This window comes from Neovison vison, chromosome 7, assembly GCF_020171115.1.
Source record: "Neovison vison isolate M4711 chromosome 7, ASM_NN_V1, whole genome shotgun sequence".
Lineage (NCBI taxonomy): Eukaryota > Metazoa > Chordata > Mammalia > Carnivora > Mustelidae > Neogale > Neogale vison.
Window position 1 is genome coordinate 148,335,644 of NC_058097.1, and position 128,836 is coordinate 148,464,479.

At 49.9% G+C, this 128,836-nt stretch overlaps 3 protein-coding genes and 3 pseudogenes across 6 annotated transcripts; 4 read left to right on the forward strand and 2 right to left on the reverse strand.

Annotated features, from left to right (window-relative positions):
* Positions 1-6,578: 6,578 nt before the first annotated feature.
* SLCO2B1 (solute carrier organic anion transporter family member 2B1) lies at positions 6,579-50,413 on the reverse strand. 3 transcript variants are annotated; one of them, XM_044258526.1, is made up of 14 exons: positions 50,055-50,413; positions 39,489-39,619; positions 38,294-38,431; positions 36,749-36,911; positions 33,736-33,975; positions 33,394-33,492; positions 31,116-31,306; positions 21,824-21,923; positions 18,346-18,703; positions 16,269-16,434; positions 11,603-11,766; positions 9,853-9,917; positions 9,406-9,526; positions 6,579-8,312 (listed from the first exon to the last, which is right to left on the reverse strand). In XM_044258526.1, the coding sequence occupies exons 1-14, from the start codon at positions 50,068-50,070 to the stop codon at positions 8,132-8,134; spliced, it is 2,133 nt and encodes a 710-aa protein (XP_044114461.1). In that variant the 5' UTR covers positions 50,071-50,413; the 3' UTR covers positions 6,579-8,131. The 3 variants fall into 3 exon arrangements, with proteins under 3 accessions (XP_044114461.1, XP_044114462.1, XP_044114463.1); XM_044258527.1 differs by lacking the exon at positions 38,294-38,431; XM_044258528.1 differs by lacking the exons at positions 36,749-36,911; positions 38,294-38,431; positions 50,055-50,413 and having other exon boundaries at positions 39,489-39,562.
* A 13,557-nt stretch (positions 50,414-63,970) lies between these two features.
* Positions 63,971-64,890, forward strand: LOC122913493 (annotated as a pseudogene).
* Positions 64,891-68,370: 3,480 nt separating this feature from the next.
* On the forward strand, positions 68,371-70,781 carry LOC122913494 (annotated as a pseudogene).
* Positions 70,782-85,151: 14,370 nt separating this feature from the next.
* Positions 85,152-86,123, forward strand: LOC122913495 (olfactory receptor 2AT4). The gene has a single exon (XM_044260206.1). It carries the CDS (start codon positions 85,152-85,154, stop codon positions 86,121-86,123), a length of 972 nt encoding a protein of 323 aa, XP_044116141.1.
* Positions 86,124-86,750: 627 nt separating this feature from the next.
* Positions 86,751-89,629, forward strand: LOC122913496 (annotated as a pseudogene).
* Positions 89,630-109,726: 20,097 nt separating this feature from the next.
* On the reverse strand, positions 109,727-125,684 carry NEU3 (neuraminidase 3). Of its 2 annotated transcripts, XM_044258529.1 has the most exons (3): positions 125,457-125,684; positions 120,822-121,033; positions 109,727-114,835 (listed from the first exon to the last, which is right to left on the reverse strand). In XM_044258529.1, the coding sequence occupies exons 1-3, from the start codon at positions 125,479-125,481 to the stop codon at positions 113,756-113,758; spliced, it is 1,317 nt and encodes a 438-aa protein (XP_044114464.1). In that variant the 5' UTR covers positions 125,482-125,684; the 3' UTR covers positions 109,727-113,755. The 2 variants fall into 2 exon arrangements, with proteins under 2 accessions (XP_044114464.1, XP_044114465.1); XM_044258530.1 differs by lacking the exon at positions 120,822-121,033.
* Positions 125,685-128,836: the final 3,152 nt, after the last annotated feature.

Genomic DNA, 128,836 nt, shown 5'->3' on the forward strand with positions numbered 1-128,836 from the left:
TACTGCCAGGCAGTACAGCACTATGGTCAGGAGCCTGGGCTTTTAGAGAGAGAACGAGCCCAAATGCAGAATCCAGAGATCCAGCACTAAGCACTAACTTCATATGTAACCTTGGACAAATTACCTAATATATTGGGCCTCAGTCTCTTTATCCATAAAATGAAGAGAATAATAGTCGATGTGAGGATTGAATGAGATAATGCAAGGGAAGCTCTTAGAGGAGTGCTTGGCACACAGTAAGCAGTCAATAAATATTAGCTATAATTATTGGAGGTCCAGAGGGGCAGGGAGTTGCTCAAGATCACAGAGCAACTCACAGGCAGAGCTGGGGTTAGACCAAGGACTCCTGCCTCCCAGGCCAAGTCACTTTCCTGTTTATATTTCCACTCTGTCTTCCTTGGGGGAAAAAATAAATAACTCCAGAGGGAAATGGAATACTTTATTCATTGAATCAGTTAGAATGCAAGTGAGAGAATACCTGATTAAGAGGCTTAATTAAACCTTTTGTTTCTTTAATAAGGAGACCAAAGGAAGGTAGATCCAGTTTTGTCTGGTGACTCAACCATGTCTAACGACCTAGGCTTTCCCCATTCTAAGCTTTGAGAGGGACTCCTCTGCCTCGCAAAATAGCTGATGCGGCACCAAGCACCATGTCTTCCCAAGCAAGAAGAAAGGCCATGGGGACATAAAGGGTCTTCTCCTCTCATGCCCCTGTCTTATCCAGGAGGGGATCTTTGCAAGCAGACCATCCCCTTATATCTCATTGACCAAAATGAGGTCCCATGTCCACTCAGACTACTCACTGGTGAGAGGAAGGCGTTTCCATGAATGGTTTGGTTATCCTGTGGCTAGCACCTTGCTACTAGAACACAGAAGAGGGAATTGTCTGTGGGAAGGCAACCAGGAGTGCTTGCCACACTTACTCTGTCTCCTCTCTGGATTGGCCTCCCCTGTCCTCTTCACGTCTGCCAGGGAGCCTGACCTGGTCTCCACTCTTGTCCAGCACACCCTCTTCTACCATGTAATGGAGCATCACCCAATTCAAGTCTACTTTGCCGAGCTCTCTCATCTTTCCATGTTCAGATCTTGTCCCCTTCAGTTTAGAAGCATTGGGGGGATAATAGCAGCTACTAGGGACTAAGTACCTATTGTGCGTCAGACACTGCTCTGGCCGCTTGTAACCAGCTTCCAGATGGCTTCCAATGATCCGTATCTCCTGGTATTCACACTATTTTGTGTTCCCCTCCCCCATTATACTGGGGCTAGTCTGTGTGACTGTGGCAAAAGTGATCGTCTCCCACTTCCAAGATTACATCATAAAAGACACCATGGCTTCCATCTTGGCAGTACACATTCTCTTTCTTAGATCATTCATTCCAGGGGAACTTAGCCACCGCGGCAAGAGTACCCTTCTGGAGAGGCTTGCCTAAAAATTAAACCCTTTGACCACCTTCCAGCTGTCAGGAGTCCTGACAGCAACCACAGAGTGAGCCCGGAAGTGGATCCTTGCTAAGCCTTCCAATGACTGCAGCCCTGGCTGACCCCAGACTACAACCTCACGGGACATCTTGACCCCACAGTCTCCCAGTTTATTCACTTCCGGGTTCTCAATCTTCAGAAATTGTGTGAGATGATGAACACGTGTTGTTTTAAGTTGCTGGGGTTTGGGGTAGTTTGTTCCTCTGTAACTACTATAGTGCTATATTGTCATATTAAATCCTCGCAGCGTTCCCGAAAGGTGGAGTTTGCTTTTCCCATTTTTAGGATGAGAAAACTGTCGCTGAGATGAGGGCAGTGACTTTCCACACCTGGACAGTGGCAGGGCCGGGATGTGCCCTCATAGCCATTGGATTCCAGAACAGAAGGAACCTGGTTCTGTTTTCTCAGCTGGAATGTCTGCCGGGTGAGGTAGAGGAACTGGGAATGGGAGAAGGTGGTCTCTTTCTTTGATGTGTTTTTTCTCCTTTTTACTTTTCATTCCAACCATGTTAGTTAGCAGCCGCTCTATTATCTAGTATGTATATGTGATTCCAGGACAAGAAGTTGTATCAGAAAAAACAGCAACAGCAGAGTTTTGAGAGGCTTTTGAGTGACCTTGAACAAGTTCCTGCACTTTTCTCGGGCCGTGGTTTCTTTGTCTGCTGTATGGGGAATATAATCCTCCTTCCACGTGTCTCACCAGGAAACCTCAAAGATCAGGCATGAGGGGATTTTGGAAAATGCCAAGGGTCCTGGTCATGGAAAGGTCTGCTTTGGGTATGGAGCACCCCTGACCCAGGGCTCTCACAGTCTAGAAGGGAGGCAGTCCCGCATAGCGATCTCTGCGTAAGTGGTAAGTGCTCCCTCTTCTCTACCACCCTAGTCTAGCTTCAAGAGACAGAGAACACAGAGAGAAATTGAAGGCCCCGACCCACTTTTTCAGCCTCATCCCTCACCATGACCTCTCTGTTAGGCCACACCACAGCCGGGCTGAACTAGTGGAAATTCCCCAAGCCTTCCGGGAACTTTCTGTATGCTGAGACTTTATCTGTGCCATTTCTTCTCCCGGGACACCCTTCCCAACTTCTCCACCTGGTGTGTTCCTACTCATCTTTCAAGACTCAGCTTAGATGCCCCCCACTTCTAGGATGCCTCTTTTGACCCTGTTCAAGGCCTCCTACTTCTCCCCTTGATTAGAGCACCAGGCTCCTGCCTGAGCTCTTGGCCTCCAGCTACCTTTTTCCACTCAAAGCCCCCATGGTGCAGCCAGCAGCCTTTCTAAAACACAAATCTTGTCCTGTCACTCCCTGCTTAAAATAACCAGTCAATGGAATAATCCATCAATCAATGCTACAAGGGCTCCTCCTTGCCCTCAGGAAGATATCCAAAGCCTTCAGCGGGAACTCAAGGCTTGGTCCCCACTGGTCTCCAGCCTCAGCTCTCCAGTCTCCCCCGACTGCCCTGCACACACGGTACACCCTTGCCACATTGTTCTCATATCGTGCCTCAGATGCACCTTACTCTCTCGTGCCTCTCTGTCTTTGTTCATCCTGGTGTTTCTCATGCCCATTCCCGTCTTCTCCACCTGCAGACTTCCTGCCTAATCTTCTACGTCAGCTCTGATTTAACTCTTCTGGAAGCCTTTCCTGGTGGCCCCAGGAAGAGTTCATAGCTTCCTCTTCTTCCTTCTCCTAAATGACGAGTCATGCTTTTGTTACCATTTGTCATTTTATCTGCTTACCCTGGGAGTTTGCTATATCCGACCCTGGCTGTGTCCCCAGCAGTGCCAGTGCGGGCGTGCAGAGCAGCCATGTAGGATTTGTTGGTCGGTTGGGTCGTTGAATGAATGAGTCAATGGTGGCTGAATCCAGCCTTGAACCATCACTTCTTGGCCAGCCCCAGACCTGCTGTTTCCCAGGGTAAGCCCATTTTACAGCCAAAGGGGAAGCAGAGGAAGGGACTGCTCTGGAAGGGAGAAAGAAAATCAATAAAAATGTAAATCTAGTTGGGAAGAGCTGTCCCAGGCTGGCTGTGGGGAGAGATAAGACTGGGCAGGCTGAGCCCTGGCTGACAGTGGAAGGGAGATTAGGGGACAAGCAGAGCTGCAGCCGGGGCAGCAAAGGGAGTGTGTCTCCCCTCAGTGGTGCCTCCTCCCTCTGTCTTCATCCCCGGTCCCGCCCCCATGCTCTCGGTGCTCCTTCAATTCTTTCAGGGACAGAGGAAGGAAACTTATAAATATCGGTCATTCGGTGTGCTGCCTCTGAGCGAGTGTGTTGTTACTCAGTCTTCACAACTTTTGGGAGACAGGAGATGGGAATGACCAGCCTTACGATGTAAGTGAAGAAACAGAAGTTAAATCACTTATTCAGGGTTACGCTGTGAATAAGTGGCAGTCAGGATTTGAACCCAAATCTCTCTGACTCTAAACCTCTGTTCTTTTCACTCTGCTCCACTGGAGGTCTACAGCCAAGCTTCAGATGGTCTCCAACCTCTGAAATCAGAGGCTCAGGTGTTTATATGATTGTGTGTGATTTTTTTAAAAGATTTTACTTATTTATTTGACAGAGACAGAGATCACAAGTAGGCAGAGAGGCAGGCAGAGAGGTGGAGGCAGGCTCCCTGCCAAGCAGAGAGCCCGATGTGGGGCTCCATCCCAGGACCCTGAGATCATGACCTGAGCTGAACGCAGAGGCCTTAACCCACTGAGCTACCCAGGCGCCCCTTGATTGTGTGTGATTTTAATGCAGATCCATCTTTCGTCATTCTTTAAGCTGATTGTCATCCACTCTCCATTACCTGTACCAGGCTTTCTCCCTAGAGGTGGTGGCCTTTGAGTGGGTCTGGAAGGTTGAGTAGGACTTCATGAAGTGGGATGAAGAGGCCAGCAGTGGGGTGGGGATGAAGTCCCTTCAGGTAGAGGGAAGAACACACGCTGGGGCCTATTAGGGGGAAAGGATTCTTTAGGGCCAAAGAATGGTGAAGGTGCTGGGTTCTTTCTCTTCATTTATTTGCTCTCCACGCATGGCATCTGGCTCCAGGCTCTGGAGAGGCATGTCCCTGCTGCAACTCTCTAGCATGGGTCTATGGGCCGAAGGGCCTCTGAGCCAGGCATCAGGATATTCATTCTTTTTTTTTTTTTTTTAAAGATTATTTATTTATTTATTTATTTGACAGAGAAAGAGAGATCACAAGTAGGCAGAGAGGCAGCCAGAGAGGAGGGGGCGCAGGCTCCCTGCTGAGCAGAGAGCCTGATGTGGGGCTCGATTCCAGGACCCTGAGATCAGGACCTGAGCTAAAGGCAGAGGCTTAACCCACTGAGCCACCCAGGCGCCCCAGGATGTTCATTCTGATTCCAGGAGAAACTGCTGGATTTTACTACCAGTCAGCTCTAGCATGGAGACAGTGCCTTTCTCCCAGCTTCCAGATGCTGGGTAAGAAGAAAGTGAGCTCACAGATGCAATTGCTTGTGGGTCCTCATTGGCCAGAGGCCATAAGAGGGCTGCTCCCTGGACTTTCTTAGTCACTGGGATCCCCTCCAGTGCTGACCTGCTCCACTCCGGCTCTCAGCCCTATGTCTCTCTTGTGATGACTTCTCACCCTGACCAGCCCAGGAGGTTTTAAGCACAAGGACCTCACCCTCTCCTTCAAATCTCAGCTGGATCCAGAGGCGGACTCAGCATGAAGCTAATGTTGCTTGAGTATTGTCATTCTCCTCAGGCCCAGGGAGGGGCCTCTGCAATTTGTTCACAGTGTCATGTTCTTGGGAAATTTGCAAAGGTGAGGTACTTTAATCACAAGTAGTTAAGATTGCTAGTTCTTTCTACTCCAACTACTTGTGTCCCAGTTCCTCTTTATGTGAGGTGGTTGGAGAGGCCAGTGGGCATTTCTGGGATCTGACTAAGGGGCAGGTGAGTTGGGGATCAACTTAATTTGGGTTTGTTGGGATATATTTATATGGTTCTCAGTCACCTCTGTTTCTAGATAACTCATTGCTAACCACCTGCATGTAAAGAATGGCCTCTAGGAATCTTCCCATCCACGTCCAACTCAATCAGCATTGTGACATCAATGTGTCATATCCAGAGGTCATTTTGGGGCATGAATGTGTTTTATGTGGCCTGGCCCTGGAAGTACCTGGGCAACAGAGGGAAAAGAGGTTTGCAATGACAGAACCAGAAGCTAGGCTACAGAAAATCCTGCCGGTCGTCGGTGGAGGAAAACATATTTTAGATGTGTGTGCAACTGTTGGTAAAATATATGCTATTTTTCTGAATTGTGTGATGTATTTACCTTGACTTCTTTTCTCGTTCTACATAAAGATTCACTTTCTTACCAAGTTTTGTGCTCTTCTTCTTCTTTTTTTTTTTTTAAAGGTTTTATTCATTTATTTGACAGACAGAGATCACAAGTAGGCGGAGAGGCAGTCAGAGAGAGAGAAGGAAGCAGGCCCCCCACTGAGAAGAGAGCCCGATGTGGGGCTCCATCCCAGGACCCTGAGATCATAACCTGAGCCGAAGGCAGAGGCTTTAATCCACTGAGACACCCAGGGGCCCCTTGTGCTCTTCTTCATAAAGAGGGCTCCCCAAAGTGTATAAGCTTCCGTTCCCATAAAACCCTGGCTCCACCATTTATGTTCTATATGATCTTGGACAAGTTGCTTATTCGTTCTGAACTGTTTCCTCTTCTGTAAAATGTGAACAAGAATCTGAACAGGTGAGGACTCGGAAAGCTTCATGACCTTATTCCATTTCTAAAACCATTATTAGAGGAAGTAACCCAGTCAAATGAAAATTAGACCAGAATATACAGCTAGGGAACGATGTCATATGCAAGAAATAACAGTGAACAATGAATCCAGTAAAACTTAAATCTAAATAACTAGAAATAATGTGGTTGCTGCAAATTCTAATGCACTTTGCAAGAAAGGAATTTTGTAATATAAGAGACATTATGCAAGAACAAATTTAATAATAAGCCGTGTCTATAATTTCAGACTATTTCTGCAAAACCTGGGAAACAGGAGGGAAGGAGAAGGAATATACACATGTGAATGGCCTCATCTTGTTGGAAGAAACCTTGAAATTCTTGACATTGATAAATACAGGCTCAGATATTTATTAAACATTTGAAGTTATCAACCAGTAGAATCAAAATAGGAGTTAAAACTTCTGTACCTTCATCTTCCTCTTCTTTCATGTGGGAAAACCTCACAGTCCAGCCACAGGAGCTGTTCAGAGGGCCAGAGCCACATGGGCCCCCAGTGCCCTCTTCCTGCCCCCCCCAGCTTCTCCCCTGCCTCCAACACAGGGCTGGACACCGGGCTTGGGAAGCCACAACTGACAGCTCTGTCTCCTGCTTCCCACGCAGCAGGTCCCAGCCAGGTCAGCTATGTGGTGTCAACAGAATGGGCTGGGGTACATCAGAAAACTCTCTCCCCCTCCCCAGAGGGACAGCCAGGCCGGAGAAGACTGGCCATAAAACAAGACAAGGCCCACTGAAGGACCAGTTGGTTCAGACCCAAGCATTCCACAGACCCCCTCTTTACCCAGAGCCAGACATTTCACTCCTTGGCCCTGCAAAGAACAGGTCCTTACACCAATTCAGGCATCACAGAGAACCAGGTGTCGCCCCCAAAACATGGTTATCACAGAACCAGACATTATCTACAGAGCGACAGGCAACAAGGATTGGGGCACCCGAAAGGAAATGGTGATATTCAGATTCTAGTCCACAGGGGTCACAGTGATTTTGGTGGGCCCTGGTCAGTGAGTGAAGCCTTGGCCATGCATAAGTACCAGTGAATGTGTGTTGGGTGTGTTTGGTCTTTGAAGTCAGAAAATGCCCAAATGTGGGGCCTGGATCTCCTTACCCCCTGGATCCCCTAAGGCAGAGACCAGGCCCATACGGTGGCTCCCTGAGGCAAGGACTAGAATTTCCTGAGTCTACAGAGTTAGCTGCCCCCTCAGCTAAGTGCCCCAAGGGGCCCTCATACCAGGTTTGCTGAAGGCCCTGACTGGCCTGAGTGTTCTGAGTGTGAGGCCAGCTTCCTCCCTGGTGGGCACCCCTCAGAGCTCAGAGCTCTGCCTCCAGGGGGCGCCAAATGGATATTTCTTGACAGAGGCTGTCCTGGCCCCGCCTCCAGGCTGAGCGGGGCTAGGGGGGAGACCTGAGTGCATCCTGACCACAGAGATGGCCATAGCTGGAAGGGGCCTAAAAGCTGGCAAGTCCATTTCTACCCATCAGAGATGGTGCCTGAGGCCCAGAGAGGGTGGGCTGTTCCAGGCAAGCGGCAGAGCTGGGTTAGGACCAGCTCTGGTCAGCCTGGCAGCCTGGCCTGCTATGGTCTACTTCTCTATTCTAGGGCCTGGGGGAAAGAGAAACAGTCCTTCTGCCAGGAAAGCCTGGTTTCAGGTCAGCCTGACCGGCTGGCAGAAGAAGGGGGAAGACCATCATGCATGCTTTACAAGTGGCTAATACACCAAACCCCTAGACAACTCTTTGGTTCAGGTGAGTTACAAAGGCCCAGAGAGGGTGACTTGCCTGAAGTCACAGAGCAAGTTAGCAGAGGAGTTGGAACTGGAAAACAGGGCTCCTGACACCCAAGAGTGGGCAAAGGGCCCAGAGAACGTATTCCTGCCCCTCTAGGGCCAGCTCACACTCTGGATTCCTCAGGCTTCTTTTCTGGCCCTGATGTTAACAGCTGCTGCTGTAGGCCAGATGTGGGTACGGTCACCTGGGTCCCCTCGTCTTTGTCCTGCTGCCTTAGGATGGCCAAAATTAAGGCAAAGCAGGCCAGGGAGCCTGTCTTGAAGAAGACCTGGAGGCCAACGAACCTGGAAAAGACCAAGGGACCCGTGAATTCAGGACCTCCCTGTTTAGGGGTTGGATATCCTTGGGGTGGGGCAGAGCAAGGTCAGCCATCACCAATGTGTGGTCAGAGACATTGAAGCCCTGTGGGGGGAGGCAGGGAAAGAGGCCTCCAGCCACAGGGCAGTAGCCCCATCACCATGGCCTTTGTTGGGGAGACAGGGAAGCCCCTGGAGTTGACCTCTATGGGGGCCCTTCCCAGATAGAGGGGGAGAGGCTCTGCAGAAGGAGCACTGGGTGGGGGGCAGAAGCCTGGGCATCCTCCCTGCCTTGTCCCTAGCCAACTTGTAGCCTGGGCCATGCCTTCTTCTCTCTGACTGTTGAAGAATTCAGGGGGCCTGACAGTTGCAACTTTAGATCACCCCACCTGCCACAAGAGGATTTCCTCTCCCGTTTGCCTAACTCACCAAGGCTCTTATTCGATTTTTCTTCCTCTAGGAAATGCCCTGGTCAGTCCCAGCCCATAGACCCATGCCCTCCGCAGAGTTGGCAGTGACCAGCTCCCTGCTCCCAGCCCTGTCACCAAGTCCCCTCCAACCTCCTGTCCCATCCCAGTAGCCTCTTGGTCTTCAGGTTCCTTTGGGCTCCCCATTGAACAGATGGGAAGACTCAGTTCCAGAAAACGCAGGTCTCTTGAAAGACAGACAGATCTGGGCTGGATACCAGGCCTCCTGTGTCCTAGAGAGGCCTTCTCCCAACCCCACTTCAACTCCTTGTCTCTCTCTCACAGCTGGGCTGTTCCCTTAATTCTCCCCACACTCAATCATGATGATACTTTCCTGCACAGACCATGCTTAGACCACTTGGGTTCAAGACCCAGCTTTGCCAGTTATCAGCTGTGTGACCTTGGGCTGCTTTAACTCTCCCTTTCTTCATCTGTAAGAGTCAGGGACCATGGCTGGGTCATAGGACTTGTGAGCTCAGTACAAGATACAGACCTGCTGCCTTGCAGTGGGATATGAATGGGCCTCTTGTCCCTGCTGCTCTCCTACCTGGGACCCCAGGAATATTGCCAGCAGCCTTCCCAGAGGCCCTGGCAGCCCCCATCCCAGGTCTCACCGGTTTCGGAACAAGTCGTGGTCATAGTAGCGGCACACGGCCCGACGCCCACAGCTCTGGGCCCAGTGCACACAGGTGGTGTCGATGGCGCTGCCGTGGATCACGGGGCTGGGCATCCAGGCTGCAGGAGGAGGTGGTCAGGGGACAATGGGGTCCGGCGTGACTGCATTACCCACCTCCCCGCTCCCTGGCAGACACAACCCCCCCAGAGCCACTGGAGCCTCTTGTCCCATAAGTCTTCGGCCCTCAAGCCCAGCCCTTATGCTGGTGCTGCCTCGCTGGAAGGCTCTACTGCTTTTCATACACCCACCTCCAGGGTCCCAGGTCCAATCTGTTGCCAGGGTCCCACAAACCCTAAGGTCAGGACCTGGGTCCTGCTCACCCCTGTGCCCCTGGGCCCAGCACACCATGGGTGTCGGAGCTAAGGGTCCCAGGAAGGTTCTTTACCCAAAACTCTCAGGAGCATGAACTGGATTCCCACAGCCAGAGTCTTGTCTTCTTTCTTCACTCCCCTAACAAGCAGAAACACAGCAACATGAGGATTGAGAGGGTCCCGGCCCCCCAGGGACTCTCACCATCCCCTTCTCTCTCAGCACCCAGGGCCAGCCTTCCCCAAGTCCAAAGGTCCTGGGTGCTGGGGTGGGGGTGGGTTCAGGCTCCCCATTCCATTTCCCTTCAACCCGTGGAGCCCAGCACCCACATTCCAGGCACTCCCACTAGCCATCAGGATTCTGCGCTGACCTCCCTGTGTCCTTGCTCACAGACACCCCCCACCCACTCCCCCGACCCCTGGGCCCACCAAATTCCTCCTCCTTCCTCCTACACTCGGCAAAACCTAAAACTAGGTACTCAGACACGCCTTCTAACTTCTCGAAATGCTTCGTGGCCCTAGCCTAGGATTCCCCCAGCCATGACTCGTTCCTCCTTAGCAATACCAGCAGCTGGTGTTTATGGAGTGCTTACTACGGGCTCTGTCATTCTACACTGCAATCCCTACTGTACCCCGCATGACGTAGGTTTTTATCATTAGCCCATTTTACAGATAAGGAGACTGATGAATGTTGACACAGCTTAAGTGACTTGGCTAAGATCCCACAGCAGGTGGGTGTCAAGGGTCAGTCAGAAATTGCAGCCCACTGCCTGAATTTAACTCCTCTCACACAGGCTGCCTGCCTGCTGGGACATAGGAGTCCTCTACCTCCTCTCTGGAGGCCAGCCAGTTTTATAGATCTATGTGTCTTCTTGTATTTGTGAGGGGTGCCATCCCCCTTGTAATTTTCCAGAAAACAGATAAGGAAGAAAAATAATCTCAGGGACGCCTGGGTGGCTTGGTTGGTTAAGTGTCTGCCTTCAGCTCAGGTCATGATTCCAGGGTCCTGGGATCGAGCCCCAAGTCAGGGTCCCTGCTCCGTGGAGTTTGCTTCTCCCTCTCCCTGCTCCTTTTCTCTCTCTCTCAAATAAGTAAATAAACAAAAATCTTAAAAAAAAAAAAGAAAAGAAAAGTGGTTTAAAAAAAATAATCCCAGCACAATGAAATATCCTGTTCTTGGAATTATCCTGTTCTGAGGTCCCCTTATTCCGGCCCCCACCCTAGGCACGCTGACTTTGGCCTCAGGTAACAATCTGTCAGTCCCAGCAGGCAGCCTTAGGACAATGGTGGGAAAGATCAGGGAACAAGAGGCAGTATACTCTTGTGGGCTGGGTCCATGGTGGACCTGTAAGGGCTCATGGACTTGAAAAACCATGAACCACATGGACAGGGCTGGGTTTTCTGGCTGTACCCTCCTGCGACCCGACCCACCCTCTAAGGGCAGGGTGGGGGTATGGGCCGTCAGGCAACGCTCTGCTTTGTCCTCACTGTGCCTGGGTGGCCTCTCCTCTCCTGGGGTAAGTAGGGGCCTGGCTCTGGGCCCTGGCCCCGGTACTGCTCTATTCAACACTTGCCACGAGAGCTGGGGCTGGCTTCTGAATTTCTCTGTGTCCCAGGTTTCTTACCTATAAATGGGGGAGGATGGTGTCACTTTAGTAGGTTGCCATAAAGATGGAGACAGGGCAAGGAGAACCTGGTCTGTTATGGGGGAGGGGGGCAGGACACCCAAGTGGCCTCCTTCTTCAAACCCTGCCTCTAGGATCCCTTATCCTGCCTGGGTTTAAGGACTTTTGGGGATCCCCTGGGTCTGGGCTCACCCACTTTCACCTTAGGATGAGCATGAAGGAAGGTGTATGGGTGAGACTGGCCAGGGAGGCCCCCAGGCTGACCAGGAGCATGAAGGGCAGCACCAGGTGGCTGCAGGACGATTCGCAGGAGCCCGCGAGCACAGGGCCGCCCCCCACTACGCAGCTGCAGTTGGTGTAGAAAACCTAGAGCAGGAAGGGGGCAGAGAGAAAAACCTTCAGGAGCCTCGAACGGCAAGCAGCTAGCCAAGTGCCTGAGGCCCACGAAGGCTTATGGGGGACCTGAGGGCACCAACGAACTGGGGCAGAGCTGGCTGAAGGCTAGGCTTTCTGGACCCAAGGCGAGTGGGAGGGGGCAGCCAGGCAGGTACGCAGCCCACATTCTTTCCACACACAGGGGCTGAGGCTGTGGGGAGAGGGAAGCAGAGGACAGAAGAGGGCGAGGGGCTGGGAGAGCCTCACCCCCTACCACACCACACACACTCCCATACACACCACTGTCACTCTAACGCACACACCGCAGTCCCACAGCACGCATAATCATACACACGCACGTGCACATGAACTCGCTCATTCTTTCACCTGGTGATGTCAGAATGTTCCAAATTCCTGACTGTGCCAGGAATCAAAGTAACCAAGATTGTTTTGGGGATCTCTTTCAGGCTTGCTCTCTCAAATAAATAAAATCTTAAAAAAAAAAAAAAAAAAAAAAGCTATGGGGGATAAAAGGGCACCTGGTTTTCTCAGTCGGTTAAGCATCTGCCTTCAGCTCAGGTTTTGATCCCAGGGTCGTGGGATCGAGCCCCGCATCGGACTCCCTGCTCAGCAGGGAGCCTGCTCTTCCCTCTGCCCGTCCCTTGTGCTTATGACCACTCTCTCTTACATGCTCTCTTGCACGTGCCCTCTCCCTTTCTCTCTCAAATAAATAAAACAATCTTTAAAAAAACCAAACTATTTAAGAGTGTTTTGGGGAAGGAACTCAGATTTTCCAGCTCAGTATCCCTCCCTTTCTACTTCACTGAGGTCTTCCAGGGCACTGGGTTGCAGAGGACACTCTCAAGGAGAGATTCCAGCACAGGAGAGAGGGACCCAGACAGCACCATGGAAACCAGGCTTCAGCAGGTGAAGGGCAAGGACGACCTGCGCGGAGAGGGGTGCTAGATTTGGCTCTGGAAGAATGAATAGGAATTTGCGAAGAGGAAAACTGAAATGAGGAGAGGGAAGGAAGGTGAGATGTAAAATAACAGGAAAGTGGCAGGCAAGAGCACTGCAAGTCTTTGTCTGCCTGGAGCAGAGGGCAGAGGGGAAGCGTTTGGGCTGTGCTCGGGCTACGCTGGGCCCAGCGGCCTGCTGAGCTTGGGACACAAAAGAGGAACCTGGACTGCTGTTTCCAGAAACACAGTGGGCCAGGGCCCTGCCAATCATCCCGTTGACAAAAAAATGCTGGGTAAAGTATTGAAAACATTGTCCTGAGGGTACCCAGGCACTGGCAAAAATGGAAAGCTGTTTAGAGAGGCTGGAACCCAGCAAGATGGGCAGGGTCCTGAAGCAAGCTTTGGCCCCAGCAGGGTTGCAGAACCTACATAAGGGAGTACAGCTTTCTGAGGTCTGGGGGCTCTAGGGCCAGAGGACAAACCCTAGCCCTCCATCCCGCCAGGGTAATGTCCAATAGGAGACGCCCCCCCAAAACTGGGACCCCTCCAGAGGCTGAAGTCTGTGAAAAGCTGACTCCTTTTCAAACAGCAAGGAATGGCCCCCAGGCTGGCCCAGGGGCATGCTTGAGGACAGCCTGCAGTCTCACCACCCCATGGCCTGGAAAACTTCCAGCCCTGGATTCCTTCAGAAGTGGTCTCCACTGCCCATGTCTTCAGGTGCTTCCCAGGAGCAAAGCCAGCCAGGAAGCCTAGGCTTTTCTTCCCCCAGAGAACAGAGTCTCTGACCAGTGTGTCCCAGGGAGCCTTGGCCTGTGTTGGGAAACAGGTATGCAGGGCCAGGTGCCATCAGCCCTCGAGGTGGTCTGCTCAGCCTGGGGCAGCCTGTCACCTCCAGCCGTGGGCAGCCTCAGACACTTCCTGTTGTGAAAAGGGTTGGGAGTCCCTGAGGCAGACTCTGGGAGCCTTGGGAAACATTTAAGCACGGGAGGGAGGGACGAAGGCTGACAGCACCAACGTCACTGTGGCTCCTTCAAGAGGATGGGCCAGACGGGGGAGGCAGGCCAAGAGGCCCACTGCAGAGAGAGTGGTGGGAGGGGGAGGACAGTGGGGAAACGAGTTTTGATTTGAGAGATACTTCGGAGGTAGAATTAGGGAAAGGTGAGAGAAAGAAAGAGAGAGATCTGGTGTGCGACCTGCTAAGCACACACCATGTGGCCCTTTCCCTCCAGGCTGAGCAAGCCACTGGGTTGGAGGCACAATGGAGGGACAGATAAGGGGAGAACTAGGCCTGGCAATGTTGCTAGAAGAGAGAGACCCACCCTCATGCCTTTTCTGAGTGGCAGAAGATGGTTGGGCTGGACAAAGAGCTAGGGGCCTTCCCAGCTTGGAGTTTTCCCAGCTCTCATTCCCATCCATCTAACTCCAGCAGCAAGTTCTTCTTATGGATGACTTCAATCTCTCCAGCTGCTTCCGATTCTCACTCCCCAGGGGGACTTCAGCCTCACCTCCTGAGCCTCAGATCCCACCAACCACCCACCTCTCCCTGTCTTTCCTCTGGTCATTTACACCTTTGTAAATTGTTTCTGAGCACAGTCGCGCCCCTTCTGAGCCACCCAGCCCCGGGCCCGCGAGCTTGCTCACAGTCGGCCTGAGGAGGCAGGTTTGCAGCGAGACTATTCCAGGCCAGAGCGATACTTCCTGAGTGCTGACCAGCCCATTTTCCTCCAAACACTATCCCCAGACACAACCTCTGAGGAGGCTCTGGGGAGGGAGCTGGGCTGGGAGGCCAGAACCCTGGGTTATAATCCCAGCGCTGGCATTAAGACTGTGGACAATGCCCGGTCCTTTCCTGGGCCTCCATTTCCCATCTGTATAATGGGCACAACAGGAGTGTGTACTACCCAGCGCTTAAAATTTCCCAGCCACTGTGTTAAGTACTTTTCACGGGCTTTGTCATGTGACCCTTTACTCACTGTTTAATGAATTCACCCAAGGAAAGCATTCAGCACAGTGGCTGGCATACAGTAGGTACTCCAAATGATCACCTCTGTTTTATAGGCCCAGAAAATGGAGACACAGATTAAATAATTTGCCTGAGGTAACAGAGCCAGTTACGGAAAGAAGGGGGCGGGGTTTGAACCAGATGACCTGGCCACAGCGCTCAGGGGCCCACATCCGCAAAAATTCACTGTTCCCTGGGGGATCTTGCCCCAGCCGGCAGGAACTGGGGTCCCCTGGAAGGGTCTCAGGAAGATGAAACCAGGTAAAGACAGTGAGAATTAAGAAGGTCCGAAGACCTGGATTGCGATTGTAAATGCAAAGGGTTTGCACAGCCCCTAGGTGGCGCCTGCTGGCCTGAAGCCCCATCAGCCAGGAGCTTTCCAGGGCTCCAGCCCATGGGTCCCAGGTCCCTACAGGAGGACCCTTGGGCTTGGACACTGATGCCCAGCAGGATGTAAAGGCAGGCGTTCCCCATGACAAAGGTAGGGAACTCTGGAGAAGGAACCCCTTATAATGGCCAGTTTGACACTGCACACGCCCTTCCACAGGCTCTTCTACAGTCTAGGAGTCTGAGGAAGGCAGGTGTTCTCTTCATTTCTCATCTGGGGGACTGAGGAGAAAGGCGAGAGGTGGCTCGTCATGGAGACCTGTTTAAGGTTCACACCGTATACATTGGGGCTGCTTATTCTGCCTCCTTCACTGCTGGGAGTTCCTTGAGGGTAGGTCCCTTGGCTCTGGGTCCTCAGTTCCCCTTTCCCTCCCCACACAGGGCCCAGCACAGAGGAGGAGCTCTATGAAGGTTTGTTGACTGAATGACTGACTGACTGGGCTTACTGGGCCAGCCTCTGCTCACCTTCCTCCAACCTACAGCCTCAAGTGTGATCACATACAGATCTGACACTGTCGCCAGCCTAACCAATGCTCCCCAACACTCTCTTGGTGAAGTCCCTACTGGTGGCCCGGCATTCAAGGCCCTTCTTTGCCTGTGCCTCACTTTCCTCTTTGAAACGTTAGCTTCTGCTCCAACAAGTTCTTTCCAGGTTCTTGAAACACTGTGTGCATGGGTGTGCAGACTCTGCTTCTATAGTTCCCCTATAGGTCCCCTATAGTTCTCCTAGTTGGCTCCCTCATCCTTGAAGACCCAACACAAATGTCATGTCCCAGGAAGCCTTCTAAGACCCTCCCCGGCTTCTTCCATCTTTGTCCGTACCTGCCTATCCCCACCCCTGGAATTCCTGACTTGTTTCCTTTCGCCTCTCCCCTGCACAGAGAGCTGGAGCCAGATCGGGCTCACCCTTGTGCTCTGGGGCCCGGCCCATGGCTGGGCCCAGACTGGCAATGAAATGTTATTGCAAGAATCATGTTCTCCATCGGCCAATAGAAGGAGGCAGACTGGCCAACAGATAGATGGACAGACAGAGAGAAAAGCCCCAGAATGAGAATGTGGAAAGATGGAGAGCGTGATGGGTACACAAAGACAGGGAGGGGAAGGGCCCAAGGGAGGCTGAGGGAGTGCTTGGAGCCCTGACCCACCTGACTTTTGTCCAGAGCCTCCTGGAGCGCCCGGCCTGTGCAGCCTGCCTGACAGGGCGTGAGGTACTCCACATGGGCTCTGGGGTCACAGACAGGATTAAAGTCGTCCAATGGGCAGAAGCAAGGCTCTGTGCAGGCTGTAAACAGCTCCGGTCCAGGCAGGTGGCTGGTGGGAGAGAAGGAAGCAGGGTTGGCCTGGCTTTCCGGCTCTCAGATCCTGAACTCAGCCCATCCTGAGAACAATGGCCAGAGATTTGGCTCCATACAGAGCTTTTTACTGTCAGGGATGCCCCACATAGGGATCTCCTTGAAATGGGGGTAGGGGAGCAGGGAGATGGGCTAGAGGCTCCCAAACAGGAGGACTGGTGGGTAGAGTTGGATGGAGGCCTCAGAGACCCCTCTCAGCCCAAAGATCCTACTAGCCTTTGAACTTTTGCAAATATTCTCCATCCCTCAGTGGCCCTTCTTTGGGGAACACAAGATAAATTCATCCCAGAATGTAGTCTCAGATGAAGAGGGCCTTTTTCTTGATGGGCTGGATTGCTTCCTTTTAGAAAATTCAAGTTATGTGTGTTGGAGCAGGCAGGACACCTGACTAGCTGTGGGATCACCCAGCAGTCTCTGCCTCTCTCTGGACGTCAGTGTCTCTGTTGATTAGCTCAGCTGGGACAGAAGAAAAGGGAAAGAGGCACGTGTGCTAGGCTGACTTTTTTCCATTTACATTTAGGAAAAAAAAATCCTTTAAAGGCCCTGGCTTGGGGCACCTGAGTGGCTCAGTTGGTTAAGCAGACAACTCTGGATTTTGGCTCAGGTCATGATCTCGGGGTCCTGGAGGGAGCCCTGCGTCCGGCTCTGTGCTCAGCGGGGAGTCTGCAGCGGGAAGTCTGCAGGAGTTTCTCTCTCTCTCCTCACTCTGCCCCTCCTCACCTCATGTTCTCTCCCTCTCTCTAAAACAAACAAATAAATCTTAAAATAAAAAAAATTAAAAAATAAAGGTCTTGGTTCTCCTCAGACCAGGGACTTCGGAGGGCCTGGGTAAAGCTCCCCTCTGTGCCTAGAACAAGGGCTCCCCAGACAGGAGGCAGCACATCAGCCTTACTGTTTGGGAGAAGGAGGGACAAGGAAGGAGGGGAAGGGAAAAGATGATAGGGGAGAGGTTGTAATGTGGGGCCTGGCCCAGAGAGAAGCGCTAAGCCTCCCTCAGGTGGGGAAAGCTGGCGTGTGGGTGGAGGGAGGAGATGCCCAGGGAGAGGTGGGGACAGGGACAACTGGGGAATTCTTGCTGGGTCTTGGGCCAGCCTCAGCCTGGAGCAGTTCCCAGGAAAAGTGAAGTCATTCTGGAGGAGAGACAGTGAAGTAACTTCCAGCATCCTCTCGAAGACGGCCCCCACCAGGAGAGAGCATATGTGTGAGGGTGGGATGAGGGAGAAATGAGAAGGGAGACAGGCATGGGAGGAGGCTGTCCTCCTGGTGCTCCCTCAGATGTGGACAAAGAGCCTTGAGTTTTAGGGTCATGGAACAACACAATTTTAGCTGCCAGGCTCTAAGAACCACAAGTTAAACCAACCCCTTCCTCGGGCTTAAGTCCCTTCTCCAGCGTCCATGATAGATGCCTTCCAGCCCCTGCTCACCCCTTCTCTCTACACCCCCACCCCTGGGGATGGAGAGCTGTAGGATCCCAGGCAGGCCTTTCCTCTGCCCAGGAGCGAAGACTTCCTCACGCTGAGCTGGGCCCTGCTCTCTGATGTGGCCTCTGCCTTAACCTCCATTTGGCCCACAGGGCTTAGCCTCTCTGGAGATGCCGGCCACACAAGCGGTTTGCCCTGTCTTGGCTTCCATCTCTCCCCAGGCCTGAGCTGTCCTGTCTGCGAAGTTCCATCCTTGCCCCTCCTAGTGATGCCTGACACCCTCACTGGAGACTTGGAGACGGAAGTCCCACTGCTCAGAAGCCAGGTGGGGAGGGGAGGAGAAGGCGCTGGTGGAAAGTGAGCTTTGAGGTAGACGGGTACCCCCTTCCCCTGGCCTTGTCTAGGCCCCCTCCCTGAAGCCCTCCGCCACCTGCTTCTCATACACTCACCCGGGGGGGTGGCTGATGCCTGCAATCTGGTGGGTAGAGCAGCCCATGAAGAAGAGGGGCAGGCTGAGAAGTAGGCAGAACAGCGCCCCCAGCAGGCAGAGGATGGCACAACGCACGGGGCCCAGATGGAGGCGCTTGACCAGGACACCCCCGACCACGATGCCTACGATGGCCGACGGGATGGTGAGGCAGCCGATGAGCAGGTTGGCGTAGGACGCTGTGACAGAAAACTGGCGCTCCAGGAACTTGGGCAGGAAGGTGGCCATGCCTGCCACCATGGACGACATGCACACCTGGGACAGGACCACCAGCAGGAAGATGGGGTGGCGCAGGGTCCTCAGCAGCACCCTGGGGAACACTGTTGGGGTGAGTAGGGAGCAGATCAGAGTGGGCAGGCCAGCCTGCCTTTTGTTTCTGTCCTGTCTTGTCCTGTTCAGTTTAAACTGGTCTATTCCTTTCATGCTGTCTCATTTAATTCCACTGCGCCCAATTCTATCCCGTTACATTTGACTCCTCTCCGTTTAATTCTGTTCCACTTTTGAAACTCAGTTTTGTTCCCATCCTTTGAGTTAGACTGCATGCTACTCAATTGTGCCTCTTTCCATTCGATTCCGTCTAAAATTCGATGCCACAGAGTTCTATCCCATGCCTCCTCTTCCATTCATCTCATTGCCTCCCACCTCGTTCCATTTCTTCTGTTCTGCTTACTCATCTCACTTTCTCCCACTCAGTCCTTTTCATTCTGTCCTGCTCTAGCTCTTTCTAAGCCACCCCATACCTGAGGCTTTCCTCCCGTGTCCCCAGCATGGGACAGCAGCCCGCCCCTGATCTTCCATCCCTAGTTTCTCTTCTCCGCAGCACTCTACCTAACGTACCACAGGTTTCACTCCCTTAGCCATTTTACGGTCACCCCACCAGAATATAAGCTTCATTCAGAGCAGGAATTTTTGTCTGCTCTATTCATTCCTGAATCTCCCGAGCCTGGGGCACAACAGGAGCTCAGGAAATATTTAGGGAATAAATGAATGGAGATACAGGCCAACACGTGATCCAGTATTACGATGTTGGGGCAGAAGGAAGACCTCCAGAGAAGGTGAAAACCAAGCTGGCTTGGTGCTGGGGGGTGCTTCTCGAGGTAGGACCTGAAGAATGGACCTGAAGGAAAAGAAGTTTCTAGGAGGGGCACAGCAAGAACAAAAACACATAGAGGGGCATAGAAGCGACAGGTCTGGCTTTGATGACCGCCCCAATCACCCGTTATCTCCTAACCTGGTGCCTCGTGTACAGGTTTCCTCATTGAAAGTCCGCTAACCTGAAGGGCACGTGACCACGTGACATGGGGGAAGTCTTGAAAGGGCTTCAAGGGCAGCCCGGGTGACAGCCAAGAATGCTTTCTCTCCAGACACGTGCAATTCTCTCTCCACTGACGTCAGGAGAGAAGGGCATGTGTTTCTGCCCGCAGGAGGTGAGCTGGAAGTTAACGTGAGGTGTGGGGAGGGCAGAGACATCAGAGGAGCAAACCGCCTGGCAGTTGGGACTGGAGGGGAATGATGGCGCCGGGGCTCCTCTGGGCCAAGTGGGAGGGTCTGTTCCTGCAGTGGCAAGACCAGGGTCTCTGTTGCTGGAGATCTCTGTCTGCCCTCACAGTGTGGCCAGAGCCCAGTCAGCTAGTTCTCTAGCCCCCTGGGCCAGGCCAGGAACCATTTCCTTAGCAGCCAACAAATAAAGACAAACAGTCCGGGCAGGGTGGGTAAGAGTTGGGGCTGTGGAATTCCCCATCTTTCATGTCCCAGTCCTGCCTCCCGTCCTGAGTCCCTTGCCCTACATACGGCGCATTCAGCCAGTGCGCTTGACGTGAGAAGGTGTGACACGTGGCCTGCACCCCACGTAACTGCTCCAGCCTCCCTCCCTCCTCGAGCGGCCTTGGAGAGCATCGGCCCAGGCCAGATGGGTGCCCTCACCAGGTGGGGCCCAACTTCATCTAGAGCGGCCAGGTCAAGGCCATAAGTCACCAGGGCTTTCTGGACTCTTAGCGTAAAGGTCATTCCTCCTACTATACCCCATGCCACCCACATTCCTGTGCCTCTCTGGCAGCCAGAGGGCTCGATCTTGTTCCTTGCTTCTATCTCCCATCGCAAATGCACTTTGTACATACCGTCTATCTCTTCATCATCTTTTGCCTGTCCTTAGAACAGATGGAAAATTCCTGGAGGGCAGGGCTATGCCTTTCGCTCAGATAGGGATAACTTCTGGGGAACCCAGAGCCATTTCTGCTGGATAGCTGCTTCCCTTAGCTTAATGTCTCTTCCATCAAGTAAGCTAGGGCTTCTCTCCACTCAGAGATTGTGTCTCCCCCATCAGACAGGGGCCTTCTCTAACTCAGGGACTGTCTTTCGCCAAGAATTTAGGCCTTTTCCAGCTGAAGGGTCCTTGTTCCTCTTTCCTTTGGCTCCCCCACGGCCCCATGTACTCAAAGCCAAGTCTCAGGTCATCACTGATCCCTCTGGAACTCAGCAGAAAGGCCAGAAGCCAGGCTTGGGTCCAACTACAGGGCCTATGGCTAGCCCCTGCTCTGGTCTCCTCTAGGCTCACAGAGAAGCTGAAACCACCAGAGACAATCTGCCCAGGACACCCACTCCAGGATCCAATTTCGGTGATTGGCCCCAGCTTCCCTCTGGGCAGAAGCCAAAGCTGTGATTAATAAACTCTCCCAAGGAGCAGCCTGCTGGGGCCTTTCAGCAGCTGGGGAGTGATCTGAGGTTAGGGAGTCTAAGCCCCTCCTGCCTCTGGGCCCAGCCCCTTGCGGTCCAGCCCACCCCCCCCCCCGCCCTTACCCCAGGGAAGCTGGAGAACTGGAGGCTGGATTACTGGTATCCCAAATAACATGTCGTAGGACACACTTCCAAGAATTGGGCCTGATTAATTTCCTGTTTCAAGAGTCCTCAGTGGGGGCAGGGGTGGGCACTGAAGCAAAGCCTGTAGTCATCACCTTCCTAAACCACAAGCAGCTCAACTTACTGTCCTGGGACATGGTCAGCCTAATAGTAGGGCAGGGGTGATAATTGAAAAGATAATTATACCTTATATAAGTAGGGTTTTTTTTCTTTTTTAATAGTATACGAAAGGCTTTCCATTCATCACCCCATTTGAGTCTCGTAATAGTCCTTGAGGGAAGCAGAGCAAGGATTATTGGCCTTGAGGGTTTGGAGGGCTGAGAGGAGGGAGAGCCAGGCTTGCTGGGGGGAAGGAGAGGAATAACACTTGCACTTGACCTAGGGGGACAAAGAAGATTTTGATAGATGGCAATAGAAACGAATGTTCCAGGCAGAAGGGTTCAACTAAGTCAAGACTTACAGAGTGTATGGTGCTGATGAGGGGTCTGTAGGTATGAAAGAAAAATCAAGAAGGGCAGGAAGGGGCTGGGTCCTGGACGGCCCCACGTGCTTCTCTGGTCCCACTTCTCTATATCCTCCCTTACCTTTGATGAACTGGATCACTGTCAGGTCTGGTGCAATCTGGGTGAGGCTGTCCTGCTTCTCTTGGGACTCCGCCAGGCTCTCAGGGGGAGAATCTTCACCCTGGGAGGACACACGACCAAGGGCCGTCAGCTGGATGCCAGACATTCTGCTCTGAGATGCCTGTGGGCTGGGGAAGCACTCTGGGAGAGAAGAGGGCATGGGCCAGTCACCTCATCAGAAGCAATAGGGGTCAACAGTGTTCCATGCGCTTCAGCCCTGAATGAGCATGGATGGATTGATGCCAACATGTGCTGGGGTGGGGAGAGAACTGGTCCCTGAATGCCATATAAGGACCTTTGCTTCACCTTGGCCGGGGAACTCCGAGAAAGGCTGAGGTTGAGGGTCCTGCTAATCCAGGAGGTGGGCATTCTGAGCAGAAGGGAAGTTGATTTTCAGAGAAAATCACTATGTTCCATATGCACATAGGTCTAAGTCAAATGTTGTTCAGTGTCTCTCCCCTGCTGGGCTCCCAGCTCTGCGAGAGCAAGGATCGTGCTTATCTTGTTCTCTGTTGAAACCCTGGTGCCTAGCATACGGCCTGGGGTGGAATAGTGGGTATCTATTAAGTATCTATGAACAGAAAGAGTGGAAAAGACAGCTGCCGTAGGCAAAGAGTGCGGCCAGGCTCTAGGAAGAAAAAGATTGACAGGAGAGGCAATTGCGAGGCAAGTGAGCTCCTACACAGCTTCAGTTCGGAATGGAGCATGGGGTCCACACTGAGTACCCCAGGGGCCTGGCAGAATGGAGATTCCAGGTATCCCAGGTCACCGGTATGCAGGCTGGGGGCTCTGTCCTCATGCGCACCTGCAAAGGAAGGAGACTTCTGCTCCGCCCGGGAGCAAAGCAGCTGTGAGCTTCGGTAACTTGCTCAACATTGCACAGAACTATGATCTGAGCTCAAGCTTGCATGTGCTTAAAGCTCATGCCTTATCCCCCTCAGCACCCATGAGTCGGAAGCCCTGGTGCAAGACAGGCAGAACTGGGAGGCACCTTTGTGGACTAATGTGAAGGGGCCCAAGAGCCCACAGTCTAAGTCACTGCGTGAGGCACTGTGGGTCTGTTACTCATTTATACCTCGAAGCTACCAGCCCTGTGTGACCACTGGGTGCTGGGGATACAGCCAGTCCAGACTGAGATATACCATGAGTGTCAAACACAGGGGACATTTCAAAGACTTAACATGGAAGAAAAAAATGGAAAATAGCCCATCATTAATTTTTTAAACTGATGATATGCGGAAATGAGAATCAGAGATCTCCTCACACCTTTCTGTGTCCTAACCAAGCCATGGAGAGTGGTGCGGGAAGGCCACAGCACCTGAGAGAGGGGGTGCTACGGTCGGGATACTGCCCCAGGAACAGAGGGAGGAGGGGCTGAGATAAACTAAGAACCTTCCAGTGTTCTTATCCAGTATGGATAGACGGACGGGATGCCAGGCTCGGCTCTGCCCTTGGACAGGCAGAATCTGTGAGTTCCTTCCTTGCTTGGGGTTCCTTGTCCTCATGTAAACAGTGAGGATGACTGCAGCGTCTGCATGTCCAGCCCCCTGTGGTCTAGGCAGCACTTTCACATCTGCCATGTCATCTTATTGCCACAACAGTCTGGTGAAGGGGTCCTTATAGCACCTATTTCGCAGAAGAGGAAACTGAGGCCCCAGAAGAGGATGTGTCACCCAGGGAGCAATGGGCAGAGCAGATTGTTGAAGGCAGCTCCTCCAGGATCACCCTCTCACCCCTGGGTCAGGCTGGGAAAAAGAGCATGGAGCAGGGGAGGGGCGGAACTTCAGGGGCTGGGGGGAGGGAGTGGTCAGGGAAGGCCTTAGGAGAAGTGAGGTTTGGGATTTGGAAGGGAGGAAGGGAGAGGTTATTGGAAGCAAGGGCATAGGATAGCAGGAGTGAGGGGGCGGTTGGGGGGGGCGGTTGGGGGAAGGACCTGTCTGTGCAGTGGTTTGTGGGAGCGGGTGATGGGGAAGCCATAGTGTCTGGGGCAGGAGCTGGTCAGTTTGGAGGTCCATGCTAATGGACTGGAGCTTTATCAGATGGGTGCTGGGCACTCCTGTACTGGGTTCTTCACAAGTTTCTGCCTCTCTCCTCAGATCTGCTTTGAGGACTCCCGACCAAGCGCCGGCTCCGGAAACTAGAAGCCTTGTGGCTAGCTCAGAGCAGGGCTTGGAGTCAGACACATCACATCTGGCTGTGGTTTGCCCTGGTCAGCAGGCCTGTGCTGAGAGAGCCGATTAGAACTTCCCCTCCCTCAGGGCCATGTGCTGACAGCTGCAAGCTTGTGGGACCCAGGGAGCCGTGTGTGGTCCGGTATGTGCAAGGGCCCTGTATCTGCTGGGCCTCCAGGGCTCCAGGAGCTGTCCTTGGAGGAAGTTGGGTTTCTGGAAGGGTCTGAGCAGACCTGTGACCCCAGCCCCACAGAGCCTCGCTGACCCTGGTGGGTGATATGGCATTCTCTGCCAGCCCTCAACTGTCATCGCACATGGCCACAGCAAGTGGCCACAGGGATGGGGTGATCTGCTAGCCTTCCCACCACCATGAGAGGGAGATCATGTTTCTAGCAGAGCGCCTGGAGATCTGAGCTCCGCGGAGGATTGCGACACACTTTCTCCAGCTTTCTTATTGAGATCTGTGCAACTGGCCATGCCTCCTTGTCCCTTTGGCCACCAGCAAGCCCAGAACCAGATAAGGGGTTTGGTTTTATCAACCAAATTCATCTTTGTGGTCCACGCTCCTAGGTTTCCGCCTCTCTTGCTGATACCCCTTTTGCTGCTGTTTCTATTTTCCTGCTTCTTGGTCCTGACTTATTGATTTAGCCCACATCCCTCCTGCTCTTCCCGGATCTGAATCCCAGCTCCACCCTCCACTAGGCCTGGGGACGAGTTGTTTAATCTCTGTAACTTGACCCTCAGGTATAAAATGGGGGCTATAGCCTAACCTACTTCACAGGTGGATTACAAAGATTAAATGAGATCATATATACAAAGAGTTTAAAACAATACACAGTCCAGAAAAAACTATAGATGTCAGCTTAATTTCCCACTTTTACTAGTTTGGTGCTTGAGTTTGGTGTGAGCTGTGAGAATATTAGAAAAAGGGTCATTTTTCCATTGTTTTTGCTTTTAAGAGCTGGCTCGATCAGAGAAAGATATTAAGAATAAGCACTCCCGGGGGCGCTTGGGTGGCTCAGTGGGTTAAAGCCTCTGCCTTCGGCTCAGGTCATGATCCCAGGGTTCTGGGATCGAGCCCCGCGTCGGGCTCTCTGCTCCGCAGGGAACCTGCTTTCTCCCCTCTCTCTCTCTCTGCCTGCCTCTCTTCCTACTTGTGATTTCTCTCTGTCAAATAAATAAAATCTTTAAAAAAAAAAAAAAAGAATAAGCACTCCCGCTGGTCAAGTACTGAATAATCCACTTTCTACTTTGCTGGTTTCATTCTTTAAAAATCCCAAGGTGTGGGGCACCTGGGTGGCTCAGTTGGTTAAGCAACTGCCTTCGGCTGGGATTGTGATCCCGAAGTCCCAGGATTGAGTTCCACATCAGTCTCCCGGCTCCATGGTGAGTCTGCTTCTCCCTCTGACCTCCCTTTTCATGCTTTCTTTCTCTCTCTCAAATAAATAAAAAAAATCTTAAAAAAAAAAAATCCCAAGGTGTGGATATTAGTGTTGTAACCATTTTACAGATTTCAAAGTTCCAGGTGCGGAGGCGGGATTCATAACCAGGCTGGTCTCATACAGACACAGCACGTCTGGCTCCTGCTGGGGGCCTTCCTGTCAGTGGTGCAGATGCCTCAGGCACCGAGAACCCCAGCCTCCCAGGCCAGATCAGCTACTGATCAGCTCTCTCCGTGAGTCTCAGTCTCCTCCTCTGTCAAACGGGGGTATTGGACTTGATCAGTGTTTTTAAAATGGGGTTTTGGCAGCAAAACCCTTTCTCCAATTGAACTTCACTCAAAAGACTGATATAAAAACACATAAAACTAGAATCTGTCTGATTGGGGTGTGTGTGTGTGTGTGTGTATGTATACACGTGCTTGTGTACAGAGGGGGTGGAAGACCTTTAGTCCTATTGGGGGATACTCTCTTCAATCTCCCTACAGTGGCACCCTTGGAGTTCTGTGGGTACAGTTTAAAACCACTGAAGCAGATCGCCCCAAAAAGCCTTCCAGTCCCAGTGTTTGAGGAAGCTCTGATCTACACCAAGCCGTGAGTAGGGGTGAGGTTCACCGTAGCCCTGTGTGGCCAGACTTGGCTTGGTACAGACTGGTACATGGGGAGGTGGTGCTGGCCAAGCTCTGGGCACAACCTTGACCCTCTCTGGACCTGAATCCCTCCATCTGTAAGACAGAGTTGGGGTTGAACTGGATGATCTCTCGAGACATTTTACCTTAGAGCACTGAGGAGGGGTAAAGGTGGAATCACAAGGCCTGGGTTGCTAGGGATGAGGAAGGATGCATGAGGGCTCCTGGGCTGGCTGGGAGGGGTCTAGAGGCAGTGCCTCCAAGGTACCACCTTGGACCTCTCAGGGGGCTGCAAAGGAGCACGAAGTCCAAGGGTAACAGAAGCTTCCTAGCTGGCCCCAAGTCCTGGGTTTTAAGGGCCACTGCCATTGCCCACTCCTGCACTCATCCTTGAGGATTCTCCCAAAGAAGCACATCAGGTCAATGATCGGGAGAAAACAGATTTCATGGACTCCTAGACTCATGGGCCAAAACTGTAAGCCATATAGAAACATGAATTTTGGGAGTCAAAGACCATTTGAGGCAAAAAATCATAGAACAGAACTACTTGAGACTCTTTGCTAGAAACATAGAACTTTAAGACTGTATAATATTAGAATCCCAGACTCTGGGAGACAGCCTAGAATAACAGACACGGAGACTCCTGGGATATAGGAACTGAGAGATGATGGCAGAGACCAGTTGTGCTCAGAGGCCAGGCAGGGACAGGGGCTCTCGATGGATGAGACCTTTCTCAGCCCCTGGTCCAGCACCAGGGGCAGTCATTCAGCGGGACCTGAGGGTATGGAGGCCACAGGAGGGTTGCTGCCTGAATGGTGTCCTACAACCATAAGGACAGATGGGGCCAGGTGACCTGCTAGGGAGCCCCTAAGAGGCCATCTCTACTCCAAAGGCCCTACAGAGCCATGTGCCACAAGTCCTACAGAATCTTAGAAATTGGCTGATTATGGAGAGGGAGACTGAGGCTTAGAGAGGACTAACATCTGCCATGGTTCACTCCTAGAAGGGTGTCTCCTGGCCATGATGAGATCAAAGATTCGTGGGCAGAACCAAAGACAGGAAAGCAGAGCTCCTCCCCTCCATGTCCTGTATGGCCTCTCCCATCTACCATCTCCTAATTTTCTCTGTGGAGACTATTCATGCTCCTCTCCCTGCAGGCAGAGAACTCTAAGCACTGGCCATGGGAGAAGCATGAGCTGTCCGTCAGTCATCTCTCTGTCTGTCTGCATTTGGCCTTCCTTCGTTACCTGAGAGCTTCTTGGGGGCAGAGGCTGAGGAGTGCACCCTTTTCTCCCACAGTGGAGGGGCTCATGTACTGCTCCGCTTAGAGAAGACATCATTGAACCTGTCAGAGCTGGTAGACCCTGTCCAGTCTGCCCATTGTACAGAAGAGGAGACTGAGGTCAAGACCTCCACTGGGTCACAAAATCCTGATATTACATGCCACCATTAAAAACTGCATTTACGTGTAAGAGGCTATTTAGGGAAACTCTGAGCCTGGGAGAAGATACCCGAAGGGATTTCAGAAAGAATCTCCCCTTCACTTTCCTCTGCCCCCCACCACCCATGCCTGTTCCCACTCTCTACAGAAGATACATCCCCCCATGTCTGTGAGCCTAGACCTTCTGGCTGCCAATTCTGCCTCATTGGGCCCTTCCTCCCTGTCCATCTACCTCTCCTTCAGTGGCCTGAGTGGGCAGGGGCCGCCCTTGTCGCTGTAAACAGAGCTGGCCCAGGCAGAGCCTCAAGGAGGCAGGTGGGGGCGCGGGGAAGGGGGGAGAGAACAATTCCTCCCACATCAATATTTATTGCCTGCGAGCTGCTGCAAGCAGATCTTCATGTTCTCAGCCTTCGGTTCTTTTTTAAGAACCTCTCACCCCCTTCCTTCCTCACTCCCCAACCCCCATGTGCTGACAGAATGAATCCAGACAGCCAGACAGGTTCACAGCCGGGGAACCAGGGCTTCCAATCATCACAGAGATGCTGCTCTTCAAACCCAGATGTCTGCCCCACAGCAGCTTGGACGCAAGAAACTGTGCATTCGTAGACTTTTAGGCACACAGACTACAGCTCCCCAGAATTGGTCCTTGGCACATTATTACATTATGGGGCTGCACAGAATGGGGAAGCGTCTTGTTCAAGGTCACCCATCGGACACATGACCAAGCCCAGCCACGCCTCCCACTGGCTTCTTCACCTAGTCCACCCCCTGGCTCAAGCAGCTGTCCTCTGTTCAGGTGCGAGGCTCAACCTGGACATTGCCCATAACCAGAAACTCCTCACTTCCTCTGTGACCACCCCTACTTCTAAGAACTGTTGCCCCAAGTTCTAGGAATTCTTACCTCATTCAATTTCTGGCCTGAGCTAGGCAGAACCAGGAAGGGCCATCTGTGGTTTCAAGTTGCCTTCTTCCCCTGAAATTGGTCGCTCTGCAAGGCCTACCTCTCCCCCTACCTCTGAGCCCAGCACCAGCCCAGGCTTGCACTGTCCTGGGATGTCCCCTAGCAGAGCGGCACCTGGGCCCTAGCAGTGTCCCTCCTGGGTGGCTCCTGGACTCCTCCCTTTGTCTCCCCCCACTGCTGGTGCACTGCTTCCCACCTGAACCATAGCCAGAGTGGCTTCACCAGTTTCCCTGCCCTCCCTGCTCCCCACACATGTCCTCTGTCCCTTCCTCTACCTAGACCCTATGACAGAGCCATGGACCCCCATTTACCCTCCTTCCAGGGCGACCATCTGTTCTTGAAGCTGGCAGGCAAGCCCTTTCCTCTTCTGACCTCTATTGGCTGTTCTAACATCAATTTTCATTGGTCTCCCATATATAAAACTTCTGCTCCAGCAGGGGGTGGGAGATGGGTAGTGAGGTTCACAGAGCAGCCACGTTTGGGGTTGGACAGACTTGAGCTCAAATTCTAGTTTTTCTAGACGAACACATTTTCAGTTCTCTCTCCTACGCCCAGACTTTTATGCCCTAAGGAGGAGGGCCTCTCTCCCATCACAGCCAGCATATTCAAATGCACCAACATGCCTCATTAAATAGAATTATTCTTGCTGCAAAATATTCGACAGGCTTTTTACAAATCATCCCCTTGAAACTAGAATTACTTAGCAACAAATAATTTATGATCGTGATTTCTCAACAATTACCTCGCTATGAAATAATAAGAAATATATATTTATGCAAATGTATATATTCCTGACACAGAGCTCATAAAACTCTTGTAAATAAGAGTGCTTAGGAAAATCTTCTAATATTTAGTCTTTGACCCCAGTTCCTGACATAGAGCTCCGAAGATCTGTGTAATTCCCTGTGTGCTAGGAAATGACAACAAACTCTTAAATCCCTTGCAATTTCCTGGGTGAGAGGAATATCCTTTGTTCTAATGAGATGACTCTCGGTGGGATCTTGGAAGGGAAATGGTCACCAGAAAGAAGACACTCCCCTGCTCCACCCCCAATTCTCTAGAGGGGGAGAAGGGCTGGGAATGGAATTAAGGATTGAGCATGTCTATGTGGAGAAAGCCCCCCCCCCAAATCCTAATAGTATAGGGTTCAGTGAGCTTCAAGGTTGGTAAACACATCCATATGGCAGGACGGTGACATATCCCAACCCTACAGGGACAGAAGCTCCAGCATTTGGGACCTTCTCAGTCCCCTCCCTATGTGTTTCCTCATCTGGCTATTAATCAATACCCTTAATCAGATCCCTTACTATATAATTAGCAGGTAAACATGAAGTAAGTGTTTTCCTGAGTTCTATGAGCTGTTCTAGCAAAGAATGGAATCCAAGAAAGGGTGGCAAATCAGGAACCCCTGATTTGTATCCAAGTAGGACAAAAATTGTGGATAACCTAGGGACGGGCCTACTACCCACAGCTAAAGTGGGACTGAGCCCTAACTGTGCGATCAGAAGCTATCTCCGGGTAAACAGTGTCAGAGTTGAGGGAAACTGTGGGACACCTAGTGGGTGACACATATTCTCAGCCGGCCTGAGAATCACCCCACACACATGGTCACAGAAGTGTTGTATGTGGGTCCTCGGGAAAAGAGAAAATCGAACATGCAAATTTTCAGAATGTAATGAGATGTGTGTGAATGCTAAAGAAAATTCGATAAAGTCAACACCAATGATGCATTGAACTTCTATAAACCCTTCCTATTTTGTCATTTTATTGTGTACTTTGGAGCCAATCGATTGTTTTAAAGGGCTCCGGAAAATTGGAGGGACCTACCCCCAATCTTCTCTCCTGCCCAGCAGATCTCTGAGGAAAGACCGCCCGCCCCTCAGTCAAGCAGGGGGTTTTAGCAAGAGATCCTCAAGCACCTCATAGTTTGTTACTTATCCATCAATCTTAGTCCCCTCTAGGCTGTGCCTGTTTTAAGAGTAGAGGCCACATGCTGAGCTCCGGTGCCGGCCTGACACCTGACCCAGAAGATGCACTTCACACACATTTGTTCTCCTCCCTGCTTCTGAAAGGCTGGATACTTTTCTAAAAGCTGAACCCTTTGTGCACCCTATGGCCACACCTAGAATTCCCCCTTTCCCCTCTCTAGGCTTCCACCGTCCGTCTGTCAGAGCCCAGTTCAAGTCCTGCCCCTTCAGAGAAGTCTTCTCAGACCCTCTACCCATTCTCTACCTCTTCCTCCTCCTCAATATTGCTCCAGCGTGGCATGTGTAGAACTCACAGAAAGTGTGAAGTGATGAGCAGAGAGATAGCATGTTGGTGAGACGGGGGCATGGGCTCAGACAGGCTAGGGTTCTCCCCTCAGTGCTGCCCTCACTGGCCATGTGATCTTGGCTAGGTCCCTTCCCCTGGCCCCTGATCTCCTCAGCTGTGAAAGGTGCAGGACATATTCCCTGTGTGAGGCTGTCGGGGGATGCGATGGAGCCTGGACGGAAAGGCTTTGTAAACTGCTGAGTGCAATGCCCAGGAGGGATGAAGTCTAAGGTTCCAAGGAGGGACTGGTCAGTGGGGGCCGGAGCCTGGACTAGGGTGGATTTGTGGAGGGGACTTACTTTGCTGACAGATGAGGCTGTGGCTTCCAAGACTCTTCGCCGAAAGCGGAGCTCGTGCTTCTCCCTGGGCATCTCCCTAGGGAAGAAGAAGTAGGGCACCGCGGCCAGGGCCACTGCCCCCGCAGAGATGAGGAAGCCTAGCCACCAGGCACCCACCCATCGGGGGTCCTTTGAAGTCAGGCTAATACCACCTGGAAGAGAAGACCAAGGTGATGTTAGGGTCAGGATGGGCTGTCCGTCTTGGCCACCATCCTGGGTCTGGCCTTTGAGACCTGAGGTGGCCTGGGTCGGGAGTCAGGAGACCTGGACTCCAGCTATGGTTTTGCCAGTTATGTCCCATGTGACCTTGGGCAAGGCCTTGATCCTTCCTGGACTCAGCTTTTTCATGACTGGGTCATGATAGCGGTCAAGGCTATGGACTTTGGAAATGCACTGCTGAGTCTGAATTCCATTACTAACATATACTTGGGCAAATTGCTTAACCTCTTTGTTCCTCGGGGTCTTCCTCTGTAAAATACAGACAGAAGTAGTACCTACATCACAGGGTTGTTGTGAGAATCATAGAAATCAATACAGGTAAAGCATATAGAATGTGCTGTACAAATGTCTGTTCTTCTTCCTCCTTTTACTGTTACTGTTATGAGGGTTATTATCATTAAATCAATCGTTAGGACCCTTCTTGTGCTTCTCAGACCTGCATCATTAAAACCACCAAGTGTTTATCAAAAACACCTCAGACCACCTTAAAACTACCATGGGGTGGAGTGGGAAGGTGACCAAAGAGTCTTCCCTTTAACAAGTTCCCCAGGTATAATTAGGACTTGATTATACCAGATGTGCCTTCTGGCTGGAGGGCCCGCTTCTCCCATCAAAGCCCTTACCTCGAGGCTGAGTCGGATACCTCCTGCTTCAATTGCCACAGCATCCACAAACACTTTCTAACCACACCGATGCATAAACACAGCAAGCCCAGGAGTAGGGCTGGTGTCCAGGTGCTTGGGCCTGAGCGCTCCTGGCCAGGGGCCAGAGTACACAGTTGGCACTCAGCAAATGTATCTGTAAAGCTGGGGCTGAAGCTGGCTTTTGTACGAATTCCCTCCTCCGGCTATTATTCCCCCTGCTTCTGTGCCAGTCTGGTGAGTGCGAGCACAGGCATCTCCCCGACTCCCCCGCTTCTCACACACTCATCTGTGCCTGTAACACACCTGATCGCCCACCCCATGAAATCCCCCATAGAGAAAGGGTAGGAAGATTAATCTACAAGAACACAACGGCCCGTGGAGGAGCCACGTCTGCCAGGATGATGTCAACAGAGCCCAAAAACATACCGCCTTCCCTGAAGCAGGGGCGTGTCCAGGAAACCTGAGGAAAGCCAACCAGAGCTGGCACTGGGGGGCTGGGCCCCCGCTTTCTAGAAGGAAGGAAGGTGGGGTGGGGCTATACCTAGTGAGTCTTGTTCAGAACTGCCTAGGAGGCAGCCTGGTGCAAAAGCCAGAGAAGAAGCAGAATCGGCATGTCCATCCATTCGCACGTGTGTCCCCTGAGGTTCCTAGAGCTTGCTGGAAATCTCCAGGACAGAGGGATCCTTGCCTTGTTCCTACAGAGCATCAGAGCTCAGGGACCCTTACCACTCCCCACTCCTGGCTGCCTTCAGACCAAGCTTTGGTCCCACTTCTTGGCCCACCCCTACTACTGCCTGGATCAAAGACTATGGTTCCCTGAGCGGAGCCCTTGGCACAGGTTCCCAAACTCTGAGATGGTCAGAAGTAGAAGGGTCCTGAGAGGTTGCCCAGTACATTTCCCATCTGGGGTTGGCCCAAGCTCACCGAATCCTGCTCCAAAAATTCTCTCCTGCAAGCTTCTCTATTTGACCTGGGTCTTGTTGCTCCTAAAGATGGGAGCTCCCTATAGGCCAAGAACAAGGATCCTGTGTGCCCTGCAGCGTATCCGGAAGCAGGCTGGGGTCAGGGGGAGCTCAGGGACAGGACTGGGCGAAGAGTCATCCTAATAGCAGTGACAAGACAACTGCCTGTCTGGTGGCGGTCTGCCATTTCTCTTCATCTCTCACTGGATTCTGATCGCAGCTTGGGGAGGTGGGCAGGACAGAGAGTGTCTCAAAGATGAAGAAGTTGAGAGTTTAAGAGGCATGACCAAGGTCAGTGGGATGGCTAGGATTTGAACATGACCTCTCTGGCTCAGTGTCTCCTATGAGGCCAGCGGACAGTGAGCTAGCAGCAGTGTGCCTCCCAGGGACGGCTGTGCGCTCTTTGAGGCTCACCTTCTGGCATCCTGTCTATGTCCACATAAAGGCGCAGCATAAGACCGCCCAGCCCATAGGCCATGCCCGGCCCCATCATGGTTACTGCAAACAGGATCCCTGCAACACAAAGCCCGAGTTAGGCTCCCTGGCCCCGGCTTCCCTCTACAGATCAGTGCCTGCCCCATCTCCAGTTGGCAAGAGTGGCCCAACTTCCCCTGAGCAGGCCCAGAAAACTCCAGGGCTTCTCCAGACCTTTCCTGGCCACATGTGGCAGAGGTTGGGAACTCACGCCCAGCCCCTACCTGGTCCTCTCACCCTCTGACCTCTGAGCCTGGCCTTCCCTCCGAGCCCGGTTCTCACCAACGTAGAGAGGTGAATTGCTGTTGTGGGCAAAGTCATCGATGTAGGAGATGCCGAAGGGCTGAATGGGCACCGCGCCCACGCCAAGCAGGGTCTGGGCCGCGAACATTATCCCCACCACAGTCAGGTGCTGGGCTTCCGTGTAGCTTGAGCAGCTGCTGTTGGAGGGGTCTGGGGTAGGGGCTGGGACCGAGGTTGTGGGCTGGCACAGAGAGGCCTCAAAATCCTGTGGCATGTCCACTATGAGATGATAAAAAATATTATGACAAGAGCTGAGACTCTTAACACAGCATGCACTGGACACAAAACACCATTTTAGGTGCTGTGTACATCAACCATGTTCCTCCCTTCCCCCAGCAACCCTAGGGGATTTGCTCCCTCCCCCCAGCAACTCTGTGCTGGGCATAACATTGGGTTATGTTATGCCCATTGCGCAGAAGAGGAAACTGATGCTCAGGCAGCAACTAGCAAAGGCAGAGGCGTGGTTGGAACCCAGGCAGCTTGGCTTCGAGTCCTTGCTCTTAATGTACCCTATGCCACTTTTCTGAGCAGAGGTATGTGGAGGTGCCGTGGCAACTGTGGTTCTCAGGTGGGGTGGGATGTCAAAAGAGACTGAGGTTGAACAGGGCCAAAAAGGACAAACAAGATTTTCCAGAAAGAGAAGGTGGGAGGGGTGCTCCAGGGAGCAGTCAGAGCACATGCAAACCCAAGGGCTTGAGGAGTTCAGCAGGACAGACTCACAGAGCCTGAGGGACAAGGTCAGGGCTAAAGGCAGAGCCAGGCTGGGGAGGGAAGCTGGACTGAAGAAGGCTCTAGGGCCCTTGGCCTTCATTTTGGGTGGGCTCGGGTCAGCTCAGGACACAGACACAGAGTTCAGTGAAGGGGACTTTCTTAATTTAGTACCAGACAGTTTCTCCCTGTAGCTCACCAATATTTGGTGAGCAAACTTAAAGAGACCCTCATGCTATTATTATCCCAACTGTGGGTATAGATGCGGCCTTCTCTCTGCGGCCGATCCAGCCTTTTCTGGGAGCCGGGACACTCAGAAAAGCCATGTGAACCAGGGTCAAGGTCCTGGACCTTCAACTGAGTTGTGTGAGTTGAAACCTGGGAGACCTTGTCAGAGGCCATCAGCCCATCTGGGCCTCAGTTTCCTCACCTCTCAAGAGTCTCCTAGAATGGAAGTTCTACAGAAATTCAGAATTCAGAAGCAGGATAATTTTATGGTTTGGAGCAGGGTTCTGGGACCAAGCTACCTGGACACATCATGGCCCCACGAGCTGTGGACCTTGAGGAGATCCCCCTCTCTCCGAACATCCATCTCCCCATCCATAAAATACGATGCTGCCAACACCTGCTTCAGGCTGTAAACATGGCATGTGTGTACCGCCCACGCACAGAGCCTACTAGACTGACAGACAATGATTGTGATAGGGCTCTGTATCCTTTTCGCTCCCCTGTGATGCCAGGGCCTCGCAGGGGGCCTGGTAGAGAAGAATTAGCAATAAAGAGACTAATTCATGCTGGATGAAGAAGGGGTGAGCAGAAGAGTTGGGGATGCCAAAGCCGGCTGCATGCCTGGAAGTCACCAAGCCTAGTATACTCATCCGAGACAGGCCCAGGCAGGAGAATGGCTGCCCTCCGGCTTTCCTGGGGCACCCATGGCAGAAGGCTCTTGTGTGGCAGAAAGGAGGAGGAAGAACACGTATAACCCTCACAGAAAAAGCTCTGTTGAAGAGAAGACTCTAGACCCAGAAATGTGTTTTTTTCCCCCCAGCATTCCAGTCAGGCTTTTTGACAGCTCTGCACTCGGGGCCTCGATAAGCCCCCTGAGCTGCTCGCCCACACTCTACTCTCCCACTTCCTGGCTGTTGCCCCTGTGGCTCCTGGCACTTGAAACACCCACCTTCTCCTTAACCCCCACCCCACTCGGGGCTCTGCTGGCTCCCTCCGGCTGACTCCCAACGAGCTGGAGTCTCTACCCTGCAGAAAAGCTGCCTGGGCCTCTAACCAGTGCCTCCCTGGGAGCTTCTCGGGGCTGGTCATGCTGCTCCCTCTTTCCGCCCTGGGTCCTGGCACAGAGTGGGAGTGCTGGGGTGTGAGCGAGGGCGGCGATGCTCTCTGAGAGCCCTCTTCCCCTGGGAAGGTTTCCATGCCAGGCTGGTCCCAGTGCTTCCTTTCTCACACAAATGACTCACTGCAAAGGTTTTGCTCACCTCTGTCTCCTCTCCCAGGCTGGAAGCTCCCTGGAGGCAAGACTGAGCTCTCTGAGGGGGTCTGACACTAAGTAGGCTATACTAAGGGTTGCTGGGCAGAGCACTGGATGGATGGATGGATGGATGGATGGATGGATGGTGGATAGATGGATAGATGGACGGGTACATAGATGGGTGACAGAGGGGTGGGTAGCTGGATGGGTGGATGGAATATTGAAGGAATGAAGCTCAGGCTGCTTGGGTTATTCTCTAAGGGACAGGCATCTGCCTGTGCAATAGGCCTTCACCAACATCTCACTAGGCCTCACAACTCCTGTCTAAAATTCTTTCATTTTTTAATTGGTTCATGCACTCATTCATTCTTTCATTAATGTCATGGCTTCTTGTGAGGATTAAAGCACTAATACACATAGAGTACTTAAAAGAGAGGCTGGCACAACATAAGGGGTACGTGGTGCTATTATTATCATTCCACAAACGTTTCCTGAGGACCTACTCCATGCCAGGCTCTCAAGTAGGCTGAGTTGTAAATTCCCCCCACCTCAAAAACACAGTGACACCCAAGCAGGCCCTCACCAAGGGAGGCCCAGAGGGTTATACCCCACTGCCCCCAGAACAACCCCACTCCCCAGGACTGCCAGAAGGACCCGCCCATGCTGGGACCGAGGGAGCGGGGAGGACCCATGGGTGCCCTGGGGAGCCAGGCCCATCCTGACCCAGGGGCCTGGGAAAAGGCCATGGTAGGTGGTAAGGCGGCTCCTGGCATCCGTCTCCAGCCCAGCCCTTCCTGCTCTTACCGGAGCTAGTATGGTCGTAGCGGTATGGCTCGGAGATGAAGTGTGGGAGGCTCATGAGCAGGCCTGCCAGGGCCACAAGGACGGCCCCATAGCCGATCAGTCGGGGCCGGTGTACCCGGCTGCCAAAGTAGCTCACAAACACAATCAGGGCTGTGTTCCCCACCTGCCAAGGGATGAGGGGACCCATTCAAGCAGAGCAGAGTCACCAGAGGCCAGCACTACCCCGGCTTCTCTTGCCAGCCTGGTGCTCCCCTCAATCTAAAGGACTAGCTGACAGAATGAGAATCATCCGGGCCCCTCTAAACACAGAATCTGGGTCCTCTGAAGTGGAGGGGGCCCCACAGCCCCCATTAGGGGGAGAGAAAGGAGGGCAGAGTGCACAAGGCTAGCAGTTCCATTTCATCATGGAAAGCGGGTTGGACCCCACGTTAGAACATGGAAGAGTCAACGGAAGGGTTTTTAAGTGTCTGAGATATGGGGGAGACAAAATCACAAGCCAGAGAACTAAGGCTTTGGAATTTTAAGGCTTAGAATAAAAAACTGAGGCTGTGGGCACTGGAGGGGATTGGAGAGCTCGCAGGGAAGGGACAGTCTCTGCAGCCAGAAGCTGGGGAGCGCTGCCCACCCCATCGCTTCTGGGCTGTTATACTCACCCTGAGCCCCAGGTTCCTTGCTGCTGGAGGGGGCCAGCAACCACAAGAGAGCTGGTAGGAGGACCAACCCTGAGAAGGATAACCACTCTCCATTTTATAGGTGGCACACTGAGGCTCAGAGGTGGGGAGTGACTTCCCCAGGTCCCAGAACTCGGTAATGACATTTCCTTCCCACCTCTGAGATCTGGAGGTGGAGTCTGAGGACTATCCAGGGGTGCTGTGTCGTTGGCAGTCCAGGGGGAGAGAATTGCCTTGAAATTCTCCAGACAGTGGCCTCCTCTGAGGTAGAGAACATCTGGGGTGGGGGGGTGTTGGGGCACAGCTGGACCTTGATCTCTAAATTCCCCCAAAGCAGCTTGTCCAGTCTTCCCTGCTTGGCTGCGGGCCCCAGACTTAGGGTTCCCCAGGCAACTCTGAGGGGACATGCGTGTCATGCTATCACTCCCTCCCCCGGCCACCCACTCGTTCCAAATTTCTGCCTTCGATCTCATTTAAATCTATCACACTACTATTGAAGTGACTTCCTCTGACTCCTTCACGGGACAGGCAATAGCCAGGTAAAGGAGTCAAAGGGAGAGTGGGCAGTATGGGAATTCTGCCTACCTCTACAATACCCCCCACCCCAACCTCTAGAGTGTCCCCAAGGGCAGGACCGCCCTTGCTGTGACGTTACAAGGAGGCAGAGGTTGTTTTCTCTACCAGGACATGATGAAGGAGCTGGAGATTTGGGGAAGGAGATTTGGAGATTTGGGGAAGGAGCTGTGGTGAGGTTGCCTGTGGACACCGGGACGGGAAGGGTTTCTGTCAGGCTAGTGAGAGGGGGGGTGAGGAGGTGGGGGCAAGAGTCTCCCTCAATCCTTCTCCCTCCTAGTGGCTGCACCAGGGCCAGTACCTCGTTGAAGGCAGCCAGCAGCCCTGAGGTCTGACTGGAGAGGCCAAAGCGCTTCTCCACAGTGGAGATGGAACTCTTGAGGTAGCCGGAGATCATGAGCTGGGCCAGCTGCAGCAGGCTGTGGCACAGGACGAAGAACTGCCAGGGGAGCCATGGCGGGAACAGCCGGCCAGCCAGCCGGGGGTGGGTGGTGGGCAGGGAGATAGGTGGGGATTCGGTCAGAGGGGGTGGTCATTGGGAGACAGAGATGGAGTTGGGGAAAGGGAGGAGCAAGGAATAGAGATAGGGAAACAGAATCAGCGGAGACAGACACACAGGAGAGAGAAAAAGAAAGAGTTACTAGAGTGGCCATTGGCTTCTCACACGGGCCTAAAAACTACACAAACTGTCCTGGGTACATTCAGGGGTCTTGGTGCCACCTGAGACCCACATGACTGAGAGTAGAGTCTTTCTGGGGCCACTCTGACCCTCACAGCTCCCCTGGGCTGGACTGCACCTTCCTCCCTGTTCCACCACCCTGCCCCTTTCTCCAGGAAGCTCTTCCAGATCCTTCTCCACCCCAGCCCACCCACTCCTCTCCTACAGTTCCCTTGGGAGATGACTTTCATACCCTGAATCCTCAAGCCACCCACCCCACCTAGCCCCACCCAAACATCCGGGCCTCCCTTCTGATGAGCTGGCAGAATTCCCAGGAGAAGAAAAACTAACTTCAAAGAAGGGTGTTTATGCCAGAGCTTAAAAATGTTCACTCTGTTCTTCTGACTTGGTTTCCTCTTGTATACAACAAGGACCCTGTCCCTACCCCTCAGGGCTACTGTGAGAATCAAACAAGACAGGTCCTGGCACCCAGAGGATGCCTGGAGGTTTAGGGCTACCTCTGGAGGAGCCAGAACTCCCCCAAATTCATACAGATTCAGGATCCCTGGGGTCCTTCTCTTTCTCTCTAGAACAATGGGGGATGGGGAGCATGGTCCCCCACTGCCCACAGAGTAACCCTTCTTTCTTCTCTGGAAGGAGGGAATGTGTGCCCCAAACCCAACTAAATGCTTTCGTAGGTTATCTCTTGGATTCTCGTGGCCACCCATCCTACAGATGAGGAAACTGAGGCTCAGAGAAAAGCAGCAGCTTGCTTAGAGTTACAAAGCCTTCCCTGTAGGTCAGGACAGCCCTATTCCCAGCAGGCCCTGAGTGATACCTTGATGCTGTAGAACATGCTTCGCCTCAAGTCCTGAGGGTTTGGGCTGGCTTTACCTCCAGGTGTGTCTTCTGCAACCATCATGGCCTTGGCATCCTTGCCTGGCATCTGGGGCTCCTCACCCACCGGACCTGTGAGACAGACATCCAGGAGGTGAGAGTGGTGATGGAATCCCAGAGAATGGTCCTGCCTCAGGTCACCCACGGTGCTCCAGGGGTTGGTGGCAATCTGAAAGTCTGAGCACCCCCAGCCTTCCTGAGGCCCAGTGATGGGAGGGCCCTTCCTAAGGGCTCTATGTGCCAATGCTAGCCAGATCCCAGCTGGGACCTCCTGTCTCACACCGTCATTCCATTCCCAGTATTAACCTTCCTTCTAGGGAGAAGCTGCCGGCCACACTCCATACGCTTCAAGCAGGGACTCCGGCAGTAAGGATGAGCGGCCTAGCCCCTCTTGGGCCTGTAGCTGCGAGACATTCAGTGCCTGGAGACTGAGTCTGGCTGTGGGTCTGTCTGGCTCAGGGTAGGATCTCAGATTTAGGGTCAGTGCAGGGTCAAGACTTGTTCTACAGTCAGGGCATAAAGAATTTTCCTGGGAGTCATTCAGAACAGATAGCAATGACCCCACAGGGGACTACCCCTCGTGTAATCCCAGAGCTACCTATCAAACCATGTTGCTGGTTGGCGCAGAAATGATCCTCAGAGACATCCCACTTAACCACCTCCCTCACTCTGGACAAACTGAGTTCCCCAAGTGTGGCGATGACTCAGGAGGCAGAACTGTGGTTAGAACCTGGATCCTGGGCCCCGTTAGGCATGTCTGGGTTCCTCCATGGAAACCATGCCTGTATCCCACTCACCGCAGGGAGAGGACAGCTGAACCCCTTCAGGGGCATCTCCTAGGGTCTTCTGATGTTTCATCTCAGTGAGATCTCAGTGAGGAGCTCCTAAATCTGGCCTTGGGAGACTCCACCCTTCCACTTACATGGAAAACGACCCCTTAGGCCTTCCTCCCCTCCTGGGGCCCTGGCTTCCCGCGGAAACCTCCCCCATTGTTTCACACACTTCTTAACCTGGCAGGAGTTTCCCTTCATTCAACAAGCTCCTTCTGGAGCATGGAACCGGATGCAAGGACACCCCTGACCCAGGCAGGGACGTGGGGACTCTCCATCTCCAGAACCCAAACTCAGGGAGGGGCCACAGAGGCCTGGAACTGCCACAGTGAAGGCTCTGTGCTCCTCAAACGAGGTACCTGGAAGCCTAAGGAATTTTTTTCAGTTGAGGTATAATTCATAGGCCATAAACCTCACCCTTTTAAAGCATACAGTTGTGTGGGTCGGGGCATATGAAAAAGGGCATACCTCATCACCACTCATTCCAGAACATTTTCCACCATCCCTGTAAGGAACTCCATACCCCTCAGGAGTCCTCCCTCTCCCCAGCTCCTGGCTTTCCAGCTTTGCCTATTCTGGATATTTCATATAAATTCATATAGGCAAAATAGTCCAATGTGTAATTTTTTGTCTCGCTGCTTTCACGTAGCACACTGTTACAGTGTACCTCCGTACGTCATTCCTTTTTATGGCTGGATAAGTCCCTTTGTACAGACATACATCACATTTGGTTTATGTTTCAGGTATGGCGAACATTCAGAAGTTGTACACATTTTTGTGTCACCGTATGTTTTCAGTTCTCTTGGGTATGTAGCCAGGAGGGGAATTCCTGGGTCATGGGGGAACTCTGTTCAACTTTTTCAGAAACTTCCTAACTGTTTTCCAAAGTGATCTGGCTATCTTCGGCTCCCACCAGCATGATCTGATGGGCCTAATCTCTCCACTTCCTTGTGATACTTAGTACTGTGTCTCTTTGATTCTAGCCACCCCGCTGGGTATAAAGAGATATCTCATGTGGTTTTGATTAGCATTTCCCTAATGACTAATGATGTTAGGCATCTTTTGGTGTACTTATTGGCCATTTGTTTATCTTCTTTGGAGAAATGTCTATTTGATTTGAAGATCTTAAGGAATTTGACTGAAGAAATGGGAGTGTGTGTGTGTGTGTGTGTGTGGCGGGGGAGGAGTGCCTTGGGGGAGGGGCATAAGGATTCAGGGGAAATGAGGAGATACTGAAACCAAAGGGACACCTGTCAGGGAGAAGATAAAGGGTTGGCCTAGGGAGGGGATGGGTTCTGCAGAGGTCACTTAGAAAGATAAGGAGGTGAGGGGGAGCGCGAGCGAACTCTCCCAGAAGGGACTGATGGGACCACTTCTAAGCTCTGGTTTCACTCACCAGCGCAGATGGGTCAATTCCTAGAGCAATTCCTGTTATACGCTCTAACGCAGCTAAGCCTTCACATGCATGCTCTCCTTGTTCCCGAAGCTTCCCCACCGCTCTGGGCCTTGGAGTTTTCATTATCTCTATGCATCTGATGAGCACACTGAGGCTCTGAGGTAACTAGCTCTGCTGGTTAACGTTGGTGAAGCTGTTAACCTCAACATCACTCCATGCTCCTTGTACAGGTTTGACAAGGGGAAGAAGCACAGTGTTCTTCTCCACCATGGTCCAACCAAACCTAACTGGGCTAGCTGAAAGCTGGCAGCACCCACCCACCAAGGAGCCAGCAGGAGGCCGGGCTCTGAAAGAAGTCCAGGATATGGAGAAGGGAAGGGGACAGAAGATCAGCAGACAGACTTAGAATCGCCTTCAAATGAAGGAGGGAAGCCATGGCCCCTGGGATCAGTCTGTGCACTGGGTAGTCAGTTGGTCACTGAATGGGGTTGGTCAGGCCGGTAGCCAGGTCTCTTTAAGCTCTTCTGGTGGACCGAGGCCTCCAAGAAGGCTGGCAACAAACAGTGTGACTCTCTAAGTAAGGGCAAAGCTCCCTTCAGAAGGAGCGTCCTGAGTCCAGTAAAGTATGTTCTTCTTGTGTGACATCTCTGAGGGCTTTCCCATCCTGTGAAGATTTTGTCAGGGGTCACCCTGACAGGAGACAGGGTTGCTGTGGGGGTGAACTTGGACTGGGCCTGGGGGCGGCCTGTAGGAATGATTCAACCCCAGTCAAGCCTCCCTCCTGTCCTTCCCTCCCCACCCTAAAGGATGAGCCTTAGAACAAACTTCCAATCCTCAGCAAATATTTACCTTACTTCCCCACTCTGAATCATCACCAAAGCTTTGAGAAGTGGTCTTATCCCTGCTCACAGTAAATAGACATTGTCTTCCTAACAGGTTCTGTCAGTAATGTGTGGGGAGGCAGCCCAAACACGAGTAGCAGCTGCGTGGTAAATGTTTATTCCCCATCAGGCAGCCAGGCTTTCTGTCAGCTGTCTGTCCTGGCACAAGCGCCCCACTGGCTTCCATGCTTGTTTTGCGACTGCAAGGACCACATTTGGAACTCGAGAATCCAGAGAAAGTTCAACCCTAGAGGGCTGAGAAGGTGGGAGGCTGGGAGACCCAGCTCTCTGGCTCAGGAGACACTTCCCTACAGGAAGTGTCTTGGAGGAGTTTGTTCTGGGGGCTTGTCTGAGGAGCTCCCACAGACCAGCAACACTATGTGCTGGGCTGGGCTGGGCTGGGCTGGGCTGGGCTGAGCTGGGCTGGGCTCAGCTCACTCACCCACCCTCCTAGCACCGCTTAAAGGTAGCTGCTGTGATTCCATGGTACAGAGGAGGAAACTGAGACACAGAGAGAGGAAGCAACATACCCAGGGTCCTGGGGCTGGTAAATGGCAAAACCTGGACTGGAATTCAGATCTGCCTGACTCTTGGGCCCCCAAGAGCAACCACAAGAAGGTTGGCTGCAAAGAAGGCCTTAGAACAAATGAAACATAATCCCTATGTAGACATTTCTTATTCCAGCCTGGCTTCCTTTCTGTCATTTGTCAAAGGTGGTTTTATGGCAAGAGCCTGCCCTTCTACTAGCTTCTTGAAGGAGTCAGCCATTCGCTGGTAAGTTAACACCCTCTTCTAATGGGCTCAGAGAGTGTTGTCAGGGCAAGGCTGGAGAGACAAATGAGGCAGGAACGACATGTGGGGACCTGAGTCCAATACTCCAGGGGACCTGAGCGTGGTGGGAGTTCAGGACTCATAACCAAAGCCCAGTTTTGAACTTTCAGAAGGGACCTGCTGGGAAATGCCAAGAGAGCCTGTGAGGATTCTCACATCCTGAGAACCGAGGAGGGACAAGATAAGGGCACTTTCTCTCCATAACATTCCAGCCTGTCTCCAGCAGAGAGGGCAAAATGGAAGATCACAGAGATGCTGTATGGCCTTGGGCCAGCAATTAGACTTCTTTGAGCCTCAGCCTTGAGAATACTAAGCCTTGCCTCTCAAGCCTGTGGGAGGGTCACACAGGATAATGTCCTTTGTCAATATCAGGAAATCCCGCAAGTGGCAGTTTCGTCAGCCTTTGCTCCAAACTCACCAGGAAATCTATTTCCAGGTGTGGCCACCAAGCCCCAGAAAAAAACGATACTCCTTCCTGTGGGACACTCAGCCCCGGCATCACTCAGTCACCTCCTCCTGATCCCTGAAGCAACACAGACCGCTCTACAGCCCTCCCTCAGCCATTTCTCGTCCTCTCCCAACTCCCACCCCATCCCACCAGCTGCATTCCAAGGTCCCTTTTTTTTTCTTCTAATAACTTCCCTGTATGAGAGAATGAAAGGCCTCTCCCCCACACCCTTTGCCAAGGCCATCACAAGAACTAGGAGGGATAGAATATAAGGCAGAGGTTACAATGGAGAGGCCCCGGTCAGTGGCCTCATAGGCAGTTATGTGGGCTGCACAGCCCAAAGTGAATGGAGTTGGAGTTGTACAGTGCGTGGAAGCCCTGCCTGGTGGTGCATCTGGCTTCTAGATGTTTTTGGGGGGGGGGGGCTTGCGCAATGCTTGCTGAGTGTTTTGAAGTTAGTGGCCAGCAATTAAAAACAGGAAATTTCACATAAAACTCCAGATTTTTGCTTTTTCCTGAAAGATGAGCAGATCTGGCAATCCTGGGCCCACATTCTCATACAGCAGCACCCAGCTGGCCCAAGATGCTGGGCCTACACGTGGCAAGTTGCCCCATTGGAGTCTCTCTTGAGGGGGTTTGCCTGCCTGGTGTGTTTTCAGGGACCCTCTTCATCGGCCGGTGACTTCACAGCCACACTGGGATGGGGCGTCCCCTGGACAGGAAGCCAGGGCTGGGTTAAGCCTTTGAGGGGTGAATAAACAGGGTCATAGAGGACCCTGACTTGCCCAGGGGCTTTACATAAACTGGTCTCTGCTGGTTCTAGAAGTAACAGTGAAGATTCATCCCGCACATCCTGACAGCTCTCTGAGGCAGGCTGCTGGGGACACAGAGGCCAGCAGGCCCCGTCCTTGCCCTCAAGGAGCTCCCAGTGTCAGGGAGTGGGAGTGGTGGGGAGGGGAAGCAGACATCAAACACAGAATCCCAGTGACCTGAGCGCACTGATGTAACACAAGGAATTTCAAGACTACAAAAACACAGCAGAGGCCCTAGCCTAGATTGCAAGGTTCTGGAAGTCTTCCTAAAGGAAGAAACAACAGAGAAAAAGACAGACAAATCAAAGTACAAAAACTGCTCAGGGAACGAATGGTCTGGCAAGGCTGGAGCACTAGGGCTGCGGTAGGGGTGCAGTGGGGGGGACTGGGGCTGGAGCGGTTGGAGGAGCCAGGCTACAATGAGCCGGAATGCCAGGTAGAAGGGCTGGGCTTTGTTCTGAGCCCAGGGATGAGGTCTGATTTGACCGCCTGGACAGACCTCGTGCCTGTAGGTTGAGAGTGGAAGAGTCAAGCAATGAGCAGGAGCCAGGGAGAAGGCAAGAGTGGGGTCCAGAGTGGCGAGGGACCATGGGTCCTGGGTTAGGCAGTGGCTGTGGGAAAGGAGAGTGACAAGCTGAGGTATCACAGTGGGAAGGTAGGACTTGGTGGAAGATCAGATGTGGGGAGTGAAGGAAGCCGAGGAGTCCTGGGGGCAGGGATGGAGGGGAGAGAGGAGCAGCCCAGGAGGAGCAGCTCTGCCTCTGGGCCTGCCATGGTTGAGGGCTGGGACTGCAAAGGTGTGGTGAATCCAGCCTTGACCATGGTGAGTTTGGGGTGGCAGGCTGGGGTGGGGCGTGTGCACCAAGGGAGAGATATTTAGGAGGCTGTGGGCTCTAGGAGAGCCCAGGAGAGGATACGGGCTGGAGCCAGATCTCTGGCTGTCTGGAGACAAGAGCAGAAAGAAGGTAACAGAAGCCACAAGTGGGCAGGCAACTTGCCCAGCGAGAGTGAGACGCCTCTGCCATGTGTCCCATCTGAAGAAAACAGAGCAAAAAGAGGAACCTAACCGGGAACCATGTTCAGGTGCCAAGGTTGGGGGAGGGGACAGTGTCACAGAGGTGCCAAGATGTTTTTGGAAAAACTACCAGCTTCCAGCACGGATACACCCAGAGCCCGAGCCTGGGAAGGGAAATATTCCCAGCAGCAGATATTGGGTAATCCGCCCCTCATAACAAATGACAGATACTTCTCCAGAGGTGCTGGAATAGAAGGAAGCCTATGTGGCCAACCCCTTCCTTGAGCCCTTCCAAGATTGCTCTGTATGCCCTCAGCTTGCAGTTTCCCTCACTATTTACGTCCCTTGATGAAGCAGTGAGCTCCTCAGGGCAGTACCTGTCCCATCCTGTGTCCTGATGGACCATGTCCCTGCTGAAATCCTCTGGATTAGAAGACTTTGGATTTAAATATTTGCTTTGCCCCATTGGAGCTGTGTGACCTTGGGCAGCGTCGTTAGCCAGTGTCAGTTTCAGCTTCTCTGGGAGCGAGGGAAGAGAGCCCATGTCATGGAGGTTTGTAGGATTGCAGGAAAATGTCATGCTGGGTGCACTGCCATCTTCAACAGCAGTGACCCCCTCTGCACCATGTGAAAACAGACATCTCAGCCTCAAAAGGTCAAGGCCCCTGGGAACCGCACCTGTCTCATCTACCCACCCCTAGCAAACAGTATTCTCAGGCTCTGTAGATGCTTGCCATTCCCCAAATTCATCCTATGCTTTTCATCCCTCTGCCTTTGCACACGCTTCACCCTGGGTCTGGATTGTCCTTCCTCCCCAGCAAACCATTTCTCATCTTGCAAGGCCTGGTCCAGGTTAAGTTGAACCGAGCTAAGCTGAGGGAGAAGACAGGGCTGGAGCATGGGAATGTGGGAGGAGGGGTCCAGGTTGGGGTTGGGGAGGAGTGGGAGCCCTGGAGGCACAATGGGCTTGGCTGTCATCTTTGGGAAATTCCTCCTCCCAGGGCTTTGGGTGGTCTGTTGGGATGACAATAGCAGGCTTGAGGTCCAGCTTTTATAGGCCTCCCAGCTGTTGCTTCTTGAGGGAGATAGTGCAGGGTGGGGGAGGAGGCCAAGCACTTTCTGGTGGTTTCCAAGCTGGGTCAGGCACCCTGTGCTGGGACTTTCTGTTCCCAGTTCCAGGCCTGGCTATCGCATCTAGACCCAAGATGACCTTAAAAATAGTGAGGAGGGCCTTGGGGGAAGGGTGAGCCTGGAGCCCACAGGGAATTCAGGTCAGTCTCCTTCTGCCTAGAACATGGAGCCTGAGGCTCAGAGAGTGGCCATTGGCTTTGGCCATGCCACCTCCCCTGATCATGAGCCCCAGCTCCTCTCTCTGTGCTTACGTTTACTCTCTGGGGCCCTATTATAGCCAACCTTACTCCATATCATGAGTCTCCAGTCCTCTTTCCAAACAGGTTGGAGGGAAGGAAGGAATGTCATGCGGGGAGGCATGGAGTGGAGGGAGGACAGCTTAGACACTGAGACTTTCCCAAATCCTTGCATTTGCCAAGCCTGTGCTGAGTGAGATCTGGGGCCCCAGGAATGGATCAAATCTGGCCCCACCACTAGGGATCTCCGGGTCTGGTGAGGCAGCCATTGTTCTCCATCCTTTCAAGCATGAAGGCTTGGGGCTCTGGGCTGCAACCCCTGAAGGATGGCAGGGACCAAACTTCTTTACTTTTTCCTGACCCCCAATGCAGCTGAAGTTCAAGCTGACATGCTGGAGATAGCCAAGCCCCCTTAACACTGATGGGGAGATCTGACCCTTCCTCTACAGAGAGCTTTGCTGCACTGCTCCTTCCAGAGACAGAAGACTGAGCCTTTCAGGAAGAGACCAGATGACCACCTCAGCTCTCCATCCACCACACAGAGAAAGTGAGTCCCAGGAAGGGACAAATGCAGATGGGGCGTTGAATGCCTGGCCCCTGACTGTAGGGTCCAGGCAAGCTTCCCATCTGGTTCACAGCTGCCTGAGCTCTGGCCTAAGAGGCAAGGCCTAACCTGGGAGGAAATAACTACCTCCAACCCTGCTCACTCCCTAGTTACTAGCACTAGAATAGTTTGCTTTGTCTAGAAGCAGCGGAGAAGTGCCCGAGTGGGTGGAGTCTCCCTAGTGTGGGGTCTGCGGAAGAGAGAAGGGAGCCCTGAGGGTAATGACAGAGAGAGGAAAGAGTTTTGGCATCAGGACAACCTGGGTTCTGGCCCCCACTCTGCTACTCCCTTGCTGGGTGACCTGGGGTGAGTCACTTGCCCTCTCTGAGCATCTGTTTCCTCAACTATTAAACAGGGTGAGAGTATGTCACTGAGTTCTCATAAAGCCAGTGATTTGGAGCTCAAATTTTAACCCAGGGCTGCTAGTTCTCTCCTTTGCGCGATGTATCTGCACCAGATCGGTGCACTTTGAACCCAGGACAGCTAAAAGGCAACAGAAACAATAGGAACAAGAAAGAATCATCTTCGGAGAAGTCAAGCAGCATCCGTGAGACAGGTTACTTCTAGCTGGAGAATCAGTCTGGAAGGCTTCCTGGAGGAGGTGATGTTTGGAGGAGTTGGCAAATGGCAAATTTCACCAGAATCGGTAAAGAAATGAGGGCAGATACCTCCCTGGTAGAGAGGTAAAAGCTGTGAGCAAAGAGACAGAGGTAGCCAAGAGGCTTTTCTGAAATCACAAAAGGAATGGCCTTGGGAAATCATTTTCTCCAACTCCTCCCCCACAGACAGGGAAATCTGCCTGTGGCCTAACGGCACTGGTGTGTTGGTAGAAGGCCTGGGCTGAGAACCAGATCTGACCCTGACTCCTCTCTCTGCTGTCTGCCCTTGGCTAGGACCGCTGACCCCTCTCCTTCACATCAGCTGGCCCCTGCTCTTTTCCCAGGCTCCAGGCTCTGTGCCCTGCCCCACCTGCATTCCCACATCCCTCAGAAGCCCTCAGACCAGGAAGAGCGTGGGGGAAGCCAGGTCTCAGCTCAGGGTGAGGCCTGAAGCGAAGCCAGAGGGGGTTCCTGGTGGCCCAGCAGGCAGATGCTGGGATTGGCCTTCTGCTATATGTGCCAGAGGTGGGGACGGCTGGAGAACAGTCTAGATCTGAGCCCTGCAGGGGTCCAAATAATGATGGGGCGAGGGGGTCAAGTACGATACAGCCAAAGTCACTAGTTTCTTCCCATACCTGTAGGGTCACCCACCCTCCCATCCTGTAGCCAGCCAAGGCTGATGTGGACTTTGGGCTATCAATGGCCCATCTCCAAACCAGCCCGCCCAAGTCTGACCTCATTGTCATCTCTCTGGCGAGGTCCCCAAAGGAAACATCCACCCCACCCTTCCTGCCACGCCAGGGTACCCAGGCCGCGTCAGCCTGCCCACGAAGCCCTCCGTGTCACCCACACAAGCCAGGGAGCAGGTTCACTCCTGCCTGAGTGGGCGTGAGGCTAACACAGCCGCGGAGGACAGACAGCTGGAAGGAGGCCAGAGGCGATCACTGCAGGGCACCCTGACTGAAGACCCTTTGTTTTCTTCCCACCTCCCTCCTCTGTCCAAGAAATGCTCAGCGGGGCGCTCCATTCCCAGAACTGCCACCCTCTCCACGGGGCGCGTGTCACGCACGATCCAGGCTGGGCTCTGCAAGTCTCCCTCTGAATCCCTTTCTCTTCTGTGCTGAGCTTTTGGATTCTTTGTGGCCGGTCTGCCTGTCTCTCTTCTCTCTGTCTCTGTCTGCTTCTCTTCATTTCTCCATCTCTTCTGCCGCCTTCTCTCTGGGACGGACCTCCTTCCCTGTCCCTGCACATTCCGGCAGACACCTGTCGGCCTTTGTCTTCTCCTCTGGCCCGCCCTTTGTCTGACTGCGTATCTCTGGACTTGCTCTGTCTCTGACTCCACTTGCAACTATATCATTCTCTGCCTTGTCTGTCTTTATCTCTGCCTGCTTCAGAGAGAAAACAGGGCTCAGCGAGGGGCTCTCCAGTGGCCCGAATTTCCATTGTCCTCCCAGTGTCTCTGTCATGGAAGGTAGGCTGGGTTCCCCGCCTCCCACTGAGTAAATAACATCCCTTCCTGCTCCTTCCTGCTCCTTCCATCAGTCACTCATTCATTTAACACACTTTCTCTAGGTCTGACCTTATGGTTGGCTCTGTGTGGGGAACTGTGAGCCTCCAACCTACTCTACCCCAGTGGGCTCCCTAGCCTCCTCACCCTCCACACTGGGAACACGGCCCGTAGCCTCCCTCCCAATGCCCCTTCCTTAATTTCATCCAAGACTTACCTATCCTGGGTCCCATGGTTTTTGGGGTGCAGTGATCTCCAACCCCTATTTCAAGGTCAAAAGTGGGGCTGAGCAGGAGAGAGAGTGAGACCGTATCAGGGGCCCCTGGAGACAGCCGCCGTGAGCCACAGAGGGAGGCAATAATGTGGAGACTCTGGCACGTGGCCGGTGCTGCTCGGGCCACACTGGACAGCAGCCGCCTCTTCTGAGATGGTTAGGAATTCCCGTAAAACTTGACTCCACTCTCCCGGTGCCTGCCTCATCCAGTTACTTGCTCCTTCTGTTTGCCTCTCTCTGAATTCCTCTGATTTTCGGCTGGGACAGCCCAGGGCCAGAGTGGTGCAGGAGGCTGGGTTTCATTTCCATCCAGCCCCGCTGCTGGGAGGAGGCTGCTGTGGTCTCCTCCCCTTCAAGCCTCTGTCCACGTTCCCCTGAATATTTTCTCTTCCTCTGTCAGCAGTAAAGAGGTAGCAGGCAGAGGGAATGTGGACGGTCCCTAAGCCCTGGTCTCATTTCAGTCCCGATTCTCCAGTCTCCTCTTGCACTCCCATTCTCAATCTGTACCCCACCAAGGTCTTGTCCCCCATTTCAGAAATTCTGTGACCCTCCATGACCCCCATAGAGAGCCCCTGCCCCTCCAGGGTCCCCCTTCCCAGAATCCCTGGCCCCCTCAAACTAAATCCCATCTCCTCTCTGAGCTCCGAGGATCCAGAGCAAGGAGTAAGTCTGTTCACCAGGATTCACAATGGCCAGCCCACCTCGAGGGACTCCTGGCAACAGTTCTATAAAGTGGAGCTCCATCTCGGCAGAAGGGGTTGATGAGCAGAAGGGCAAATCTGAAATTTCAAGAGTTTTCTGGACTGAAAGCTGAGGATGGAGGCCTTGGAGCCTGACAGACCCTGGTCTCGTTTCAGCTGGCTCTGTGGTCTCAGACAAGTTTCTGCATCTCTGAGAATCATTTTCCTCATCCATAAAGAAGGGAGAGCTGGCCCCTCACTTGCAGGGCTGCTGGACAAGTTCAGCCAGCAAGGAAAAAGCCAAGCCTGAAGGCCTGGACCTCAGAGAAGGAAGCCACAGAGGCAGGGCTCAGATCAGGACAGCAAGAGGAAACACACTGACGAGTTCGCCTTTTCCAGCTGGTTCAGCACTCTCACACTGGAGGCCCCCTGGGTCCTCCCATCAGCCCTGTGGGCCACGTATTTATTCCTCCATTTTACAGATGAGGCACTGAGTCTCAGTAACTGCCCCGAGATCACCCAGCTAGTAGAAGGTGGGGCCATGAGGTTCAAGAACCTCCGATGCTGGACCCAGGCCTTTTCCTCCATCCAGGCTGCATTTTCCAAAGGAGACATACAGAAGTGAACTTGACCCAGTTCCAGGAATAGGGTCTTTGCATGAATTAGGGATGTGGATTTCAAACCCAGCTTTCAGGGTGCAGTGATAAAAGAAATATACATGGACCCCGCTTGGCTCCTGGGGGGCGTATGAGGGAGCAGGTGGGAAGCAGGGAGTCTTTGAAATAATCAGTGTGCAGCCTGGCACATAGTAGCGCCCAATAGATACACGTTGCCTGGCTGTCTTTGAGAAACCAGAAATGTGAATGCGTGACCCCCATTCTAGGGAAGGTCAATAATTGGCTCAGACTGATATAAAGACCAGGTCCTGCTCCTGCTCGAGAAAACCAAGAGGTGCCCCCTTCAGACTTCAAATTGCAGGTGCATGGTTAAGAGGGAGAAGGTCCCTTTAGGTTTTCTGGAAGTTCAGTTGCCTCCATCTTGGCTTCAGAGGCTGAAAATGTTCTATACATGGATTGGTCTGGGTACCTGCTGCGCCCAGCTTGGCTGGCTAAGTTCATCTCATCAATCTTTGAGTGAAACAGTGCGCAACGCCCCACAAGGCGTGGAACATACAATAACCTCAGACATGAGTGCTCTTCCTTTACCAGCTGTTGGCAAAGCCCCTCACGGCTTGAAGAGTTTCTGAAGCCCTGTGATGCGTGCACAGTCTTTCATCTCATGCAGAGCCTGATGCTGTTCGTAAAAGCTTGGGCTGTTTGCAGAACCCAGGCCCTTCCCTTCTTTAAGTTAACCCATGGAGGGCGTTTGCACACCCAGAAAAATAGGACACTCTTCATTTTATAGAACTATCTGAACTGGGGTGTAACCGAATAGTGCCAAGCCCCAGACTAGAGAACTCAATTCTGGTCCCAGCTCTGTCACTAACCAGCTATGGGATTTGCAACAAGTCCTTTCTCCTCTCTGAGTCTCAGTCTTCTCATCTGTTAAATGGAGATCATGACCTCAAACTGCCCACCTTCGGGACCGTCATGAGTGTCACTGTGAGAATGTCCAGAAGATGGGGAGGCAGGGATAGGAAGGGGAAGAGTAGCCAGAGGCTCCTTCCTGAAAAAGTCTCCGAACTGCCGTCTCAGCACCTTTGCTCCCACTTCCCTTCCGCCTGGCAGCCAGGGAGCGGATGTCTATAAATGAGCCCTTGGCTGAGCAGACAAGTGAGGACCTCAGTCAGAGTTTCAGCCTTCCCCACCCCCGAGACGCTGCCTGGGGTCAGAACCCAAGCTACACAGACGTGCTCCCATGCATGGCTCATTTGATCTGCTCACAGAGAGCTGTGTCATACTTTTTTCACCCATGTGGACCCTGACACTCAGAGAGAGAGCCCATGTGACTTGCCCAGAGCCACAAGTCAAATAAACAGCAGGGCCCGGGATCTGCGCCAAGGACAGCAAAGCTGGACGCATGGTACCTAGGAGGTCTGAGCAGGATGGAAACTGGAACACGTTTAATTCAATCCTCCCCTTTTCCTGACTGAGAGACCGAGGCCTAGCGAGACAACAGGGACATCACTGCCTCTCCTTGGGCTTCAGTTTCTCTCCCTGGTGGATGAGAAACAGACCCCAGCCTGCCAAGGGTTTAGGACCTCATCCCTCTTTGTTGACACCACTCTTGGATCAAGACACAGGAAATTTCCCAAGCGTGTGAGGAGAAGCACAGGTCTGCAGGCAGGTGGGTACACAGCCTGGCCCTCAGCCCGGCCCACCTTGGCTGAGCACGGCCTTTGTCTTCCCCAGTCCACCCAGCCTTGCATAGCTTGTGCTGTGCTCTTTCTTACTCTCCCTCTGGAGGTTCCTCCTTGGGAAGCCCTTTTGCCCCAATGGGTCCAACAGCATCCACCTCCCACCAGTTCCCCCTCCAGGCTGGAGAGAATAGGTACTCAGCTAGAAATTCTACATCCTTTCCTCAAAGTGGCAGCCCAGGCCCCAAAAAGCATGAGCGGGGGCATCAGACAGGTCAATTTTGACCCAGTAAGAAAATCACTGAGACTTGATCTCCTCATCTAGTAAATTCAGGATAACAGGACCCCTCTAGGCAAAGCCACAACAAACCCCAAACATTTCAACCGCCCTATCTTCAACTTGGTATGTGCATAGCTTCCCTCTCCCAGGAGATTGTAATCTCTCCCAAGGCCTAGCTGGGTGACCTGGGGCTAGTCACTTGCCCTCTCTGATCTTTACTGTCCTTGTCTGTGAAATACCATCTCAATGCTGTCATACGGTTCAAATGAGCTAATGGATGAATTAGTGCTTGCTAAGTTCTAAGAGCTGAGCGGACATGAGCCATTATTAATAGGGGGATGATGGTAGTCGAGTGACTTATAATTCTGCAAGCAGAGGATGAGGAGGAAGTAAATTGTGGCAGGTACGTGCCAGGTCTGTCTGACCTGACTGACAACTCATTGGAATAAATCACCAAGAAGGACCCCTGAGGTGGGAGGGAGCTCAAGGGGAAAAAAGGGATCTGTAGGCTAGCTGGGTGGCCCTTGTTAGCAGTTGTCTTACTACGGGCACTGTGGGGCTATGCCTTCTCCCAGGGTCCAGACTGGCCCGTGGCTCCCAGCCCTGGCTCTGCCACCATCACGCTGACATTGGTCACATCCCATTTCCTGCCCAGTCCTCAGTGTGCTTATAAAAAAGTGGTGGGGGGATAGAAGGAAGGGTCAGTGTCGTTCTGCTCCACCCCAGTCTTTGGGGAAGAATCCTGTGAGCTAATGGATGTACCACTGCTTCTGTAAAGTGCCAGGTGTGGAACATGAAGGATGATGGTTATTAATAATTTGGATCGTGGGAGAGAGGACCGGGTTTGGGGCTTATGGGGGATGCAGCAAAGCAAGGGCTCCAACTCTCAGAAGACTTTGCAACACTGCCCCCTGGGGGCCAGAGAGGAGGTCTGTGCCGGGGCTTTTCCTCCCAGACTCTTCCCAGTCAGGGAAAGGGGACAGAGGCCCACTGTCCAAGGAGGCTGAAGCAGACAGGCCAGGGGGAGCCCAGGGAGAGCAGTCACAGGCGGCCTCTGCCTCTGCACACCTGCCTATGTGCTCCACAAGTCTTTCAAGCTTGCCCAGTTCTTTCCATCTTGCCATCCCCACCCTGGTCCAGACCACCAGCCGCCCTTGCCTGGAGCCTGCCCCAGCCTCCCCACCACCTCCAGTCCCCAGCGCCCTCAGGAGCAAGTGCCTCTGTCCCTCAGATCAGTATCTCTGCTTGCAAATGAGACAAAATAGCAAATGGTCAAGGACAAGGCTTTGGGGCCGTACTGCTGGGTGGGACTCCTGGCTTCTCCAGTTGGTAGCTATGTTAATTCTCCGCTCGTTTGTAAGTTTTTTAATAGACATAGCATACGATTTACCCTCTTAACCATTGTCCGTGTGCCATCCAGGGGCATTTAGGGCATCCCCCTGTTTGTGCAACCACGACCCCATCTCCACAGCTGTTCTGCCTTCCCAAACAGAAACTCCATAACCATGTGCTCCTTAATTCTTTTTTTTTTTTTTGACAGACAGAGATCACAAGTAGGCAGAGAGGCAGGCAGAGAGAGAGGGGGAACCAGGTTCCCTGCTGAGCAGAGAGCCCGATGTGGGGCTCAATCCCAGGACCCTGGGATCATGACCTGAGCTGAAGACAGAGGCTTTAACCCATTGAGCCACCCAGGCGCCCCCATGTGCTCCTTAATTCTTGATGCCTCTGTGTTCTCATCTGTAGGATGGGGCTCATAAGCGGCTGTCCTCACACAGTGCCTGGTGGGTGGGTAACAGCTGCTCCATCCACATTACTAGGATTTTCTTCTCTTGAGGAAAGGGTTCTGGAGGGCACATGAGGAGCACGGCTCATACGAGTTACAAAAACCTGAGGGCCCGTTCCTCCCTGGGCTTCATTTCTGGGACTTGGGCAGAGTTTATGACAGCTGCTGGGGAAGCATGCCGCATGCTTCATCTAGGAAGATGACTCACTTCCTCCCTGATGGGCTTGCAAGCCTGCAGATGGGGAAGGCAGGAAGCCGAACGCACAGGCAGCTGATCTCAGCCCGGCGGGCCCTCCGCAGATGCCCGGTTGAGCATTACTGGGGCAAAGCACATTCTGTATGGCGTTAGGGCCCAGTTTAGGACCAGGGCAGGACACAAAATTGGCCTTGGCTCTAACGCCCTTGGGAGAAGCTGGAACAGGCTGACTGCTTCCATCAGTGCCATTAATCTGGAGCCTTGTCAGTTTACGTTTTGTTTGGTTCTCTCCTTCTCACATTCCAGCCAAACACACCTACCCCCACACTCTGCACACACTCTTCTAGCTTCGCTCGCTCCAACTGTTCTGGCACTCATGCCTAAAACACCCTCATTATCGAAGTGTCGCTGCCCTTATTTAAAGGCCTGCCCTTTTTTGTCTTCTGGGTCAAACACAGATGCGTCTTCCTGGGGGAGGGGAGAGACCAGGCCTGAGCTGTCCCAGATGGAGCAGACCTGGTCTCTGGCCAGGGCAGGAGTGGATCTTTCCAGCAAAACTGAGCCCAGGTCCACAGAATCCCTTCCGAGGAGACTTTAGTTTGCAGACTCCTGTCTCTTGAGTTGAAAACATCCAACCATCTTCCAGAAATAGCCACAGGGGAAGGCAGTTCAGCATAAGCAAACCAGTCCAGTCTTCGGAGTCACTTAGGTCTGAGCTCTGCCAACAACACGCTGTGTGACATTGGACAGCCACTTCATTCTTCTTCTTTTATTTTTGAAAGATTTATTTATTTTAGAAAGAGAGAGAGAGTGAGAGATCAGGGGGGAGGAGCAGAGGGAGAGGGACAGAGAGTCCCAAACAGACTATGCTCTAAGCACAGAGCCTGACATGGGGCTCGATCTCATGACCCTGAGATCATGACCTGAGCCAAAACCAAGAGTCGGAGGCTTAACCGACCACATCACCCCAGGCGCCCCATCCACTTCATTCTTTCAAGCCACAGTTTTGTCAACCATAAAACTGATACAATAAACATGACTGACATTCATGAATCACATGTCCAACATTTTCTAAGTACTTTATTTGTGCAAGGACTCAGTTAGTGTTCCCAACTACCCATTAAAGCTCCCAGTTTACAGATGGGGAAGCTGAGGCACAGAGATGTAAGAAAACTCGCCCAAGGTTACACAGCTGTTAAGAAGCAGAACCAGGATTTAACCTAGAGAGTCTGGCTCTAGAACTTGTGCCCAGAATCGTGGCACTTAACTGTCTCGGAAAGCTAGTTTGAGGACTCAGTCATCTGTCCATCAGTCCCTAAACCATGGGCTTGAATAGAGTTAAGTATGGAGCTCAACGCTTTTGACAGGGGTCCAGGCCTGTTCTACCGATCACCATCTGAATGACCTTGGATATGTCACTTTCCTCCTCCTCAGATCTCAGGTTTCCATCCCACAATAGAAAGGGCTTGAGCCCCAGCCGGTGATTCCTAGATTTTGCTCCAGCCCAGGCTCCCTCCTGATGTCCACCTGTTCTTGGGGGTCGCCCAGGCACCTCTGGCTCAGCAAGAACTCATTGCTGGCCTGGAGACCCTCCTAGGCCCTTCCTAGGACCCTGCTGAGCCCCAGTCTCACTGGAGTCAAGTCCATCCCTGACCCACCCTCCTCCTTCCCAACAGCCCATGGCAGCTCCCTGTCCTTCACATTCCTGTCTCCTTCTCCCTGTTCCCCTTAGCTCAGAATCCGTTCCTCCTTCTTCCAGACTCTTGCAGTCCCTTTATTCTTCTGTGATTCCAGATTCCCTGTTCTAATTCATCTCCTCCGTTCTCCCAGAGTCATCTTTCCAAACCCCAATCTCATGGCACCCAGCCCTGCTCCTCAGAGCAAAGTTAATTTTTTAGCTAAAAATTGAGGTTTGTCATCACATCCCTATGATCTGCCTTACCGGCCTCCCTGCCTGCCCTGGTCCTCTGCCCAGAGCGTACCCCACACATTCATGTCTTGGTACCCGTACACATGCGGTGTCTCCCTGCTGATATGCCCTTCCACCGTTTGTCACAGGATTAGCGCTCACCCTGCAAGGACCACCGCCAACCCCCACCCCACCCCCTGCCCTGGTCAAGTGTTTCCTTGGACAAGATCAAGATTACATCCCAGATCTCTACGTGACCTTGGTCAGTGAGCATTGAACAGGGTGGCCGTACCCTCCGGGAACTTTCCATCAGCCGTTTCCTCTGCGTCCAGCCTTCCAGGGTGAAAAACCTCAGAGGAGAAGACATCCAGGGGTGGTCTTTCTGTGGCTGAGGTGGGGACAGCTCTAGAAAACTCCTTCATAGACCTTCACATTTTGCAAAGTACTCTCACCTAGAGTCTCTCACTAAACCTTCACTCCAGCCACTGTTGCTGGTGCTGTTACTCCCCATTCATGCAGGGGAGACAGAGGCAGAGAGAAGGGAAATCCTTTGCCCAAGTGCCGCGGGTGGGTGGAGGAGCTGGGATTTGAACCCGAAGTGCATTTGGCCCCCAAAGCTGATGTACCACCGCCTCCTGGTGGCGGGAAGGATGGTGACAGTGATGAGAAGGTTGGAGGCCCCAACCCTGGACCCGATTCTGGACTCACCGCCCTGAGTGGACTCACTGCCCACAGCTGGGAAGGCAGCCTAGGTTCTCCCTGAATGTATTTATAACTTCCCTTTCCTCCTCGGCACTTTCCGTTTCCAGCCTCTCGAGTCTGCAGGAGCATTGCACCGGTGAGGGTGAGGAGCGGTAGGGGCGAGACAGGGAGACGGAGCGTGACCAACTTTCCAGGGTGGAGCGGGACAGCTGCCGGCCTCTGCAAGGGTGGGAACTTCAGAGAGGGAGGGTTGTTTTCTCTTCAGAGCTCAGAAAAGTTCCTGAGATGCACGGGCCCCTCCTGGAGACATGTCTGGACCTCCCCACTTCATAAGGAGGGAGACGCCTGGCCTGTGAGTGTTCCGAGCCTCCCTGTGGCCTCAGGACAGAGGCACAGGGCTTGGGCAGTCTGGGTGGAGAATGCTTCTGACCCCAGCTCGCACCCTTCATCTCTTCTCAACCTGTACCGCATGAGCACAGAGCTCGTACTCAAGAGCCATTCACTCAATGGACAAATCCCCATTGTACGGAAGAGGGAACTCAGGCTCAGGAAGCTGAATGCCAGGCTTGAAGCCAACCGGTCTGGCGCCGAGATCTGAGCCTGCCCTGCTATATGCGCTCCAGGTCCCACTGGGTGGAGAGAACAACTCCCAAAAGATCCACATCTCTGCGGAATTCGCCCACCATTCTGGTCTGAAATGAGACTTGCCCTGCCCTCCCCCGCCCCACCACACCACTAAATCTGCAAACCTGCTTTTACACCCCTCCTTGTTGTACCTCCCTCCCCCACCTGACTCACCATGAGTCTAGACTCCAGGCTCAGAAGCTCCTCTTCTCTTCTGTCAACCTTCTTCTTCTGGTCCCTCTCTGGGGCTTATTTCCACCAACAAATGCTGGGAATTCTGCTCAGGCATCTCCAGTTTAAAAATACAGCAAAATTCTCCCTGACCCCAACCACACACCTCTCTTCACAGCCAAGCATCTTGAAAATGCTGTCTACGCCCCTCTCCATTTGCTCAGCCCCCAGTCTCCCACACCTGCTGTTCCTCTGAACCTGTTCACCCCAGGGTCACCAGTGGCCTCTTCCTTGCTGGGCCCCTGGACACTCTCCACTTCTCAACCTTTGGTCCCCTTGGCGGGTCACTGCTGCTGGCCTTGTGTGCTCTTTGATACCATCGTGGCTGCATTCTCTCTGGGCATTTTTTCCCTCGGCATCTTTTGCAGACCCTTCTTGTTCTGCCCCATGGAGGCTGGTTTCCTCCAAGGTTCTGCCTTTTTCATGCCACACTCTTTCCCTAGCTCCATAAAAACAAAGTCTCCCACCTCCACCCCAAGTCTTGGCAACTCAGCTCTCTCTCAAGGGCTCCAGACTTAAACCCTCAAATATCTGCTGGACATACCCACTTGGATGTCCCACTGGCTCCTCAGATACAACATGTCCAAAACGGAGCTCCTTATCTTCCTCCAAAAATGTCTTCCCACATGCACTGCCCACCACCCACCTCCATCTGCCTTGTCCCCCAAGCCGGGATGCTTAGACTCCTCCAGACGCAGTTATCACATTTTTGGCAAGTATGCCCCCTTGAAGATTTCTCCGATCCTGGGTAGTAAAAAGGTGTGGGCCTTGGAAATGTTAGAATTCTAACAGTGGCTTCTTGTGGGCCCAGAGGAGGGACCAAAGCACGCTTAGTGACAACTTTTCTGAGCTTCATTGACTATGCAGCAAGGGCAATGAAAACCACCGCTCGGACAAGCTGAGATGAAGCAGGTGACCACCGGGGCACATCATTAGCGCAAGTAAGCCCTCAGGAAAGGCAGCGGTTTCCATTGTCGGGAATATGGTTATTTCTCCCTATTTGTCTTCTCCCTACCCAATCCCCCACTGGCCTCCCTGCCTCTAGCCTCTCCCATGAGAATCTGCTCTCCATGTGGCAGTGGGGGTGATCTTTCTGGAACAGGCAGCCAACTCTAAGTCCCCTGTCTGAAGGTTGGCCCTGGCTCTCCCATGTCTTGTGCTGAGTTCTTGTTCTGTGGTCTGAAATTCAAGCCCCTTCTCTCTCTGGCCCCTGCCAACCTCTGTAACTTCCCTTTTTGAAACTCCCAGTCTCTCCCTTCGTTCTGCATCACAAATACACCTCCATCTGCCCATTGAACATACCTTCTGCTTTTTCAGCCCTTCCTGATCCTGTCCCTGCCTTATTGGCCTAGAGGGCTCTCCACATCTGCTTATAATCCACAATCAGCCCACAAGATGTCTTCCATGATGCAAGCCTGCTTTGTTCCCTCCTCCGAGCCCTTCAGCTCTCTAGTAGTACACATCACACTGGTTATGACTGCTGGCCAGTGTTGTCACTGGCTCTCCTCACTAGACTATGTGATTCACTGTGAGCGGGCAGCTGGCACACCGCCAGCTTTATTCAACAGGGAATGAATTGTCAGCCTCAGTTCTCCTAATTTTAAAAATGAGCAGCATAGGCAGCCAGGCCTGGTTAATTCAGAAGAGAGCAAGAATGCCAGGGGCTAGAGGAACATGAAATCACAGAGGGCTTCCTGGAGGAGGTCAGACTGAGTAGTAAGGTGTCTAGCATAAAAGAGCAAGCATGAAGAAGAGAGGACAGATGAGTGTGAGCGAGTGAAGATCTGGCAAACTGAGTGGCTCCCTGCTCTGTCATACTTGTTCCTCTAGCTTCAAAACACTCAAAGCCCAGCCCCCATGCCCTGGCCGATAGCAGAGGATAGACTTCACACTTACACAGAGAATTTTCAGAGACTTTTCCCTCTGTGTGTGGTCTCAGAGGCTAGCCTGAGAAAATGTGAGACCTCAGATCTGTCCTGGCCCTTGGCTTGCCATGAGACAGGCAACTCCTTCTGCCTCCGAGCCCCTGTTTCCTCATCTGTCACCTGGGGCTCCCAGTTGTTTCTCCATGGCTGGGAAAACATGCACAGACCACAGAGTTCTGAGCCCCAGTGAGGACTGTTCCTCTTCCTGTTCCTTATAAGCAAAACCCAGCGGTAGCTATTAATCAGCCACCTGGGAGTCCCCAGAAAAACATTACTCAGGGCCTCAGTAGAATGGAATCTCAAGGGGGAGAGCCCCAGACGGTTAGTAATGGGCAGCCCTGGAGGTTTCATGGGACCAGGCTCAGCCCCAACCTGGTTCTCCGCTTGGAGGCAGCGCTGGCCTGGGGAGAGGAGGGAGCAGCTGAAGTGGCCTGGGTTGCCGGTGAGCTGGGCCACCCTGCAGAGGTCTTGGGCACAAAGGCAGTGCCTGGAGCTGGTCAGAGCCCAAGGAAGGACAAGGTTCTGGGAAGGCAGGCTTTAGGGGGGCAAGCAGGTAGAGACTCTTACCCCACTACGAGAAGGGCTCTAAGAGAAGGGAGATAGGCTAAAATGTTTCTGCCCCAATTTATAGCATCCTGGGCAGGCTGGTTCTGCTTGTAATTTGCTGTGTGAATTTAGCCAGGTCATAGTCCCACTCTGGGCCTCTCCTTTGCTATCAGCAACAATAAGGGAGCAGGACCAGAAGGCCTCCATAAAGTCAAGTGTTGTCTGATTCTGCAGGAATGCTGGAGAGGATTCCCTGAGGTTGTGGGGACAGCCACGCTCCAGTGTCTCTTTGTGGAATCATGGAGAAGCAAAATGGGTCCCACTGAGAAGCTGGTTTTCTAGGAGAGGGGTCAGAGCCAATCTCCAGCCCCAAAGAACCCACAGACCAATGAGGAAGACATGGATAACAACTCCCAGAATGATCTGGGCCTCCAGACAGGAAAGCTTTGGTGCATCCCCAAAGGTGGCCCCTTTGGGGGGCCTGGGCAAGGAGTCAGGAACGTGGCTGCTAGCGTGGCTTGGCCACCAACCCCCATGTGACCTTGAGCAAGTCACTCCCTTCTCTGGGCTTTTTTAATTTGAAAGACAAGGAGCAATGGAAATGGGGAAAAAATGAATGGGGATCAGACAGTCCTAATGGGGTTTCAGGAGGCTTCTGGCTCTGATGCTCCGTGATTGCCCAGCAAACCCAGCACGCGCCGCTCCCATGGGCTCTGTCTGCGGAGGGCACAGCCGCTTGGACTCACAGCAACTCACAGGGAACGCGGTTTGGATCAATTTCAGTGCTAAAAGAAAATAGAAAACCCTGCCGACAAGTCCATTAGGGGAAAAAGTTGAGTTTCCCTCAGGTGAACCATTTCAGTCATAAATTCATTTATTAAAAAATATTTCCTGAGGCTTTCCGATGAGCTGGTTTTACCAGCGGGGTGCGGGGTGTGTAACATTTCCGCTCAGGACATGGGGCCTGGCTGCCACGACTTTCTCTTCACAGCTGGGCCAGTCCATCTCTTCCCTAAGGCATTTCTCGAAAAGAGCATTTTTCTAGACATGTAGGGCCTCCGTTTGGTAACCAGCCCATCTGAAACTGTTGGAAAACACCCTCAGAAGGAAATAGAAATTTATAGTTGTCTCTGACATCTATAGATGTCTCTGACATCAGCCTAAGAAATCTAGAGAGGAAAATAAAACCTTTGGCCTAATTTTTCCCTAGGTGGAAAGCAGAGCTTCCCAGTTCTCCAGGTGTCCAAGCTTGGTGGACGGAGGCCAAGGCCAGAGCCCAGAGGCCTGCTTTCCAGGACCAAGTCTGGCAACAAGCTGCTGTTGACCTGGGCTTGCTCCCCACCCCCAGCCCCACAGATTCTGTGTCTGTGAAGAAAGGACCAGAGACTGGCTTCTCTGCAGGGCCCTTTCCACTCTTACACATCCTGTGACATGAGAAGGGTTTTGTTAAGAGAGAGAGAAGCAGGAGGTGGTCTTGGAAAACCAGGCTCGAAAACACTGCTCATGCCGTGGTTGGGAGAGAGAGGCAGTGATCTGAATGTCAATATACCCTGGCCCCAGATCACAGAGTCAAGGTCAAGGGCGAGCCCACACCTCCTGCAGCTCAGTTCCAGGAGTTGCAGAGTCTCCCTTCAGGAATTGGGCCAGCGGCCAGGGTTGAGCGATGACCTTCTTCAGCCGCCTCCGGGGAGCAGGGTGCCTCCCTGTGGAGCGATCTGCCAGCTCTCTTGACACTGGTTCTCTGCAGTGCCCTCTGAACTGGGGCCAAGAAAGGAATGCTCTGGGGTGCTGGGCATAAAATGGCTGATGACTAACACCAGCCAAGCTGCTGCAGCCAGGAAGGGGAAAGACATATGGAGGGTCCCTGGAAGCCGGGTTGTTGTTGTTTTTTTCTCCCCCCTAGTAGGGAGAATTAATCTTCAATTCAGGAAATGACTCCCTCCCCCAAAGTCATATACAGTACCTCTACCCTTCTGGGGTAACCATCATTCGGGTTTGCTGGGGACAGAGTGATTTCCTGGGACATGGAAATTTCGGGACTAAAAACAGACGGTTCTGGGACAATTAGGAAAATCAGTTCTGGTTGCTCCCTGGATATGACAAAATAGCCAGGATACAAAGACAGGTCACAGGCACTCAGGTTACACAGGGACAGATGGAGGGCTCCACTAGCGGCTCCAGAAATAAGGAAGCCAATCTTGGGCTAAGGAGACAGCAGTCTGTAGTGTTCCTCAGAGGGAGCCGCTCTCCCTATCCCTCCCACAATAAGATGGCCCAGAAAGGGAATCCTCAAGGGAATGGAAATATAGGGACATGGAACACTGATTCAAGAGACACAACATCACAGCTCAGATGGAGTGAGACAAGAATGAGTAGGGTATAGAGGAGGAATCAAATCCAGAGCTGTACAGAAATGGTTATCTCAGTGTCCCCAGAGAAGTGTTCCCACTAGTTCTGTAGAGCTCATGATCTGTAAGCCTCTATCAGAAACCACTGACAATCCTAGGCTCAGAGGGAGGAAGGTAGAATCAAGGGAACCTTATGGCAAATTATGTCAGGTTTTCACTGCAGGCCTTACCCTCGTCTTCCTCAACCAGTGATCTTGTTATCTTCCCGATATCTCAGTTCTAAAAACTCCATCCGGAACGTCCATGTAGAGATCTCCAAACCAGATGGGCTTGTACCAAATGACTGCACTCAAGGTACTAGTGCTAACGGTAGGCAAAGTCTTGTAAGTGATGTTGTCCATCAACATCACCATACCCAGAATGTTCCTTTACCTATGGTGGCAGGGACTAGGCTACCTCACGAGATCCCAGCCTCCACAAGCCCATGGACTTCTTCCTGATCAGTCTCTCAGCCCTGAACATCCTCTGCACCATGACCACTGTCCCTAAGATGCTGTCCCTTCTCTTGTTTGAGGACTGCTTCCTTAGTTTCCCCGCCTGCTTCCTGCAGATTCACCTCTTCCACAGCTTCTCCTGCTCAGAAGCCTTCATCCCCGTGGCCGTGGCTATGACCCCTATGTGGCTATCTGCCGCCGCCTGGGCTATACCCTGTCCTCATGACCCCCACACCGATGCCACCCTGGCAGCCTGAGCCTGGCTCACCACCCTTCTCCTGCACATCCCCACCGGGGTGCAGACTTCCTGCTTGGCCTTTGACAACACAGCACACATCCCTCGCTGCTTCTGTGACCACCTGGCTGGGTCCAGGCCTCCTGCTCTGACACCACGTCCCAGACCCTCATGGGCTTCTATATTACCGTGGAGGTGTCCTTCCTGCCCCTTCTCCTGTGCTTCTCTCCTGTACCCACATCCTGGCTTTGGTGCTTCGCATCAGCTCCCAAGAGGGACGTTCGAAAACCTTCTCTACCTGCTGCTCCCACCTTCTGGTGGTTGGTACCTACTACTCACGCATTGCCATAGCCTCTGTGGCCTACAGGGCCAACCTGCCCCTCGACTCCCACATCATGGCCAATGTGGTGTGTGTTCTTCTCACCCCTGTCCTCAACCCTCTCATCTATACCCTGGAGAACAAGGATGCCAAAGCAGCCCTCACCAGTAGGGCATGTCCCCGGGACCCAGGGCATTCTAGGGACTCTTGATCCTTAGACACAACTGGCTCAGATCCCTGGACACTAATGACAATGTCTAGCATAGGATGGAAATATAATACATTTTTTTTTAATTTTTTTATTGATTTATTTGACAGAGAGAGATCACAAGCAGGCAGAGAGGCAGGCAGAGAGAGAGAGAGGAGGAAGCAGGCTCCATGCTGAGCAGAGAGCCCGATGCGGGACTCGATCCCAGGATCCTGGGATCATGACCTGAGCCGAAGGCAGCGGCTTAACCCACTGAGCCACCCAGGTGCCCTATAATACATATTTTTAAATTAACTTCAGCAGTCTAAATTAGCCTCATTCAATTGAGCAAACATCCAAAACCTGGGCCTCAAACACTGGATCAAGAACGTTTCCTTCTGGTGCTACAGAATAATTGTAGTTTTCATCAATCACTAATGTGATGAATACAATCATCCAATCATTCAGAAAAAATTTTACTGGATGCCAGAGACAGAAATGAACCAGATGCAGTTGCTGTCTTCAAGATAACGATAATATCTTCAAGATAATGATCTAGTGGGGAGTCACATGCAGCGAATAATGGAAGATAATAGGACAGAGAGAAGCCCAGAGGATCATGGGGAACAAGAAATTTGCATTTAATTCAATGTTAAATGTTTTTCCTATTAAGTTCCTTTATTTTTGGCATTGATGTCACTCGTTGGTTCACAAGCACTTGTGTGTCAGAAATATAGTTGAGGGCAGGTGGGAGGCTTGAAATAATTGCCTAAGAAAACCACTGACTGCTCCGATCAAGGAGTGTTGATGGAGTCCATGTTCCTGTCCAAAGGGAAGGATCCGTTTTCAACTTGGATACCCATTAAAAAGTGACACTTCCTGCCAAGAGCCAGTGGGTGGATGGTAGAGTGGCTCCACTCACTGTCACCCACAGTGACCCCTTGTGGGGCATCTGTCTTTCCAGTCCCTGCAGTTTAGGCTCGGTGGATTAAATGGTACTGATTCCATAGGAGACCGAGCAAGTTTCACCAAACTTAAAGGTACGACAGCTGTCTGGCCATTTTAAGCCCACTGTGCAAGTACATCAGCAATCAGAAAAGGAGTTACTATACTTGCAAGTTACTATACTATACCTCCTGATCTTCAGGAGGGAATGAGGCTGCTCATACACGGCCAGGGCTGGGAGATTGGCACTCAGGGACAGGAGCATTTCTTGTTTCTTCCGTAACCAAATTTAACTATAAATGAGCCACGAGAGCAATCATAACCAGGGCTCAAAACTGTCAGGGATGAGGGTCTGGGTCATGCTAGAAGGGAATCCATCCAGACCAACCAAGGTGATTGAATGTGAAGGTAAAGGAGAAGGAAATCTAGAATGGGTGGTAGAGGAGAGAGAGGATGAGCCTCCCTCAAAGCCATGGGGCTGGCTATAGTGGCAGAGGCAGTAACTAATCCCCCTTGTCCTTATCTTAGAAATCCCCCCCCCAATTGTGACTAATCAGAATCTTGGAAAGCCTAGGTCCAAACGGAGTGAACTTCTTGTGATGAGTGAATGAAATCTGCATGGTTTGATAGACCGTAGTAGACACAGTTGGTGGCCTGCCCTCTAGCAGCTGAGCCTTGGCTGCCGACAGCTCACACGCATACATCTTAAGACATGGCTCTAATGCCCTGACATTGATTGCTTCTCTTTGGAGAGGAAAGGGAACAAGAGAGTAGCTTCATGAGCTTTATGCAACAGTCTAAGCTTAGATGCCGGCTAGTGACTATAGTTCTGATAAACCAGCTGGCATCCTGAGACCCTCAGAACCCATGAAATTTGAATCTTTTCTTGCAGGAAATAGACATCACCAGTCCCCTGGGAAATTAAATCTACGCAGGCAGCATCTCCCCCCGGATATTGCCTTGTAGAAAACAGAGAGCTCCTGGAGAAATTTTCAGATAATCATGTTTCACTCCAAAAAGCCAATATCCCTATCTCATTAAATCCTCCCTTCACTTCTCTGGACCTCAGTTTCCTCCTCTTGGGCTGCCTGTCCCCTCTGGTTCTTCTGAAGACCAGAGAGAATAATGTCAATGAAAGCTGTCCCATTGGCTGTAAGTTCTGGAGCCCGTGAGGGCTGTTAACAAAGCTGTTCTCATTATCAGCAAATCCCAGAGGTAAGTCCCATCTCAACACATGCTCTAGGAGGAGCTAAGAAGTTGATCCTGGGTGATGAGAGAGCAAAGAGCTCCAAAGGAGCCCTATCTTGATGGAGAGAGCCCCAGAAGTTCTGGCTGAAGGAGGGATTGGAGGGCTTAACACAGCTCAGGGGCTGCCTGGTGCTTCCCTGCCAGACCAAGTTGGAAGACACAAATGAGACGCCACAGAAGATACCAAGGAGACAGGGATTGACAGGTGAGGGAGCTGGGGAGGAAGGGAGTGTCAAAGCTCAGCAAAGACTGGAGTGGAGAGACAGGGGCAATGATATAATGGGAGGAATGTAGAACCAGGGCTGGAGATCAGGAAGACAGATTGGGTTGCATACACAGGCTATGGGATCTTAGACCACCTATCCTGCCAGATCCGGACAAGGTGCACCTCTGGGTGGGATTGAAATTATCTTGGCCAAGCCTCTCCCCCAGGAGAGCAAGGCTGATGACAGCAGTCACCAGTGGAAACACGGGCAAGCTCTGATCCCTATGTGTTCCAGGGTCGCACGTAAGCCTTGTCTAAGCGTTCTCTCCATAAGGATCACAACAACCCAGGAGGTCACAGGTGAGGGAAATAAGCTCCGGGACAGGGAAGCGACTTGCCCAGGGTCACACTGCTGGAAGTAGGAGCTGAGATTGGAATCAGGTCCTTCCTGATTCCCAAGTCCACACACTTGGCCACTAAGGTCCACGTGACAAGATGAAGGAAAAGAACCTGGCTGACAGCAGGTACCCACTAGGCAGGAAAGTCCTTACCCTCTCCCTTTGTTTTATTTAAGATTTCTTTTTGAAATGTATTCATTTGAGAGAGATACCAAGACAGAGCAAGCACAAGCAGAGGGAAGAGCAGAGGGAGAGGGAGAAGCAGACACCTTGCTGATCTGTGAGCCAGACACAGGGCTCAATCCCTGAACCTGGAGATTGTGATCTGAGCTGAAGGCAGATGCTTAACAGACTGAGCCACCCAGGTGCTCCTCCCACCTTCTCCCTTTGGGCCTGGACCATTGTGATATCTGATCTGTCATCCACAGAGGGGACCCTCCAAATAGAGCTCATTGAATTGGAAGCCCAACAGAGATCTTTTCCTCCAAAGCCCTCACTGCCCAGATGTGAAAACCGGCTCAGGGACCCAAAGTCACAGCAGGCAAGTGGCAGAGCTGGTCCAAGAACCAACACTCTTGGTTTCCCAGCGGGGCTCAGAACACCTCTTGCTATCTTCCTCACCAGCCGTGGCCTTGGACAGACCCTCAGATTTACGCTGGCTAAAGGGCATAACCGCTCCCTGGCAGGCTTGGATGATGAGAGGGGGCGATGGACATGAAGGACAGTATCAGGTTGTGCATTCTGGTGACTGGCTCTTCGGTCCAGCTGAGTAATTGGCTGGAGGACAATTCAGACAGGGAGCAGCCTCGCCTGTTACAGTGGTAAGTTCTGTGCCCTAGGAAATACCACCCTTCGGACCCGCGGCATGGGCCTGCATCGTTCACACGTCCTAGATAATCCAGAGTAAAACAAGAACCCTAACCTGTAAATTAAGTGTAAGAAGATCCAGCCACTGGAGTCCCGGGATCGAGTCCCACATCAGGCTCCCAGCTCCATGGGGAGTCTGCTTCGTTCTCTGACCTTCTCCTCGCTCGTGCTCTCTCTCACTGTCTCTCTCTCAAATAAATAAAATAAAATCTTTAAAAAAAAAAAAAAAAAAAAAAAGAAGATCCAGCCAAACTTGGATATCTTCTAGGATGGGCCAGTTGAACGATGCTTGGAAATATCAAATGCAAAATTGTTTCAGAAATTATTTCTGGTGCCCCTGCTTTGCTGGTAAGCCTGCACATGCTTGGTGTGCCTGTTGGATGGTCCAGCACCGCCTGGCAATGAGAAGCCATGTGCACTTGTCCTACAGGTTATAGCATCTGTACGTCCATCTGTAAAGCAGCAGAGCAGACCAGAGTAAACAGCTGGACTCAATGGCCTCTGACCTTGACTCTCTACATTTCTGCCTCTTAGATGCCTTATTCTGCCTCTCAGATGCCTTACTCTGCCTCACCTGGGTGAGGGTGTGAGAAAAAAAAAATGGTGACTGGATTTGTCAGAATGGATTTTAATCAACTGAGGGTTAACCCTTTAAAACAGAGACAATGAGGGGCTCAGTTGGTTAAGCAGCTGCCCTCAGCTCAGGTCATGATTCCAGGGTCCTGGGATCGAGCCCCAAGTCAGGCTCCCTGCTTAGCGGAGAGCCTGCTTCTACCTCTCTCTGCCTGTCGCTCTGCCTATTTGGGCTTGCTCTCTATCTCTCTGTCAAATAAATAAATTAAATTAAATTGAGGCAATAAGAGTCACCTGCTTCTCAGGTCATGCGAGAAGCTCTTTCAATGTACTTATCACGGTTGTTACCAGAAAACTATGTATTATCTTTTAAATATATCAGCCTGTTGCCAGAACGTAAGTAAGCCCTGTGAAGGCAGGATGCTTTGTTCACCTTCTCACAGCCTTGCCCATTGTAGGTAGGTACCTCCTGAATGCTTGATGGAAGATGGAAAGAGGGAATTGTGGGTTAAGATGGAAGAAGCAGTATTGGAGGGTACCACAGTCCTCTAAACTTGGCCATAAATCATTTGGGTTGCAATAATTGTACGGTGATGTCTACGGATTCCTCATTCCAGACTCCTGGTTTCCAGAAGCTCTGGCTGCCTGTCACGCTGGCAGGCAGCTCTGTCTCACTGTGGAGGCCACAACCTGTAATGGATCAAAAGAATTTCCACCAATCTTCTACTGGGTGGGCATCCCCTCTTTACAGGTGTTCCCCTTTCTTCCATCTTTTTCATCTTCCTGTTCCTCTACCTTCTCAACCTGGTGGGGAACATGCTCATCCTATGGCTGTGGTGAGAGAACCCAGACTCCATAAGCCGATGGACTTCTTCCTGATCAGTCTCTCAGCCCTGAACATCCTTTGCACCATGACAATTGTCCCCAATATGCCATCCCTCCTCTTGCTTGGGGACCGCTTCCTCAGTTTCCCCACCTGCTTCCTGCAGATTCACCTCTTCCACAGCTTCTCCTGCTCAGAAGCCTTCATCCTGGTGGCCGTGGCTATGACCGCTATGTGGCTATCTGCCGCCCCCTGGACTATACCCTGTCCTCATGACCCCCACACCGATGCCACCCTGGCAGCCTGAGCCTGGCTCACTGCCCTCCTCCTGCACATCCCCACTGGGGTGCAGACTTCCTGCTTGGCCTTTGACAACATAGCTCACATCCCTCGCTGCTTCTGTGACCACCTGGCTGTTGTCCAGGACTCCTGCTCTGACACCATGTCCCAGACCCTCATGGGCTTCTATATCACCATGGAGGTGTCCTTCCTGCCCCTTCCCCTGGTGCTTCTCTCCTGTGCCCACATCCTGGCTTTGGTGCTTCGCATCAGCTCCTGAGAAGGACGTTTGAAAGCCTTCTCCACCTGCAGCTCCCACCTCTTGGTGGTTGGTACCTACTACTCACTCATAGCCTCTGTGGCCTACAGGGCCAACCTGCCCCTCAACTCCCACATCATGGCCAATGTGGTGTGTGTTCTTCTCACCCCTGTCCTCAACCCTCTCATCTACACCCTGGAGAACAAGGACGTCAAAGCAGTCATCACCAGCACAACAAGTGTCTGGGAACCAGGGCATTCTGGAGACCCTTTATCCTTAGATGTAGCTAATTCTGCTTCCAAGATACCAGTGTGCTAAAAAGAAAGAATGCCATCAAAAAAGTTTCTTGACAGGAGGAATGACTTAGAGTAGAGCCCAAAATATACCATTGAGGCTTCCATTTCCATTAATGATAGACTAAGTTATAAAATCAACACTTCTGTGGAAAGAAAAATGTCAGATAAAATAGAAAAATTATCTTCTTTAAAGTGTCAAAATTATCATTTTCTTAGTTCAGTGGGCAGTGTGTCAGTCTCATAAATGTATCAAATAGATTTTTTAATATAAGGCTAAAATAGTAATAAAGATGAGAACACAGAAAGGTTAGTTATTAAGACATGAATGGGTGGCTCAGTGGGTTAAAGCCTCTGCTTTCAGCTTGGGTCATGATCCCAGGGTCCTGGGATCGAGCCCCACATTGGACTCTCTGCTCAGCAGGGAGCCTGCTTCCCTTCCTCTCTCTCTGCCTGCCTCTCTACCTACTTGTGATCTCTATCAAATAAATAAATAAATAAAAGATCTTCAAATTTTTTTTAAAGATTTTATTTATTTATTTGACAGAAAGGATGATTCCAATTATATGAAGTTCAAAGACAGGCAAACCTAAACTACATTTTTTATCAATAGATAGAGATGTCATACACTGTGAAGAAAAGAGAAGGCATATTTATTATAAAAATTAAAATCAGGGGTGTCTGTGTGGCTCAGTGGGTTAAGCCTCTGCCTTCTGTTCAGGTCATGATCTCGGGCGTCCCCTTGGGCTTTGCCTGGGGAGCGCCTTGGGGCGGTGCGCCTCTGGCAGCTCAGGACCTGGTGCAGACCACGGGGAAGACGGATGTGACCTTCTCCTGCCTGGAAAATCTTAAGTTCTTAGAAGTTTCACTGCATACCTGAGAGAGAGAGAGCAAGTGAGCATAAGCAGAAGGATCAGCAGAAAAAGGGAGAGGGAGAAGCAAGCTCCTCGTCAAGCAGGGAGCCCAATGCGGGACTCAACAGGAGCTGAAGGCAGATCCTCAACCGACTGAGCCATCTAGGCGCCCTCTATGTTTTTCCAATCTGTTCGGAATCTCTATATTTTTCCAATCTGTTTTGGAATCCCAAAATCCCGATCCTGGGATCGAGTCCCACATCGGGTTCTCTGCTCGGCAGGGAGCCTGCTTCCTCCCCTCTCTCTCTGCCTGCCTCTCTGCCTACTTGTGATCTCTCTCTGTCAAATAAATAAATAAAATCTTAAAAAAAAAATCAGAGTTATTGCTGTAAGAGAGGGAGAGGGATGTGAGTCAGAGAGCGGCACTAAGGGCCTTCTGAGGAATTGTCAGTTTTATTCTCCCCTGAATGGTGGTGACAGGATCGTTCACTTTACAGTCAAACTCTCTGTATAGACTTATACATTGTGGCTCCATATGAATACTGTATTTCATAATAAACTCTTACAAGACATCATGCCATCAGGCAGAGGCTGCAATGGTAGTTCTTAATGTTCAGTTCAAGTGTTTCCATGGGTAGGATGGTTTGTGGTGGTTTTTGCATTCGTAGTAAGCATTGAGCTGCCCAATATAATTTTCCCTGTTTGTCTATCCATTTAAGAAGACTTTGATTAACATTTGGGAGGTGCTTGGCCATGTGGTAAAAGCTAGACACCACAGAGAGAGATCGGAACAGTCACTGCCCTCAATTTGCTTACAATCTAGTGAGGAAGATGGACTCGAGGAGGAATAGCACAGTGTGGTAGGTGCTGTACCAAAGGGAAGCACAGGGGATGGTGGGAGCATGGAGGATGGTGTTTAATCCAAGACAAAAATGTCCCCTGTAAATATATATTAACCTATGGCACCTGCTGCTGCTTGTTTAGGAGTCTTCATGGAGTTAACAACATGGCGGATATGGACTGACTGAACAGAAGCCCTGAGCTGCTCCCATCAAGAAGGAGAAGTTTCATTCTGGAGCTGACCAGAATGCAGGATGGACTGCTAGTCATGGGGTGCTGATTTTTTTAGCTTAGACCCCCGCCTCAGTCAAGAAATGGAGTTCTCACTCAAGCAAACACAGAAGACTTTGCCACTCAGTCTTCCTCAGAAATCCCATAGGTCAAAAAAGGGTGGACAGAACTACAGTGCCCCTGAAAGAGGCAAAAAGGAAAACCACTCTCAGAAAAGTGAATGGCTCAGGCAGTGACATTCTTGTGGCATATGTTAAAGGAAAGAAAATCTTTCTTAGCCAATTGTGATAAAGTTGCAGGTGTGATGGGACTTGAAGCAAGGGTATTAGCAGAGAGTGAGAATTTCAGCAAACAGCAATGGGGTCTTTGAAAGCCACGATGGCAGCAATTTTAAGTCAAAATTGTGAATCAAGGCATTTTTAGTGAATTCCTGTCCCCATTTCTGCTCCTTCCACCTATTGCATTCCCTTTACAAAAATTATTTTTATTCATTTTTTTTGTTTTTCTTTCCATTTTTAATATAAGCATATCCAGGGGCGCCTGGGTGGCTCAGTGGGTTAAAGCCTCTGCCTTCGGCTCAGGTCATGATCCCAGGGTCCTGGGATCGAGCCCCGCATCGGGCTGTCTGCTCCTCGGAGAGCCTGCTTCCTCCTCCTCTCTCTCTGTCTGCCTCTCTGCCTACTTGTGATCTCTGTCTGTCAAATAAATAAATAAAATCTTTAAAAATATATATATATATATAAGCATATCCATAGACTTGCACACACATATACAACATATAAATACAGCTATATTATCTCTTTCTTGGAGAAATAGTAACATCTTAGAAGACTGGTCTGCACCTTGATTTTGAAAAGTTAATCAACAGTTGGTAGAGATAAAGTTTTTGTTCGAGCAAAAAAAAAAAAAAACAAAACTGGTGGTGGGAGAAGGAAGGGGTCATCGCTGGAGAGACTGGCTTTAGGTAGGAGCATGAAGAGTTAGTCCAGGGGAATAGGCTGGAAGACAGAAGGAATGCAGGCATGGATGGCGGCAGGCGGGTGAGCATGGGATGGGACTCTGTGCACTCCTCTCCTGATTGGCTGGAATAACAACAGGAAGAGGTATTGGTGAATGGAAGAGAGAAAAAGTCGTCAGGAAGAGGAAATGAGGGAACAAACCAGGACATATCAGATAACTGCCTGCCAGAATTAAGGTCTGTGAAGAGCTCTTATGTTAAGCTCGGATAAGATACATGTACATCAGGAAAATGCTTTCTTAAAATCCATTTCACTTCTCCCTAAGGGTGCAGGGCTCAGCCTGAGTCAAGACATGTGGGACTGATGTCCCAGTGTTACTGATTCTTCCCAGTGGAGGTTTCTTTTTTTATCCAAGCATTAGGATAATTCTATAAGCCAACTGGTTTTCAGGCAGCAATGATTTGATTTTTTAAAAATCTGATCATTTATCTGTCCTCACAAGTGGCTACCTATGCTTCTTGTCAAGAAAATAAAATCTGTCTGCTAAGTGACATATCTCAAGTACATATATCATGAGCCTACTATATGGTATATTTTATATCTCAATGTTATTGGGAGAGGAAGGAAGAAAAAAACACTAAAAAATGAATTCTGAAATGTCAAATGCTAGTTTAAAATGCTTCTAAACTTGGTTACAACGTTGAGTTCTAAAGATGGTTCCACTTACCACTTACATGTAGTGAAAATACTTATGTAGTCATGAGATTATGATTCCATTACAAGAATGATATTTATGGTAATACCATTTCCTCTGCATTAACTTCTTATATTCTTGATGCTAAGTAAAATGCTTATAATATGTTAAATTCTTATTTTGTGCTTTCTGTTTGTTTCAAACAGCATGATTCACTTTAATTTCTTTTATCCTCCTCTTACGTGTTCTTCAAATATATTCCCAGCATTGTCCACAGTACCTGATCTAGTTCCATCTTTAAAGCCATCACTATTACTAAACTAGATATTTTGGTCCCAAACTATATATATTTTAAATAACCTGCCCATTATTCTATTCTATACATCTTTAAAATAATAAAAATTCTATCACTGAATGCTGCTTCCACAAATATGTGGAAATTAAACAGCACACCCTTAAAAAACCAATGGGTCAGGGGCACCTGGGTGGCTCAGTGGGTTAAAGCCTCTGCCTTTGGCTCAGGTCATGATCCCAGGGTCCTGGAATAGAGCCCCATATCAGGCTCTCTGCTCAGTGGGGAACCTGCTTCCTCCTCTCTCTCTGCCTGCCTCTCTGCCTACTTGTGATCTCTGTCTGTCAAATAAATAAATAAATAAATCTTAAACAAACAAACGAACAAAAAAACCAATGGGTCAAAAAAGAAATCACAAGGAAAATGGGAAAATATCTTGTAGAAAATGAAAACACAGCATAGCCAAAATCAGGGGATATGGCTAAAACAAGTGCTTTGAGAGAAATGTAGACCCATAAATGCTCATATGAAAAAAGAAGAAAATCTCAAGTTAATCATCTATTGTTATTAGATTATTTATTAAATTATTTATTGATAATCTAATTTTTACTTTAAGAAATTATTCTTTTATCATTTTTCTTTAAAAACAAACTCAACTCAAAGCAAGCAGTAGGCATGAAATAACAATAAAGATTAGAATGGAAACAAATAAAAAAAGGATGGGAAAAATTGACAAAATCAAAACTGGGTCTTCGAATACATCAATAAGATTGACGAACCTTTAGGTAGATTGACTAAGAAAAAAAAAGAGAAAAGACCCCCAATTACTAAAATCAAAAGTGAAGGAGGGAACATTACAACTGCACTGCAGAGACATAAATACAAAATGTCAAAGGCAGAGACCAGCATGCCACACCTGAAAACAGAAGGCTGAACTTACCACCACCTTAAGCATTGGGAATGTTCCAGCATATGGTTCTGAGGAACACAGGGAGCTGATCTCACACAGGGCTGGGGACGATGTAGAAGGGAGGGCTGGTGGACCTTCAGGGGTGCTGGTATTGAGGGAACAGTTTGTCTTCGGTGGTGGAAGGGGGGTTACTGGGGTGAGGGTGTTGCTGGGTGGCTGACTTTTAGACTGGCTGGCTTTCAGGAATGTGGATAATAGTGCAAAGCTGTCATTGAGCAATTAAACAGGTTTAAAACAAGTTCTAAGGACTATTTGTTACCATGGCTATCGAACAGCCCATCATTTCCTAGAAACCTGAGGACATTTTCCTTCTCAGAGGTAATAAAGTAAATCATATTTTATCCCCTAATGTTATACTAGGAAGTCTTAAAGTGTTGGCTTTTTGCAAAGAAATCTCAGCCACCAGATTAGTTCTATTTTGGCTCATTTTTGTAGGTAAAACGAAATAAACTTAGAAACCTGAAAGGGATCTAAATCTCGGTTTTGGTTTGCTTTCTCTGACCTACCGTAGTTCAAATGATGGTTGTTTTCTCTGTGATCCCTTCCTACCAATAACTGAGTCTTGTCGTTAGTTTCATTTGTCACACCCCAAAAAGACTTTAGTCTTTTTCATGCTGCCAAAAGCTGGTTTGCGGGGTTTCTTTGTTTTCTTAAAGATGTTATTTATTTATTTTGAGAGAGAGAGAGAGAGAGCAGGGGGAGGAGGGCAGAGGCAGAGGGAGAGACAGAATTCGAAGCGGACTCCCTGCTGTGGTAGAGCCCAACGTGGGGCTCGACCTCATGAGCCTGAGATCACAACCCCACCAAGAAGCAAGAGTCTGACACTTACCTGATTGAGCCACTCAGGTGCACCTGTTTTTGTTTTTGTTTATGTGCAAACCTGGTTAATTTTTTTTTTTTTTTTTTTAGTGAAGTGTAGTTGATGCACAACGTTACAACATAGTGATTCGGCCAAGTCTAGACGTTATGCTGTGCAGCAGCTACCATCTGTCACCATACACCATCATGGCAATAGGTGTTTATTAAGGAACTCTGTCGTGGGCAACCCTGTTGGGGTCCCCTCTCACTCTTGAGAGCTTTTTCTGTATCTTCACTTAATAAACTTCTATCATTTTATTCACACACACACACACAAGGAGCTCGATCATGTCTGAGGAGCAGAAAACAGAACAAAAATCCACCAACAGTCCAGTGATTCTGCGGGAATTCCTTGCCTTTAACTTGAGAGTGGTTAGATCTCCTCCCCTAGAAAAACCCTCAGCTTTTGCCTTTGTGGCCGTGAAGCAAAGATCCACATATACAAATTTATCCCAACCCAAAATTCCTCTCTTCAGTTGGAAGGAGTAGATCTGGAGAGGAGGAGAGACCAAAGAAAGTTCTGGTTTGTTCTTCAACAAAATTTCCCAAACCGTCTTCAGTCCCCTCAGAAGTTCCTTCAATCAGAAGGGGCTACAGCCTCTGCTGTACTATTCTTTCGGTTTCCAGGAAGCTGCCAATGGCTTAGTAATCTTGCATCCCGCAGTTGTAAATCTATACTTGGCAGACATCGCTTCTGGAAGTCTCTACTGTGGGCTGAAATGCTTTTGCCCTGGGTCAGGGCAGCAGCAATAGGTCCAGGTGCAGCGAGGTCATCTCAGTCATTGCTGGAGTTCATGTTCCCGGAGTCTCTGGGTTTGAAGCTGGGACGTCCCTGCTGCAACAGATGAATCCCTAAACTCTACCTCTGACCCTAACAATGCACTATATAGTAATCAGGTGATTTAAAACAAAACAAAACAAAATAAAATAAAATAAAATAAAATAAAAAGTGCTTGCTGCTTGGCCCAGGAGTTCTACTTCTAAGGACCTATCTGAGAGAAATATCTGGGTACCTATCCCCAAAATGCATGTTAAAAGGATATTAATTATAATAATGTTCGGAATAGCAATAATTGTGTACAACCTAGATGTTCATTGGCAGGGAAATGATGAAATATTTTGAAATCTGAAAATACATGAAATAATTGGTGTCATATCCATACTATGAAATACTAAGTAACAGATTAAAAGAATGAAGTATGTCAGGGGCGCCTGGGTGGCTCAGTGGGTTAAGCCTCTGCCTTCAGCTCGGGTCATGATCTCAGGGACCTGGGATCGAGCCCCACATAGGGCTCTCTGCTCAGCAGGGAGCCTGCTTCCTCCTCTCTCTCTCTGTCTACTTGAGATCTCTGCCTATGAAATAAATAAATAAAATTTAAAAAAAAAAAGAATGAAGTATGTCAGACAGAAAGGTTCCAAGACTCAGTAAGTTGGAACATAAGTGACACCATAAGAACAAAATGACTCTATGTTAAAAGAAAAACGAAACAGTCCCTCCAACACCCGCCACACAAGCATGCTTAGGGAAAGTGTGGAAGGAACACACCAAATCGTTACCTTTGACGGGGGGAAGGGAAATATGAGGAAGGGTTGGTGTGAAGAAAACATTTACCTTTTACCCCATAAATCTCCATATTGCTTAAACTATTTTACAATGGGATCTATTTATTACTAGTGAAATTTTAAAAATTGTTTAAATTTTATACAGATTAGTGGAAGTGTGACAGAGTCAGAAAGTGAGAGCTATGGAGCCACAGGAAGGAATCTGACAGACTGAGGTACAAAGAGGCTGTGATCCAACTTGGGCCCTGCCTGGGGCTGGGGCACAGTCCACCCTACCCCACATTCTTCCCACAGAACCTTAGCAAGTCCCTCCTGGAAGAGCTATGGTAGTGTGTCCTGGTGGTACAATAGGGTTTTCCTTTTTTGTTTTATCCAAATAACAGCTCTCCCTTACTGAATGTTTACCATGTGCTAGACCTGAGCTCAGCACCTAAACCTTCCCAGAAACCTGCAGGATAGGCAATGCTGTTATGCCCTTTTCACAGGTAAGAAAATAAAGGCCCAGGGGGGTTAAGGGATTTATCCAAAGAGACTTAACTGGAAAGAACTGAGGTCTCTGCTAAACAGCTGAACTGCAATGGGAATCTTGGGCCCAAATTCTAGCTCTGCCAGCAGCCACTCATGTGACCCTGGGCAAGTCATTTCCCTTCACTGGATTTTTCCTCAGCTCTCAAATAATGAGGACAATCCTGGTCCTGTCTGTCTTCCCTGGCTGTTGTGGGGCCAGATGGGAAAAAAGAATCGAACTCTTACATGGGTGATAAAGTTCTGGGACCCATGAGGGTTGTTAATGACACTATTTCCATTACCTGCAAAGCCCAGGGCCACATCCCCCACTCCACCCTAGGGAGGTGGTCCCAGCTGGCAGGCGTGGAGTCCTTTAGGGGAACCAACTTGAGGGAGAAGGCCCCAGCAGGCCCTGACTCCAGGGTTTAATGGGCCGTGGCCCTGCTCCTTCCTGGCTCTTCTACCAGGGCCAAGTGTGGTGACGCTGCAGAAGACAGCAATGTGGATCAGGCCTGCAGGTGAGCTGAGCCAGGGCTGGAGTCTTCCAGAAGCACACAGGTTCAGAGAGGCCGGGGATGTGTACAGCCATAGTCAGGGGCCCAGGGTGCACCCCCCGTCTGTGTGGCTCTGGGACAGATACCCCAACAGGACAGGCAGGGATGGGCAGTCACAGGCAAGAGGCTGATGCTTTTGTGAGAAAGTTTCTCACAGAGAGGCAAGGCCGATGACAGTGAAAGAAAGGGACATATTTAGTGAGGCATCTGTAACACTGTGAGTCACAGGTGAGGGAACTGCAGTTCAGGGGGAAAGTAGAAAGCGGTGAGGCCAGAATGGAAACCCAGGTCGCTGTAGCTCCAGTTACTGAGCCAGACTCTATCACGTGCACATATCCTGCTCTTGGGCTACGGGAACGGCAGAGGATGGTGGGAATACTGTGGGAGGATGGCGTGGATTTGGGAGTTGTGGTGAAGCGTGATGATGCGGTCACCATGAGGGGCAAGCATGCCACAGGACCCTCGCTCTCCCTCCTCAGAGGCTGGGGCCATGAGACGGCCATTTTGACCCCTCACCGGGCCAGACACAGAGACGTGCTCCAAGATGCTCACTGAGCCAGAGGAGACCATCTCTTCCAAAGCCTTCTTTTACAGGTGGGAAAATTGAGGCTCAGGGACCCAAAGTCACAGCTGGCAAGAGGCAGAACTTGCCCAGGAAGTGGCACTTTTGGTCACTAGGCGGGATTCAGGCATTTGCTGCAGGCTAGCCCCAGATCACCCTCTGCTCCCACCCCAGAGAGATGGACCTTGGGGACTTGGGGACCTTGGGGACCTTGGGGAATCAGTTTCTCCTTTGTTCAAGAGATATAACCACTCCCTGGCAGGCTTGGATGCTGAGAGCAGACGATGTATGTAAATTGTAGCATTGGGCTGAACCCTCTAGTGAGCGGTTTTTCCGTCCTCTGTCCCCCACCAGTGCTGTAATGTGGCTCACAGATATTCCTGACCAAGGAAATTTCCCAAACAGTATCTTTGGTGCCCTTAAGCACCAAAAACACCGCTATAATACATATTCAACATGAACTCCCTTCATCTAAACCACAAACTAAATGTAAGGAAGTCCAGAAATTTCTGATTATGAGCACAATGCTACATTGGGGCTTTTCAAAAATAATCAGATACCAAATTCTTGCAAAAACGTTTTTCAGCGCTCTTGTCTAGTGGTGCCCAAGCTTGTGCTCTATCTGTTGCCTAGGTGCATTCTGAGAAAACGGGAGTTTAGGGAAGGGAAGTGCCTCAGTGCTTTTTGGGGGGAGCAAATCAGTCTCACTGGTGAGTCTGTTCCGCGGCCCCAGGAGGGAGGGCAGCCAGGGCTCCTCCTGAGGGATCCCCAGCTCCAGGGGAAATCCAGCCCCTCCGAGAGTCTAGTTCTTGTTCTGTCACCGGCTTACTGTGTGCCCTTGAGCAAACCACAGCCCATTTCTGAACCCTCCCTCCCCACCCCCATTTGTGTGCCCTAGCTGTGTGAGAAATGGTCAAACTAAAACTCTCTGCTTGCTAATGACCCCTTCATGCCGCCTGCATGATTCAGCAGCCACTCAAGGCCTGCTGGGAAAGCTACGTTCTGGCTCTCATCTCTGGACCACTGGGCTCCTGGTAGGGGTGGTGGCTCACTTTCCAATAGAAACAGTCGGGCTCCATGATGGCCCTGTATGTGCTCGGGCCTGGTGGACCCATGGACAGAGAAAGAGACAGAGACACCCCCACCCCCAGTATGATCGTAGTGATGACGAAGGAAAGCACAGGGGCCCTAAAAGCCAGAGAAGAGGGCCCAAGCCAGCCAAGATCAGCAAAGCCTCTTGGGAGAGGGAGCATTTGAATTGAGGCAGAAGAAGGCAAGAGTAAGAAGTTACCGTGTGACTGGAGTAAGAAGGCTGCCAGAAGATCGATCTCGGACGGCAGGTGAGGGGGTCATCTTCTCTCATGAAAAATCCTTATGAACACCACATAGGAGCCAGAAAACTGGTCTCAAGACCCGCCTTGGCTGTGAACTTGTTGGCTGACCTTGAGAAGACGCTCTGTTTCCCAACTTCAGACAGCATTTGCCCTCTCTACCAGTGTTGTTGAGTAGAAGTGGGACAGAGGAGCGAGGATAGGGGCTACTGATGGACTTGCTGGCTCTGAATTTTTGCACCTCACACCCCAGCTCGACTTAACTCAGTGACCATCAGTCCCAAATCATCTCCTCTGAGCTATAATGACATGTAGGCAAATGTAGTTGGCACCATTTGGGGGTATGAGGAAAACCTGGTCAGCTGGCTAAGGCAGGTTGGATCTGGTGGTCTTGTTAGCTAAGAATGAACTCTTTTCAGCTGAGGTGCAGCAGCTTTGCTCTCCTGCCTGGGGACTGGGGCCTGACCTTCAGAACACAGTATTTTTTTTTTTTCTTTCAAGGAAGCATTCACAATGAAGTGGTTTGTTCCATGTGTCTTTTGGGAAAGGCATTTTACCAGCCTTCACTCCCTAAGGAGAAGCCAGGCCACTCACCACACACACTAAAGAGATTAAAGAACAAATTGAAACTACTTTTTTCCCCAAGTTGAAATTTCTTTTTTTTTTTTTTAAGATTTTATTTATTTATCAGAGAGAGAGAGGACGAGAGAGCAAGCACAGGCAGACAGAATGGCAGGCAGAGGCAGAGGGAGAAGCAGGCTCCCTGCCGAGCAAGGAGTCCGATGCAGGACTTGATCCCAGGACGCTGGGATCATGACCTGAGCGGAAGGCATCTGCTTAACCAACTGAGCCACCCAGGCGTCCCCCAAGTTGAAATTTCTGTTGTGGCTGCCAATATCAGCTTAGAAATGGAGAAGAAAAGAGAAACAAACTTTGCCCCAATCTCTTCCCAAATGAAAACTTCCAGATTGTCCAGGGGACATGATCTAAAGAGAGACCCCCAGTCTGGGAGTCCGAGACCTGAGTCCTGGTCCTCGTTCTGTGACTGACTGGCCCCATGTGATCTTGGGCAAGCCTTTGGTCTTTCGGTCTATAAAGAAAAAATCTGGCAATCATTTTCAGGTTTGGTATTCTTATGATTCAATGACATGAGAAATGTTTTAGCACAAGTCAGAGAAACAGAACAGTTCTGGAAAAATCAAGGAGGGAATCGTTTTAGAAATCATGAAGGTTAACAAGGCCATGATATAAAGTGACCATGGACTTGTTCCTGTGTATGAAGGGAATCCATATACCCAGTCGGTTGAAGGCCTCCAGGTCTGTGAGTGCTCAGAAGCACACATCTCTCCTTCCTTGACAAGGGAAGCCCCTGAGGGAGGGGCTTGTGCCTTAGGCACTGTCACAAGAATATTGTGTTTGTCTCTGCAACAGTGGCCCCTAAGACCCCTAAGTTTCCAGTTTACTACAGTACCTTCTTAGCTGGGGCTAGGGAAGTCTACAGGCTACCGTTCATCAGGAAATCCTGCTTTCCTGCAGCAGCAACTAGGAGAGAGGGAACAAATCATATCACACTTGAAAGCCTTCCAATCTTTCTTTCTGCCACTGGATTGAATATACCTTTAACCCTGACTCCTATCAGCAAGCAACTTCTCCAACAAAAGGCTGCCTCTGCCATTCCTCTCACTGTAGTAGGACAAAAAGCCATACACACAGAGGCAAGATTTAAAATATCCTGTTGTTTTTGTTTGCCTGCTTGCTTGCTTGTTTAAATAAGGTATAACTCAGGCGTAATAAAGCCTACAATATTAGGTACAGATATAGATCTAGCTATAAATATAGCTATAGCTCTAGATTCAGACATCATAGTCACAGACACAGATACAGATATTGATATACATGCAAATATAGATCTATAGGGGCACCCAGGGTGGCTCAGTCAGTTAAGCAGCTGCCTTCAGCTCAGATCATGATCCTGGGGTCCTGGGATCAAGCCCTGCATTGGGCTCCCTGTTCAGCGGGGAGTCTGCTTCTCCCTTTGCCCCCCAACCCTGCTCATACCCTCTCTCTTTCTCTCTCTCTCTCCCTTTCTCAAATAAATAAATAAAATCTTTTAAAAAAAAAGACAAATATAGATATATAAATGTAAATAGATCAGCTAAAGATATAGCATATTTTCAGCAACTCAGAAGGCTCCCTTGAGCCCAGCCTAGTCAAATCTCCCCACAAAATTGAGCTAATCAAGGCTTGAGTTAGGTTCAGTTTCAGTTTTCATAAGATTCATTCTAACTTGGATTTGCTCTTGTTCTTAAGGTATGGCCTCCTGGGCTGTGGATTGTTAACGTGGTGGATCTCTGTCTCCTCAGCCCTGAAAGATTATAGATTTGTTTCTACCCTTTGGAGGTTTTGAACTTAAGCTTTAGCAACCTTGCCACCTACTCCATCAACACACACACACACACACACACACACACACACAGAGAGAGCTTCAGATTTTTTTTTTTTTTTTACAGCTTCAGAAATTTTGAAAATGTTTTGAGGATAAGACCTTTATGTTTTGGAGGTAGGCTCTTTCCCTCTAATCTCTTAAGCATCATGGGATCTACCTTTTAGAAGTCTCTTTATTATTTTTTTTGGAAGCCTCAAGACCTGCTTCCCAAACTCTTTTGCATAGCCCCCAGATTCAGAAGCTGTCCCATGGGGAAAACCTGTTCTGCATTTAATTGTCTTAAATTTCCAGTTTGTTTTACAAACCTTTTTTGACTGCCAAAAAGCACTGCTTTTTTTCCTTTCGTCATCTGTGTCCCTCTGCCTGGGCCAAGTCCAATCCACGCAATGGTCCTCAAATCAAATGTTCCCAGGAAGGATAAGAACTGGTGATTGGCAGTTCACTTTGGAAAGTCCCTCCTCTCTGGAGTTCCAATTCATTTCATCCTCATGGAAGCCATGTTTCTCCAATTTATTTTAAAAAATGTTATCTGTGTAATTTCTCCAAGTTTTCCTAGTTGTTGCCATGCAAGAGTTGGGCCACCATGACCTATTACATCGTACATAGAAGTCCAGATATGTAGCTTAAGAGGTATATGGAAAAGAAATGCTACTCAAGGCATACAAGCAAGAAACAGGTTTTTTTTTTAATTTTTTCATAAACATATATTTTTATCCCCAGGGGTACAGGTCTGTGAATCACCAGGTTTACACACTTCACAGCACTCACCAAAGCACATACCCTCCCCAATGCCCATAATGTCCATAACCCCACCCCCCTTCTCCCAACCCCCCTCCCCCCAGCAACCCTCAGTTTGTTTTGTGAGATTAAGAGTCACTTATGGATTTTTATCCATGCATATATCCAGTTTGGAAATTTCTTCCCCAGCTTAGGTGTACTACAGCAAGGAAAGGGCAAGCCCTTTCTCAACACTCGCAGGTCCTGGGCAAAAGGACAGCTATCTCACATGTCTGAATATTCAAACATTACAAATAAGGTTAATAAATAAAATATATTGTGAAATAATAATAAAAAAAAAGAGTCACTTATGGTTTGTCTCCCTTCCAATCCCATCTTGTTTCATTTATTAGAAACAGGTTTAATAAGAATGTGAGAAGAAGCAGGTTGTGGAGAGCCTTGGAGACAGCAGCCCTTACAAGATGGCGGCGAGATGGTAGAATTTGAGTGAGTGCAAAACTAGAAACACAAGTGTAAGGACTTGATTTGAGAGAAGAGACATCCCAAGCCAGACAACATGGGACCCAAGATGAAGACCAGAAGAACTCTTTCTAAGCATTTTTCGCAATTATAATTCTGTAATCGACTGTTAAGATCTGACTTTCCCAGTAAGACGTGAACTCTCAGATAGGAATTTCGTCTGCTTTCTTCACCTTCATCACTGTATCACGTGAACACAACATAATGACTTCCGTCTGGTAGGTTATTATGAACTAGTAATTAATATTTGACCAAAGAAGAAAGGGAGGAGCTTGGGGTTCCCATGATAGATATCATAGATAAATACCACAACTTACAATCAGTCTACTAGAATTGGCTGTAAGTGACTGTGCTTATGCTAACTATAAACATCAAAAAAATGTCATTCCAGAGTCCTTTGTTTCTATGGTTTTCAGATATCTCCAGGATCCAGATGTTCCAGCTGCCTATCTCCCAGAAATCCAGCTCTGCTTCACTATGGAGGCTACAACCTGCAATGGATCAGCGGATGGATCACCAGTCTTCTACCTAGTGGGAATCCCCTCTCTGCCAGAGACCTTCTTCCTCCCTGTGTTCTTTATTTTCCTCCTCTTCTATCTTCTCATCCTTCTGGGAAATGCCCTGATCCTGGTGGCTGTGGTGGCAGAGCCCAGCCTCCACAAGCCCATGTACTTCTTCCTGATCAACCTCTCAACCCTGGACATTCTCTTCACCACGACCACTGTCCCCAAGATGCTGTCCCTGTTCCTGCTTGGAGACCACTTCCTCAGCTTTCCTGCCTGCTTATTGCAAATGTACCTCTTCCAAAGCTTCACATGTTCAGAAGCCTTCATCCTTGTGGTCATGGCCTATGACCGCTATGTGGCTATCTGCCGCCCCCTGCACTACCCTGTCCACATGACCCCACAAACTAATGCTGCACTGGCAGCCTGTGCCTGGTTTATCGCTCTCCTCCTGCCCATCCCAGCAGCGGTCAAGACCTCCCAGATGGCATATAACAACATCGCTTACATCTACCATTGTTTCTGTGATCATCTGGCTCTGGTCCAGGCTTCCTGCTCTGACACCATGCCCCAGACCCTCATGGGCTTCTGCATCGCCATGGTGGTATCCTTCCTGCCCCTTCTCCTGGTGCTTCTCTCCTATGCCCACATCCTGGCTTCGGTACTTCGCATCAGCTCCCGAGAAGGACGTTCAAAAGCCTTCTCCACCTGCAGCTCTCACCTCCTGGTGGTTGGTACCTACTACTCATCCATTGCCATAGCCTATGTGGCCTACAGGGCCGACCTGCCCCTCGACTTCCACATCATGGGCAATGTGGCATATGCCATTCTCACACCAATCCTCAACCCTCTCATTTATACACTGAGAAACAAGGATGTCAAGGCAGCCATCACCAAAATCACGTATCTCAAGACCCAGTCTTGGATAAGAACTCTCGCACTTTAGGCGCAGCTAATTCTGCACTCAGGACACCAAATAACAGTGCCCGAGACAGATTAGGAGCTCAATAAATATTGTTGAGTAAATAAATTAATGAATATAGAATGATAAAAGAGAATTCAACCAAGCAGACGGTTCCAACAGGCCAAGTCAGGTAGACAAGATGACACATCCATGCATTTCAGTCAGACTTCCCATTAAAATAAAAAGTCTACACCATTGGCATAAAGGGCTGAGCCCTTGAGGGCTGTTAATGATACTCATCTCGTTATCGGCTAAGTCTAGGGACAAATCCTACCCTCCCCCATTTATGTCCTAAGAGATGCCAGGGAGTTGATCTCTGAGGGATGGAGGGTACAGTTCCCATAGGAGGACCATCTTGAAAGAAAGTACCCAAGAGACCTGGCTAAAAGGAGAGAGCTTAGGATCTAATGGGTCATGGCTCCACAGCAAAAAGGCCTTACATGGAGATACCACAGGAGATACCCGTGTGGACCAGGGCTAGCCGGTGAGTAGGGCTAGGGATAAAGTGCCCCATGACAGACAGAGAATGCTGGGGTGGGAAAATGAGGCAGAGAGGCCAGGACCTATAAACCAGGACCAGGGATGAGGAAGAGAGATTGGGTGCACAAGATGGAGGCAACCAGGATCCAGGCTGGCTGTGGATACACGGGCTGTGGGACCTTAGACCTGGACAGATCTGGACAAGGTGTGCCTCTGGATGGGATTGCAAAGCAGCCAAGCAGAGGAGGGAAGAGAAAACTGCTGGACTCAGTGACCCCCGAGGACCCCTCTGGCCTTGACCCTCGGTGTTTCTGCCTCCCAGATGTCCTATTCTGCCTCACCCGGGACTGTTGGCCACAACTCCCTCTCTGAGCACAGAAATGCCCATGCCATGCAGTTGCATTCTTTCAGGTGTGAGAAAACCCCAGAGGCCCAACGTCTCAGAGTGGGGTTCGGAGAGTAAGGGATAAGCCTCTCAATTTGGGACAGAGGACTTTCACTCTTGGGCAAGGTCCTTGGGTCTGACTTCTGGAAGATTTCAAAGGAAATTTTGAATTGGCAGATACCATGTCTTGTTTCAGCACTCGCCAGAGGGAGACTCAGAAAGAAATATGAAATATAGATGTCTCTGATGTTATCAATGGAAAAAAAATGGAAAGGGAAACAGAAAATCTTGGTCCTAGTATTTTCTCCTCAAGTTTCTTCCCTGGAAACTTGAGCTTCTGGATCCTCCAGGAAACATGACATAGAAGAAAGAGCCCGTTTTTGGAAAACGAAGGCCTGAGCTCTGGTTGGGGGCCCTGCAGGTTGCTTGTGGCAGCTGGGAAAGTCCCTTTCATTCTTTCTTTTTAAAAAATATTTTTTTATGTATTTGAGAGAGACAGAGAGACTGGGGGGAGGGGAAGAGGAAGAGAATCTTCAAGCCGACTCCTCCCTGAGCGAGGAGCTCGACTCAGGGCTCAATCCCACGACCCTGAGATCACCACCAAGTGTCAGACGCTTAACCAACTGAGTCTCCCAGATGCCCCAACCCTCTGCCCTTTCTATACTCACTCTCTGGTCTTTGGGGAGAAAATTGTTGCATTTGAAAATAAAAATGTTTTTTTCCAGTTTTTACATTGTTGGTCTTCCACACAGAGGTGTTGGGAGAAGAGAGAGAAATTGGAGGTGACTCCAGGAAAATCACGGGGACACTGCTCATAGAGTCACCGGAATTAGTGAGACAGGAATACCGATATCTATATAGATTTCTCGGGGCCCTGCGTCCAAGGGACAAATCCAACAGGGAGGGAAAGTCAGTATTTCCCTTAGCTCAAACCCCCAGATCTGTGGGTTGAAAACCCAGAATCCCTTCCGGTTCCTCTGAGAGGGGTTCTTTCACCTTTGAGCAGCTACTGCAAGCCAGTTTCTCTCTATGGTCAATGCCCCCCAGGTCACATGACAACTTCTGCCCAGGCATCAGGGGCCTGCGGGGTATCGGGCATGCAATGGTTAAACAGAAGCCCCCCACTGAGCCGCGGCAGCCAACCTGAAGCTACAGAAGGTACCTATGTCCTATGGAGTCACACAGATGCTGTCTTGGATTCTTTGTTGCTGCCAATTGTGGGAGAAGCCACCATCAGTTCTGACTCCAATCAGGAATGATTCTTCCCATCAAGAGCATTTCCAATGTCACTCCCTTCACTGTAACCTGACAAAGAGCCTCACACCCAGAGACAACAGAATCCTTCCATAACACGTAACACAACTATAATTCAATAATTATGTTATTCGTTGCTTAATGTCTCTTTTTTCCACTAAAAACATCTCCATGAAGTTAGAGACTGTCTCTGTCTTGTTCAAGTATTTACTCTATACTCAGCATGTGACACATGGTTGCATATTGTAGACACTTTCCCATACTTGATTATAAAAGAAAAGAGGGTAACCTTAATTATGCAGTGATAATCACAAAATTCTAATTCCAGAAGCATTGATTGTTCTGATTTCCAGATATGATTTGTCCCCAGATGTTTCCACTCCCTACTTCCTGGGCATCCATAGTAACCCACCACAGAGACCATAGCCTGTAATATATCAGAGGAGTCCTCAGCCATCTTCTACCTGGTGGGCATTCCCTCTCTGCCTACATCCCTCTTTCTTCCTATCTTCTTTGTCTTTCTCCTGCTCTATCTGCTCATCCTAGTGGCTGTGGTGGCAGAGCCTAGCCTCCATAAGCCCATGGACTTCTTTCTGATCAGTCTCTCAGCCCTGAACATCCTCTGCACCATGACCACTGTCCCTAAGATGCTGTCCCTTCTCTTGCTTGAGGACCGCTTCCTCAGTTTCCTCTCCTGCTTCCTGCAGATTCACCTCTTCCACAGCTTCTCCTGCTCAGAAGCCTTCATCCTGGTGGCCATGGCTATGACCACTATGTGGCTATCTGCCGCCCCCTGGGCTATACGCTGTCCTCATGACCCCCACACTGATGCCACCCTGGCAGCCTGAGTCTGGCTCACTGCCCTTCTCCTGCACATCCCCACCAGGGTGCAGACTTCCCACTTGGCCTTTGACAACACAGCTCACATCTCTCACTGCTTCTGTGACCACCTGGCTGTGGTCCAGAACTCCTGCTCTGACACCAAGTCCCAGACCCTCATGGGCTTCTGCATCACCATGGAGGTGTCCTTCCTGCCCCTTCTCCTAGTGCTTCTCTCCTGTGCCCATATCCTGGCTTTGGTGCTTTGCATCATCTCCCAAGAAGGACACTCAAAAGCATTTTCCACCTGCAGCTCCCACCTCTTGGAGGTTGGTACCTACTACCTATGCACTGCCATAGCCTCTGTGGCCTACAGGGCTGACCTGCCCCTTGACTCCCACATCATGGCCAATGTGTGTATTCTCTTCTCAGCCCTGTCCTCAACCCTCTCATCTGTGCCCTAAGGAACAAGGATGTCAAAGCAGCCATCACCAAAACGACAAGTCTCCAGGACCCAAAGAATGTGAGGAACCCTGATTCACAGGTGTAACTTTACCTACTCACAAATGCCAATAACAATAGAAGGAAAGGTGGAAAATTCAGATAGCCAGGTAGAACAAAAATCTCAAAATACAGCCCTAAGTGTTTCTCCTCCATTATAATAAAATAATGATTTCCTTTCCTTTTTTTAAAAAATATTTTATTTATTTATTTGACACAGAGAGAGACACAGTGAGAGGGAACACAAGTAGAAGGAGTGGGAGAAGCAGGCTTCCCGCTGAGCAAGGAGTCTGACGTGAGGCTCAATCCCAGGACCCTGGGATCATGAACTGAGCCGAAGGCAGCAGCTTAACCACTGAGCCACCTAGGCATCCACCTTTCCTTAATTCATAGATAAAACATAAAGGATTTTTCTATTCAATTTTTAAGTTATAAATCCCAAATCTCACAAGACTATGAAGATAATTGTGATCACAATTCCATTAGTTCAAAGAATTTTGAATCTCAGAGACTTCAAGCCTTTGACTAGCAAGAAATTCCATCTTTCCCCTTGTGTCTCTTCTTCCCTTATTTCTAGATGTCCCCAGGATTGCCAACAGATAGTGTGAATCAGCCTTGCCCTTTTCTGCTGTGGTAGCAAGTCAGAAATCCCCTTTGAGGAAAAAGTCTGACATTGCCATCCTCTAGGTCCTTGTTGCCTGAAAACTCACTGCCACAACAAATACTATAACACCAGTCACACGGGATATTTTCCTCTGGTTTCTAGACACTCGTGTCATAAAAGTAGAGCAGACCCTTCCTCTAGCTTCTGCTTAGGTAAGGGACGTTCCTTCCCAAACCTGTGTGGGCATCGAAGCGTTACAGTTCTTTTATTTCCCAGCCATTCCACAACAATGGGGAGCTAAGTAGAGAAGTCTCCCTTTACGGTTACTATGTTGTGTCTACTACCTCTACTCTTTCTCTTTTTCCTCTTTCTGGCCCTAGCAGCCCAGGCGGGCTGCTTATTCTCCACCCACCCCCCATACCAGATTGTCTCTTGAAGACCTGTCCAGCTTGTCCACACAGGGACAAACACCATGCAGCGAAAGTATCTGGGGGACCCAGGTGACAGATAACCTCATCTCTGGCTCATCACAGATACTCTCATTCCAGTTTCCAGGGTTCAATGTTCTGCCACTCATGGAGCTAACTTTAACCATTTTCCTGTTGCATAAAACCCAAGGTAGCTGGGAGTTCAACCGGTGATGCAGCTCAGCCAAGGGGAAGATTTGTTCCCAGACTCCGTGTTCCATGGTCTCACCAATCCTGTTGTGGTCAGAAAGGGTTTCTGGAAGCAGAATGACAGCAAGGCTCTTGGTCTCCTTGTTGACTGCCTCTGAGCAACTGGAATCTGGACTCATGCTCTTCCATCTAAATCACATGCACTCTGCAGCACTTGCCTTAGTCCTTGAAATTGGTCTCTAGACCTCCAAGGGACCACAATCCTCAAGGTCTAAAAAAAGACAACTTAGTAAGTTGCCTTGCCTCTGAGCTCCTTAAGCTCTTAGAATCTAACCTGGGGACGTGGAAGGGATTTTTTTTCTCTTTACTCCACTACCACCCGATAAACAACTCCACGAGTATCACCACATTACTACTGAAGTTCTGTCTTGTGCAAGTTCTTTTCTGGTACCAGTTTCAGATTCAGTTCAGGGCTGTGGTTTCCTGCGTGTCTCGCAGAGCCTGATGACATCTTTTCATCTTCAGTTCCCCTTCTAGAAGGAACATTGACCAAATCACAGCGGATTATGGTGCTACGGAATCCCAGGCTGGTTCCACCCCACTCACTGGGTCCCTCTCCTAAACATTTGTCAGAAGCAGACCTGAAATAATAGCAGCAACAATGATAACGATAATAACGTTTCCCGCCTGCAGCCTCACCCACCACGAGGCACAGTCAATGCATATCTCCTGGTTAAAACAATAGTTTCAACCTTTTTGCATCACAGGACACTATCAAGAAAGGGAAAAACCCAAGGATACAGATGTCGTGAAAAGAAGGGCCATCTGTACCCCAATGTTTATAGCAGCAATGGCCACAGTGGCCAAACTATGGAAAGAACCAAGATGCCCTTCAACGGATGAATGGATAAGGAAGATGTGGTCCATATACACTATGGAGTATTATGCCTCCATCAGAAAGGACGAATATCCAACTTTTGTAGCAACATGGACGGGACTGGAAGAGATTATGCTGAGTGAAATCAGTCAAGCAGAGAGAGTCAATTATCATATGGTTTCACTCATTTGTGGAGCATAACCAATAGCATGGAGGACAAGGGGCGTTAGAGAGGAGTAGGGAATTTGGGTAAATTGGAAGGGGAGGTGAACCATGAGAGACTATGGACTCTGAAAAACAGTCTGAGGGGTTTGAAGTGGCGGGGGGGTGGGAGGTTGGGGTACCAGGTGGTGGGTATTATAGAGGGCACAGCTTGCATGGAGCACTGGGTGTGGTGAAAAAATAATGAATACTGTTTTTCTGAAAATAAATAAATTGGGGAAAAAAAAAAAGAAAGGGAAAAACCGATCCCCAGAATGGGAGAAAATATTTGCAAAGCATACACCTGACAAGGGATTAATATCCAGAATATATAAAGAACTCCTACAACTTCACAACAGAAAAATTGACACAATTCAAAGGTGGGCAAAGGAATTAAATAGACATTTCTCCAAGAAGATATACAAATAGCAAATAAGCACATGGAAAGACACTCAACAACATTAGTTATTGGGAGAAGGCAAATCAGAACTAAAATGAGAAACCACTTCGCGCAAATTAGGATGGGCGTTGTTAAGAAACACACACACACAGAAAATAGCAAGGGTCGGTGGGGACGTGGAAAAATTGGAATGCTCTGGCATTGCTGGTGGCTGCTGAATGCAAAGGCCTGGCCTAGGGTATGGCCCCTAGTGAGGGCTCAGTATAGGACAGTGCTACCCAGGGGAGGGTGATTCTTGTGGTGATGAAAGACCTCACACAGAGTTAGAGGATGAAAACTATTCTGTGGTTATGTGCACTTGCATTTTTCCTGTAAGTGGACAGTTTGCCTCTGAGACCTGCTCTCCCCAAGAGGGACGCAGCCCAGCACAGGACAGATAGGCCTGCCTCCAGCCCATACACACGTACCTCCCTTTCCTCTTCCAAGCTTCCAGTTGCCCTAATTGGCCTCCAGTGGGGAAACCTTCTCGTTGAAGGGCCCTAATTAATCCCTAGGAATTCGGTTCCCCACATTCTCCCCTCGCTCCACTCCAACTCCCTAGTTACTTGTTCCAGACAGGAAAGGAACTTCATAGACTCCCTGAGGAAACAGAGGCTTGGGAGGGGATCGGATCATATATGTGGCCTGTGCCTACTACCGTAATGAGGCTCCAGGAGACTGTGCCTCATCAAAGCAGACCCTGAACTTAGAAGGTGAATGCTCAGGCCCCTTCCCAGCCCCTGTTCTGGCTTCAGGCCCACACCCACTGTGCCCCATGTCATAGGCATTGCACTCTCACCTGCCTCCCTACGAGCATCTCTGTTTATACAGCTCTTTCCCTCCCATGGCTCTGGAGACAGGGTCTGGGTCTCTGCCAGACTCAGGAGGTCCTGCCCTCATCACATCTGTTTCCATCACACACTCCTGCTCATCCTACAAGGCTCAGAGCAAATGCTCCTCAGTGAAGTCTTAGCCCAGTGCTAGACAGGCCACTCGCCCTCTGTGGGGCACCCATGGTGTGTGGCTCCTGGCAGAGCCCTTAGTGCTGAGGGCCTGGAGCAGAGCTGGTTGTGTGCGTGTTTTCTGGCCATGACCCCTGATCCATAAGCAAGCAGAAGCTGCATCCAAGGCAGAGGAGGCCCCAGTCTTCATTCTGCTCTATTATCATCTTTACTCCAAGGTGGATGATGCTCTGCATTGTGTTTGTAACTATAATTTTAAAATGGCTTTTGCAGTCAAAGAAAATTATGGAAGAAGACCTAGAGCTTTCCTTAGTTGCAAGACTCCTTAGAGCCTTTACTAGGTCCGTATCCACTGGGAATCTCTGAGAAGGTCATTGAGGATGCAGCAGTTCCTAGACTTTCTCACGACAGACCTTTTGACTCCCGAGGATCTTGTGGGGCCAGTACGCTATTGAACCAGTCCAGAAAATTCTGACGTAGATTGCAATTCACAGGTACTCAGTCCAATTGAAAGAAAATTATTTTATTTTATTTTTAAATACTTTATTTATTTATTTGACACACACAGAGAGAGAGAGAAGGGGGGGGGATCACAAGTAAGCAGAAAGGCAGGCAGAGGGAGAGAGAGAAACAGGCTTCACTCTGAACAGGGAGCCCGATTCCAGTGGGGCTTAATTCCAGGACCCTGGGACCATGAACTGAGCCAAAGGCAGATGCTTAACCAACTGAGCCACCCAGGCACCCTGAGGAAAATTATTTTAAAGCTTCACCTTTTATCATATTCCAAAATAAACCCTAGGTACATTAAAGAATGAATGCAAGAATGAAACTATAAAAACAAAAGGAGATGCAGGCAGGGAACTGTGGCTTCCCAGAGCCTGAGCCTGGCCCCCCAGTGTTCTCTGATGATCTGTGGGATGAGCACAGGGACTGCAGTGTCACTGACAGACATGCTATGGGAGTAACATGCGATTGGGTGTCTTAAACAGGCTGCTTCAGCTGCAAGATTGATGAGGGTCCATTTTGGCCATATTCCTCCTATGAAATTACATCTAGGAAACTAATAACCTCACACCTGGAAAACCTCCCTCATGGCACCACTTAATGTGACCATCATGTTGAGCCCACCCGCATAAAACAGCCTTTCATCCGAAGCAGTGACTTCAGCCCTGAGACAATGGTTCGCTGAAATATGGAGAGAGACGGGGAAGGCTCTCCTGGCCCTTTCTCTGGCAGGGGCCAGCTTTCTGATCAGGACTCAGTCCTCTGCAGGCCCCTGTGTGTCTCAGACCCACAGCTTGGTATCCTAGCTCAGGTCTGGCTACCGTCACCCCTGGGCACCCAGGATCCTGACAGCACAGGTCCTCTTGCCAACACCCCCTCTCTGGCACCCTCCCAATCCATCTCCACCCACCACCACGATGATTTAGCCTCATCTTCTTTCCCCTAAAGAGTCCCTGTCCCCGATCTCCAGGCCTGTGAGCTGCGAGGGCAGGGACCAAGTGTCCCTGACACCCAGCTGAGGAGCTCGTTCCACTGAATGGGTGGCTCCCACTGGTTAGAGAAAAGTCTTGTCCATAGATGGAAATGATGTTGGGAAAGCTAGGGAGGGAGCTGGGCGCCTTCCAGTGTCCAGGTGCTCACCGCCCCTTCCACGTGCCCCAGAGTAGGAATGTGGTAGGCTGGGTGGGCTCCTAGAGTCTTGGATTCTGGTGTCAGGCCTGGTCAGACCTAACATTCTGGGGCATGTGGGCAAATCCTATCCTACCCTGTGCCTTGGTCAGCTAAAGCACTGAGACCTACAACCCCTGATATGACAGAACCAGCAAGGGGCCCAGTAAGGATGGGAACTCAGTCAGTAGAAGCCTCTCCCCATCCTTGAGTCTCTCCGGCTGAGCTCACCTAACCACTAGAGGAGAGGCACGGTGGCCAGGAGGTCCCTTTTGCCCAATCCCCTTCCTCTGTCTCTCCTGCAGTTCTGCTCCAGCCCTGAGTCCCCACCCCAGAGAGCAGGCACCGGAGGAGACCCACCCCCGGCGCTACACTGACTTGCCATGTGGCCACCGCCCCTCTCTGGGCCTCCATTTCCCCATCCATACAATGGAGGACTAGAGGAGGTCACTTCTGGGACCCCTGTGGCTCAGACATTTCTGGTCGTCAGCGGCAGGAGGGAGAAGAGGCGACATCATTCATACTTAAGGCTGTGGGGACTCTGTGGGAACGGGCCCTCTGTGGGGCTCGGAACTCCAGAAGCTTCTGGAGAGGCTAGAGCAGGGACCGGTGTGGGAAGATCCTGTGTCAGAACTGAACAGAGGGCAGGCGGGAGGTCTGAGAACAGTTTGAGCAAAGGTACTGAGGAGACAAGTGAGGAGACCAGCCTGAAACGTGCAGATAGGTGAGGCACAGAGGACAAGACTGGGCCAGATCATGTAGCATCTTCAATGTCAAGGAAGATGAAGGAGGGTTTGGCACAGGGTCCAATACATGCTTTAGGAGGGTCACGTAACCGGAGTGTGGAGAAGGGTGGGCAGAGAACCTTTATGCCAAGGTTCAGGTTGGGACACCAGCCAGAAGGCCCCTGGGTTGGTCCGGGAGAAAAAGATAAGTACTGAGGGGAGGTAGTAGCCCTTATAGGAGGGGAGAGGGGAGGACTGGGACACTTGGAGGGATCCATGACAGGCCTTAGTCACTGACTGGCCCTGGACTCGGAGACCTTAATTACCTCATAGATCACATACAGAAATCTTACAGACGGGGAAAATGAGACCGGGAGCCGGTCAGAGCCCTGCTGAAGGTCACAAAACAAGATAGTGGTAAGACTGGTCCCAGGCCTCCTGGCCCCCAGCCTCAAATTCTTTCCCCACAGTGGTACCAAAACAAAAAAACAAAACAAAACAAAACCCAGAGTTAGAGCCTGAATGCCAAGCCTGGAAATTTGGATTATTTCCATGAGCCAATGGGAGCCAAAGCAGATTCTTACTATTTGGCAACATTTCCTGTTTCGTTGCCTTCCCCAACAGGGAACCTTCTAGTGATGTTGCTAAAATGCAGGACTCGGTTGCTTATAGATCACCCCAACCCCCCGAGCCTTCACACGGAAGACAGAAGCATCCTCTCATCTTTACTAGGAGAAGGCACAAATCTCAGGGGTCCAGAGATTCACCCAAAGCCACACAGGGAGTTGGTAGCCTGGATTTTCCCCAAATCCCGGTATTGCTCTCCTATCCCCCGGTAATGAGACGCAGAAGGCTGAAATGATGGGCCTGGAGGAGGAAGAGTCTGACTCAAGGTCACCACAAGTAGATGGTAGAAGTGGGACCTTGACCTCTCGTGGAGGGGACTCCCAGGGCCGGTGCAGCTGCCCACTAGCCGCCTCCCCTTCTCTGGCCTCCCCTCCATGGCTGCCATCCCATGAGCATGTCTGCATCCTGTCGTCCTCCCTTAGCCGGCATTGTGCCCCCATCTGTCTTGCCGGGGTCTAGTGCTGGGACATCTCCAGGCTGCCTTCAATTACGAGCCAATAAATATGAGATGCGCTGTGCGAGGAGCTGCCGTTTGGGCCGCCGCCCTCCCCCGCCACCTCTCCCAGCCTCTGCGCCAAGGAAGATTGGATTTTGTGCCGTTCATTTTTTATCTCTCCTCCATGTCGGATGGGGAAATATAGGACGTGGGCAGTAGATAATTTTACCCTTCCCCCACTTATCGAGTGCAGCACTGAGATGAGTGTGTGTGATGTCCCCAGGTCAGCTGCTGCTGTCGCAGGGGGAGACACCACCCAAGCCACCAGCTCTGCTGGAGCAGAGTGACCTGTGTGGTGGAAAGAGTCCTGGACAGGAAGACAAGGAACCAGGGTCCAAGCCTAGGCAAGCCTTGGGCAAGTGTCTGAAGACATTCTGTGAGGCCTTTCTTTATGCCAAGCCCTACGCAGGCAAGCAGGGGTCATAGAGCTGAGTCAGACCTGGCCCCTGCCCTCCAGTCAATTTCAAGTATATAGACAACACCCTTGGAGGGGTGGCAGGTGTTGGCTCTGGACATGAAGAGGGAGGACGTGTCAGGCAGGGAATGATGGAAGGGTAGGAAAGGAAACCTTCAGGCAGAGGCCATGGGAACTGAGTGAGTAACGTGCTCGGAGACCTGGGAGTGTGGCTGGGACACAGATCAGACAGAATGGGGGAGAGAAGAGTTTTAAGCAAGTAACTGTCTGATCTGATTTGCATTTTATTTTATTTTAAAATATTTTATTTATTTGACAGATAGGGAGAGAGCACAAGCAGGAAGGGGGCAGAGGGAGAGGGAAAAGCAGGCTCCCCACTGAGCAGGGAGCCCAACGCGGGGTTCGACCCTAGGACCCTGTGATCATGGCCTGAGTTGAAGGCAGATGCTTAATGGACTGAGCCACTTAGGACCCCCCCAGATCTGCATTTTCAAAAAATCTCTCCACCTACTGCCACAAAAGCAGATTTGGAGGTGGTGATGGAGAATGAAGGCAGGGAACTCTGGGAGGAGGTTGACGCCATCAGTGGTCCATGAGAAAGAAGATGAGGCCCTGGATTAGAGCAATAACATGAATCCAGAAATAATAATAATCTCTGTCGTTATGATGAGTACTACCAGCAAGTTTTAGGACCAGACAGGCACAGGGTAAGGATTTACATCAGTGTTTCTAATCCTCAAAACAAGTCTTCAAAGTAGGTTATTATCCCCATTTTGTACATTAGAAAATTAATCCTTGGGTAAATTAAGAGAGTTGTCCAAAGCCACATCGCCAGTAAATGGCAGAGGCAGGATTTCAACCCAGGTCTGTCTAACCCTAAAGCCCATACTCTTTCAACTGTGTTCTACAGTTTCCAGAGAGTCTATGAGGACACAGATCCATCCGATTTCTGCGTGGCTTGAGTGTGGAAAGCAAAGAGCAGAGGACTCCCTAGGACTGTGTGTGCTTCTGGCCAGGGAGGCAGGGGTGGGGAGAGGGAGCCCAGGAGGAAGAGCAAGTTTGGGAGCAGCCCATGGGCTTGGGCTTGGTCTTGGCCATGGAATTAGAGGGCAGTTCAGTACGTGAGTGTGGAGCCCAGACGTAGCATGGAGATAGAGATTCGGGAATGGCCACGGTTGTGAGAGTGGATGTGGTCATTAGAGGGAAAGTATACAGCAAACGGAAGATCAAGGTTGGAACCTAGAATTCCAGTCCTTAGAGCATAAGCAGCAGAGGACAGATAAGGAATCAGAGTGGTATAATGTGATGTCGGCCCAGGAGGAATGGAATTGCTTCCTGAACGTCAAGGAGTCTGAGGCTGCCGGGTGACCTGGGCTGACGGCCCAGCAGGCTGCAGGGTGGCAGAGGAACTCCGTGGAGCAGTCCTTGGTAACCTTGGCAATGCAGCCTTCCTGGGCCCAGTGTTCCCGAATGGCTGGAGGAGGGGTCTATCCACACCAGATCCCGACACTGAATTCTCTCTCTTCATTAGGTCTGGGGACATCTTTTGAAGCTTCTTTTTAATCTCGATTACATTGGCCATGGAAGTGCTACATCTGGAACGTGTTTTACAACTTATGGAGCTGATCCCGTGTTTGGAGGACGGGTTTTTTTCCGGCTGTGGATGGGCATGCCGTTTTCCCTTCGGAAAGGGTTAGGGTAGAGAGGCAGAGAGGGAGGAGTGGAAGTCAGTTTGGAAGAGGAGTGAGGAAGTGTAGACAACACCTGGAGAAACTCTGGCACATGGGCTGTGAGTGGGGGAAAGGAACAGAAGTTGCTGCAGAGTAACGTGGGACAGAGGATGTCATTGGCAAGGGAAAGTTGTAAGTGGGCTAGGTGCTAAGGAGCCCACGGAGAGACCTTAAAGGGGTGTGTGCGTGTGCGTGTGCGTGTGCGTGTGTGTGTTGGGGAAGGGGTGACTGATGGAGCCTTCCCAGAGGAAGTGGACAGAGCATGGGCTCCAGGGCCTTGAACTGGAATGTGGGCAGCTCTGTGGCTGCTATGCTGTAGCACAATAGTCTATGCTGTAGCCGTACATCTATGCTGTAGCCAGGGTCTATGTTGAGAGGGCGGGTCTGTAAGCCGGGGATCTACGGTGAGACGGCCAGGCTGTGAAACCTGGCTGCATCAGGATGACACGACTGTGGCCCACTTACTGAACTTGAGGCAGAGCTCTCAGCTGTTTCCAAAACGGGGACACTGAATGAGCCTATCTTCTAGGGTTATGAGGAGGACCCAGTAAACTGCTTACAAGTAAAGTGCTTACAACAGTGCCTGGCATGCATAAAGGGCCTGATAGAAGTTAGCTGTTAGCTACTAGAGAGAAGGCAGGAAGTACCAGTACACCCCGTGGAAGCCGTGCTCGGGTGGGATTAAGGATGCCAGCACTCACACCAACAGCTTGCCTTGTGAACTGGGGATCTGCAGTTCCAGCCGGCTTCACCTCCTCTCACCGGGCCAAACCTCCCTGTTTTCACCGGGACAAAGCCTCGTCTCAAGGACTGTAAAGCATTCATATTGTGAGTGGGTAAATCACCGAGCACCGGGCCAGGTCCTTAAAGAATACTCCATGACTATTCACAGTTGTCACCTACTCCCTTCCCAGGGACAGAGACCTTGCTTGGCAGGAGGTCTGGGAAAGATGGCAGAGCTGGGGTCTGGAACTTTAAGTGGGAGAAGGTTTGCTGGGGTGGGGAGTGGGGAGTGGGTACTTACCCTGTTCCGGGCACCCCATGGGCCTTTTACATGTGTGAGCCTGTCCAGCCTCAACCCTCGTCTGCTAAGAGGCATGGCAGTCCAGGGGCCTGTCCCTCCCACAGATCCATGAGGGACTTGTGACCTCCTAATCAGGGGCAAATTCCCTCTGTCATGCGAATGAATTGGGAAGGATGGGAGCATCTGGTAGAAGAAGTGAAGACCAAGGGAGGAACCATGGACTTGGTTGTAGCCATGGGAGGTCATGTGTAAGCAAAAGCTGGACTCAGCCTTTTGGCTAAGTGTCAGAGCTGGAATTAGAATCCAAGGGCCTTCTTCCTCCAGAGCCCACTCCTCCTGCCCCAAGGGCACCAGGGCTGCCTCTCTTCATCCCCAGCTCTCACCCTCAGACCCTAATGCCTCTGAGAGAAGAGGATGACAGATCCCTCAAAGCCCAGCCAGAGTCCTGCGAGTGGGAGCAGAATCAGATCCCAGCAAGAGCGTCTCCCAGAGAGCATGGAAATGGCCAGACTCAGACTGATTAGTTCTCTAACTCCACCTTCCCCTCGGGGTCTCCTCTTGGGATCCTCTAAGCCCTTGGTTTCCCCACCCTTCTGGGGACCTTGACATTCATGCAGAAAGTACCCACAGTGGCTGGGCACCAAGTTTTAGGGCCCTGGGGAGGGTAAGGAAGGGCATATAGGCCCCAGATGGGGGGGACAAGGGCCAGACCTGAGCAGTGGGGATGAAGATAAAAACTTCCCCAGAGTGGGTCACAGGTCTACAGAGGGCCCAATAATGCCCTTGGATCCTGGCAACTTCCTAGTGAAGTCAGCACCATCCTCCCCATTTTACAGTTGTGGAAACTGAGGCTCAAAGATATTGTCACCTTTCCAAGACTACAATGCCATTAAGCGGCAAAGTTGGGATTTCCCCTCTGGCCTCCGGACTCCAAGCCCAGGTTCCTTCTGCCCCTGTAGCTGCTGCTTGTTCCCAGGAATGGCCTTCCTCCTGGGGAGCTCCCCTACACCGCATCCCACCTCTGCCATCAAACATGGAAGAGCGGGCTCTGGGCCAGCAGCTGGATGGGGAGAGGTCTACCGGATTGCTGAGGTCTGGCCGCCTGCTCTTGTGGGGGGTGCGTCACAGATGCCACTGCCAGGCATCATCCCAGCCACTCCCCCGCCTCCCTAATAATTAATCTCCAGCCAGCAGTCCCAGCTGCAGTGCTTTCATCATCCAATTACCGGGGCTGCTGGCACAATCAATCTTGGTCACACAAATGCAGGCAAATCTGCTGCTATTTGCACGGCCATTACTGTGCACAGGACGTTGAGACTCAGGTCATTTGCCTTCCTGACGTGGGCCATCATTTCTCTGGGGAAGCTGCCTCCTCCCCTTCCACCTCGTATCCGCCTCAGCACACAGCTTCCCTTCACCTCTCCTATCTGGATGTGGTGGGGTCAAGATCAGAAGACTCTCTGTGACCTTGGCCAAGGCAGTTCACCTCTCCGAGCTTCTATTTCTTCACCGGTGAAACAGAAATAACATCAGTGACCTCACAGGGTTTTGTGAAAATAAACACCCCAAGTGTGGCAAACGTAGGATGTTTATTGGTGGTCTCTGCTAATATTCTTAATAGTTACATATTTATTTTAGTGTGTATTTTAGGAAAAAAAATAAAACTGATATAGCAAGTCTATGATTTCATGAGTATTACTACTTAGGAGATAGTGAGATTAGGTATATACGTAAAATCTGCTGAAGAAAAATATTAAGAACACATTGATTTAGCAAAAATCATGGAAGAGGCATGAGAAGGAGGGAAGTATGGAAACCCGGAAGTCATAGCTGAGTGGTGCTTGCCTTCATAGACATTTGTTCTGACCTCCATCCTCCCACTCCCTGCAGAGGGGAATGGCAGAGGGGGGCTCCAGAGGGAGGAGAGCCATCCTGCTCTGAGGGGCGACCCAACTTAATCCAGGGTGTTGGGGGAGATCACCTCAGGGCCCCTCACTCACATGAGAGATCTGCCCAGGCCTACTCCATGCAGGCCCTGTGATGGGTGCTGGCAGCACAGAATGCAAATGGCAGATCCCTGCCTTCGTGGAGCTCCTAGTCTCCCTCACTTCAAAACGAAACCCTTTCAGTGTCTGTAAATGTAGCTACCAGGACCTTTGCTTGACAGGATGTAGAAAAGGACTTCCTCTGAGGTCGCAGGCTTGTGGAACTGCAGGGAAGGCCCCCAGCCGAGGACAGGAGGCTCTAAGACCACACTCTATTGAGACTCTGTGAAGAAACACACGGAGGTCTTAGGAGGGAAAACAGGGGGATGTCAGCTTAAGCCTGGGAAGAGCGCTCTGTTCCTGTGGAGAAGTTATTGCCATGATGGAGAATGGGAACTATTCCAGAGCTCCTCGGAGAAACTGGGCATGCCGGCCAGGAACAGAACCTTGCTCTCTTACCCAGGCAGGAAGCCTGCTGAGCTGGGAACCCACAGGCCCACCCCGAGCGGTGCGGAGACTGGGACGAAGTTTCTAGTAGAGCCATCCAGTGGCAGGAATCCACGGAGAGGGTGTGCTGTTCCAGCCAGCAGCCATGAAAGGAATGTGTGAAGTGTTCCCGGAAGGATGCAGAGGTCCCCCTCCTAGTTCCTCCTGGCTGTAGGCAGGCGTGGAAGATCACTGGTTACAATAGGGCCTGGGTCTGTCAGGTTGTCCAGACAGCCTCAAACCTGGTGAGGGTGACCCACCTACAGAAGAGGCGGGGCCTTGCACCTCTCCCAGAGTCAAAGGACAGCTCAGCTGCCACCACGGAGCAAGGCCTGACAACAGAAGGGGCAGAGGGGTGCCGAGGGAGTCAGGCTCAGCCTGTCTCAGCTGGTGACAGGGCAGCAGGTTCACCAGTCGCAAATGGAACTGGACTGAAGCGGATCCCATGCCCAGGCACACACACGGAACCTCCTTCTCTGGAAGGCCACAGCCCCTCTCAGGGCATTTGAAACATGTTGTTTCCCTAGTGGGAACAACAGTGCTAAGTGATGCTTCAGGGCGGCTTTGAAAGACCAGCCAAAGGCAAGGCTATCAGAGTCGAGGCCGCCTGCCGCCCGCAGCAACTTGGGGGAGATTGCCACCTGGTGGACAATTGGCAGTGCCGCAGGGCTACAGGTGGGAGCACTCCGGTCCTGACTTTGTGTGACCTTGGGCAAATCACTGCTACTCTCTGAGCCTCACTTTTGTCATCTAAAATGTGGGATAGCGAAGCCAGCCTCTCGGGTCCATGGTGAGCTTTACACTAAACAATCGTACTGATGTACCCATCTTGGGCAGGCTCTCAGCACACGTTCCAGCAGGACTCTGAGCAAGGGGTCAGCCCCAGGAGATTGGGGGGATGGTGTGGGGGTGTGGTGAGGCAAACTCAGAGATCCCTGCTCCTCGGGTTTCTCTCACAGCCCCCACCCAGGACTCATTCCATGTAGGGGCAGCAGTTCTCAGTCCAAACCCGGACAGTTCCTGGGATTACAGAAGTGCAGAAAAGTGGGGTGCTGACTTCACAGAGCCTCCGGACCAGGAAACTTGGTTCCAGCCTCCGTTCCATCACTTGTGTGACCTTCGGTACTTGGGCAAGTCTACGCTTTTATTTCTTCTTTTATACAAAGCAGGTACTCGCTCCTGGCCCAGAGGAACAGTGAGGACCGGCTGGGCAGCCTGACAGGACATGGTCACTGCCTTCACTAGCACAGCCGTTCCCGTTGCCAGGAGCCCAGCCTCCTCCGTGGGTCACTGTGGTCCCCCCGATACGAGAGAGACCCCTTATGTCTCTAGTTTCATTGACAAACTGCCTCAAGCCCCCTGGCACTGCCCAGAGATGCAAATAAGAAGAAAAAAGGCGGGGAGCGAGAGGACAAGTGGCCCATCCCTGCCCCCATTGCACCACATAGACACACTCTGAATCCTCTCGACAACCTGGGGTTCACGTTATTGTGCCCACTTTACATGGAAGAAAAGCAGCCTCAACGAGTTTAATAAATTGTCCAAGGTCTCACTCAGCTGCTTTTTGTTTCTTTGTCTTAAAAAGGAAGGGGGGAAGGAGTGAGAGCTAAAAAAAGAAAAAGGACCAAGAACCTTTACTGCCATTCCAAGCTTCCTTTTGATTCCCGGCATAACCCTAATTTCCTATCATTTCGCTCTTTTCCGTAAGATTCTATTCAACGAAGTGCCTTCTCCTTAATGTCATTTCAGTGTTACCCTCCCTACTGCCACATCCTTCCACAGTCTGTTATTAATTCCTACCCACAGGCCAGAGGACCCACTGTCAAGTACATAGGCCTCTTTCGAGAATGGTCTGGGTACAGGGTAGCTCTATCCCAGGCCTAGGTCAACCTCTCTCAGACATGGCAAGAGAAGAGGCAGCTCTTGATCCCAGCACCTCCCAGAGAAGCCAGGCATGGGTTCCCCAGTCCAGAGCTGGAAGTCATGCTTAGTTTCACCTGAGGCACCTGAGGTACCCCAATCCGGGGCTTTTCCATGGTCTACCCTGTACTCATGGGAAAACAGGCATTTGCTGCCTTACAGGTCCATCACTGGGGAGCTCTGCATAGGCTGGATTTCGGCTGGGCATTTTAGTACGATACACCAAAAAACAGCAGCCTTGCCCAGACACATCACCTACCCGAGCTCCTGAATCTGGAACCCAGCTCCACAGCTGGTGGGATCAGGGATAGCTCCTGAGCAAGCCTAACTGTTTGCAGCTGTGGATGCATCCTTGTCAGTCTCCACTGGGCTCAGGGAGGTCTGATGAGGGAGGATCTGGCCCTACCTCCTGACTCTGGGTGGAACAGGAGGCCTGTACCTTCCGTTTGCAGTTCTGGAAGCACTGGGATACTCACTGGCCTGGGAAACAAACATGGCACCCTACTCCCAGCCCCACCCCGATCCTCCTGAGTGTCCCAAGGAAACTGTTACTTTCCAGCAAGGTGGAAACTTGACATGAGGGGTGGAAGGCTGACACACCAGACTTTGGCCTTATGATTCAGCTTCTCCTTTAGGTCTTCTCTCACTGGTTCCTGCTACTGTTACCACACTGACCTTGGGAACCTCACTCCCAACTTTTCAAGATCCAGGCCAGTGGAGCTCACCCAAGTATCCCTCAGTGCTTGACAGCACAGCAGATGCCAAACTACGGTGTTCAGACTGGGCTTTAGGAAAGGTTTTCCAGTAACAACACAGACCGTGATGCAGACCCAGATTACTGGGATGACAAAGAAGGTGTCCCTCAGCTCTGGCCTGGGAGACTGCTCAATAACACCTCCCTGAATCCAGGGTTCATTTTAACTCAGGCTACCAGGGATCATCTTCTGGGTCATTTAGATGTCATCAAGTCTCAAACCAAAGGAGTGAGGTCAGGAAAGGCAAGCGTGTCCTATCCTGCCTAATATCCACCTTCAAGTTCCCAGTTTTGGAGAATTGAATATGGAATGGTCATTCATTCATTCATTCAACAAATTTTTATGGAGTATCTACTATGCCAGAGGATGGATTAATATGGAGAGCAAATGGACATGGTACCCTACCCTCAAACCTGCCCATAGGACTTGACCTTAACCCAAACTCCCTGGCCTATAACCATCTTTCAATTTCAGTACAGAAACCTCAGCTTTCGAATTGGGCACACAGAGTGGCAAAAAGGGCACCAAACATTCCTGACCATTTTCCAAAGTCTCGATCCAAAGATATCTGGGCCTGGGGCCCTGAGGGGAAGGAGCTAAGGAGAGGGTTATCAGGAGAAAGCAAGGATTACCTTTGCCTATGGCACACACTGTGCAGCCACCAAGGGCAGAAACGGACAATCTAAATGAGAGACTGAGTCAGATTATTGACCTTTGACCCTCATACTAATAGAGTTCAGCAATCTCTAGCTTGGCAACTCTCCAGGCTTAGCTCACGCTCTGTGCTAAACCTCATGCTCCCCTGCGCAGGTACGAAAAGCCCCTCTTCACGGAGCTGGATCCCCAGCAGCCCCACTAACCCAGGGCCGCTTTTTCTGCTGCTTCCTTGGTACTCACTGAGTACAGGAGTCTTGTAAATCTCTTTTCCAGTCAGACAATCACCCTATGCCCACAGGCCCACGTCTGTGCCCAAGCTGTGGTGTCCCCTTTAAGCTCCATGAGATTCTACAAGAAAATCAATAGGATCCCAGGCAATTACCATGCCACTGGAAAGCCAAATTTCTGACCCAGGCAAGATGCTGCTCGTTGGCAGCCTAGAGATTGAAGTTAGACATCTATTGGGGAAATAAAACAGGCTTCACACAGACGTTAGTAATAGCAGACTATGCTCATCCTACACCTGGAGCTGGCCAGGGTATGAGTGAGAGGCAGCTGGGGCAATGGATGGAGAGGGGGGCACTGAAACATAGAGCTCGATATTCAAAGAGTAGTCCATGGACCTGCAGCATCAGGGATGACCTGCAGCATCAGGATGTTAATTTTCAAGCCCTACCCAGATCTACCAAAGTAGATTCTTGGGGTTGGGGTGGGAAGACAGGAATCTCTCTTTCTTAACTTTTCCAGGTGATTCATATGCACACGTAAGCTGAAAAGTACTGTGACCCCATTATGCACACTTGATGGGCTAATATAAGAGTACTACAGGGGAAAATTGTAATCACAGCAGATCCCATTCTTTGATGATGTTTGATTTTTATCTAAGTTTAAATACACATAGATTATTTACACTTAACCCTCACCACAACCCTATGAGGTACTTTTAGTATCTTAGTTTTTATGGATGAAATTATAGTTAAAATACTTGTCTGATCATTTCTCTTTTCCAAGGCTCGGTTTCCTCGTCTGTACGCTGGGAAGAATAAGGCCTCATTCCCCTGGTTGTAACGGTTAGAGACAATGTAGGGTGGACCGTCTCTATTGCATGACGGGCTCAGGCCTGGCCACTGGGTACAGCTCCAAGGACCTGGCCCAGGTGGGGAAAGGCAGAGGTAGGGTTGCTCTCTCCAACCTGTGGCTCAGTCCGAGGCCTGCCCGGCGCATGCTGGCCCTGACCTTCTCACTCAGCACTAGGAAGGCTTCACCTGCCATCCAAGTTCTATGTTTACCCTTCAAGAGAATCCATGCTCTCTCCCTGATTCTATTTCTGGTTGATGACAACACAATCTGTGTTTAGGATGACGCTGGGTCGTGGGAGGCAGCTGTTCTGAAGTTTGGAGCTACTGGAAAATAATCTCCAGCTAGATCTGGGCTTCCAAGGAAAGAAACTAATGCATTACTTTTTTTTTTTTTAGACTTTTAAAAAAAATTATTTTTAAGAGAGAAATTAAGCACACAGGCAGGGAGAGAGGCAGAGGGAGAAATAGGCCCCCCACTGAGCAGAGGGCCCAATCCAGGACTCCATCCCAGGACCCTGGGATCATGATTTGAGCCAAAGGCAGACGCTTAGCTGACTGAGCTGCCCAGGCGCCACTAATGCATTTCCCTTGAATGAAATAAAAGGGGAAGAAAAACCTTTGGTCTGAGAGGCCACTTGGGTACAACTATGAAATTACTACAGGGGTCATCATCATGAGCCTCTTACTGGAGACTGGATGCCCACCGTGTTCCAAGGGATCAAGAGGCACTATCTCTGCCTCATGTCACCCACAGCTCTGCTTCTTATTTGCCATATGACAAAAATATAGGTTTGGAATCAGATTCAACTTCATCACAGGTGTGTGACATTGGACCACATCATGTAACTTTGTTGAGCCTCAACTTTTCCATCTCTAAAATGGATTGTTGAAGTAAAAGAGATAATGGATGTATAACCCAACCCACAGTAGGCACTTTACAAATGCTATTTCTCTTACATCCTTCTTTCCTGTATGTGCTATGCCTGGCCTTATGGTGGGCACTGAAAACACAGATGACTCAGACCAAGTCCCTACGTACTTGAGGCTGAGAGTTCCCTCTTTTATACCCAAGCTGGATCATTCTTCATAGAATGGTCTGGGGCAAAATCGGAAGGTTGGGCAAAACCATGAAGGCTGCAGTTTGTTAAGGACAGGACAGAGGTGAGGCAAGATCGCTGTCCAGCCTAGCAGTGCCTTCCTCCGTGCGCCCCCCTGCCTTCTCCTCCTTCCTTCTACCCATCACCTTAATATTCAGCATTTGACTGTCTAATGTCACCAATGCTGATGGATAATGGAGAAAAAGGAGTGAAAGGTAATTTGTCCTCTATTTACACGACATTGCACCAGTTCCTAAGCCCTCCTGAGGATTCACTAGCTCCTCGCCATAACTCCTGGGGGGTAGGAGGGCAAGGATTATCCCCCTGCTGTAGCTGAATAAATGGGTTCCCAGAGAGGGCCAATGGCCGGCACACAGTTTCCCATCAGATCAGTGACAAGCTCTAGGACAAAGACCCGGGACCCTTAGTCCGATCCTTCCTCCATTCTCTCCCAAGGACTCTCCTGATAGTGTACTCTTTAGGGAATGCTGTTAACTTCAGTAGACTGCACTGAAAGGTAATGCGGTTCTGTAGACTGCACTGAAAGGTAATGCAGTTCTGTTTCAGGTAGTGACTCACACACAGGTTGGGGTACCAAGTAACCAAATTTCCCGTGAACATAGATAGTGTTACTCTTTTACCAGCAAGTGTATACACCCAACTCAAACTGGCTTAAGAGGTAAATAAAAATCAAAAAATTTTGGCGGGGTGGGTGGCACCTGGGTGACTCAGTAGGTTAAAGCCTCTGTCTTCAGCTCAGGTCATGATCCCAGGTCCTGGAATTGAGCCCTGCATCGGGCTCTCTGCTCAGCAGGGAGCCTGCTTCCTCCTCTCTCTCTACCTGCCTCTCTGCCTGCTTGTGATCTCTGTCAAATAAATAAAATTAAAAAAAAAAAAAGTTTGGGAGATTCTATGTTCCCTTAACAGGGAGAAGCCTAGTAGGGATCATTAGGACTGTTTCTGCGTGGCTGCATTCCTTCAGGCTTCTCCTGCATTCAGGTATTTTCCACCCATGGAGAAGAAGCTCTGGTTCCAGGCCTCCAACCTCCCATGTTAATGCTCCCAGTGGAAATGGTACTTGTCTGAAATGGTACTTTTCTTTCGATCTGCTATTACTAAAGAGCTAGAAGGTGTGGCAGTGGGGACAGCCTGATCAACCCAAACTCTGGAGAGGTTTTAATAGTCAGAACCCTCAAAACATGTAATAACAGTAACTAACAAAGTTAAATCTATGGCATCAGCTCTTCTGTACTCCATTTTGGTATAAGGGTATCTTTTATAGTCATTGGACTTATTTATGTTTTATCTACTATTTATGGTGTTTGAAATTTCAAAAGGCTCAGCTATACTAAATTTGTAACTGGTATTTCTATTGAAGGCAGTTTAATCAAATTCGTTACTGCTTAAGTATTCAAGAGATTTTCCATGTTTTACCAAATAGGAATTTAAGAAATTGAGCACCAGGGGCGCCTGGGTGGCTCAGTGGGTTAAAGTTTCTGCCTTCGGTTCAGGTCATGATCTCAGGGTACTGGGATTGAGCCCTGTATCAAGCTCCTTGCTCCACGAGGAGCCTGCTTCTCCCTCTCCCTTTGCCTGCCACTCCCTTTGTTTGTCCTCATTTTCTCTCAAGTAAAATCAATCTTAAAAAAAAAAAAAGTTATGAAATGCAAGAAAAGGCCTCAAATCCATTTTTCGAAAGAAGCTGGGTACAAACTAGATAAAAGTATTAGGATGATAATCACCTCACGGTTTGACAACAATGAAACACACAAACAGCAGTCACCAGAATTAAGCTCTTTATTCATCTCCCTTGTTCCCAAGAGTTCTGGTAGTTTCTATAGAACAGAGGGCACTTTAAGCATTTGGGATCACAGAGCAAGACACGCTCAGAACATTGAACCACGGCGTCAGCCCCAGAGTCCTGGAGGAGGGGCAGTTACAGAAATGCCAATCAGGGACAGAGGGGAAATACCACTGACATGAGAACCCATATCGAGGCTTGGCTTTGGGCTTGGGCTGTAATCCTGAGACACCCAGGCAGGACTCAGCTGAAGCCAGAGAAGAGTTCTTTAGGGACTGACCTGGAAGCAGGCCAGCAGGGAGAAGACCCATTTCAGGTACATGGTCAGCGGGTTTAGAACACTATCCAACCGACAGAGGGAGGCAACCTACTCCTCCCTGTTGGGGGGCTCGCCCTGGCCCTCTCACTTAGCTCCAGAAGGCCAAGGATCTTTGATTCCTTGATCCATTCAGCAGAGCCTTACTGCTGCCCATTCTGTGCCGGGAGCAGAGGACAGAGAGAGGAATTGGGCACAGTCCTTACCTTCAGGGAATTCCGAACACAACAGAAAAAGCCTATATTTATAAAGAAATTATTAATTCCAGGTAAAAAGGATAGAGAGATGATTCATACAGACTTGGCCCTCAAGGAATTCACAGCCTAACAGAGGCCTAGAGGGCACAAGACAGACAACAATGATACCCCGCACCCTATGGGAATGAGCAAAGGGGGGCCCCAACTGGGCACTGTGGGAACACAAAAAGGGAAGACTTGACACCTACCGCATAACGCAGTGGGGGAAACGCACAGCCTACTGCAGAAGACTGGGGAGGTTGAGCTGGCCGAAGTGGAAGTATTGAAGCCTACTGCCCTGGAGAGGAGGCAGGGCAGCCTCAGGGTGACCTCTGTGGGTGCCTTGGGTTCCCCAACAGACAGGGCGCGATGTCTCCTATCTATGGCTACTGTTATATGATACCCCAAAGGACAGGACAGGAGGGAAGACTGATGACCAGGAGAAACAGATCCAAGGAAAGCGCCCAAATAAAAGCTCTGAAATGAATAGTAGGGGCCTAGGAGTGAGGGCATCGGGAGGTGGGAAGCCTGAGCCGGCCCAGTAGCTTGAAGGGGTGGGAGTGGGTCTGGATACCTATCAGCAGGAGGTGGCCCCTACCTATGCTTTCTTGCTCTCCCAGGGATGCGCCATGTGTGCCGGATGGATCCATTCTAAGGGCCCAGAGACAGGGTAGAAGCACATCGGGGCAAAGGGGCCACAGCCTCTAAACTAGAGGCCTCCAGTCTGCTGTCCTCTTTTCTTCACAGCTGCCATCACCCGCCCTGTCTTTTTCACTCTCCCAAGCTGAGAGGGCCTGGAAGAGGCTTGGTTAGGATACCAGGGTCACGGGACAAGTCCCAGGGCCCTGAAGGCCTCGGGGAATGGGCACAGACAAGTCAGGAATGCCTACAGCTGTCTCTGTTGGTCATCTGGAACGTGAACAAGCTAGGTCAGTTTCCGGTGACAGGGCCGGGGAGGAACCGGTCTGTAGCCCGAAGCGCTGGCCGGCCGCACAGCTTGGAGTCAGCTGCCCCAGGGCTCCTCCTACACGCATCAGGAGACACCCCCAGTCTGTTGTCATTTCTTCTTCACAGCAACCACCACCTACGCTGCCTCTCTGGCCTAGGTCTCTTATCTGAGCCACGTTCTCTTTCTTCCTAAAGGTGCCGAACTCCTGCCCTACTGTTTTCTTCATAGCTGCCACTGTCTGCTCTTCCTCTCCAAAATCCTCATCCTGCAGCCAATGCTCTACCCCTGAGCTCTGCCCCCATTTAGCCTCATTCTGGATTACCTCTGTCCCCAACCCTCTTTTCTTTCCAATCCTGAATGATGCACACAGGCCCACCACCTATTAGGAGTTTCACTTCTATTCACTAAAGAGAAGCAAACATAAAGCAAAGGGGAGGGTAATTCAGAGGAGGATAAGACATCTTTTGAGTGCTGGTCCTGGACATCTGTGGTCCGCACTGGCATGTGACTGAGGGCCTGTCCCCTACTCCCCTCTTGGATGTTCCCAAGGATGTCTTGCTATTTTCATTCTCTTCCTCCTTTAGACCTTGTTGGAGAAGGAAGCCATCCCTGCTATTCCTATCTATTTGGGGGTACAATGCTCAGGAAAGATTTGCAGAACATGAAGCTGCTATGACTTAGGAGAGGGCTGCCCTTCCCCGGTTCCTCCCTGTACCACCAACTGCCACGCCCTCCACTGCCAGCTTAACAGAGATCTTCTCTGACAATGGGCTTCATACAAAGAAGCAGAGGTCAGTACGCCTTATCTCCCCCAACAACTGAAGACCCTACATGCCAGACTAAATGAAAAACACCCTTTGGTAGGAAGTGAAGAGCCACAGATGCTTTTCAACCAGGGAATGGCAACAGATAAAGCACCTTACATTACAGACAGGTTCCCAAGAATATTTAGATAACTGTATAAATGAGTGAATGAGTGAGCAGAACAGCATACTGGGTGGATAAATTTGACAAATGGATGAAAGGTTAAGGGAGTTTTATAAAGTCATTCTAAGCCATGGAATTAAGCCATATGCAGGGGAAATTAACTTCTACTTTCATCCTAGAGGACTCTCCCTCTTATGACAGGAGCAACCGCAGCCCCCAGCTCCTGGGCTATATTCTACAACTAAGACTTCCTCTCTAGGCGATTATTCAGCACCAAATTTGGTTATTTGATACAAGTTGAAGGTATTTCTTCTCCTAAAATAGGCTGAAAAACCAAGTCTTTTGTGACTGAATTTCTGTTACAGAAAAGGCTCCAGGGGAAAGATTCTAAAATAAGAGCAACTCATCTGGTATCATCTGAGACACCCAGCCGTGGTCAATTTCAGCCCCAAACCCATCAAACAAAGGAGCGCCCCTACTTCACAAATAGTGATTGTAATAGGTACAAAAAAAAAAAAATTGGCTCGATTCAGAGGTCTAGGGTCTGGAGACCTTCCTCATGGTGAAGACCTTCTCCATGAGTAGAGGAGTGGCTAGGCCAGAACAATATTCTGAGAAAAACAGACGTGGGAGGAACTCAGTGGCCAGCCAAGCCCTGGCAGCTGACTCTAAGCACAATGAAGATGTGACTAAGACAATGACGTCAGGAGCTACCATAACCCCAACTTAAGCCCCAACGTCTATAAACCAGCTGCATCGGTTTTCTTGAATTCTCTCCACTTCTAGCCCCGTGAACTGTGAGCTCTTTGAGGGCAGAGACCATGGGAAGTTCTAGCCAATGCTTTAGAGTCCTAATCTACAACATTTTCTCCTCAGGAACCTTTCTAGTACATGAACTTCGGGTTCATCTTTCATAAGATTAACACCCTCAGAAACAATAAGTACCATTATCAGGGGCCACTGGCCTTGTGCTTCCTATTTTCTCCCCAGGAAATAAGGGTTCTGGAGGAGGAAGGGAAGATTGAGCAGAGCTGCAAAGCTGGAGAAGGCAGGTGACCTCATGATTCTACTGTTCTGCCCAATTCCTCACACCTGCCCAAACCTCACACCTGGATGAGGGGTGAGTCACTGGAAAAGCTGAGTCCTCTGACTTCCACTTCAAGATTAGAGTCCTATCAGAGACCCACGCAGCCAGGACCCGTTGATCGTAGAGCCTACAGGCATTTTGCCGTTCCTAAGAATGGGAAGAAGAAAAATCACAGCACCAATCCTCTCATTTTACAGATGGGAACCTGAGGCCCGGAGAGTTCAGGGGACATGTCCAAGGTCTCATAGCAAGCCAGGGGCACAACCAGGACCACATTATTGTTCCCCAACTCATAGTTCTCCCCACTGCAGTAGCTATGGCGTAATTTTCCTTTTGCTCTTTGGGGGAGAAGAGAAAAAAAGTGGAGTGCAGAATATGAATTTTGGATTTTCTGTAGACTTCAACCACCTCTGTTAATCTGGCCTCCATTATCCTGGCTGTGGTTGCCTTCTGTGGTTTCCTTTCTATGGAAATTTGGGTCCTAAGCCAATTTTAGCTTTCAGTTGGCTCAGAGCTCCTACCAGGGCTGCAGCAGTCCTCATGCATGTGGCTCAGGATCTCTCGGTCCGTAAACAGGCGGAAGGCAATCTGCTCACACTCTCGTTTGGTCCCACACTCAAACAAACACCCAAACAAGCCCTCCTTTTCCAAAGCAGCCAAATCGGAGTAGCCACAGGGCCCGCAGTGCAAGATCCACGGGCGGGACCAGCAGGCAGCCCCCAAGGGGGTCTGGTTGAGGTAGATGCCTAAGTTGACCCTCCGCTTCTTACTGGTTGGGTGTGAGTACAAGAGCCAAGACTCAGAGAGTGGGCCGGCTTCCTGCTGTAGCCTCGGTGAGCTGTCCAGCAGAGGGCTCTGCTGACCGGTAGGAGCATCTTTGCCATTAGGGTCCTGGCACCCCTGAAGGATCTCCATGGGTCGGAAACTCACCACACTGCCTTGGCAGCCATGCGGGGGCTCACAGAGCTGAGGGCTCAGGGCTGGTCTCTGAAAGCATTCACCACGGTTAATGCTGAAAGCCTCTGCCCGGCACCTGTTTGGTGTCCGGGCGCTGCAATACAGCACGGGGTCGCCCGCCCTCCCGGTCACTTCTGCCACTTCACACTCCACAGTTGCCATGGGCTTAAGGAGGCTGCCATGGTGCCAGGTGGCCCCCAGGTCATCACTGTAGATCATCAGGGAATGAGGCTTGGCTTTACATGGTAGCGGGAAGCAAAAGAACCAGTAAGGGATGTAGTAGGCATATGCAGGGATGACCAGCCTCCCCGACTGCAGCTGGATCCCATGACCCGGGCCCACAGCAAATGTGGCCCAGCGCTTCACCTCGGTGCCAATAACCTCTTCAGTCAGGTCCCTCACCTCGCTCCATGAACAGCCAGCATCCCGACTGCAGATGAAGCAGAGGCGGGCTGCATTCCTGCCTGACACAACCTGCTGACGCTCAGTGACGTGGCCCCGCACACAGATGAAGAATAGGTACACGCAGCCACTCTTCTGCTCCCACACAGGACAGGGGTTCATGGTCCGATGCCCAGGTAGTGTGGCTTCCATCAACGGCAGCAGGGGTCCCCACTAGACAAGGTGAAGGGAGAGCAGGAGTGAGAGACTGAGAGGAAGACATGAGGCTCACTGAAAGCATCATTTTTCAGTGATAAAAAGTAACTGGTATTAGAACCTATGAAATCATGTCATATTCACTAATAGTCACTAATTCTCAAATATTACAGGACAATTTATAAAGCTGGGAAGAGGCAACACCAGATAATGTATATGCTGTCCTCTGTCTAGAACACTCTTCCACACTTTGTCTAGATGCCCAATTCACCCTCCAAACTCAAAAGTCACCACCTTCGTAAAGCAGTCTATGAAACTTCCTCCCCCCGTCCCCTCCCAAAAGCAATTGGTAGCTTCCTCTTTGTACATACAGAAGAGTTATAGCACTTATTATATAATAATCATAATTTTTTATGTGACTGACTGACTTCATTCCTTCCTTCCTTATGAGTCTTTTGAGGACGGAAATCAAATTATTCTAATTTTGTATTTCTTGTACCTAGCACATGATAGGAGCCAAATAAATAATTTTTAAAAGTAAGAAAAAAGGAAGGAAGAAGGGGCAAAAACAAAAAGAAAAGAAAATGAAGAAAAGCAAGCAAGGTGGACAAATACAGAATTTAGGCAAATAAAGGGAAATTTAAAACGAAGATTTTTTTCCTTCTACTATCCTGGGAAGGCAATTCATAACACTGTCACTAAAAACTTAAGTAAGGAGTCAGAGATGACTAGGTCGAAGCAGCCTTTATCACTTTTTGTGAGACGCTGGGCAATTTACTCAAACTTACTTTACCTCAATTTCTTCCTCAGTTAAATGGAAAATGTAGTAACATGCTCACATAGTAATAACATGCTCACAAAGGAGTTGGTGTAAGGCTAAAATGAGTAATGCCTAATGAGACGTATCACAAAGAAAGGCCTGATTTCCTTAATATATTTTAAAAACTTTATTAGAAATTGGTAAGAGGGGCTCCTGGGTGGCTCAGTCGGTTAAGCCTCTGCCTTCGGCTCAGGTCATGATCCCAGGGTCCTGGGATTGAGCCCCACATTGGGCTCCCCTGCTTCTCGGGAAACCTGCTCTCCCTCCCCCACTCCCTTGCTTGTGTTCCTGCTCTGTCTCTCTCTCTCTGTCAAATAAATAAATAAAAATCTTAAAAAAAAAAAAAGAAAGAAAGAAATTGGTAAGAAAATTTCCAGAAACCCAACTAAAATGGGCAAAGAGCAAGATCAGGCAACTCACAGAAAGAGGAAAAAACAATGAAAATATGTTTAACCTCACAGATAAAAGAGAAAAGCAAATTAAAATGAGGTCATATTTTTCATCTAACAAACTGGCGTATCATGAACACATCATGAACTTTGACACTATTCTGTTGGCAAAAATGTGAAGAAACAGGCACCCTCTTACATGGACCGAAGTGCAAAATGGTTCAGTATTTATGAAGGGTATATCAAAATTCCAGACGCATTTATCCTTTTCCAGCATGCCCAATTCTGGGAATTTATTCTAAAATATCTCTGCTCATCTAATTAAGTATATACAAGATTACTCACTGTGGCATTGCTTGGAACATCAAAATATTCTGCATCCAAATAACCATTAACAGGGGACTGGTTAAATGAATATCCAATGCAAGAGATGAAAAAAGAATAAGGAAGGCCTCTACACGTTGAGATAGAAAGATCTCCATAATATATTGTTAAATGAACACAGTACAGGCCAATGTATGTAGTATGCTACTTTTTGCATAAGAAATAAGAAGAAAAATCCATTAACAGCAAACTAGGTAATTTGAACCAAGCTTCCCACTGAGACTAGTGAGGACAGATAAAACCTTAAAGAAAAACATCTGGTTAAAAGCACCAGAGAGGAGATAAGACAATGAAAAGTTATAGGCCAAGAACAGAGAGAAGTTCATTCAGACATATTGGCGTGATATTTCAAGTCCCTTTTCCTTTCAGCGTGTCTCTGCTGATTCTCAAAGAGAGACCTGAAAAGCTGAGAAGCTGAACAATTTGTTTGACAGCCATATGGGGCTAGGAGAACAAAAATTTGGGGACCCTGGCAAACTCCCATGCTTTATGATGGAAATTTAAAGAGCTAAATGCACAGAGTAAGGGTGAAACTGATGTAGACCAGTTCTCACGACCACCACTTTAGAAAACTAGATGGCATTATCTATTGAAGTGGAACATAAACCTACCCTATGATCCAGTAACATCATTTCTAGACAGAAACCCAACAAAAATGCACATATGCCATAGCAAAAACACGTACAAGAATATTCAGAGCAGCCTAAATGCAACAGTTCAGATAAATCTCAAAAATACTGAACAAAAGAAGACAAACATAAAGAATAAAGATTAAAACAGGCAGAACTGGGGGACCCGGCTGGCTCAGTCAGTAGAGCAAGTGACTGTTGATAGGGTCATGAGTTCAAGCCCCACGTTGAGCGTAGAGTCTACTTTAAAAAGCAACAACAACGACAATCAAAACTAAGCTCTAGAGCTATAAATCAGGATAGTAATTTCCTTTGAGAAAGAGAGGGAGGATAAGAGAAGTTTCTGAGGCGCTGGTAATATTCTATGTCTTGAGCTTAAGTGATGAGTCCACAAGTGTTGGCTTTCTCAATTCACAGGGATAACATTCGTGTATTGTGCATGGACATTTATGTTTTATGTTTTCTATCTATGTGTTATCACTTCATGTTAAAAAGTTTCAAAGGGGAGCATTAAGAATACATACTCGTATTTCTTTGTTTCTGTAAGAAGCAACACTAGAATGGTAGATAAGAAACAATTGTGACAACCTATAGGAAGTAGAGCAGCAAGAATGGGATATATACCTTTTTATAGCATTTTATATCATATATGCCACATGAATGTATGTGAAATAAAACATTTAATTCGCGCATAAGTAAATAAAATCTTAAAAAAAAAAGAACAGCAAACATAATGGCCAACAAACATAATGAAAAGATAGATACTCAGTATCACTAATAATTAGGGAAATGGAAATCAAAACCACGATGAGATATCACCTCATATCTACTAGGATGACTACTATCAAAAATAAATAATGGGGGGGGGCGCCTGGGTGGCTCAGTGGGTTAAGGCTTTGCCTTCAGCCCAGGTCATGATCTCAGGGTCCTGGGATCGAGCCCCACATCAGGCTCTCTGCTCAGCGGGGAGCCTGCTTCTCTCTCTCTCTCTCTCTGCCTGCCTCTCTGCCTGCTTGTGATCTCTCTCTGTCAAATAAATAAAAATAAAATCTTCAAAAAAAAAAAGAATAAATTGCCTAAAACCCTTAAAATAAATAAATAAATAAATAAATAAATAAATAAATAGATAATGGGGAGCCTAGGTAGCTCAGTGGGCTAAGCCTCTGCCTTTGGCTCAGGTCATGATCCCAGGGTCCTGGGTTTGAGCCCTGCATCAAGCTCTCTGCTCAGCACGGGAGCCTGTTTCCTCCTCTCTCTCTGCCTCCTGCTCTGCCTACTTGTGATCCCACTCTCTTTCTGTCAAGTAAATAAATAAAATCTTAAATAAAATAAAAAATAAATAATAATAAGTACTGGCAAGGATATGGAGAAACTGGCACCCTGTACAGCCTTGGTGGGAATATAATGTGGTCAAGTCATTGTGGCAAACAGCATGGAGGGTCCTCAAAATATTAAAAATGGAATCACCACATGACCCAATAATTCCACTTCTAGATATCTACCCAAAAGAATTAAAAGCAGGAGATATGTGCATTCCCACGTTCATAGCAGCTTTACTCACAATAACTAAAAGGTGGGGGAACCCAAATGTCCATCGACAGATGGGTGGGTAAACAAAATTCGGTATACACACACAATGGAATATTATTCGCCTTAAAAAAGAAAAAAATCCTGTCACATGCTACCACACAAATGAACTTGCAGGACATTATGCTAAGTGAAATAAACTGATCACTGGATGAGTCTACTTAAATGTGTTATCTAAAAACTCATAATAGCAAAGAAGAAAGGTGGTCGTTAGGGGCTGGGGGAAGGGGAAATGAGGAGTTGTCCAAAGTGTATAAAGTAGCGGTCATGCATGATGGAAAAGCTCTAGAGATCTGGTGCATGACAGCGTGCCTCTAGTTAGCAATACTGCAACGAACACTTAAAATGGTTAAGATAGAATATTTTATGTTAGGTATATTTTACTATAATTAAAAATTGTTTTTAAAAAACAGCAAATGTGAAAAGGATTCAGAGGTTTTAGCTGACCGTCTACTTGATGTTAGTCACCCTGTGTTGACTAAAGCAGATGCTTCTTTATATTAAAATTGCTTTAAAGAAAGGATACAAAATGGGATAGCAGCCTCACTGCTGAGCTGGTCAGGCTCTCCTTGGAGCCCTAAATTCAGAGTACCATTCTTTGAAAAAGGACACCGACATCCCAGATCAAATCCCAAAGTCAATAATCATGGCTTTCATGGGACAAGAAACCAAACCAAGACTGTGGCCCAACAAGCCACTAAAAGGACTAAAGCTGGTGAGCCCCCAAATCAGAAGACCCAGAGGGTATGAACATCAAAGAGTATTCTCTGGAAAAGAGGCCTCAGGTTATATATAGATGAGATGTCCCAGAAGACCAATGGGTGATTTGAGAGAAGTATAGTTTGTCTCTCTCCCAAAACAAAAGTTAACAGTTGCCACAGGATCAAGTTCCTCACTTGAGGAGTTGTGTAAGCAGATCCTTTATGGAAGATGACTAATGTTGAGTTCCAACTATGTAACTGCTATTATTAATTACATTTTACAGATGATGAAACAGAGAAGAGTCAAATCCAAGGTCACACGGCCATTAAATGGTTAGGTCTTGCCTGACTTCAAAGCCAGGGGCTTAACCCCTAACTAAGCTCTTAGTAGCTACCAAGAAAATACAGAAGATCTCTGCACTGGCAAGAAGTTAGGCTGATCTTTCTTCTAACTTCAAGATTCTACAATCAGACAAGTCAGAGAATGAAAGTGATAAAATACAGAGAAGGGAGAAGGAGCTAAAATGTACAGGTCTGTGAATGCGAGACAGCTGGGCAGTGGGGTGATGGGACAGGCATGGTCTGGTAAGAAGTGGTCATGTTTCTGTGGGTAGAAAATCAGGGCAGGTTAGGGGGATGAGAGGGCCTATTACAAAGACATCTATGTCTGTTTGTTTGTTTGTTTACAAAAGACTCTCAAATTCGTTGTCTCATTGATCCAGACTTGAGCCAGCTCTGCAGGAGAAAAGACAAATGGGAGTCCTAGAGTCCCAGAGGCAGCAATCACTCTCCTCTAAAAAATTCAGTGAAGATGAGCCCCTTAGAGGTGAGAACTCCAACGCCAGCTCTGTTGCTTGGGATGCCTGTGCCTGAGGCAAACCACTTTAATCCCATTTCCGCCTGTACTATGGGGCTGCTGTGCGCCTCACATAAAACACGCAGGAAGACGAGGATCATTTTTTTTTCTTACCCCGACCATCTGCTAGCTGTGGTCTTGAACAAGCTACCTACCTCCTGGAGGACCAGGATCCCTCACCAGAAAACTGGACTAACAGTGCTTACTTCCCCGGGTAACTTATAAGAACAAAAGAGAATGTGAACAAAAAGCACACTGCGTGTCAGTTGAATCTGAATGAACCCTGGAGGCCTCTGGAATCTGAGATGGAGTTTAAAGCCTGCTTCTGCTGCTTCGTTATAGTTGTGTGACCTTGAACATGTGGGAATGTCTCTGTGCCTCAGTTTCCTTATCTGTAAAATGTGACTGACAACTGTTCCTATGTCACAGAGTAGCTACTGAGGATCCAAAATGGGTCTGGCACACAGATGTACTCAGCAAGTGAGAGCCATTGCTTTTACTGTTTTGGGGGGTTTGTTTTTCCTTCCTTCCACACAGGGCTTTTCCAGAGTAGACAGGAAAGGGCAGAGACCCTCAAGCAATCTAAGCAATGTGGAGAGAGACTGAGGCTCGGAGCCAGATCTGGGATGAGGAGTCACCTGTACCGAGTGCCCAGTCCTCAACCCTTGCCTCAGCACCAGGTGGAGAGCATCCTCGTCTCTGCTCGTGGAGCGCTTCTCTGCAAAGGCCAGGAAGGTGTGGGTGGGGGGGATGTAGAGCAGGGCTGGGATCCGGTAGGTGACCCCTCTCTTGTCTTCCTGCTGGAACAGAGGGCTGTTGGAGGAGCACGATGTCACTTCTTCCATGACCTCTGTAAGGATAGGAGGCAGCTAAATGTGTGTCCATCCCCCAAATGCTGCCCTGCGTACAAGTTCCGCTCCATCACCCCATTTCTGGAGATCACACACAGGGAGGGAGAGACTTACTCAGATGTTTATTTTTGTAATCCAAAGTCACATTCATGGTCTCAAAAGCACACAGCATGGAACAAATCTCCATGGAACATGCTCATGGAACAAATCTATCCTCTAGACTCTATGGAAATCCTACACAGCCTGTGCCCAGTATGTTTCTCCAGAGATTCATGCATATACTTCTGCCAGGCATCCAGGGGTAACACGGGCCTGGACTGTTTCTAATGTCAATTTCTTTGGAGTTCTTAGGCCATTTGGGTAATGTAAATATAAATTCAAATCCACATGTGGAAATGCCCGTGGTTAAGGATTCTCTGGGGAAACTTCCTCCCTCTATTAGAGCCTAGGACATGAGGCAATCTTCTTTGTCATCTCTCCATGTCAGCAGTGAGAATCCTTTTTGCCTAGTCCACCCCATCAAAGGGTGTGGACCTGCAAAGGACCTAGCCTCATGCAGGGATCTCAGTTCCTAAGAGCCTAACCCATGTGGGCTCATCGTAGCAATCACTGCAACAGCAGGTCTGTTCAAGCCCAAACTACTAGGTAGGGGAGACTAGCAAACATCCAGGGCAGCTGAGCTCAGGTTAAGGAGCTAATTACTCTGGTTTTCAGTTCACTCTTGGTTTTCTAGGCCCCTGGGAATTTCTCTTATTTCCTTGCAATTTCAGCCGTAAGGGACTTTGTTATATTTTATCCACCATGGTACAGGTTAGCTAGCCATTAATGCTGAAATGGAAGTCTCCACACACACTTCTCAAAGAAAATCAGGTACTCTACTTCTCAGAGGCCCAGAACAGGAGTTAAGCCAGACAAAACCAGGCTTAGAATTCTTTTTTCTTTTTCCCCCTCTCTCACCATCTATCATCCCAGCCTTCTTTTTATAAATCACTTGTAAAAATGGTCAGGCTATAAAAACAAGGCTTTATTCATTTATTTAATAAATATTTCTGGGTGCCCACTCCAAGTCAGGCCATAAGGTAGGTGCTGAGGCGACAGAAAGGAACCAGAAGTCCCTGCTTTCAAGAAATCCACATCCAAGTGAGGGAAAGAGACATACATGGACAATTACAACGTCATGCGGTGTGTGCCACATGAGAGGTAAACATGAGAGTATGCAAGAAAACGGAAAAAGAGCATCTGTCCAGATCAGGGCAGCCAAGTGAGCTCCCGTCTCATATCCTACACTCTGTGCCTTTCTGGTACATTCTCCTTTCAGATAACCAAGAGCTCACTCCCTCAACTCCTTCAGCTTTGTTCAAATGTCATCTAATGAAGGTGGCCTTCCCTGACAACTGCCATGCTCCTCCCTCTCCCCTCTCTCTGCTCTCTTGGCCATGCCACTAAACCTCCAGATCATACCTGTTTAATACAAACTACAGAACAGAAGCCCCATGAAGGGCAGGGATTGGTCTCTTCTATTCTCCGCTACATCTTTATACCCAGGACCATACCTGGTAATTGATAGGCACTTGATGAGTATCTGTTGAATGACTGAATGAATGGGCAAGCTGGATCCTAAACGGTGGTCAGCCAGTTGGAGGGGGTGAAAAGGGCAGAGGGAGTGGATGTAAAAAGCCTATAAAGGACAGAAAACCGAGTGAACTGTGGGGACTATCGGTCATGCGGTAGGACTATAGTGGAGTGCAAAGGTGGGACTGATCAGGAGAGGCTGGATATCTTATTAAGGTGTTTATCCCACAGAGAGGGGGCCACTCGAGAGTTTTTGGCAGAGGAATGGCATGATCAAGTATGCATTTTAGACCAATCTCCCATATAACCTGTAGGTAATAAACGGAAAGAAAAAGTTGTACTGCTTTTGGCTACAGCTGCCTAGTGTCAATCAAGACAAACTTACCCACAGCATAGGAATGATTCATGTGTTCACTTGTTCCTAACTTAAAAGAAAGAAGAACCATGGCTCATTATCATGAGGGGGACTGGGCTGGGGGGTGGCCTCCAAGGTCCAGAAGAAATGCCTTTCCTCACTCCAATTCTAGGCACTCAGTAGCAGAATTGAAAAGCAAGTGAGAACTCTCTTCTTCCCACGGTGCTAGAGCACACCCCTTTCTCCTCAATTCAGGCTCTCCTCCACAGAGGATCCGGCTTTTTCTGAGTAAACATCTATCCTGGAGCCAAGCTGTTTTAATGATTAAGAACACAGGATTTGGGGGCGCCTGGGTGGCTCAGTGGGTTGAGCCTCTGCCTTTAGCTCAGGTCATGATCTCAGGGTCCTGGGATCGAGCCCTGCATCGGGCTCTCTGCTCAGCGGGGAGCCTGCCTCCCCCCCTCCCTCTCTGCCTGCCTCTCTGCCTACTTGTGATCTCTGTCTGTCAAATAAATAAATAAATAATCTTTTAAAAAATCTTATTAAGAACACAGGATTTGGGCAACACTAGGGACTACATGACCTTGATCTGTTATTTAACTTTCCTAAGGCTTCAGGATCTTCATGTATAAAATTCAGTAAAGTTGCTGAGAGAATTAAATAAGTAAGTTAAAGTGGCTGTTACAGAGCCCATGACATAGTATGAACTCAATATATGGTGGTTATTATTTTCAAACTGTCAAGCAATACACATTCTACACTTGACCTTTCAACAACACAGAGACCAGGGGTGCTGACCACCCCCACCCTGGCAGTCATAAATTCATGTATAACTTTTGACTCCCCCAAAACTTAACTATGAATATACTACGCTTGACTGGAAGCCTTACCAATAACATAAAGTCAATTAATACATAATTTGTATGTTATATGTAATATATACTGTATTCTTATGTTAGAGGAAAAAAATCTTAAAATCACAAGTCAGAGAAAATGCATTTATAGTACTGTACTTATCTATGAAAAGAAATGCTTATATAAGTGAGACCACAAAGTTCAAACCTGTGTTGTTCAAGGGTCAAATGCAGTTTTTATTCCTTGAGATCCGTGGGTGATGATGATGATAATAGTTAACAACTCTCCTTCTTAAAATCATTTAAATCCCTCTATGTCTCTGGGAAAGATCATATTTTGAATTCTTATGAGCCAACTCTCTAATTATGAGTTACTACCAACACTGTTAATCGTCAATCAACACATGATTATTAGTTAACATGGAAAGAGAAATTCTCTGGGCGATAAGCATGGAGTGGGGAGATGGGACTAGGATAAAGGAAAGGGAGAGGAAAGGGGGAGAGCACCAAAGCAGAAGCACAGCTTGTCAAAGAGGACCTCATTGGCATCCCAGCTACACTTCTGTGTGACCTTGCTTGAGTCACTTAATCTCTCCCGGTCCTGGACTCCTTGTTTGTAAAATGCGGGTAATAGCTTCCTAAGATGACCAATATGAAGAACCACTCAAAAGTGCCTTATAAACTTTAAAGCACTACATAAGTAAAAGTATTATAAATCTTGAGGTCTTCACAATTTCACTTATGGCTTTGCTATCCCTATAACAACTGGAATCACTATCATTACTTCTTATTATTTATTAATTTTTATGAATTATAATTATGCTGAACATGTTGATGATAGTGGCTCACACAAACTATATGCTGGAAACGAAGGATAGAGAAGAATCAGAGTTCTGCTTTGGAGTTGGTCATTTTAGCCAAGAATACAAGTTACTAATTGCTGCTCCATATGATCACCTATCAATCAGTCTGCCCTGCTCTCTTAATGGGAAAGAGTATAGTGGGGCCAGGACTTTGAAGTCTGACTTACTTCTGTACCTCTGTTTCCTCACTTGTAAAGGGGACAATGCCACCTATTTCTCGGCACTGTAAAGAACGATGTAATTCCAAAGACTCCAGTTAATTCAGTGCACCAGGCAGCTTCCAGTGAAACCCAGAAGGAGGACTTCCTAACTCATTTATTTACTCTTTACAGCTCATATTTAAACAGCACCCATCCTTTGTCAGGCCTTTGGAGATCTAGTACTCCAAACCCTTCTCACTGTACACATGGGAAAACTCAGGCCTACAGTGGGGAACAGCAAACCTGGACCAAGACTCAGGTCCCTTAAGTTCCAGCTGGGGACTCTCCATGATCCCCACACCCCTCTCTAGAAAGAAGGGTTGCCCCAAGCTCAGTTCCCTTTCATCTCTAAATGGTAACTCTAAGGTTTAGGTCTGGCTTCACTGGAAGGAAAACAAAAATAGACCAACCAAGAATACTCTCTGGCTACGTCTCAGATCCTAGTCGACTGCGTGGCTCTGACTCAATATTCTCCCCCAGACTGGATTTCCTAAGCCCAGACGGTGCTGCCGAACCTGTCCCCACACTCACAGTGCCCAACTTTTGGGGAATCTCTGCAGTGTCGCAGCCCCGCTCACCTCCGCGGGACCCCGGCTCCTCCATCTTTCCGGGCAGAGCTGGGCGCCGGGCAGCCCTCAGGTCTCGGACACCGAAGCACGGGAGAATGACCCAGGCTAGGGAGACGGAGGTGGGAGTGGAGAGAGCGAGACTGCGGAGGTTTAGGAAGCAAGCCACGAAAACTAAAGAAACAGGGCGACAAAACCCACGGGGAGGCGGGGAGACCGACAGATCCCAGACTTCCCGAAGAGCAGGCCGGGAAGCAGGGGCGGGAACGCGCGGAGGCCGCTGACAGCCAGCCGTTGGACCGGCCGTTGGCTCCTCCCCAGACTCAGCCCCGCCCCGTAGGACGGACGCCTCGAGGCCCCGCCCCCGCCCCGTCCCCTCTCTGACCAGCCGCGGCCGCGCTTTTCGTCTCTCGCCTCTAGCTTAAGCGATATGGGACCTGCCCCTTTCTCTCCGGCCACCACCCGCTCCAGCACAGCCCTGAGTTGGTCCAGGCCCTGGGCCTATCGCGGGTCCCACAGGCCGCGGAGCTCCCTGGCTCCGCCCCGCACCCTTCTATTTCCTCCCCCTCCTTCCCTCCCTCCCATCAATCCCCTAGCCCCACACTCTTATCTGTTGGGTCGCCTGTCAGTTGACAGGTATCACCGCCTAAAATTTCCGGCCGCCAAGCGAGGACTCCGCAAAAAGGACGGGAGATCTAGAGCAATGGGCACCCGCCCTTAAAAAAATAAAAATTATATATATAATTTTAAATGTGTGTGCATGATTATATATTGAGTGCGAAAAAAGTAGTATTACAAGCCACTGAATAAAAACCCATGAATTCATATTGATGTAATTGAATAAATGGAGGAGAGAGGACAGCCCTTTCTACACTAGAATTCCAATTAGTGTAGACTGTGCACAGACTGAATACGATTTATTGTCTGTGCACAGACAATACGATTTATTCTGAACACCTGTTTTTCTTCTGGGAGTCTGGAATTTTGGTACATGCTAGGAGAGGGTGTCCACACATCAGCCCTCAATAAAACTGTGAGTGCTGAGTCTCTAACAGATTCCCTAGACAGAAACATGGTACACAAGCTGCATTTTCCTTGCTGGGGGGAAAGTGTGCTTAGTGCAACCCCTCAATAAGAGGGAGAAGCATAAGAAATACTACACATGGATTCTTTCAGACTCCGCTTGTGTATTTTTCTCTTATGATCCCATGTGTCCTTACTACATTGCTGTAATAAATCTTAGCTGTGAGTCCAACAATAATGCTGAGTCCTGTGAGTCCTTCTAGCAGGTCTGTGAACCTAGGGCTACTCTTGGGAATCCTTAACCAAATACCATGTATAGTTTTAAAACATATAAAACAATAACATATATTAATGGATGGGCATGAAGAAATTGCATAGGAATAATAAATAGCAAATTCAGGGTAGTAGTTACTTCTGGGAGTGCAGGGAGTAGGACCTCATGAAGGATAAGGACCTGATAAGGATAAGAAGTCCTGATTAAGGACTTCAATTGTATTGGTAATTTATCTTAAGGTGGTTCACTTTATTCTTCTTTAAATCTTATTGTTGAAAATATTTAAGTTTTATTTAAAAATTTTTTTTCTAAATATCTTCGTTTTCAAAGATTGGCTCATAGAAAGTCCTAGGGTTCTTCACCCAGACTTCAAACTCACAGTCACTAACTCTGTAGATCACTCAACTAGTCAATTTAAGAAAAATATCTAAAGCTAATGCCAAATTTTTCTCAATTCTTCTTTGACTGGTGGTCTCAGTCTTATGCCTGAAACAATGAGTAGCAATCGCTGTATCTGGAGGAAGAGATTTAAACCTTGACTTCCCACTCCTAACATTGGCAACTTATTTAACTTCTGTGCCTTAGGTTCCACATCTGTAAAATGGACACATGTGGCACTAGTTCTCATTCATGGCTCAGATCAAACAGGTTTCATTTCCTATATGAGAACCTCTCAGGCTTCCATTTAAGTTAACTCCTCTTCCAGCCTCCACAGCAACTTGTACAGATGACTTCTGATGAATTTTCTACTGGCCGCTGATTAATCTCACAGAAATGGGACCAAATCCCTTCTAATGGTTTCATACAGAATTTATTTAGCATTCTATCAACAGAACTTCAAGCAACAGGATGAGACCAATCTGCAGAATTGGTCAGAACTCGATCAAGCGCCAGAACTCAAATAGCTAGAAAAACGACATCCAAAAAAACCCCAACCATAAGCCATCAAGGTCTGCCTTAGAAATCCGGTGGCATTCTCTAATTCCTGTATTGGATCTATACCGAGCCTGAGGGAGTAATTCAGGTACAGCAGGATATACTTGTGATGGAGACCTACCTTGGCCCACAGAGAAGTTGAGGGCCATTCTATCATCCATAACCACATTGGCCAATGAGCTGAGGGCTGAGTGTCTCCCAGGGCTGAGATGGTATCATTGATGGCTTCAGCTAAAGTCAGGGGCAAATTTCGTTATCAACATTTCAGATAAGATGACTCTCAAGATAGAGATAACTTCCTGCAGAATGTGTATATATAAGCCACCCCTCCAGAAAGCTCTTCCACATAACCAAAGGTAGCCTAATTTTGGCGCAATCTCCACAGTCATCTCAGGGATACATGATCCAATGGTGGTGCTTCCTTAACATTTAAAAGTTGCTAATGGTCCTCCCTATGGTGCAAGGCACCATGTATTCAGGGAGGGGGGCAAGCTAATGCCTGGCTTCCACACAGAAGGTATAGTTCTGAAGGCATATGTGATACCTGTTTACAGCTGTTGGGGCCTCCCAAGGAGGACTTCCATTATTCAGGGAACAGGTTGACAGTGTCACTAATGAGGCCACCGGGGCACCTGGAAGGCTTCAGAGTTCCCCTTAACTTAGAATAATTGAAACCAGTCCTTATTTTTGGAAAGACTGCCGGATGGCAGTTGGCCCAAACTCTCCCACAGGTCCACAGCACCAGCTGTGTGGCATTAGTCCACCCCACAGGAAAACAGAGCAGTAACTATTAGAATGGGGATTAGGGAGACATCTACAGGTTGTGACGTGTTTTGCAGGAGAGGTATGGGAGCGGAAACGGCACCTGAAGCTTCTGATGGACTTCTCAGTAGGTTAAATACTAAATTATGGTGAGAGCCATCTAGGAGCAGATGACCAGCAGTTACTCAAGTTTAAGGAGTCTGTGATAGTTTGGGAGAGTTGTACATGCCCATTTTCCTTTGAGACAAAGGCTCCAAGGGTGACTCTTTTTCCAAATGTCATGATATAGGATCATGTCAAACCAACATGAGAATCCAGGTGCCTGAACCAGAACTGAATGAGAATACTCTAGCCTCCTTTGGCCAGACTGCCACCTGGAAGTCACAGCAACAAGGCA

Bases quoted from the DNA above. Each gene is read 5' to 3' on its own strand.
- SLCO2B1 (XM_044258526.1), bottom strand. The intron at 33,976-36,748 runs GTAAGAGCAGGA...ATCATCTCATAG, and splicing joins CTACGACCATACTAGCTCCG to TGGACATGCCACAGGATTTT. The intron at 16,435-18,345 runs GTGAGTGTATGA...CTCTCCCACCAG, and splicing joins GGCATCAGCCACCCCCCCGG to CCACCTGCCTGGACCGGAGC.
- LOC122913495 (XM_044260206.1), top strand. From the start codon at position 85,152: ATGGAGGCTACAACCTGCAATGGATCAGCGGATGGATCACCAGTCTTC.
- NEU3 (XM_044258529.1), bottom strand. From the start codon at position 125,481: ATGGAGGAGCCGGGGTCCCGCGGAG. The intron at 121,034-125,456 runs GTGAGCGGGGCT...CTATCCTTACAG, and splicing joins GGAGCCGGGGTCCCGCGGAG to AGGTCATGGAAGAAGTGACA. The intron at 114,836-120,821 runs GTGACTCCTCAT...CACCTTGTCTAG, and splicing joins GGACTGGGCACTCGGTACAG to TGGGGACCCCTGCTGCCGTT.